This window comes from Papio anubis, chromosome 5, assembly GCF_008728515.1.
Source record: "Papio anubis isolate 15944 chromosome 5, Panubis1.0, whole genome shotgun sequence".
Taxonomy (NCBI): domain Eukaryota; kingdom Metazoa; phylum Chordata; class Mammalia; order Primates; family Cercopithecidae; genus Papio; species Papio anubis.
Genome location: NC_044980.1, coordinates 57,393,875 through 57,538,053, shown reverse-complemented (window position 1 = coordinate 57,538,053; position 144,179 = coordinate 57,393,875). Strand labels below are relative to the sequence as shown.

Here is a 144,179-nt window from a genome sequence, read left to right as displayed (position 1 = left end):
TAAATATAAGACCTGAAAATATAAAACTGAAGGAAAATACTTCAGAACATTGGTCTAATCAAACATTTTAGATTTTACATCTATGACCTCAAAGACACAAACAACTATAACAAAAACAGACAAATTGAATAATATTAAACTAAAAACCTTCTGTAGAGCAAAGGAAGCAATCAGTGTAGAGACAGCCTGTTGAATGGCAAGAAAAAAATTTGCAAACTATTTATCCAAGAAGGAACTAATAACCAGAATACACAAGAAACTGAAACAACTCAACAATTTAAAAAAAAAAAATCTTATTTTAAAATAGGCAAAGGACATAAATAGCCATTTCTCAAAAGAAGACATACAAATGGTCAACAGGTATGTGAAAAAATTGCTCAAAATCACTAATCATCAGGAAAATGCAAATTAAAACTACAGTCAGATATCTTATTACCAGTTAGAATAGCTGTTATTAAAAGGACAAAAAATAATAGATGCTCATGAAGACATAAAGAAAACATAGGTCTTTAATTTTTTAAGTCAAGTATTTTTAATATTCTTCAAGTGGCATAGAAAATGTCATTGTTTTTCTAATTTATTGACTAATTGATGCTATTGTAAGTGCAATATTGCTACAGAGCTGATACTCATAAAGCTCCATTATATGAAAGAGTCACACCATTTTTTTCTCTGTCCTCTCTACTTTTAAGTTTTGCAACACTCATTTTCTAAACATTATCAATATCCCTAAAAATTAATATAGCTAACACTATCTGCCTTACACCCATACTTTCTCAACTTCAAGCTTCTTTCCCGACTGCAAACTGAGCTGTTCTTACAACTTAGATCTGACTGCTTTATTTTATTTTTTTATTATTATACTCCAAGTTCTAGGGTACATGTGCACAACATGCAGGTTTCTTACATATGTATACATGTGCCATGTTGGTGTGCTGCACCCATTAACTCGTCATTTACATTAGGTATATCTCCTAATGCTATCTCTCCCCCATCTCCCCTCCCCACAATAGGTCCCAAAGTGTGATGTTCCCCTTCCTGTGTCCAAGTGATCTGATTGTTCAATTCCCACCTATGAGTGAGAACATGCAGTGTTTGGTTTTCTGTTCTTGCGATAGTTTGCTGAGAATGATGGTTTCCAGCTTCATCCATGTCCCTACAAAGGACACAGACTCATCCTTTTTTATGGCTGCATAGTATTCCATGGTGTATATGTGCCACATTTTCTTAATCCAGTCTGTCACTGATGGACATTTGAGTTGATTCCAAGTTTTTGCTATTGTGAATAGTGCCGCCATAAACATACGTGTGCATGTATCTTTATAGCAGCATGACTTATAATCCTTTGATACCAACAGTGTAAAAGTGTTCCTATTTCTCCACATCCTCTCCAGCACCTGTTGTTTCCTGACTTTGTAATGATTGCCATTCTAACTGGTGTGAGATGGTATCTCATTGTGGTTTTGATTTGCATTTCTCTGATGGCCAGTGATGATGAGCATTTTTTCATGTATCTGTTGGCTCATAAATGTCTTCTTTTGAGAAGTGTCTGTTCATATCCTTTGTTCACTTTTTGATGGGATTGTTTGATTTTTTTCTTGTAAATTTGTTTAAGTTCTTTGTAAGTTCTGGATATTAGCCCTTTGTCAGATGAGTAGATTGCAAAAATTTTCTCCCATTCTGTAGGTTGCCCGTTCACTCTGATGGTAGTTTCTTTTGCTGTGCAGAAGCTCTTTAATTAGATCCCATTTGTCAATTTTGGCTTCTGTTGCAGTTGCTTTTTGTGTTTCAGACATGACGTCCTTGCCCATGTCTATGTCCTGAATGGTATTACTTAGGTTTTCTTCTAGGGTTTTTACGGTTTTTGGTCTAACATTTAAGTCTCTAATCCATCATGAATTAATTTTCATATAAGGAGTAAGGAAAGGATCCAGTTTCAGCTTTCTAATTATGGCTAGCCAGTTTTCCCAGCACCATTTATTACATAGGGAATCCTTCCCCCATTTCTTGTTTTTGTCAGGTTTGTCAAACATCAGATGGCGGTAGATGTGTGGTATTATTTCTGAGGGCTCTATTCTATTCCTATCTATATCTATCCTTTGGTCTATATCTCTGTTGGTCTATTCTCTGTTTCTACATCTATATCTCTGTCTTTGGTCTATATCTCTGTTTTGGTACCAGTACCATGCTGTTTTGATTACTGTAGCCTCATAGTATAGTTTGAAGTCAGGTAGCGTGATGCCTCCAGGTTTGTTCTTTCAGCTTAGGATTGTCTTGGCAATGCGGGTTCTTTTTTGGTTCCATATGGACTTTAAAGCAGTTTTTGCCAATTCTGTGAAGAAAGTCATTGGTAGATTAATTGGGATGGCAATGAATCTATAAATTATCTTGGGCAGTATGTCCATTTTCACGATATTGATTCTTCCTATCCATGAGCATGGTATATTCTTCCATTTGTTTGTGTCCTCTTTTATTTCACTGAGCAGTGGTTTGTAGTTCTCCTTGAAGAGGTCCTTCACATCCCTTATAAGTTAGATTCCTAGGTATTTTATTCTCTTTGAAGCAACTGTGAATGGGAGTTCATTCATGATTTGGCTTTCTGTTTGTCTGTTATTGGTGTATAAGAATGCTTGTGATTTTTGCACACTGATTTTGTAACCTGAGATTTTGCTGAAGTTGCTTATCAGCTTAAGGAGATTTTGGGCTGAGATAATGGGGTTTTCTAAATATACAATCATGTCATCTGCAAACAGGGACAATTTGCCTTCCTCTTTCCCTAATTGAATATCGTTTATTTCTTTCTCTTGCCTGATTGCCCTAGCCAGAACTTCCAACACTATGTGGAATAGGAGTGGTGAGAGAGGGCATCCCTGTCTTGTGCCAGATATGGTTTGCCAGTATTTTATTGAGGATTTTACATCGATGTTCATCACGGATATTGATCTAAAATTCTCTTTTTTATTGTGTCTCTGCCAGGCTTTTGTATCAGGATGATGTTGGCCTCACAAAATGAGTTAGGGAGGATTCTCTCTTTTTCTATTGATTCGAATAGTTTCAGAAGAAATGGTACCAACTCCTTGTACCTCTGGTAGAATTCAGCTGTGAATCCATCTGGTCCTGGACTTTTTTTGGTTGGTAGGCTATTAATTATTGCCTCAATTTCAGAGCCTGCTATTGGTCTATTCAGGGATTCAACTTCTTCCTGGTTTAGTCTTGGAAGAGTGTAAGTGTCCAGGAAATTATCCATTTCTTCTAGATTTTCTAGTTTATTTGCATAGAGGTGTTTATAGTATTCTCTGATGGTAGTTTTTATTTCTGTGGGGTCGGTGGTGATATCTCCTTTATCATTTTTTATTGCGTCTATTTGATTCTTCTCTCTTTTCTTCTTTATTAGTCTTGCTAGTGGTCTGTCAATTTTGTTGATCTTTTCAAAAACCAACTCCTGGTTTCATTGATTTTTTGGAGGGTTTTTTGTGTCTCTATCTCCTTCAGTTCTGCTCTGATCTTAGTTATTTCTTGCCTTCTGCTAGCTTTTGAATGCGTTTGCTCTTGCTTCTCCAGTTCTTTTAATTGTGATGTTAGAGTGTCAATTTTAGATCTTTCCTGCTTTCTCTTGTGGGCATTTAGTGCTATAAATTTCCCTCTACACACTGCTTTAAATGTGTCCCAGAGATTCTGGTATGTTGTATCTTTGTTCTCATTGGTTTCAAAGAACATCTTTATGTCTGCCTTCATTTTGTTATGTACCCAGTAGTCATTCAGGAGCAGGTTGTTCAGTTTCCATGTAGTGGAGCGGTTTTGATTGAGTTTCTTAGTCCTGAGTTCTAGTTTGATTGCACTGTGGTCTGAGAGACAGTTTGTTATAATTTCTGTTCTTGTACATTTGCTGAGGAGTGCTTTACTTCCAACTATGTGGTCAATTTTGGAATAAGTGTGATGTGGTGCTGAGAAGAATGTATATTCTGTTGATTTGGGGTGGAGAGTTCTGTAGATGTCTATTAGGTCTGCTTGGTGCAGAGTTGAGTTCAATTCCTGGATATCTTTGTTAACTTTCTGTCTTGTTGATCTGTTTAATGTTGACAGTGGGGTGTTAAAGTCTCCCATTATTATTGTGTGGGAGTCTAAGTCTCTTTGTAAGTCTCTAAGGACTTGCTTTATGAATCTGGGTGCTCCTGTATTAGGTGCGTATATATTTAGGATAGTTAACTCTTCTTGTTGATTTGATCCCTTTACCGTTATGTAATGATCTTCATTATGTCTCTTTTGATCTTTGATGGTTTAAAGTCTGTTTTATCAGAGACTAGGATTGCAACCCCTGCTTTCTTTTGTTTTCCATTTGCTTGGTAGATCTTCCTCCATCCCTTTATTTTGAGCCTATGGGTGTCTCTGCATGTGAGATGGGTCTCCTGAATACAGCAAACTGATGAGTTTTGATTCTTTATTCAATTAGCCAGTCTGTGTCTTTTAACTGGACCATTTAGTCCATTTACATTTAAGGTTAATATTGTTATGTGTGAACTTGACCCTGTCATTATGATATTAACTGGTTATTTTGCTTGCTAGTTGATGCAGTTTCTTCCTAGCATTGATGGTCTTTACATTTTGGCATGTTTTTTGCAATGGCTGGTACCGGTTGTTCCTTTCCATGTTTAGTGCTTCCTTCAGGATCTCTTGTAGGGCAGGCCTGATGGTGACAAAATCTCTAAGCATTTACTTGTCTATAAAGGATTTTATTTCTCCTTCACGTATGAAACTTAGTTTGGCTGGATATGAAATTCTGGGTTGAAAATTCTTTTCTTTAAGAATGTTGAATATTGGCCCCCACTCTCTTCTGGCTTGTAGAGTTTCTGCTGAGAGATCTGTTGTTAGTCTGACAGACTTTCCTTTGTGGGTAACCCGACCTTTCTCTCTGGCTGCCCTTAACATTTTTTCCTTCATTTCAACCTTGGTGAATCTGACAATTTTGTGCCTTGGTGTAGCTCTTCTTGAGGAGTATCTTTGTGACATTCTCTGTATTTCCTGAATTTCAATGTTGGCCTGCCTTGCTAGGTTGGGGAAGTTCTCCTGGATAATTTCCTGCAGCATGTTTTCCAATTTGGTTCCATTCTCCCCGTAATTTTCAGGCACACCAATCAGATGTAGATTTGGTCTTTTCACATAATCCCGTATTTCTTGAAGGCTTTGCTCATTTCTTTTTACTCTTTCTTCTCTAAACTTCTCTTCTCACTTCATTTAATCTTCAATCACTGATACTCTTTCCTCCAGTTGATCGAGTCAGTTACTGAAGCTTGTGCATTTGTCAGGTAGTTCTCGTGTCATGGTTTTCGTCTCTACCAGTTCATTTATGGACTTCTCTGCATTGGTTATTCTAGTTATCCATTCTTACATTCCTTTTTCGAGGTTTTTAATTTCTTTGCACTGGTTACGTAGTTCCTCCTTTAGCTCTGAGAAGTTTGATCAACTGAAGCCTTCTGCTCTCAACTCGTCAAAGTCATTCTCCATCCAGCTTTGTTCCGTTGCTGGCGATGAGCTGCATTCCTTTGGATGGGGAGATGCGCTCTGATTTTTTGAATTTCCAGCTTTTCTGCACTGCTTTTTCCCCATCTTTGTGGTTTTATCTGCTTTTGGTCTTTGATCATGGTGACGTACTGATGAGGTTTTGGTGTGGGTGCCCTTTCTGTTTGTTAGTTTTCCTTCTAACAGTCAGGACCCTCAGCTGCAGGTCTGTTGGAGTTTGCTTGAGGTCCACTCCAAACCCTGTTTGCCTGGGTATCAGCAGCCGAGGCTGCAGAAGATAGAATATTGCTGAACAGCGAGTGTTGCTGTCTGATTCTTGCTCTGGAAGCTTTATCTCAGAGGTGTACCCAGCCGTGCAAGGTGTTGAGGTGTCAGTCTGCTCCTAGTGGGGGATGTCTCTTAGTTAGGCTACTGAGGGGTCAGGGACCCACTTGAGCAGGCAGTCTGTCTGTTCTCAGATCTCAACCTCTGTCCTGGGAGAACCACTGCTCTCTTCAAAGTTGTCAGACAAGCACATTTACATCTGCAGAAGTCTCTACTGCTTTTTGTTTAGCTATGCCTTGTCCCCAGAGGTGGAGTCTACAGAGGCAGGCAGGCATCCTTGAGCTGCAGTGGGCTGCACCCAGTTCGAGCTTCCCAGCAGCTTTGTTTACCTACTTAAGCCTCAGCAATGGTGGATGCCCCTCCCCCAGCCTCACTGCTGCCTTGCAGTTAGATCTCAGACTGCTGTGCTAGCAATGAGGAAGGCTCCATGGGCATGAGACCCTCCAGGCCATGCATGGGATTTAATCTCCTGGTGTGCCATTTGCTAAGACCCTTGGTAAAGTGCAGTGTTAGGGTGGGAGTTACCTGATTTTCCAGGTGTTGTGTGTCTCAGTTTCTCTTGGCTAGGAAAAGGAATTCCCTTCCCCCTTGCACTTCCCAGGTGAGGCAATGCCTCACCCTGCTTCACCTCTTGCTGTTTGGGCTGCACCCACTGACCAGCACCAACTCTCCGACATGCCCTAGTGAGATGAACCTGGTACCTCAGTTGATAATGCAGAAATCACCATCTTCTGTGTTGCTCACACTGCGAGCTGGAGGCTGGAGCTGTTCCTATTCGGCCATCTTGGGCCACTCTGAAAACATAGGTCCTATACACTCTTGGTAGAAATGTAAATTAGTATTGTGACTATGAAAAACAACATAGAGATTCTTCCAAAAAAATCAAAATAAAACTATCATATAATTTAACAGTCCCACTACTGGATATTTATCCAAATGAGAAAAGAGCCCAAATAGCCAAAGCCACCCTGAGCAAAAGTAATAAAAGTAGAGGTATCACACTACCTGACTTCAAAATACATTACAATGTTATGATAACAAAACAGCATGGCATTGGTATAAAAACAGACATGCAGACCAATGGGACAGAATAGATAACCCAGAAATAAATTCACATATTTATATCCAACTGATCTTCAGCAAGACCAACAAGATATAAAAGGGATACCTGTACTTGCATGTTTATCACAGTACTATTCACAGTAGCAAAGAAATAAAATCAACCTAAGTGTCTATCAATAGATACATAAAGAAAATTTGTTATAAATACACAATTGAATATTATTCTGATATAAAAAGGAATCATGTCATTTGTAGCAACATGGATGGAACTGAAAGTCATTATGTTAAATGAAATAAGCAAGGCACAGAAAGACAAATATCACATATTCTCACTCATATGTGAGAGTTTAAAAAGTTGACCTGTTGGAAATAGGGAATAGAGTAACAGATACTAGAGCCTGGGAAGGGTGTGTGGGTGAGAAGCAGAATGGAGAAAAGTTGGTTACTGACTACAAACCTACAGTTAGACAGAAGAAATATATTCTAATGTTTGATAGCAGAGTTGAATCACCATAGTTAGCAACAATGCAGTGTATATTTCAAAGTAGCTAGCAGAGAGAACTTGAGATGTTCCCAGCACATAGAAATGATAAATATTCAAGGTGATGTCTACTTCAAATATCCTGATTTAATCATTACACATTCTATGCATGTAACAAATACTTACATGTACCCCACAAATACATAAATTATGTACCAATAAAAGAAAAGTAAAACAAAATGAAATGTTAAAATCCAATGTTAATAACATAATACCCAAAATATCTAAACTTCAATGGAAAATCATATCATACAAAGAATAAGAAAGATCTTAAATTGAATAGAAAAAGACAACCAGTAGATGCCAACACTAAGATGGCAGAGACATTAGCATTATCTGGCAATTATTTAAAGCATTCACCATAAAAATGTTTCAGTAAGCAATTATAAGAACATTTAAATGAAAAAAAATAGAAAGTTTTAACACAGAAGGTCTCAGAAAAAAAATTAGAAGATATAAAGAACAACCAAATAGAAATTTTAGGACTAAAAAAATACTAATCAAAATTGTTTAAAATTCAGAAGGCAAGTGAGAGAGGAAAGAATCAATGACCTGGAAGACAGAATATTATAAATTACCCAATCTGAACGACAATGAGAAAAATAAACTGAAAGAAAAAACAGAGAGCCTCAGGGACATGAAGACAATATAAAAATATCTACTATTGTGTATTGGATTCAGGGAAGGTGGAGAGAAAGAGTACAGAACTGAAGAAGTACTCAGAGAAATCATAGCTGAAAACTTCTAAAATGTAGCAAAAACATAATCCTACAGATTCAAAAAGCTGACTGAACCCCAGACAAGATAAACTTAGAGAAATCACAATAAAATATATTCTAGTCAAGATTTTTAAAGTTAAAGAAAAAAAAATCTTGAATGTGAGACTGAAATACCACCTTGCCTATAGGGAATAAATAATTTGAATGGCAGCAGATTTCTCATTGAAAACCACGGATGCCATAGAAAGTGTCACCCCATTTTTCCAGTGCTAAAAGGAAAGAACTGCCAATACAGAACCTTTCATCAACATAATATCCCTCCTGGATGAATGCATAAGCAAAATGTCATTGTCTGGGGTAAATACCTGGGGTCCATTTTCTCATACCAAGAAGATTAAGGACATGGACACACATGAGGAGTGAGTTTAGGAGTGGAGATTTAATAGACAAAACAAACAAAAAGGAGAACAGCTGTCTCCCTTGCCAGAGAGAGGGACTCCGAAATGGGAAAATCCAGCCCACGGTGGACTGCACTAGATCTTATAGCCAGGCATGAGGAGGTGGTATCTGATTTGCACAGGGCCCACAGATTGGTTCAATCAGGTGTGACGTTTACATAGCACACAGGGAAGGCTAGTTGTGCCACCATAATCTTATTATACAAATGGGGTCTTTGCCTGACTGCCACCATATTGTCTTCTTCCTACTGTACATGTAGTTTGGCAAAGAGAAGGGAAGATGGAGCTGCCATTTTTAACATGCCTAGCCCCAGGTAGCCTTTTCTATTGGCATAACTTCTGGTATTCACCCCTGAAAGCTTCTAGTTTGTTTGTCTATGTCTGTAGCTTGATTTTTTAGACTTCCCTTTGTTAGAAAAGGAAATTATATGGGGGCTGCTTTTCATCAAAAGGGAAACCTTACTGAGGATTCCTGTACCCACACTATCTGCCTAAGTAATTTTTTCTTAACTCCTATGTCATTGGTACCTTGGTCTGGAACTTCCCAGCCTCCAGAATGTGAGAAATAAATTTCTCTTCTTTTTAAATTATTCAGTCAGTCATATTTTGTTTCAGCAGCACAAATGAACTAGGACCAAGAGATTGAGTGCATCTGTAGAGAATTAGAATATTGTGAGCTCCCCAGCCATTTCCTCATTATCTTGGTCATAGTGAGAGCTCTGAGACAGCATGATAATAAGTGGCTGGGAGTTGTTTGAGAGACCTGGGTTTAAATTTTGCTGGCAATATCAAGCTGTGGGCAGATTATATAATATCTTTGTACCTCCGTTTCCTCCTTGGGAAAATGGGGTTAAAATACCCATCTTTCAGTGTCATGAGGTCTAAATTGATTGTGCAGAATGCCAGGCATATTTATAGTAGAAACACAATCACACAGGCATAATAAATGTGAACTCCACCCTACTCCTCATGTTCTACATGATGTGAAGTCCTAAAGCAAAAGTAGTTTTTGGCCCACCATTTTCTTCTCATAACTGTTTCAAATTTACTATTATACTTTAAGTTCTAAGGTACATGTGGACAACGTGCATTTTTCTTACATAGGTATACATGTGCCATGTTGGTTTGCTGCACCCATTAACTCATCATTTACATTAGGTATTTCTCCTAATGCTATCCCTCCCCCAGCGCCCCACCCCTCGACAGGCCCCAGTATGCGATATTCTCAACCCTGTGTTCAGGTGTTCTCATTGTTCAATTCCCACCCATGAGTGAGAACATGTAGTGTTTGGTTTTCTGGCCTTGTGATATTTTGCTCAGAATGATGGTTTCCAGTTTCATCCATGTCCCCACAAAAAACATGAACTCATCCTTTTTTATGGCTGCATAGTATTCCACAGTGTATATGTGCCACATTTGCTTAATCCAGTCTACCATTGATGGACATTCGGGTTGGTTCCAAGTCTTTGCTTTTGTGAATAGTGCCACAATAAACATATATATGCATGTGTCTTTATAGTAACATAATGTATAATCCTTTGGGTGTATATCCAGTAATGGGATCACTGGGTCAAATGGTATTTCTGGTTCTAGATCCTTGAGGAATCACCACACTGTCTTCCACAATGGTTGAACTAGTTTACAGTCCCACCAACAGTGTAAAAGTGTTCCTATTTCTTCACATCCTCTCCAGCATCTGCTGCTTCCTGACTTTTTAATGATCGCCATTCTAACTGGTATGAGATAGTATCTCATTGTGGTTTTGATTTGCATTTCTCTGATGGTGAGTGATGATGAGCATAGAGGTGTTTATAGTATTCTCTGATGGTAGTTTTTATTTCTGCGGGATCGATGGTGATAATCCCCTTTATCATTTTTTATTGTGTCTCTTTGATTCTTCTTTTCTTCTTTATTAATCTTGCTATTGGTCTATCTATTTTGCTGATCTTTTCTAAAAAAAACAGCTCCTGGATTCATTGATTTTTGAAGGGTTTTTTGTGTCTCTATCTCCTTCATCTTAGTTATAACTCCTGATCTTAGTTATTTTTTGCCTTCTGCTAGCTTTTAAATTTGTGTGCTCTTGCTTCTCTAGTTCTTTTCATTGTGATGTTAGGGTGTTGATTTTAGATCTTTCCTGCTTTCACTTGTGGGCATTTAGTGCTATAAATTTCCCTGTACACACTGCTTTAAATGTGTCCCAGACATTCTGGTATGTTCTGTCTTTTTTCTCATTGGTTTCAAAGAGCATATTTATTTCCGCCTTCATTTTGTTATTTACCCAGTAGTCATTCAGGAGCAGGTTGTTCAGTTTCCATGTAGTTGTGTGGTTTTGAGTTTCTTAATCCTGAGTTCTAGTTTGATTGCACTGTAGTCTGAGAGATAGTTTGTTTTGATTTCTGTTCTTTTACATTTGCTGAAGAGTGCTTTACTTCCAACTATGTGGTCAGTTTTGGAATAAGTGTGATGTGGTGCTGAGAAAAATGCATATTCTGTTGATTTGAGGTAGAGAGTTCTGTAGCTGTCTATTAGGTCCGCTTGGTACAGAGCTGAGTTCAATTCCTGGATATCCTTGTTAACCTTCTGTCTTGTTAATCTGTCTAATATTGACAATAGGGTGTTAAAGTCTCCCATTACTATTGTGTGGGGATCTAAGTCTCTTTGTAGGTCTCTAAGGACTTGCTTTATGAATCTGGGTGCTCCTGTATTGGGTGCATATATATTTAGAATAGTTAGCTCTTCTTGTTGAATTGATCCTTTTACCATTATGTAATGACCTTCATTATGTCTCTTTTGATCTTTGTTAGTTTAAAGTCTGTGTTATCAGAGAGTAGAGTAGGATTGCAACCCCTCCTTTTTTTTTTTTTTTTTTTTTTTTTTTTTTTTTTTTGCTTCCCATTTGCTTGGTAGATCTTCCTCCATCTCCTTATTTTGAGCCTATGGGTGTCTCTGCATGTGAGATGGGTCTCCTGAATACAGCACACTGATGGGTCTTGACTTTTCATTCAATTTGCCAGTCTGTGTCTTTTAATTGGGGCATTTAGCCCATTTACATTTAATGTTATTATTGTTATGTGTGAATTTGATTCTAACATTATGATGTTAGCTGGTTATTTTGCCCATTGGTTGAGGGAGTTTCTTCCTAGCATCGATGGTCTTTACAATTTGGTATGTTTTTGCAGTGGCTGGTATCAGTTGTTCCTTTCCTTGTTTAGTGCTTCCTTCATGAGCTCTTGTAAGTCAGGCCTGCTGGTGACAAAATCTCTCAGTATTAGTTTGTCTGTAAAGGATTTTATTTCTCCTTCACTTATGAAACTTAGTTTGTCTGGATATGAAATTCTGGGTTGAAAATACTTTTCTTTAAGATTGTTGACTATTGGCCCCTACTCTTTTCTGGCTCATAGGGTTTCTGCCGAGAGATCTGCTGTTAGTCTGACAGACTTCCCTTTGTGGGTAACCTGACCTTTCTCTCTGGCTGCCTTTAACATTTTTTCCTTCATTTCAACCTTGCTGAATCTGATAATTATGTGTCTTGGTGTTGCTCTTCTCAAGGAGTATCTTTGTGGTGTTCTCTGTATTTCCTGAATTTGAATGTTGGCCGGCCTTGCTAGGTTGGGGAAGTTCTCCTGGGTAATATCCTGGAGAGTGTTTTCCAACTTGGTTCCATTCTCCCTGTCACCTTCAGGTACACCAATCAAACGTAAATTTGGTCTTTTCACATAGTTGCATATTTCTTGAAGGCTTTGTTAGTTCATTTTTACTTTTTTTTCTCTAAACCTCTTCTCGATTTCATTAACTTGATCTTTAATCACTGATACCTTTTCTTCCACTTGATTGAATCAGCTACTGAAGCTTGTGCATGTATCACATAGTTCTCATGCCATGGTTTTCAGTTCCATCAGGTCACTTGCAGTCTTCTCTACACTGTTTATTCTAGTTATCCATCCATCTAATCTTTTTTCAAGGTTTTTAGCTTCCTTGATATGGGTTCGAACATCCTCCTTTAGCTTGGAGGAGTTTGTTATTACTGACCTTCTGAAGCCTACTTCTGTCAACTTGTCAAAGTCATTCTCCGTCCAGCTTTGTTCCATTGCTGGTGAGGAGCTGCAATCCTTTGGAGGAGAAGCACTGTGGCTTTTAGAATTTTCAGTTTTTCTACTCTGGTTTCTCCCTATCTTTGTGGTTTTACCTACCTTTGGTCTTTGATGTTGGTGACCTACTGATGGGGTTTTGGTGTGGATGTCCTTTTTGTTGATGTTGATGCTATTCCTTTCTGTTTGTTAGTTTTCCTTCCAACAGTCAGGTCCCTCAGCTGCAGGTCTGTTGGAGTTTGCTGGAGGTCCACTCCAGACCCTGTTTGCCTGGGTACTACCAGTGGAGGCTGCAGAACAGCCAATATTGCTGCCTGATACTTCCGCTGGAAGCTTCATCTCAGATGGGTACCCGCCTGTATGAGGTGTCAGTTGACCCCTACTGTGAGGTGTCTCCCAGTTAGGCTACACCGGGGCCAGAGACCCACTTTAGGAGGCAGTCTGAGAGCTCAAACGCCATGCTGGGAGAACCTCAAACATCGTGCTGCAAGAACCACTGCTCTCTTCAGAGCTGTCAGACAGGGATGTTTAAGTCTGCAGAAGTTTCTGCTGCCTTTTGTTCAGCTATGCCCTCCCTCCAGAAGTGGAGTCAACAGAGGCAGTAGGCCTTGCTGAACTGTGGTAGGCTCCACCAAGTTAGAGCTTCCCCAGCTGCTTTGTTTACCTACTCAAGCCTCAGCAATGGCAGACACCCCTCCCCGTGCCAGGCTGCTTCCTCGCAGGTTGATCTCAGACTGCTGCGCTAGCAGTGAGCAAGGCTCCATGGGCAGGGGACCCACTGAGCCAGTCATAGGATATAATCTCCTGGTGTGCCGTTTGCTAAGACCGTTGAAAAAGCACAGTATTTATGTGGGAATGTCCCATTTTTCCAGGTACAGTCTGTCACAACTTCCCTTGGCTAGGAAAGGGAAATCCCCTGAGCCCTTGTGCTTCCCAGGTGAGGCGATGCCCCATCCTGCTTCGGCTCACCCTCCGTGGGCTGCACTCACTATCCAACCAGTCCCAGTGAGATGAACCAGGTACCTCAGTTGGAAATGCAGAAATCACTCTTCTTCTGCATCAATCACACTGGGAGCTGCAGACTAGAGTTGTTCATATTCAGACATCTTGGACGACTCCATCTGTTTCAAATTTTTATATCAGAAATATTGCTTATATTCAACTAAAACTTTGGTAATTAAAAAACTGTTATTTCTAAATAATCTTATATTTATATGCAACTATAAAATTTATGCAGGCAGATCCTGTGTAATTTTATCCAGTTTCCTCCAGTGGTAACGTCTTACGAAACCAAGTTCTATATCAAAACCAAACTATGATAAATTTCAGATACAGAATATTCCCATCACAAGCATCCATCGTGTGGCCTTTTAATAGCCATACAACTTCCCTGCCATCCTCACCTTTTCTTTAACCCATGACAACCACTAATCTGTTCTCTATTTCTATAATTCTGTCATTCCAGTCTAATTCTCTTGAGATTCATGCAGGTTGTTTGTGTGTATTGATAGTTTCCTCCTTCTCCTCCTTCTCCTCATCCTCTTCCTCCTCCTTCTCCTGTTCCTTCTCTTCCTCTTCCTCCTCTTCTTTTCTCTTTCTCTTCCTTTTCTTCTTCCTCTCTTTTCTCCTCCTCCTCTTCTTCTTTTCTTTTCTTTTCCTTCTTGCTGTGTAGTATTCCGTAGTTTGAAAGTACCAGTTTGTTTTACTGATTAATCTATTGAAGAACCAGTTTTTGGATATTGTGACTAAAGCTACTATAAACATATATATGTAATCATATATTTAAACATCAGTTTGTATTTCTCTGGGATAAACACCTGGAAGGAAAGTTGCTGAGTTGTATGGTCATTGAATGTCTAGTATTTCAGAAAATTGTAGTAAAATTCACATAACATAAAATTCACCATTCTAACCATTTAAAATGTACACTTCAGTATCATTTAGTACGTTTACAATGTTCTGCAGTCATCACCACCATCTACTTCCAGAATGTTTTTACCACAAAAGGAAATGTCATAACCATTAGCCAGTCAGTTAGCATTCTCCCCTCCCTCATTCCTTGGCAACCGCTAATTTACTTTCCTTCTCTGTGAATTTGCCTATTCTGGACCTTTCACATAAACGAAATAATACAGTATGTGACCTTTTGTGGCTGGCTACTTTCACTTAGCCTAATGTTTTCAAGGTTCATTCATGTTACAGCATGTATCAGTAATTGATTCCTTTTTATTTCTGATAATCTTCTTGGTGTAAGAAAAACCCTAGGTATTTACCCCTGACAATGACGCCACTTCATCAACATTGGAGTGGTGAGGGACTGCTCCATCGATGGCATCTTCTCATGGTGGCATCTTCACATGGCAGAAGGTAGAAGGCAAAAAGGGATGAACCCTCTCTAAAGCCTCTTTTGGGGCATTAATCCATCCATGAGGGCAAAGATCTCATGACTTAATCACTTCCCAAAAGGCCCCACCTCTTAGTCACCATCATTTTGGAGGATGCTGTGGTTTGAATGTGGTGTCTTGGAGAGGGCACCATATGTACCATATTCAAACTATACCATCCTCCAAAAACGAACCCCTGCTAGGGGCCCTCGGCAGAAAAGAGCACAATTTACTTGATGCAACAGGAGTTAGCAGGGCAGAACCATTCCAAATTGTGAACTGCTGTATCAAGAAAAGCAGCTAATCTTTGAAGAAACTTTTGGAGTGACCACAACCACAGAGCTCTCCTGGCTCCTTGGACCAACTTTGGAGTCTGGAGACCTCTTCTCTGCTATTGGACATCATGGCATCTGTTCTTGAGATGGCCTGAGGACAGACCTGAGGACAGGCCATTGGAAAACTGAGGATGCTAGTGGCTTAGAGGCAGAGCTTTGGAGTCAAACAGACATGACACTGCCAGTTACTTACCCATTGGCAAGCTTGCTCCTATTCTTAGCATCATTAATCGTCAGTTTCCTCATTAGAAAAATGAGAATAATAGTACTGATCTCACAGGATGGCTGCAAGGATGAACTTAAATGAGGCATGGAGCATACATAGCAGAGTGCTCGGCACATGGTGTGAGATAAATGAAGACCATTATGGTTATTATTGTTGTGACTAAACCAATCTTGTCGAGTTGAATTTTCTGTGATGATGGAAATGTCCTATATCTGTGCTACACTGTATGGTAGCCACTAGCCACATATAGCTATTGATTACTTGAAATATGACTATTGTGACAGAGGAACAGAATGTTTAAATTTTGTCTAATTTAAATACATATATGTAGGTAGCAGCTGCCATTTGGACAGCATAGGTGTAACCCTCAGCCATTAACCAGGCTGGTTGGCCCAGATTAGATAGAACAAATATTGCCATTATCAACCAAAGCAATTAGAATAGAATCACCAAAAAAGTTAGCAAAATATCTCCCCAATAGATGTTTAATTTTACAACAATAAAAAGAAACTACTTTATGGAAAGCCTACTACATTTGTGGTAGGTTTAGAACTAGATTTAAAAAGGGCTGGAAATAGATTTATTTAAAGTTGTAAAAGGACAAAGGGAAGTGTGTTAGATTATTATTTAACAAATTTACTCCTTTCCCCCTCCCACTTGCATGAAGGAAGTATTCTTCCCCACCCTAATGATTTGGGATTTGGCCATGTGGCCTTAAGAGGCATTTCATGTATCTGCCCATCCCTCTGAAGTTTCTGACCTCCACCAAGTGAAAATGTATCCCAGTGAGCTTCTGCCACTTGTTGTGGTCCTGGAATAAACTACATCAAGCAGACACAAGCTTGCCCCATAGCCTGAAGTAGAGTGAGCTACAGACCTACAAGTGAGAAATAAATGGTGCTTTTGTATGCCATTGAGATTTGGTAGGTATTTGGTATATAGCATTTTTTCAGTAAAAATATGGCTAACACAGGAACTCATATTTACTGAATACTTCCATGCCAATGTACTATGAATAGACACTTGTGCTCTGATATGGTTTGGCTGTGTTCTCACTCAAAAATCATCTTGAATTGTACTCCCATAATTCTCATGTGTTGTGGGAGGGACTTGGTGGAAGATAATTTGAATTATGGGAGTGGTTTCCCCCATACTGTTCTCATGGTAGTGAACAAGTCTCACAAGATCTGACGGTTCTATCAGGGATTTCCACTTTTGCGTCTTCCTCCTTTTCTCTTGCCACTGCCATGTAAGAAGTGCCTTTCACCTCCTGCCATGATTTTAAGACCTCCCCAGCCACATGGAACTGTAAGTACAATTACACCTCCTTTTCTTCCCAGTCTCAGGTTCTTTATCAGCATCAAGAAAATGGACTAATACAGTAAATTGATACCAGTAGAGTGGGGCATTGCTGAAAAGATACCAAAAAATGTGGAAGCAACTTTGGAACTGGGTAACAGGCAAGGGTTGGAACAGGTTGGAGGGCTCAGAAGGCAGGAAAATGTGGGAAAGTTTGGAACTACCTAGGGACTAGTTGAAAGGCTTTGACCAAAAACCTGATAGCAACATGGACAATAAGGTCCAGGCTGAGGTTGTCTCAGATGGAGATGTGGCACTTGTTCAGAACTGGAACAGAGGTGACTCTTGCTATGTTTTAGCAAAGAGACTGGCAGCATTTTGCCCCTGCCATAGAGATTTGTGGAACTTTGAACTTCAGAGAAATGATTTAGAGTATGTGGCAGAAGAAATTTCTAAGCAGCAAAGCATTCAAGAGGTGATTTGAGTGCTGCTAAAGGCATTCAGTTTTATAATGGAAGCAGAGCATAAAATTTTGAAAAATTTGCAGCCCGACAATGTGATAGAAATGAAAATCCCATTTTCTGAGGAGAAATTCAAGCTGACTGCAGAAATTTGCATAAGTAACAAGGAGCCAAATGTTAATCCCCAAGACAATGGGAAAAATGTCTCCAGGGCATGTGAGAGATCTTCACAGCAGCCCTTCCCATCACAGGCATGGAGGCCTAGGAGGAAAAAATGGTTTCATGGCCTGGGCCCAGGGTACCCGTGCTGTGTGCAGCCCAGGGACTTTGTGCCCTGAGTCCCTGTTGCTCTAGCCATGGCTGAAAGGGGCCAACATAGAGCTTGGGCCATGGATTCAAAGAGTACAAGCCCCAAACCTTGGCAGCTTCCATGTGGTGTTGAGCCTGCAAGAAGTCAAGAATTGTGGTTTGGGAACCTCCGCCTAGATTTCAGAAGATGTATGGAAATGCCTGGATGCCCAGGCAGATGTTTGCTGCAGGAGCAGGAAGCTCATAGAGAACCTCTGCTAGGGCAGTGCAGAAGGAAAATATGGGGTTGGAGCCCCCATACAGAGTCTCTACTGGGGTACCACCTAGTGGAGTTGTGAGAAGAGGGCCACCGTTGTCCAGACCCAGAATGGTAGATCCACCGACAGTTTACACCATTCACCTGGAAAAGCCACAGACACTCAATGCCAGCCCTGTGAAAGCAGCCTGGAGGGAGGCTGTACCCTGCAAAGTCATATGGGTAGAACTGCCCAAGACCATGGGAACCCACCTCTTGCATCAGCATGACCTGGATGTGAAACCTGGAATCAAAGGAGATCATTTTGGAGCTTTAAAATTTGACTGCCCCACTGGATTTCAGACTTGCATTGGCCCTGTAACCACTTCATTTTGCCCAATTTCTTTCACTTGGAATGGCTATATTTACCCAATGTACCCCCATTGTATCTAGGAAGTAACTAGCTTGCTTTTGATTTTACAAGCTCATAGACAGAAGGGACTTGTCTTATCTCAGGTGAGACTTTGGACTGTGGACTTTTGGGTTAATGCTGAAATGATTTAAGACTTTGGGGGACTGTTGGGAAGGCATAATTGGTTTTGAAAAGTGAGGACATGAGATTTGGAGGGGCCGGGGTGGAATGATATGGTTTGGATGTGTCCCCACCCAAATCTCATCTAGAATTGTACTCCCATAATTGCCACGTGTTGTGGGAGGGATCCAGTGGGAGATAATTTGAATCATGGGAGCAGTTTCCTCTATACTGTTCTCATGGTAGTGAAGAAGTCTCATGAGTTCTGATGATTTTATCCGGGGTTTCCGCTTTTGCATCTTCCTCATCTTCTCTTGCCACCACCATGTAAGAAGTACCTTTCACCTCCCGCCATGATTCTGAGGCCTCCCAGCCATGTGGAACTGTAAGTCCAATTAAACCTCCTTTTCTTCCCAGTCTCGGGTATGTTTTTATCGGTAGCATGAAAATGGACTAATACATAGATGAAATAATTGATTCAAAATCATAGTGAAACTGGGGTTCCATATGAGATCTCTGTACATCCAGATGTTTAGATAAATTCATAAATAAAGCATCCATGCTAAGACATTGGAAGAAAAGATACTACATTAGTCAGGGCTCTCCAGAGGAACAGAATCAGTAGATGAATAGATAAGAAGAGAAAAGATAAGGTAAGGTAAGGTAAGGTAAGGTAAGGTAAGGTAAGAGAGAAGGAGAGAGAGAGAGCATGAGGGGTGGGAGAGAGATTAATTATGAGGAATTGGCTTATGTGATTATGGAGTCAGAAAATAGCACAATCTGCTGTCTGCAAGCTGGAAACCTAGGAAAGCCAGTCCAAGTCTGAAGGCCAAGAACCAGGGAAGCCAATTGTGTAAATTCCAGTCTGAGGGCCAGAGAAGATAAAATTAGATGTCCCAGTTCAAACAGGCAGGCAGGAAACAAAAGGGGCAAAATCCTCCTTTCTCCACCTTTTTGTTCTATTCATGCCCTCAATGGATTGGATGACATCAGCCAACCCACACTGGGGAGGTCAATCTGTGCTATTGAGTCTATCAACTCAAATGCTAATCTAATCTGGAAACAATCTCACAGACACAAGCAGAAATAATGTTTAATCTGGGCATTCTGTGGTCAATTAGTTTGACACATAAAATTAATCATCACAGTGACCAAGCCCCAAAAATTTTCAATATGAAGATAGTCATGTCTTTTCTGGCCTGATTCTTAAGGCCATTATCAGAGATAAACGTTCACCCCAGCCAGATCATCCACTATAAAACACATTTTCACATTTCCTAAGCACTGAATGTGCTTTAATAAAACTTGTATTCACTTCATAAATGTTTCTGCCTACATCATAGTACCTACCTATATATCATGAGCCATGTAACTCTATGGTGATACGCTAACTTGTGAAGAGTGTTTATTGGAAAGCCTGGCAGATCAAGGTAACAGGAAAACCTTATTTTTAGGTGGGAAAGAATGATAATAATACATAGATCAAAACATTTAGAAAGTAAGTTTAAGAGGGAAAATAAAAAATATTCTATGAAGCTCATTGAGAGCAGATTGAAAAAGCAGATTGAACAGTTTAGTTCCTTTGTGTGGACAAATTCTAACAAGGTCTGGAGCATTCAGGATCCTTCTCTCTCCTGCTGCCTCTCTTTTCACCATCTGAATTTGAGATGACAATACCAGCCACATTTCTTTTCTCACCCTCTGATGCCTCAGCAAGAAGCCCATGCCCATGCTGTCCCCTGGTGAGGCTACTGAGGAGGCTGGCAGGAGGACCCAGAGGCTGCTGCCCTGAAGCCTGCAATGTGACCCACCCTGCCAAGCTCTTTATGAAGCAGAAAGCAGCTATCCTCTTCGCATATGTGGCACATTCTGTCACATGTGCCCCAACACTGTATTTCCTTGTGGACCTAACTTCTTACAGCAATTTCTCCTAAGCAGCTCTTTCCAATTTCACTTCCTCTCTCGTTTTGCTCTGCCCAGGGAAGACACTATGAATGATGCCCTACTCAGTGTTGCCCAGTCCCTGTGATGCTGGCCCGTTGTCCTTGACCCAAACTTGAACTCCTCTGCTCTCTTGTCATAAGATGAGCATTTATGCAAAAAGATCAGTAACAACTTCATCCTCTCCGCATCAAATTTGGCATGCCCAAAAATTATCTGAATGGCAGCATGAGCACAATTTAGACTCACATGCTTACAGGGCACCCCTGCTACCTTGGCACTTTAAGAAAATTAGAGAAAATAAAATCACATTTGTAGGTTTTGGTTATTTATTGGAAACTCTGTACAGATTATGAGAACAAACGGCAACTTATCAGAGCAGTTTCCTTCAGTGAGTGCCTCAGTGCCAAAAGCAGCAAACTAGGACCCCTGGATGAGACAGAAGACTGAGTACTCCTAGCGTAAGCATATAAAACTGGACTCAACAGCAAAAAAACAAAAAACAAACAAACAAAAAAAACAATCTCCAAGTGTGCCAGAAACAAAAAGATAATTTAGGACTAAAAAATGTGAGTTAATTAAGGTTACATCAATGGAAAAAGGGTCCCAGGTCAAGAACTTGACCCCTTATATAACTCTGGGAGCCAATAAAGACTTGTCCTGCCAGGGAATGAGGGACTTTAGAAAAACAAAATGAGGCCCAGGCAAACAACATGAAAGCACCTCACTTGTCTGGTTTGCAGCTGGACAGGAGTCACTGTCAGAAAATCAGCACTGAAAGTTTGTCCTCCACTGTGGGTGGGGCTGAATTCACACTACTTTGTGTGAAGAAGCCATGAGTCAATAACAGCTTTAAAAACTGGTCCAAAGAACAACAAAAGTGTGCCCTGAATGCTACATTGCATATGAAATTCTACAACATGGTAATAGAAATCGTATCTATGGTAGCATCTGGGAATGAGGATCGACCGAGAATGGGCATGACAGAACTGGTTGGCATGACATAAATGCTTCATGACTTGGTACAGGAGTGGTTAAAATGTGTATTTGCATTTATCAAAACTGTGCAACACACTAAAGATCTGAGCAATTCACTGCTTGGAAATTATAATTCAATGCTGAAATTTAAAAAAAAAAAAAAAATCCCGATCCAAACCTAAACCTATTTAAGAGTCCAGACAAAGCAATGCTAAACCACCCCCATGTGCTAAACCACATGCTCTACAGCCCAGAGCATGTGCGACAAATGTATTTTCATCTCTCTGGCTTCTGGAAGTTGGATCACAGACAAGGGACCTAAGTGCAGCCAATCAGAGGCTCCCAACTTGGGCCTTTGAATCATGTGACAGTCCAGAGGTCTAACAGTCACTAGCACATAGTAACTAACAGCATAGCAAGGTGACCCAGCTAACCTGGCCTCCTGAGGTTTCTCTCTGGACCTGGTACTGCAGCTATCTTTTTTTGTAATCCTTTTTGATTAATTTAACCAATGTCAGTTTCTCTTATTTGCAACTAAGGACCTAACTAGCATGACATCTGGAACCAGAACTAAGGGGCTATAGACACAACCTCAGGAAATCTCAATCTCAGGGTATCAGATTGTGTATCTGTTCTATGTGAAACTGAGGGTAGGGAAAATCAAGGCTGTGTAAGGGATGGAAACTGCACCCTGTGACACACACAGTAGTTAAGGAGCTTATTAAATTGTGCCCTGGGATCTCTTGGAATTAAGTGTCCATTAAAGACCAGGTTTTGTGGGACACAGAGGCCACATCAGAGCCATGGTGTCTTTTAATGCTCACTATAGCCTTATGTAACTATTATCATCCCCTTTATTTAGATGAAGAATGTAAACTCAGAGAGGAAAAACCCTGCTAGGATTCAATTCTAAAACCGTATCATGAACCATCAGGCATGTGATATATGTTTTTTTCAAGGGCATTTTTTTTGTACACATATGTGTTTATCTACAACAATATAAAATGCAATTCATGGCAATGGTGGCCTTTGGGAAGAGGTTGAAAGCTGTTGGTTAGGACTTCAAGTAAATGTCAACTCTTACCGTTTCCATCAAGTGATTCCATATAGAACCATATCTCAGCAATATTTGGATCATTGCAATAATGAAATTTTTTGGTTTTCTGGTGCATATAAAAGTTATGTTTAAACTATACTGTAGTCTGTTAAGTATACAATAGCATTATGTCTAAAAAGCAATGCACATGTCTTAATTTAAAAACATTGTATTGCTAAAAGAAAAAAAAGTCCTAACGATTATCTGAGCCTTCAGTGAGTCAATCTTTTTGCTGGTGGAGGGTCTTGCCTCAATGTGGATAGCTACTAACTGAATGGGGTGGTAGTTGCTGAAGGTTGGGTGGCTGTGGCAATTTCTTAAAATAAGACAACAATGGAGTTTGCCACATCAGTTGATTATTCTTTTCATGAAAGATTATTTATCTGTAGCATGTGATGTTGTTTAACAGAATTTGACCCACAGTAGAACTCCTTTCAAACTTGGAGCCAATCCTCTCAAACCCTGCGTGTTTTACCAACTAAGTTTAGATAATATTCTAAATTCTTTGTTCAACAATGTTCACAGCATCTTCATCAGGAATAGATTCCATGTCAATAAACCACTTTCTTTGCTCATCCATAAGAAGGAACTCCTCACCTGTTCAGATTTTATCATGAGATTGCAGCAATTCAGTTACATCTTAAGGCTCTACTTCTAATTCTAGTTATCTTGCTGTTTCTACCAGATCTGCAATTACTTCCTCTCAGTTTTAAACCCTTCAAATCATCCCTAAGGGTTGAAATCAGCTTTTTCCAAATTCCTGTTAATTTCATATTTTTACCTCTTCCCGTGAATCACAAATGTTCCTAATGGTATTTAGAATGGTGAATTCTTTCTAGAAGGTTTCCCATTTACTTTGCCTATATCTATCAGAGGAATTATTATCTATGGCAGCTAAAAATTTCTGAAATGTATTTCTTATGCAGTAATATTTGACAGTTGAAATTACTACTTGATCTATGGACTACAGAATAGATGTGGTATTCATAGGCATGAAGAAACATTAATCTCCTTGTATATCTCTACCAGAGCTCTTGAGTGACCAGGTGCACTGTCAGTAAGCAGTAATATTTGGGAAGGAATTATTTTCTGAGCAGTAGATCACAACAGCGAGCTTAAACTATTCAGTGAACTGTGCTGTAAACAGATGTGCTGTTATCCAGGCTTTGCTGTTCCATTTAAAGGTCACAGGAAGAGTAGATTTAGCACAATTCCTATTGTTCCTGGGATTTGCAAAAGAATAAATGAGCAGTGGCTTCAACTTAAAGTCACCAGCTATGTTAGCCAAAAACAAGCAGTCAGCCTGTTCTTTGAGGCTTTGAAGTCAGTCATTGACTTCTCCTCTCTAGCTATGAAAGTCCTAAATGACATCCTTCAATATAAGGCTGTTTTGTCTCCACTGAAAATCCATTTAGTGTAGCCACTTATATCAAAGATCTTCACTAGATCTTCTGGATAATTTGCTGCAGTTTCTACATTAGCACTAACTGTTTCATGTTGTACTTTTACATTATAGAGGTGGCTTCTCGCCTTAAACCTCATGAACTGGCTGGGCACAATGGCTCACGCCTGTAATCCCAGCACTTTGGGAGGCTGAGGCAGGTGGATCACAAGGTCAAGAGATCAAGACCATCCCGGCCAACATGGCGAAACCCTGTCTCTACTAAAAATACAAAAATTAGCTGGGTGTGGTGGCATGTGCCGTAGTCCCAGCTACTTAAGAGGCTGAGGCAGGAGAATTGCTTGAACCTGGGAGGTGGAAGTTACAATGAGCCAAGTTCGCACCACTGCACTGCATCCTGGTGACTCGAGACTCCGTCAAAAAAAAAAAAAAAAAAAAAAAACCCACATGAACCAACCTCTGCTAGCTTCAAACTTTTCTTCTGAAGCTTCCTCACCTCTCTCAGCCTTCATAGAATTGAAGAGAGTTAGGGCCTTGCTTGAGATTAGGCTTTGGCTTAAGTGGATGTTGTTGTTGGTTTGATCCTCTATCCAGACCACTAAAACTTCCTCCGTATAAGCAGTTAAGCTCTGTTGCTTTCTTATCATTCATGTGCTCACTGGAGTAGCACTTTTAATTTTCTTCAAGAACTTTAGAATTCAACAAGTTAACTAAGTATTTGAGGCAAGAGGCCTAGCTTTCAGCCTATCTCATATTTCTCAGCTTTCTTCATTAAGCTTAATCATCTCTAGCTTTTGATTTAAAATAAGATATGTGCAATTCTTCCTTTCACTTGAACACTTAAGAAGTCATTGTAGGGTTATTACTTGACCTAATGTCAATATTATTGTGTCCCAGGAAAGAGGAGGAAATAGGGAGGCCAAAGGAGAGGGAGAGAGATGAGGGAATGACCAGTGGGTGAAGCCATCAGAACACAAATAACAGTTTGCTGTCTTATCTGGGCTCAGGCTCAGTTTGTGGTGTCCCAAAATAATTACAATAGTAATATCAAAGATTACTAGCTAGGTTTGGTGGCTCACGCCTGTAATTCCAGCACTTTGGGGGCCCAGGTGGGAAAATTGTTTGAGCCCAGGAGTTTGAAACCAGCCTGGGGAACATGGTGAAACTCCATCTCTATCAAATAAAAAAAAAATTAGGTGTCCATGGTGGCACACGCCTATAGTCCAGCTACTCGGGAGGCTGAGAAGGGAGGATCACTTGAGCCTAGGAGGCTGAGGTTGCAGTGAGCCAAGGTCACACCACTGCACTCCAGCCTAAGTGACAGAACAAGATCCTGTCTCCAAAAAAAAAAAATAAAGTCATTACATAAGATACAGTAATAATAATGAAAAAGTTTGAACTGTTGTGAGAATTACCAAAATGTGACACAGAGACACACAGTGAGTGCATGCTATTAGAAAAATGGCACTGACAAACTTGCTGCACTCAAGGTTGCCACAAACCTTCAATATGTAAAAAATGCAGTATCTGCAATGCACAATAAAAAGAAGTATGTCGGTACCTTGCCAGCAACCCAACAACATATTACTATAGCTTTAAATGCCTCCATTAGGGAATCCCTCAGGTTGAAAAACAAATTCTCCCAGAAGCCATCAAGGAAAAGATAGATATAGTGACCACAAAATTGTATAACTTCCAGTCAGTAAACAAAAGTAACTTGATAAAAGGGACTGGGAGTTAGGGTAGGAGGTTGGGAGAGAAAAAGATTCAATTTTCATTCTTATACTTTACTTTTAAATGTTTGAAAATGTGCATTTATTGCTTTTATTTTAATGACTTTTTAAAGTATTGATTCTTGATGAAATTCAGATCATCCTGGCCACTATAAACTTCTTAGCACCATTTCTTTATTAGATAAGAAACAATAGACTATAAAAATTAAATACACATGTTTTAAGACGAGATGGTCCCAGATTAAAATCCTGTGTGAGAAATCTACTTGCTATGTGGAACCAAGCTTGGTCAATTCATAACAGCACTTTGAGCCTCAGCTTCCCTGTGGTATAAAGAAAACAGAGAGAATTGTCATTTCTAATCAGAAAAATTTTCTAAGGAGGGCAGTTGCTCTGACATAAAAGGCCCTTTTGTTTGGCCAGTCATGGAGGAAAGATGAGAACAGAAAGAAGAGATTGGAGCCCATGGTAGGGCAGAGGGCTTGCATGGCATAGAATGAAGTGGCCAGGGAAGTTTAAAGGACTTTTAGAAACAGTAATATCTAATATGCAATTTCAATTTGTTTATAGTACACAATGTGACCTGTCCCCCACAACCCTCACTAAAAGTTAGTTCTTTATGCACAGTTCTTTTCAGATGCTTCTGAGGGTGTCAGGGCTGGGGAAAGTGAAAGGCGAATGTGCTAGATATCAAGGTTGGGTGGTCACCAGGGAGGAAATAAAAGAATGGGCACCAGAACAGAGAACAATAATGAAGTGGAAGCAGCAAATCAGAGCCAGGAATGACCCTAAGAACAGAAGGGCTCTGGAAATTCACAGATCTGGGGGAAGCTTTCCATATCCTCAAGCCATAGATGGAAGTTTGCTTTGGTTTTAGCTAAATCTCTAGGGACTAGGAGACCCCAGGTATTACCTGGGCTGCATGCAAAATGGGATAAAAATGCCTACTTCCCAGTGCTTTGTGAATGAGAGTGCACGTAAGTCAACTGTACCTGGAACATGTCAATACTCAAGACCTGGAAGCAATGGGAAAAAAGGAAACGCAGAGAGCATTTCAGGAGGATTTGAGGCTACATTAGGAAAGTTTTCTCAGGGACAGTGGTCAGGGTGTAGGGAGCTGGGGAATGACCCAGCCTGGTTAAGAGGCTCAGTCAGGCCTTTTAGACAACCCAGAAGGAAGCATGAGACCAGGCATAGTGATGGCAAAGGGGAAACTAGAGCAATGTGAGACTCTATTAGTGACAAGGCTTAGTAGGAAGTAACCAAAGCTAACTCCAGCTAGCTTAATAAGAAAGTTGATTATAAGAGGTCATAAGTCTCTCACACATAAGGGAAGGAAAGTATCCCCATTTCCATCTTTCTCTCTCGCTGTTTTCCTCTGTTTCTCTCTCCCCTGTTATCAGCTGCCATGTTCCTGGCCCAGCAGGCTTCAGGTGTTCTCCTGATAGCTCTCAGGTCTCCTTTCTAAGGAAGAGACTGATTGTCTCAGCCTGAGTCTGGCGCCCACTCCTGGTCCGATCATGTCATGAATGAAGTGGCTGCTGAGGTGCCTTCCACTATAGGAGAGGGGGGGTTACGGGATTAACTGTGAGTTGGGTACACATCCCTACTTTAGGGACTCTCAATTTGTGTCAGAATTTTACCTACCACTGTTGTAAACATGATCCGAATTCCTTTGTGTTTAAAGCTGCAAAAACAACAACAAAATTAGCCTAATCTTTAATACTTTTCAAGTTTTTTCATTTCCCTTTATTCTCACTGAATTTTGTAGTTTGAATATAGCTTATAGATAGATATTTGCTTTCATATCTGCCTTTTCTCAATAGATAACACACTTCTTTAAAAAAAAAAAAAAGGATTTTGTCGTATTTGCCTTTGTAATACCTAGCACTTAGCATAGGACAGATGTTTCTTAAATGAATGACAATGAGGGAGAAAGAGGATGAACACAACCTTCCTTTCAGTTTTTCCTGGAATCATACTTGGAGAGGCACAGCCATTTGAAGCAGAAAGCTCCTGATATTTAGAATTTATTCAGGCACTATTTTAATAAAGTCCATTTATCAAGAATGTTTGGGAGGATTTTCATTCATATACTCACCTCCTATCCAACCATGACTGATTGCCAATAAATCAGAAGATTACATTATCCTGGCAAACTGTTTTAACGTGTTTTAATCTTCCTTTGATTCTGAAAGCGCTGTAGGATCTTGGTAGGCCTCAAGGTCATATATTATGAACATGACTTGCATGATTAAATGATGGGAAGGTGGAGGAAGTATTTGAGGTTCTTGTTTGTTTGTTTGTTTGTTTGTTTTTTTATCTGAATCCTGGGTAAAAGGGCATTTACTATGGCTTTTGAGTCTAGATTCTACTCCATGCCATAAAGGGAAGGTGCTTTCTAACAAAAGATGACCTATCACAAGAGGCCACGCCTCATGTTTCCAGTCCACAAGCCCAAGTCATTCCCCAGTTCTTCCATGAAGCCTACCCTAGTCCACAGCCACATCCTTTCCTCATCCTCCCAGAGCATTGCATTTGCTACCTCTTTTGCTGCCACTCACCATTTCCTAGAGCTCTTTGTGTATCTATCCCCCTCTGGGAGCACCTGAGGCCACAAAACAGGATTCATTTCACTTCTGCAATTCTGGCAGGCCTCAGCACAGCTGTTTCAATAAACATTTCTCCCATGATTGATGAAATTATGAAGCACCTCACTAATTCAGCTGTGATTTACCTTCAAGCATTGAAGATCTATGTTGCCATGCATAGGCTTAAAATGTTGTAATGTTGTTAAGGCTTTCATAGATAAGGTAGAAAATAGGGATTTTATATTAAGGAGAATGAAGAAAATTTGAAGGAAATGTAAGGGGACAGATGGATAGAAGCTATGAAGAAAGTCAAACAGACAACAACTTTCTACAATCTCAGACCCCCCAGGAAAGCATCACACAGCTGGCTCTGCCTTTTCAACAGCCCAATGTTAGGGAAATGGAGACTTTTTTCTTCCATGCCTCCACCATCACTTATTTCCCACAAAATATGATTCACATAGGGAAGGGGAAGTGCTGAGCAATTCCACGCCAATTTGGTGAGGGTCTCTAAACATTTATCCATCTCTCCATCTTGAGATTCACACACCATGGTAATAAATTATTTATCAAGCCCAAAGTCCTTAGATGGATTCCTCCCCCATCACTACTTCCTCTCTCTTTTCCTTTTCTTGCATCAGCACCACCAACCAGAACCCAACGCCCCAGCACACATCAGCACTGTTCTGAGTCCTTCGGAAGGATTCAGGAGTTAATACTCCCTGTTCTGCATTCTCGGAGCCACTTTTTCTACTGACTGCAAGCATTAACTATTAAACAGGCATTTCCTAGGGACTCTTTTCTAGCTGGCTGTTTCCGTAGGACACTCCAGATGGCACATGTCAGCCCTGAGGGAAATCTGACAAAGCAGATCCTCAGAGGTGCAGAAGTCCAAGCTCAGCAGCCTCATCCAGAATCATCCAGCCTCATCCAGACCCCTGGGGCTCCTCTTTCTGAATGTCTTCAATTTTCTGGTCACTTTGCCTGACTTCCACCTACGTGTGGATCCCTTCCAAGAATAAACTGCTGTTATAATGAGGAACCTGCCACAGTGAAGAAAATTAGTTTCTATTTCGAACGTTTGGAAATCTTGGGAGCATATTTTTTAAATGGTTAGCTGATGTAGTGTGCGTCAATATGAAACATGGAATTGGAACCAGAGAGACGCAACAGAGCAGGTTACTGCAACACTTGCCCATGTTTTGGTTATTGTGTGATACTGCTTATCAGTGAATCAGCCTCCGTGAGGAACTTATCAGTTAATCACCCAGGATTCATTTTAGACTTCCAAATGGCACACCAGTCTCTTTACTGAGTCATGGAAAGCCCCTAATCACCAATCAATCACATAATCACCCCTTAAGGTCTGGAGGTTCATGATAGATAGGCATATTTCTTGTCTAGATAACTGGTGGAGTCAGAGAGATTTAAACAAAGTCAGAACAAGTCTGTCTGATAGCCACTCTGAAATCCCAACACAGTTTATGGCCATACCACCATGAACACATGACATCTTGTCTGAAATCCCAACACAATCCTCACTTACACTTTTTATTTGATTATGATGACAACAGGTGATAACGGTATCTAGAGTATTTGAAGCTGTAGAAGGGAGTGTTGGCACACAAAATAGTAAAAATGAAATGGTTTGCCTGAGAAAATTAGAACCAATGGCATGACTGTTTTTTATACAAATCAAATTATTGTTAAACATTCAATTGTTTACAAAATGAATAGAAATAAACTTAAGAGAAAATTAGGCTGGGCCTAGTGGCTCACGCCTGTAATTCCAACACTTTAGGAGGTCGAGGCAGGTGGATCACCTGAGGTCAGGAGTTCGAGACCAGCCTATCCAATATGGTGAAACCCTGTCTCTAATAAAAATATTTTAAAAAGCCCGGCATGGTGGTGCACATCTGTAGTCTCAGCTACTTGGGAGGCTGAGACTAGAGAATCGCTTGAACCCGGGAGGTGGAGGTTGCAGTGAGCTGACATTTTACCACTGCACTCCAGCCTGGGCAACAGAGTATGAGTAGGACTCCATCTCAAAAAAAAAAAAAAAGAGAGAGAGAGAGAGAGAAAATTAAGTACAAATATCTCATCATAACATAATCAAATTTAATAAGTATCCTACCACAACATAAATTTTCTAAACTTATTTTAAAAATAATTTATGACTATTAAACAAAAATAACCTTTTTATTTTTAAAAACACTCCTGTCTCTTGTTTTTATGACATTGAAGTTTTTCGGAATTTCTCTTACTAATTTGCAAAGTTTTTTAATGTAAGAAAATTAACTCTTTGTTATATATGCTACAAATACTTCCCCCAATTTGTCTTTTGATTTGTCTTATCATGTATTTGATTTACACAGTTTATATTTTTATCATTCAAATTGCTAGTCTTTTCCTTTTGTGATCTTCTTTCAGTTAGGCTTAGAAAGTTCTTATCTATCCTGAGGTTAAATTGTTGTCTAAGAGTTTTATAAATTTGAAGAATTTATTTTAATACATGATGGGAGGCAAGGCTCCAGCTTCATTTTTTCTGAAGAGTTCTTCATTTTTACCAAAATCAGAATTACCTTTGAATCGGTTGCTCTTCAACTCTGTGTCAGTCAACTCTCCTTTCCCTTTTTTTCCATATATCACAAGTTTACTGCACTAGGACTTTTCCAAAATCAAATAAAGAATTATTTTTCTCAATCAGGCAAAATATAGGTTCTTTTCCACCTAACAACCCACTGATTTTATAGACATTCCTTCTCCCATTTTATCGCCTTCACACATCTTTTTTTTTTTTTTTTTTTAATACTGTAAGTTCTAGGGTACGTGTGCACAACGTGCAGGTTTGTTACATATGTATACATGTGCCATGTTGGTGTGCTGCACCCATCACACGTCTTTTAAGTTACTGTCATTTAATACCTTCCTTGCATCCACAGAAACGAACGGCATTTTGTCCTTACCTATTTTCACATCATGCATAACCAGTTACACAGCAGCAACATGTTAAGTTACTGCTTAACATTATGCTTAAGTTAATGACTTAAGTAAAAGTCATTAATCTTGACTAGCCCCTCATTCCCTTATTCAGTTCTTTCAGACTCCATGCTATATTTTCCAAAGCCAGCTACACTCATAAATTCACTTGAATAAGCACATGCCAGGCAATAAGCCAGAAATTAGATGAAAATGGAAATACAAAGACAGCTATTTTTTACTCACAAAGAGTTTTCAGCCAAGTTTACAGATACAAACATGTAAATAACTGTATTATTTATCTATTACTGTATGACAAATTACCCCAAATGTAGTCACTTAAAGCAACAATAAACATTTATTGTCCCTCACAGTTTCTATGGGTCAAGAATTCAAGATCAGCTTAACTGCATACTTCTGGCTCAGGATCCCTCGTAAGATCGCACTCAAACGCTGGGTAGAGCTGTTAATCATCTGAAAGCTTTTCTGGAAATGGAGGATGTGCTTCCAAAGAGCCTAACTTACATGGCTAAAACTTGGTGCTGGCTGTTGGTAGAAGGCTTCAGTTTTTCTACATATGAGCCTCTGCACAGTGATGCTCGAGCATCCTCAAAATGTGGTAGCTGGCTTCTATGACAATGAGCAATCCAAGAGAACAAGATAAATACTGCAATTCACTTTATGGCCTAGTCTCAGAAATCACACACTGTCACCTCTACCATACTATATTGGTCACACAGATCAGTCTTCTGTGCAGAAGGATGCTACACAAGGGTGTGAATACCAAGAGGCAAAAATCACTGAGTGCTTCTTTTCAGGATATTGGAGTAATGAGTAGAACCACTAATAGCAATGAAGAATAAACAAATACATGGCTAGCTATGATGTACTGTCCACTATGTGGTGGATGCTATGATCATATTTCATATGCATTATGTCCCTCAGCCTTAACAAAATCCTATGAGGCAGATACTGTGGGAGCCTTCTTGAAGGATGGTTACAACAACCAATACAGATTGGGATAAAATAAGCATAAAATGGAAACCTAGGTAATTTCCCACTCTGTTTGGTTGGTTTGGGTTTTGTTTGGTTGGTTTTGGATTTTCATTTTTTTAGAGACAGGGCCTTTCTCTGTCACCCTGCAGTGCAGTGGCGCCATCATAATTCACTGTGGCCTCAACCTCCAGGGCTCAAGGGCTTCTCCCGCTTCAGCCTCCTGAGGAGCTGGGACTATATGCATGTGCTGTAACATCCAGCTAATTTTTTAATTTTGTGTAGCAACAGAGTCTCCCTGTATTACCCAGGGTGGTCTCCAACTCCTGGTCTCAAGTGATCCTCCCACCTCATCTCCCAAAGTGCTGGGATTACAGGTGTGAGCCACTGCAACCAGGCCATAATTTTTAAAACAAAACAGTTTTCACTCAAACTTATCAAGCCCATTTTTTTCTCACTCTGCTAAGTTAACTCTTCCTTGTAAGCTTTTACAGACTGATGCCATCCAATATGAGCTCCCTCCGTTTATTTATCTTAATCTAAAAATTATTAATTTAGTCAACCACTATCCCTCCCTCTGATTCCCAACAGCTATTCTGTCTACTGGTCTCATGGTGCCATTCCCAGCCAACCACTATAAAACCTGTCCATGAAGCACCTCTTTTTCTCCTGCATCTTCAACATCTGTGTCGTTATTGGCTCCTATCACTTTGTCTACAAATCTGTTCCAGTTTCCTTTACACTGAAACTAGAAGTCTCTAGGCCACACCCTTACAATATACCACTCTAACCCTATCACTTTCCTGGTTAGTAATATTCATTGGCTCTTTATTGTCAATCAAACAGTCAAGAGTCTAAAATCTGCCAAGCAGAGTTTCTATAACCTTTCATCATTTACTATTTTCAGCTGACCTTTCAGTACTCCACACTGAAACCCAACTGGACCAGCCACTATTCTCTGGACATACCATTCATAAAAATACATTAAACTCAAAAACCAGAAAACCTATGACTAGCACAAACTTGAAAAAAAAATGTTATGTTTTTTAACAAGACATTTATGGGTAAGTGGTTCCAAGCTTTCTTTAGCAATTTAATCATATAAATATCCCAGAATCTTGCAATTCTTCTGCTCCACATCCTCAGTGTGTTATTATTACCTTGTTCTCATGTTTGTTGCCTCATGGTAAAAAAATAATAATAGCTGCTACAGCTGTGGACATCAATCCTCACATCACTATGCTAAACAAAGGGGACAGTTAGAAAAGCGGATTTCCTTGCACTTCTAAGTCTCCATTTACTCATCTGCACAATGGAGACAATCCCAGTACCTGCCTCATAAGATTTTCTTAAGACTGAGGGACATAATGCATATGAAATATGATCATAGCATCCACCACATAGTGGACAGTACATCATAGCTAGCCATGTATTTGTTTATTCTTCATTGCTGTTAATGGTTCTACTCATCACTCCAACATCCTGAAAAGAAACATTCAGTGAAAAATCAATCATCTGGACTAATAATAACCAGCAATTACCTGTGCAAATTGCACATTCATGCACATAATCACTTATAGCTGTACTATCACCTTCATGAAATCTATTAAAAAATGCAAGTGACCTTAACCAAACAAGAGACATTGTTGGAGAGCTGAAGAAATACTGAATAAATCTCAAGGACAGAAAGTAAAATCAAGCTTCAAGTAAACTGGTATAAAAAACTAGGAAGCCAGAAATTGAGTTTCCTCCCCTATTTCTCAGGTTTTCCATTGCTGCCTCTTTCTTCTCTCTTTACATATTTCTCCCCCTACTATGCTTTGTAAGTTTTCTCATTTGGGTGTTCAATACAAATATAAAATCTCTGAGTCCAGTTCCAAGTTTTCAAAAGAAAATAATCTGCTACCATTTTATCCAAAGCACTCTAAGGGGAGAAGAGGGAGAACAACCATGTGATCTACTTATAGACCATTCATCAGTGTGTGAGGAAGCAGGCTGTCTTCTATGAAGAATATGTAGAAACAAAGCTGAAACAGTTGGTGGAAAAAATGACTGGCCTCTCTGGTACAAACTCCTGGCAAAGAAAATGATTTGGGTGCAAGTTAGCAAAATGAACCACATATACAATTCAGAGTTGAAGAGCTTTAATTGAAATTGGTACCTTTTTTATTTTTTGAGGTGGAGCCTCACTCTGTCACCCAGGCAGGAATGCAATGGTATGAACTCGGCTCACTGAAACTTCTGCCTGCCAGGTTCAAGCAATTCTCTTGCCTCGGCCTCAGAGTAGCTGGAATTACAGGCACCCGCCACCATGACTGGCTAATTTTTGTATTTTTAGTAGAGACAGGGTTTCACCATGTTGGCCAGGCAGACCTTGAACTCCTGACTTCAGGTGATCAGCCCCCCTCGGCCCCCCAAAGTGCTGGGATTACAGGCGTGAGCCACCACACCCAGCTGAAATTGGTACGTTTTTCAAAGAAATAAAAATGAATATTTTCCTTGTATAAACATACAACTAGAAACCTTGTTTAGACTGTCACTTCGAATAGATATAAGGCAACAAACATCTATACACACAAACACACACACAAATACTGAAATGTATAAATAATGCTGGCTAATGACCAAATCAGGGAAGAAATATTACCAGGTAAATTTCTTTGTTGTTTACATTTTTATTCTCAAAATAAATTGTTTGAGCAATTGAAGTATTCCTTGAATCATACAAACCTTTTATTTCACAAGAAAAAACCAATTTTAATAAATATTTTCATGTACAGCTGTCCTCCTTCATCCAATTTTACTTTCTGCAGTTTCAGTTACCCACAGACACTCATCATACAAAAATAAGTCAAAAAGAGGGAATCTCCCTAACTCATTTTACGAGACCAGCATCATCCTGATACAAAAACCTGGCAGAGACACAACAAAAAAAAGAAAATTTCAGGCTAATATCCCTGATGGACATTGATGGGAAAATCCTCAATAAAATACTGGCAAACCAAATCCAGCAGCACATCTAAAAGCTTATCGACCATGACCAAGTCATCTTCATCCCTGGGATGCAAGGCTGGTTCAACATACACAAATCAACAAACATAATCCATGACATAAACAGAACCAATGACAAAAACCACATGATATATCAATAGATGCAGAAAAGGCCTTTGACAAAATTCAACAGCCCTTCATGCTAAAAACTCTCAAACTAGGTATTGATGGAATGTATCTCAAAATAGTAAGAGCTACTTATGACAGTCCCACAGCCAATATCATACCAAATGGGCAAAAACCGGCACAAGACAAGGATGCCCTTTCTCACCACTCCTATTCAGCATAGTATTGGAAGTTTTGGTCAGGGAAATCAGGCAAGAGAAAGAAATAAAGGGTATTCAGTTAGGAAAAGAGAAAGTCAAATTGTCTCTATTTGCAGATGACATGATTGTATATTTAGAAAACCCCAACATTGCAGCCCAAAATCTCCTTAAACTGATAAGCAACTTCAGCACAGTCTCAGGATACAAAATCAATGTGCAAAAATCACAAACATTCCTATACATCAGTAACAGACAAACAGAGCCAAATCATGAGTGAACTCCCATTCACAACTGCCTAGAAATACAACTTACAAGGGATGTGAAGCACCTCTTCAAGAACTACAAACCACTACTCAAGAAAATAAGAGAGGACACAAACAAATGGAGAAACATACCATGTTCATGGATAGGAAGAATCAATATCATGAAAATGGCCATACTGCCCAAAGTAATTTATAGTTTCAATGCTATCCCCACCAAGCTACCATTGACTTTCTTCACAGAATTGGAAAAAACTACTTCAAATTTCATATGGAACCAAAAAAGAGCCTACATAGCCAAGACAATCCTAAGCAAAAAGAACAAAGCTGGAGGCATCACACTACCTGACTTCAAACTATACTACAAGGCTACAGTAGCTAAAACAGCATGGTACTGGTACCAAAACAGAGATATAGACCAATGGAACAGAACAGAGCCCTCAGAAATAATACCACACATCTACAGCCATCTGATCTTTGATAAACCTGACAAAAACAAGCAATGGGGAAAAGATTCCCTATTTCATAATGGTGTTGGGAAAATTGGCTAACCATATGTAGAAAGCTGAAACTGTACCCCTTCCTTACACCTTATACAAAAATTAATTCAAGATGGATTAAAGACTTAAATGTCAGACTTAAAACCATAAAAACCCTGGAAGAAAACCTAGGCAGTACCATTCAGAACATAGGTATGGGCAAGGACCTCACGACTAAAACATCAAAAACAATGGCAACAAAAGTCAAAACTGACAAATGGGATCTAATGAAACTAAAGAGCTTCTGCACAGCAAAAGAAACTATCATCAGAGTGAAACAGGCAACCTATAAAATGGGAGAAAATTTTTGCAATGTATCCATCTGACAAAGGGCTAATATCCAGAATCTACAAAGAACTTAAATTTACAAGAAAAAAACCACCACATCAAAAAGTGGGCAAAGGATATAAACAGACACTTCCTCAAAAGAAGACATTTATGCGGCCAACAAACATATGAAAAAAAGCTCGTCATCACTGGCCATTACAGAAATGCAAATCAAAACCACAATGAGATACCATCTTGTGCCAGTTAGAATGGAGATCATTTAAAAAATCAGGAAATAACAGATGTTGGAGAGGATGTGCAGCAATAGTAATGCTTTTATACTGTTGGTGGGAGGGTAAATTAGTGCAAGCATTGTGGAAGACAGTGTAGCAATTCCTCAAGGGATCTAGAACTAGAAATACCATTTGACTGAGCAATCCCATTACTAGGTATATACCCAAAGGATTATAAACCATTCTGCTATAAAGATACATGCACACATACATTTATTGCAGCACTGTTCACAATAGCAAAGACTTGGAATCAACCCAAATGTTCATCAGTGATAGACTGGATAAAGAAAATGTGGCACATATACACTGTGCAATACTATGCAGCCATAAAAAAAGGATGAGTTCATGTCCTTTGCAGGGACATGGATGAAGCTGGAACCCATCATTCTCGGCAAACTAACACAAGAACAGAAAACCAAACACCACATGTTCTCACTCATAAGTGGGAGTTGAGCAATGAAAACACATGGACACAGGAAGGTGAACATCACACACCAGGGCCTGTCAGAGGGTGGGGAGCTAGGGGAGGGATAGCATTAGGAGAAATACCAAATGTAGATGATGGGTTGATGGGTGCAGCAAACCACCATGGCACACATATACCTATGTAACAAACCTGCACAGTCTGCACATGTACCCCAGAACTTAAAGTATAATAATAAAAAAAGAAAGAAAAAAATGCAATCACCTTTTCATTTATAATACATTTTAATAATTTCTAAATAAGAATAGTTCAAAATAGCAGATAAAACCTCAATTTACTTCCTTTTTCATTTATTTTATTTTTTCATCGGGACATACAGGAAACAACCCAATTTATTTCTCAGAAAAAGGAGCTCCACATCGGCTAAACTAAATGAAAAATGTGATAGACATTTGCTACCAATTAAGTTGAAAATAATAAGTATCCACACTGAGTAGTACCACCTAGGATTCCTTTCATATCTCATTTATCTTGTTGGCGCTTCATGATGTAATCCTCTCTTAAACTAGATGTTTATCAGGGCCATGAAGTCAAGAAGCTTCCAAGAGACCTTGCTTAGTGGTCAAATTAGTCATTTTATAATAGTTGTACTTTTATCATTTTACTCTCAAAGTATGTGCTTCATGTTATGTGAAGCATAATTACATTTTCAATTAAATATTCATCCAACTCCATGAGCCAATTTATGAATTCAAGGATGTGACTACATCCAAGGAAAGCATCAGTACTATTTTCAGCCATCCTCAAGTCTCCCAAAGACCCCATCTATAGAGAAGTGGAGTAGCCCTGTCTGTACAGAAATTCAAGTCAGGCTCTGAAACTCCTACAGAAGTCCATGATTCTGCTTCCCCTACATCTGGCCCTAAAGAATGCAGTACTTGCTGTAACCAAAAGAACAGAACACTTGTACCACAGGCACTTGTCTCAGAATTCAGTCATAGATTGACTGTCACCCTGCACTTGCCAAAAGCTTAAGGAAAATTGTATTTGAAAGAAATTCTATTATACTGTTAATTATTTAAGCTCTAAACCTGAAGTCACTTAAAGTTATTAGAAAAAAAAATCCCCCGATTATCTCACTCATTTCCTTGCAGAAGTGATCCAATGCCACAGTTTAATATTTTGTTTTGGTGCAAAAAAATCAAAAGTGTTTCTTTCACAAAACTATAGTTTGAATATATTGTTCCTTGTGGTACTCAGTAGCAACTATATAAGGAGCTTCACAGTTTATACAATGTTATCCTTTTCATTTTGTGCGAAACAATAGAACCAGAAAAGTAGAATGTCTTTATTTTTCATTGGCCCTCTTCTACCCATTCTGTTAAAATGGGAGTCTTCCTAGATTAGGTCCCCTCTCTCTTCTCTCATAATACTCTCTCTCAACCTCAGTGATTTCATCTAGTTCCCAGTTTCAACTATCATCTTGTCTTAGTCCATTTGTGTTCCTATAAAGGAATGCGTGAGGCCGGTTAATTTACTAAGAAAAGAGATTTATTTGGCCCCCAGTTCTGCAGATTGAACAAAAAGCATAGCATCAACATCTTCATCTGAGGAGGGTCTCAAGAAGCTTCCACTCATGGTGGAAGGTGAAGGGGAGCCAGTGTGTGCAGATCACATGATGAGAGAGGAAGAAAGAGAGAAGGTGAAGGTGACAGGCTCTTTTTTTTTTTTTAATGACATAATGATTTTTATTTTTTTTAAATACTTTAAGTTCTAGGGTACATGTGCACAACATGCAGGTTTGTTACATATGTATATATGTGCCATGTTGGTGTGTTGCACCCATTAACCCAACATTTACATTAGGTATATCTCCTAATGCTATCCCTCCCACTCCTGCCACCCCACCACAGGTCCCAGTGTGTGATGTTCCCCACCCGTAACAGGCTCTTTCTAGCAATCAGGTCTCATGGGAACTCTCACAGAAACTAATAGAGCAAGAACTTAGTACCACAAGGACTGCACCAAGCCATTCATGAGACAGCCACCCCCATAGCCCAAACACCTCCCACCTGGCCCTACCACCAACACTGGGGATCAAATTTCAACATGAGACTTATGCGGGTCCAGGGGGGTGCAAACAAACCATATCCAAACCATAGCATATCACTATATCAGTTACCCTCCAAATCTTCCAACCACAACCAACCCCAACTCTAAGAGTAATGCTGTCTAATAGAGCTTTCTGTCATGATTAAAAGGTTCTCATCTGTGCTGGTCAATATAGCAACAACTAGTCACATGTTACTACTGTGCACATATTTCATTTTAGTTTAAATGTGATGGCTAGTGGCTACCATATTGGATAGTACACAGCCCTAGACTTTCATTTGTTGCCACCTGCTGAGATACTTTGAGCTCATCACATGTCTGCCAGCAGTCCACAATATGCCCAATTTAAGATGTCTTATGTGTGCCCAAAAAACTCCTCTCCTTCATTTGCTTATTCCTACTAACTATACCACCGTGCATTTATGCATTCAGACTACTGATGCTAAAGTTATCTTTGACACCCACCATTTTCCCACATTCAGTTTGCTCGCTACGCAGTCACACCTCTTATCAACAAAGAAAAAGTAATTTAAGAAAATGATTTACAAAATAATTTAGAACAAATGTGTACAGCAACAAATTAATGTGTTTTTTGGCTTGTTTCTTGAGACCGAGTCTCGCTCTGTCGCCAGGCTGGAGTGCAGTGCATGATCTTGGCTCACTGCAACCTCCACCTCCTGGGTTCAAGCAATTCTCATGCCTCAGCCTTCCAAGTAGCTGGAATTACAGGCACGTGCCACCATGCCCAGCTGATTTTTGTATTTTTAGTAGAGACAGGGTTTCACCATGTTGGCCAGGATGGTCTCGATCTCTTGACCTCATGATCTGCCCACCTCAGCCTCCCAAAGTGCTGGGATTACAGGCATCAGCCACTGTGCCCAGCCTAATGTGTTTTTTATTTGGCATTTTAATTATTTTATTTCCTCCTGGAAACATTAGCCCGTATTCAATATTGCAATCAATATAAGGTGAATTACAAAGTCTGTATTGGTCAGAGGGGGAATTTCAAAGGAGAAATCTGTAACATATAGAAGAGGGAAAGTTGTCAAAGCTAGGCAGTAGAAATAATGAATGAAATTATTTAACTCAGGAGAAACTGTGCAGGTCTATAGATGTAGGAGGAGTAGAGGGAGAAGAATGAGGAGACGGACAGGAAGGATAAGAAGGACAAAAAGCAGACAGAATTATTTTGACTGGTAAGATGAGGAAGTAGAGTTAAGGGCTCAATGAAGACTGAAACTGCAGGCCATGCCTGGCTGCTCTGGGGTAGGCACCTGCATCTTATGGTAACTACTTCATAATGAGGAAAAAGTAGCTAGTAGTAATTAGAGGAAGTAATTACATGTTGCAGGAAGTCAGGGACCCCAAATGGAGTGACTGGCTGGAGCCGTGGCAGGGGAACATAAATTGTGAAGATTTCATCTTAATATGGATATTTATCAGTTCCCAAATAACACTTTTATAATTTCTTATGCCTGTCTTTACTTTAATCTCTTAATCTTGTCATCTTCGTAAGCTGAGGATGTACATCACCTCAGGACCACTGTGATAACTGTATTAACTGTACAAATTGATTATAAAACATGTGTGTTTGAACAATATGAAATCAGTACACCTTGAAAAAGAACAGCATAACAGTGATTTTTATGGAACAAGGGAAGACAACCATAAGGTCTGACTGCCTGCGGGGTCAGGCAAAAAGAGCCATATTTTTCTTTTTGCAGAGAGCCTAAAATGGATGTGCAAGTAGGAGAGATATCACTAAATTTTTTTCCTAGCAAGGAATATTAATATTAATACCCTGGGAAAGGAATGCATTCCTGGGGGGAGGTCTATAAACAGCCGCTCTGGGAATGTCTGTCTTTTGCAGTTAAGATAAGGACTGAGATACACCCCTGTCTCCTGCAGAACCCTCAGGCTTACTAGGGTTGGGAAAACTCCACCCTGGTAAATTTGTGGTCAGACCGGTTCTCTGCTCTTGAACCCTGTTTTCTGTTAAGATGTTTATCAAGACAATACATGCACAACTGAACATAGACCCTTACCAGTGGTTCTGCTTTTTACCCTTTGAAGCATGTGATCTTTGTACCTACTCCCTGTTCTTATACCCCCTCCCCTTTTGAAACCCTTAATAAAAACTTGCTGTTCTGAAACTCAGGCGGGCATCACAGTCCTACCGATATGTGATGTCACCCCTGGCAGCCCAGCTGTAAAATTTCTCTCTTTATATTGTCTCTCTTTATTTCTCAGCTGGCCGACACTTATGGAAAATAGAACCTACATTGAAATATTGAGGGTAGGTTTCCCCAATAATTACACTTTGTCTAAAGCAACACTACCTAATAGAAATATAATGCAAGAAACACATAAAGTTTTAAATTTTGTAGAAGACATTTAAAAAGTAACAAAAAGGAAAATCTATTTAATAATATATTTTATTTTATCCAATGTATCTAAAATATTCTCATTTCAACATGTAATCAATATTTTTAAAATTATTTGAGATAGTTTACATTTTGTACTGTTTTGAAATCTGGTACATATTTTACACTTACAGTACATCTCAATTTGGACACTAAATTTTCATTGGAAATACTTGATCTGTATTTAGATTTCATGAAATTAAATAAATTAAATTTCATGAAATTAACAGTTGAAAAACCAGATTTGCAGAGGCACCAAGTTGTTCCAAACATTCTTGAAGTATTTCCAAAAGTGAATTACCAGTTTTAAAGTTAGCATTAAACTAATTAAAATTAAAAGAAATTAAAAATTTAGTTCCTCGGTCACACCAGACACATTTCAAGCACCTGATACATTTAGTTAGTGGCTACCATATTGCACACCCCAAGCCTAAAGCTTGCACCACCTTAAGAAAAAGCCTTGAGAGAATTTTGTCAGAAAGTTGTGCTGTAGACAAAGGCTGCATACCAAAGGAAAGAACTTTCATAAAATAAATGTTAGTTTGAGTGTGCACATCTGCAAGAGCTTTGGATGCTCTTTCCAGGCCAGCACAGGGGAAAAAGCACATGGCTATAGATCCACATTATCTTGCTCTTCTCTACCCTTTGGGTCCACTGCCTGAAAGCAACATTGACCTGGGATATAGAAGCAGCTCCCTTCTTGTAAACTGCTGGATGATGGAAGCAATCTGTAAAGTAAGGTAATGGGGCCAGGTGCAGTGGCTCACACCTGTAATCCCAACACTTTGGGAAATCTTGGGTGGATCACCTGAGGTCAGGAGCTCAAGACTAGCCTGGCTAACATGGTGAAACCCCGTCTCTACTAAAACTACAAAAATTAGCTGGGTGTGGTAGCGCATGCCTGTAGTCCCAGCAATTCAGGAGCCTGAGGCAGGAGAACAGCTTGAAACCGGAAGACGGAGGTTGTAGTGAGCCGAGATTGCGCCACTGCACTCCAGTCTGGGTGACAGAGTGAGACACCATCTCAAAAAAAAAACAAAGTAGGGTAATGAGAGTCAAGCAAGGAGACAAGAAAATGAAAGAAATGCACATGCTTGGATTGTGAGTCCAAAAAGCTATTGTTTGAGGGGGGAGTTTTTTGCTTTTAATCATCATTTTGCTGCAATATTGGAAGAACTGTATAATATTAGAAGAAATATCATATCGATATCAATAATCTTCATAAATTCAAAGGGTCATACTAACTCAAAATTGTAGACTTTCAGCTTTTGTTTTGTTTTTATCTGTTTTATTCTTATTCCTAAAAATCCATACCTAAGCCCACAGCAGAACAACAATTATTTGGTTAGCAAACAAATTAATAAACGGATTCAAAGCTTCCCATGCAATAACCATACAGCAGAAACAGTACCACACAGAATCTTGTTCCAAATCTAGTCATTTCTTTCAGCAAACATTTTTATATAGTCACTATGTGTTAGTCACTCTATTGGATGCTGTGTATATAGAAATAATAAACACAAGAAAGACTGAAGCAAAAAGAAATTTATGATGCACTCTTTCACACAGAAAAATAATCTTGACATCATTTACAATATCCACTTGACTAATGGTGGCTTTATTTTCCTCAAATATTGTATAAAATATTAAAATGCAACTTAATCAGAGGCCACCTGATTCCACCTAACTCTTAAAACTTTACAAAACCTCTATTAGTAGAAATAAACATTTCTCCTACAAAAAGGTATTATAGATTTGACTCTATCTGGTTTTATTTATCTTGCCCTAATTAGGCATTTAAGTTCTCTTTCCAAGTACGTACTGGAGTTTTCCTATAATTCTTTGCTTAGCCCAAGTGATACTTTTTTTTTTCTATATTAAGACTTTTCAGAGCAAGCAAATCATGGGCACACTTCCAAAATGTATAAGAATTAGAGAAAGGAGCTGATTGCTTAATTCTTGCCTCTGACTCGGAGCTCTCGTTAATTAGCTAAAGCCAGAGCCCCCGGCACGCTCTCAAGAGCTCCGTGATCCACTGATTAGCAATGACAAGGCCATCTGGTTTTCCCGCAGTACATTGGAGAAAGTCTCTCTTGGCATAAAAATTAGGGATGCCTGTAATTTAGAATGAGTCAAGTGTTGCCATCATATTTAAAGGAGATGGTGTCTGATTACAATATGAGGCCTGTCCCAAAGGAAGATAAGTTTGTACACACCAATGCCATGATCTTAAAAATTATCCTTGCTCTCCCTATATGGTAATCTTCTCCTACCTACCATTTAGTGATCTTTCTCCTCAACTCCTCTTGTAATTATTTTTCTTTCTTCTGCAATTACTGCATCTAAATTGGCAAACTTCAATTTAAGGCTTGTATGTAATTTTTGGTTGATTTTCAAATAGCTCTTCACGAAAGGGATGCTAAAATGCAGATGATAAACGAGTTGGAACTGTCAGAGGGATGTAGCTGGGAAAACAAGAATTGGCTTTTGGATGAAGCCAAGGTGAACTGTGTTCTTTCCTACTCCCTCATTATCCGTGCAGACCGGACCAGGGACTACAGAAGAAAGGGAGCACAAGATTGACAAAGGTTTCCTTGCAGAGAGATTGGTCAGGTGCTCACCGGTGTATCTTGGTGTAATTAGCCGCACATACCGAACTGTCGAAGACAGCAAGCACTCTTGGCTTCTCCAAGCCAGTGATTTCCAACCACTGTTTCCAGGTTATTTTATTCCAGGAATATCAAATAACAGTATAAGCCTCATTCATTAGACCTCATTTCCACTTAGCGGTTCGGAATAAATGGTTACTGTAATGTTGTCTGAGCATCTCTGGGTCCAGGAACACTGTCGCTGTAAACACAACCCATCACCAGAGGACAGACCTAGACTAAGGATTGATGACAATAAAAGACAATTAAAAACTAGACTTTCCTAGGGAAAAATCCATTTGATGACAAAGCTTCAATGAGTATTCCTTTGTGAACTCCTAGATGAAACTTTCAAGATAAGCAGGAAAAGCACTGAAATGGCTGAATAGGTGAGCATTGTATGCCCGATTCATTAAATATATGCATTACTAAACAGAATATATCTTGTCATTTAAATCAACTTTCCCTTTGGATCTCAGGATATGGCCTTTCATGTATATCCACTGTGAGTCCAACAAGTTTGACATTCCCAGGGAGTTTTATAGGCTTTATAGTGTATTAATTTAAAATTTACAGCCAGGCACAGTGGTTCATGCCTGTAATCTCAGCACTTTGGGAGGCCGAGGCCGGTGGATCATGAGGTCAGGAGTTCAAGACCAGCCTGACCAACATGGTGAAACCCTGCCTTTTCTAAAAAATACAAAAATTAGCCAGGCATGGTGGCGGGCACTTGTAATCCCAGCTACTGAGGAGGCTGAGGCAGGAGAATCGCTTGAACCTGGGAGGCGGAGGTTGCAGTGAGCGGAGATCAAACCACTGCACTCCAACCTGGGCGACAGAGTGAGACTAAGTCTCAAAAAATAAAATAAAATAATAAAATAAAATAAAGTTTACTTCTTTAGTTTGCCCAAATTCTTTTAAGGCAGTGATGCTGAATTGTTTTTGGTTGAGTGCTTTTGCAAAGTTAGCATTTTAATTTGGCCTAATACTTTCCCTTGTAGTTAAACAGTCCAGACGGGTTTGAGAACATGTAAATACCCAGAGATTCTTCCACTTCAGCTCTTTGTGAACAGAATGGTCTTGGATAATCCAACAGACACTATATACTCAGGTAGGAGAGAACAGACACACAGGCACAAGAATCTCTTATTCTGATGGGAGAAATTCTGTACTTTGTGTTAGAAACTGTATCTCACCAACCTGGAACAATTATAGACTTCTAAGAAACCCGGATTAAAATTCACATTGGCGGCCACACTTATTGCTCTTGATTATAAAAATTTCAACAGGTTTAACTGTCATTTATCTGACAAAGTTCTATGCAAATTTGGGTATATTTCCAATACTGTACATGTCATTTATGGTTTCTTATGTTCAGTTTGACAATCTTATATTCTCTGTAGAAATTCCTCTAGGTGTGCCAGTATCCATTCTCAATATTAAGTTTCTTCCTCAAGTTTCATTGTTCTAAATAAGAAAATAAAAAGATGATTATATTATTATTTTATAGCTTCTCTCTTACAAGGAAGTCAAAGCTCTGAACAAATATTTAGCTTGAATAGAAAAAAAAGGAGTAAATTGCTCTTTGGAGACGAGCATTAATTTTTTTCAACTGCCTTATGTGTCATTTAACAAATTATCTATTCCAAAGCACTAAATGGCTCTCTAGTGGTCAGACTAAATTAACAGCCCTGCAAACAGTAACCCTTTTCTGTATAATTTACTAATGGCCTTCATTATATCATCTTGCCAACTCTTTCTAATTGTGACAAACATAAGCAAAGCCAGCTCTACAAATAGACAAACTAGGAGACCACGCCCATTTCTCAGCAGTCAATCCACAAGCAATTCACCCTTTCTACCTGAAATAAGACTTTATAAAGTCATTCAACAAATATGTATTTATTGAGGTCCTATTATGTGCCAGGTCAGTCTTCTTCAGGGGTCACAGGGCAACACATTCATAACCTGACAGGGTGGGATGACTTTTAGCTTCCTTCTTTTCATCCACTAACTGACAGGAGAGTATGACCCCAGAGAATGGATAATGGTATAAGTAAAAAAGACATAACGTCACTAAATGCTTTCTAGAAGTCTTACCTATTATGAATAACCTTGATTATTACAATGACCAAGTGAGAAATAAACTAGATTATGTGTACAATTTTATAATTAAGAAAATTTGAGAGGTTAAATATAATTTGCCTAAAGACACAGAGATGGTACAGTCTGAATTTAACTTATATCAGTCTCCCTTTTGAGCAAGGTTGAGCCTCATGTTTATACGATACACATGAATTAATTATAAGATACATATGCAGAAATGATGCAATTTTTGAATCAAAACATAGTGTTCAGATTAAGGTCAGGTCAAGGGAGTTTTTAGTCCCTTCATCCTTGAGACTAACGGGTTAGAACATATCTGGAACATAATATATGTTCTAAATACTAAGCATCAAATTTTTAAGAAATTTTGACAAACTCGAAAATATGCCAAAAAATGGGCAACAAAGAAATAAGGGAGTTAGAAACATCTCATAGACAAACTATCAATGGAACCAGGAGATTCAGTCTGGAAAACAAAATGCTGAAAGGAATTATACAATGACTGTCTGCAAATATTTGAAGACTGCCATCTTAGTCCATTTTATGCTGCTATAATAGAATACCTGGGTAATTTACAAAGAACAGAGATTTGTTTCGTATAGTTTCGGAGGCTGGGTAGTCCGATACCAAAGTGCTGGCACCTAGTGAAGGCCTTCTTGCTGCATCATTCCATGGTGGAAAGCAAGAGGATTAAAGAGCATGAGGGTGGCCAAACATACTTTTATAACAAACTCACTCTCACGAAAATGAACCCACTCAACATAATGACATTAGCCTACTCATTAGGGCAGAGCCCTTATAACCTGAACACCTCTGAAAGGCCTCACGTCTCAACACTGTTGCACTGGGATTAAGTTTTCAACAGATAAACCTTGGGGAATGCATTCAAAGCATTGCAACTGACATGTAAAAAGGGAGGAAAAAAGCACAGGTTTGTTCTTTGTGGCTTCAGAAGACAAACAGGAAACCAGATGAGCTAGGAAAACAGAATGACCTTCCAACAATCCCTGTGTAGCAAATTAAGTAGGAATTGTTGAGCACATAGAAAGATGATGATTGTGAGCCTCTGACTACAAAGCCTGTGAACAAGTGAATACAAAGACATATAAAAGGCACCATCAGGAATTGATGGCTGAGTAGATAAGGGGTAGTCACAGAGGACCCCAATATTTTGAGTCCCAGAGCACCTGCTTGGAGGTAGAGACACCGGTCACACCAACCTGTCCACAGCCACTTGCACTCTTCAGGGAACATCCAAGAGCAGAGCAATTATTCTAAGCACAGTGGCAGACAGACCTGGGCTTTTATAGTAACTGTCCCCACTTCCATGTTCTACCCTTGGCTATCTGCCTGGTCTGGGATGCTCTTACACAATATATTTACATGGCTTACAGCTCTACTTCATTCAAGTCTCTCTTTAAATGACAAATCCTCAAAGACCTTCCTTAACAACCCTATCCAATGTATATTCTTCATTTATTTACATGCTTTTTTTATAGCACATACAATTAACTGACATTATGTCAATGTTTTCTTGTCTCCTTCACTTGAATGTCAATTCCATGTGCAGAAATGTTTTGTTCACTGATATATCCCCTTGCCTGGAACAGTGCCTGGTACATTGTAGACCCTCAAGGAATAGTTGTAAATTAGATGGATTTTCTCCAAGTGCAGCTTATATCACTCCACAGCAAATATTTTCATAAGATTTCCTCTTGATGTAAAACATACTGGGATAGATCACAATTTCTCCTACTGATTCACATTTTAATGTAAGAAAATAAGAAACATTCACTTACCCACAGCCCAAATCTAACAACCAGCTTTTCAGTACTATACCAAGGGACTGTCACTAACTCTTTTTTGAATTTTCAATCAAATCAATATCCAAATTAATTTTGTCATAATGTAATGTTACAGATCAAACAAAATACTATCCACATTGCCATTTTCCAGTTATATAAGATTAAACAAAAACTAGCAATTTGGGATTTCAAATAGAAATTTTGAAATTTGAATATTCAAATTGAATATGCTTAAATCATTTGAGACTCTTAAATTTAGGGACCCCTAGATTAGCCAGGAAGATGCCGTTAGCCCATTCAAAATTAAATAAATTTAAAAAGTATACTACTTACTTACGTACATCCCCCAAACTGAAATGAATAGGTAACTGTTTTCTCTGCATTCCTTTTCTCCCTCAAAAGCTTGTCAACACAATTTTGTCCACGATATGTAGAACAGATTAGAGAAACAGATGCCTGCAGTGTATTTAATGAAAGGTACCCAGAGGTATGCTAGTCACAATTACCACACAAAAACTTTACCCGAAGATACTTTCCTACTCTTCTTCTATGTCCCAATTAAAAGGTAAAATGTGTGCTAAACCTGGCTGTCAAGTAGCTACAGAAACCTTCAGAACATGTCCAGAGTTTGACCACTCTTCCCAACTGCCATGGCCCTGTCTGAGTCACCACCACCTCTCACCTCAGTTGCTGTGAGGCCTCCTAACCAGTTTCCCTGCCTCCTGCTTTCAACAAAGAAGCAAGTGATCCCTCTAAATCAGAAGTCAGATTGTGTCACCCTGCTGCTCAAAACTCTGCAACTGCTTCCCAGGTCTTACAAAGCCTACAGGTCCTTCCCCTTGCTTCCAAGACCTCATCTCCTATTTCTCTGCCCCTTAATCTGCTCCAGTCACAAGGGCCTCCTTGCTATTCCTTGAACATGCACCTGCCTTAGGGCATCGCACTGGCTGTTCTCACCATTTGGAATAAAACCTCTTTACAAGGTATTAGCTTGCCCAAGTTCCTTGACTTCTTCACGTCTTTGTTTAAGTATCATCTTCTCAGTAAGGCCTCTCTTAGACATCCTGTTTTCATCACAACCTGCTCCCCCATTCCTGTCTCAGCACCCACCTCTCCATCTTCCTGAGCTCTGCTTGTCTTTAATGTTGTCACAGTATTTAACATCTTCTAATGTACTATGTATTTCACTCATTTTTTATGGTTGTATATACTATCTTTCTCCCTCCCAAAGATTCCAGGGGTCTTTATTTTGTTCACTGATGTATCCAGGGAACCTAAAACAATGCCTAGCACATAGTAGGGGTTCAATAATATTTGTTGAATGTATTAATTAATAATTCTAACAATATAGCACATGCTGGTAGTCAACCAATCCATAAGTATGTTTTGAATGCTTAGGTGTGCTCTATGTGATCTTAGGCACCATGGAGGATTTTTTTTTTTTTTTTAGCATAAAGCATCTGCCCTCTGAAAATGGAAGTTTCATTGGGGAGATCATAGGTACAAAGCAATGTCAAAGAGCTTACATATGGAACATATTGATAAAGACCATTGGCTGTGCTATTAAGTCTTTGTGTTGTTATGCACTTATGCAACAATTATTCACTGAGCACCCGCTATGACCCAAGTACTGTGCTAGCCTGAAGATATTAATGCAAACAACATAGATGGGGTCCCTACCTTCCTGGGACTTATATTCTGATAGGACAAACAATGAACCAATGAATAAATAAACAACTATAGAAGAACCCTGAGGAAATAAACAAGATCTGTCATAGAGAACAACAGCAGTCACACCAATTACAATCACCAGGAGGAAGCAAGCAGAATGAACATCTGGACCTCACTTTCCTCTTGCCCTCCAGCCTCTAACTGATACCTCCACTGGGCCAACTGGAAGCCAGAGAGCACAGTGCACACAGAGCTAGCAGTGTACAGCAAGGCAGACAAGATCTGGAGGAGCAAGCATGTGTGTGAGTGGGTACATGTGTGTAAAAACACGCCCAAATATACCTCAAAGCCTCCTCAACCTTTCCTGATAGCTATTATATCCATCACACAGTTTCTTCCTTACCTCTCTCCAGTGGGATAATCTGACTCTATTTGCCCATACATACTTCTTTTTCTAACAAATGTCATAGTGTTGAAGATAGCCATAGTCATCCCTTAAACGTCTATTAACTAGGTTCATGAATCTCAGCATCTTTAAATTTTTCATAAAAAATGTTTTACCTTTTTCAGTTTTTAGTCATCTAAAAATCTGGTATAATTTCTCCTCATCTTTCAGAATATGTAAATTAAAATATTATATACAACTTTTATACCATTCGTTAGTAGATTGATAGCTTATTTGCATAAAAAAGATCCTTTTCAAATTTGACTGACATGTTAAGACTAGCCCAATTTGATTTTTAAAGCTTTTTTAAAAAAATTAAGTGGCCCATGCTTAGGAACACCCATATTAACATGCATAGAAGATAACTTCATATTTAAATTCTCAGAAAGTAAATACAAAGCTATAACCCACCTCAGGCTCAGCAATAAAAATACCTAACACTGAGCACTTCCTGTGTGTCAGAAACTACACTAACTACTTTACATTATGTTTAATCCTCACAACCTAGGAAACAGACTATCATTATCCCCATTTTACAATTAAATTATACTGAAGCAAAGAATGGTTAGGTAACTTCCTCAAGGTCAAGCAGATATTGTGTGGTGAGAACTGGATTCCAACTGTGCTTTTTCACAGTGGAGCCCCCACTCTACAAGGAAGCCATAGCAAAGCACCTGTCCATAGGGTTGTGGGGTCCAAGCACACTCCTCAGCCATTTTTCACATCTAGATATTTGCAAAGACATAGAATTTTAAGTACACTTATTGGTCACCCCATAATAACAATAGAAAAATATGTTAAAGAGGTGCTATTAAGTGAAAAAAGCAAGTTATAGGAGAACTGAGAACATTATCATCCCATTTATAGAAAAACAAAGATGTTTTTAAATAGGTCTATCATTAAATACAATAGATAAATATATGGTACATAGATGCCAATGTGACTATAAGTATATATATTTGTAATCATAGTTTCTAGAAAGATAAAAGAAAAATCCGTCAAACAGAGTTCCTCAGAAGAGCACTCAAAGGAGCAAGAAGTATTTATTTTCCCTACATACTCTAGACCATTTGAATTATTTATCGCAAACTTAAATAAGTTATCACGTTAATTACACTAATATCCCATAAGAAAGCAAAGGCTGAGATGATAATTGAATAACTTTATCATGAAAGAACACTCCTGGCAATCCCAAATGTACCCAGTCTGGAATTTCTTCCAAGGTTATTAGTTTTAAATTGTTTGTTTCTTTTATCTTGCTACCTACATATGTTAACGACTATTAGGAAAAAAATCAGCAACTATGATATACATATTTAACTTGGCTTCATTAATGTCTTCCTAAATTAAATGCACCCAATAAACAAAATATATATAAACTGTCTCACTATAGGCTTTAAAACTTGTCTGCATTTAACAACCCACAGAGAGCAAACACTTGACCAGTGAAGACTGATAAAGCTATAACTTAATTGCTGATTCAAGAGGGACAAGTATTAAGACAATAGCTTTATTCTTCCATATTTCCCAGTTATGTTGATTCCAGCAGGTTGTCTACATGCTAAAAGCAAACAATTTTAGCAGCAGTTTGTGTAGCAGCAGTTTGTGTGGCAGCACAAACAGTACCCAGAATAGGTTCAACTACAGATCTTGGCACCTATCTTGTTAACTAGCCATGTCTTGAAGTGGAACATCATGGAAGACTTTGGTTGCCAAAGATGAAGTATTTGGATTTTATTGTTCACAAATGCAATGTACTGTGACTAATGTGACACCAAACACTAAAATCCAAATAACAGTCTAGAGATGGTGAAGCCCAATTCAAAGTGATTAGTTACTGCAACAACTTGTTGGAGATCAAAATATATAGATATTAAATTCTCCGTATCTCTTAATAGGAACTGGTTGAATAAATTAAGGCACATTCATATACCAAAACACAAAGCAGCCATTAAATTCATGCAAAACATCACAGAAATCAATATTCCACCTTATCATAAAACTTGACACTGTTGGCCGGGCGCGGTGGCTCAAGCCTGTAATGCCAGCACTTTGGGAGGCCGAGACGGGCGGATCACGAGGTCAGGAGATCAAGACCATCCTGGCTAACACAGTGAAACCCCGTCTCTACTAAAAATACAAAAACTTAGCCAGGCGAGGTGGCAGGCGCCTGTAGTCCCAGCTACTCGGGAGGCTGAGGCAGGAGAATGGCGTGAACCCGGGAGGTGGAGCTTGCAGTGAGCTGAGATCCGGCCACTGCACTCCAGCCTGGGTGACAGAGCGAGACTCCGTCTCAAAAAAAAAAAACTTGACACTGTTTCCTCCAGTGGTCATTTAACACCAGTGTCATGAACTGCTGAAAGCATAAAGTCTCACACGCTATACACCTTGCTTGCTCAGTAAGCAAGAGGAGTTTGCTGCTGTCGCTGGCATTCCCAGTTTAATTCTCCACCAGTCCTAGGAAGTACATGACATTTGATGTCCTGCTAAGTATGACCAGTGTGCTTCTGCTCTATCTGCCAAGGGTCTTGCACCATCTTAATTGCACAGAGTGATACTCACATCTCACCCCAACTAGTTCTCTTTTCTTGTCTTATTCTGTTGCATAGCTCCTGAAGCAGAAATCATTCTTTGACAATGATGCTATATAACATGGTTAGAAATGTGACACTTTGTGGATCATATAAGCCTGAGTTTGAATCCAAGTTCCACCCCTGACTACTCATAGGATCTTGGGCAAAGTATTGAATCTTTCTGTGACTTAATTTTCTCATCTTTAAAGTAGAACTGATAGGTACATTACACATGGTTTAATGGATTAAATGAGATAATGTAGGATGACTGTGAAGTATTAGCACAGTGCCTGGCAAATAATAAGTGCTCAGCAAATAATAGGTTTTAATTCTAGAGTTTCTGAACCTTCTTCATTACCTGCTTTTGCCACCTTTTCAACGTATCTGCAAAGATCAAAAATGTTCAAACCATTATATTGATACAGTAAAAGAATCTTAGTCACAGCACATGTTAATCTAGATGGAATTTTATTAGACACTCAGAGAAGGTCTGAATTTCTTTACAATAAAGAAAAATCTGAGTCTAATGCTTATGTATTTGTGCAGTGGAGTGGGGGGCATATAACAGTAACATAGTCACTTTGTGCCGAGTTTGGTTAAAATTCAAAAACCTTAAAAACTAACATAAAATACACATGAGATTGCATCTGGGAAAATTGAATCAAATTAGTTTTCAACTTTCTGTGCTTGCAGGGACAGGAAACTGAATAAATAAAATCCATAGATCACACAAACAAAAGGAAATCTACTTTAAAACAAGTTAGACCTCTTCTAATAACAGATGCTGGAGAGGATGTGGAGAAATAGGGATGCTTTTACACTGTTGGTGGGAATGTAAATTAATTCAGCCATTGTGCAGGACAGTGTGGTGATTCCTCAAGGATCTAGAGCTAAAAATACCATTTGACCCAGCAATCTCATTGCTGGGTATATACCCAGAGGATTATAAATCATTCTACTTTAAAGACACATGTAGACGTATGTTTACTGCAGCACTATTCCCAATAGCAAAGACTCGGAACCAACCCAAATGCCCATCAATGATAGACTGGATAAAGAAAATGTGGCACATATATACCATGGAATACTATGCAGCCATAAAAATGGATGAGTTCATGTCCTTTGCAGGGACATGGATGAAGCTGGAAACCATCATTCTCAGCAAACTAACACAGGAACAGAAAACCAAACACCACATGTTCTCACTCATAAGTGGGAGATGAGCAATGAGAATATATGGACATAGGGAGGGGAATATCACACACTGGGGCCTGTCACAGGGTGGAGGGCTAGGGGAGGCATGGCATTAGAAGAAATACCTAATGTAGATGGGTGCAGCAAACTACCACGGCACGGCACGCGTATACCTATGTAACAAACCTGCACGTTCTGCACATATATCCCAGAACTTAAAGTATAATTTTTAAAAAAAAAAAAAAGTCCACCCTCTTCTAAAGTCTTCTGGCTGGGAAGTTTGCAAATGTTACTGATTTCAGTTTCATCTGCAACAGTTTCAGTTGATTTTCAGTTTCAGTTTCATTGCAAATGTTACTGATTTCAGCTGAAAATGAAATTCACCAAGAAGAGGCAAGCAGGAAAGAAGCAAAGAAATAATAATAAAGATACTAAACAATGTACAACTAACTACTGGAGAGTGGGCAATGCCACGGTGCTCAGTGGTCAGCCCCTAATTATAAGGAAGTCTCCCTCATTTCAGATAGTCCTGCAAGAAGAGGGCAGTCCCAAAATAGCCCACATTAAGCAGCCTGAAAACCCACAGGCTCCCCAGCTTTGCTCAGACTTCCTGGCTTCAGGAAAAGAACCATCTACAGTCTGAGTAAGTGATGTTGGCCTTACCCCACCCACTCACTCCTCCTTCACATGTACCTCCAAAAAAGTAAAAAGCAAGCCCATGTCACAATTGGCAGTCATGAGCTGAATCCACCTGATAGATGGGTTTTGTTTGGCTTGCAGAGTTTAAAAGGGAAAAAAAATTTTTTTTTTGGTTGCCAACACTTAGAATGGAGAGATTCCACATAAAATCCAGATCTCTGGCTCCTCTTAAAATTTTAAAAGATTTTGCAACACCAGGCCCGCATGCCCAGTGGGAATAGGTAAGGGAACCCTTTTTTAAATGGAGTGTACATTCTCCAATTTTCCATTGTCCCCACCACTCCCTGTTCTGACACCCAGCCCCCCACACTCATTGACATTAGCTGCCTGGCACTGGTCGATATGTGAGTGCCCAGAGTCCGCTGGTCATTAAGAACAGCAAGCCAGATGTGCCAAACGTCAATAGCAACCAATATGTCTATTAACTAAAACCAAAAACGTAATAGCAGAGAATCTGGTCATTTACTGGGGAAAAAAAAAAAAAAAAAAAACCTGGGTTGGCTATTAAAATATATGTTTCTTTCCTAGGACTACTACTGTGTGAAATTAGGCAAGTTAACTAATCTTTCCTAAATTTCAGTGTCCTGAAAGTAAGAAGTGGGGATGATAATATCAGTGTCATAGCATATGTTATGGAAGATAATTTGTGTTAAAGTCCTTTATAAAGTAGAATAACTTAAATACAGATTATGATACTAAATTACTCTAAGCAATAGCTGACACAAGAATAAATGACAGTTATACTATAGATGTTTAATGCTACCACACACACACATAAAAATCTAATTCATTGACCTGCTAATGATTTCATGTTATTCTCCATACTTCGTAAATTCAAAATGCATGCACTTAAATGCTAGAGCCACAATTTAAAATTCTTTGTTAGCAAGAGAAAGAAAACTTAAAAGAAAAAAGGAAAAAATAATGCCTTTGTACCTCATTATTCTTAGGATTAATTAGAATTTGGTCATAGATTCTGGTTTTCTAAAAGTTCATGGTATACCAGAGGAGCTTAATTGAGGATTTGGAGAAGGTACCAGTCATTCACTGCACATCTGCCTAGAACTTCATTAAGCAATGTCTGGACCTGATTGTACCCATAAAATTTCTGTGCCCAAATGAATTTCAAATAAAGCTTCCTAAAGGGACGAGAGTCTATTAAATCCCTTCCTCCTGAAACTGCAGGCAGTATTTAGGAGACGAGATGACACTGACTGAGCACTTCATATCAGGCTCACTTAATAAACCAAATAATTTCAAACCTCGGGACACAAATAACATCAGCAGAGGCAAAGCGATGGCCAGAACGGGAAGCTGCAATTCTGAAACAAGCAAAATTTCTCACCATTTCCCTTCACCAGGCCAACAGTCACAGAGCTGGACAAAGGGAATTTGTCTTAGTAAGTGATGCATGAACTGCCTCAATCTTGGTGCCTGCTGCACAGAAAACCACTGTAAACCTCCAAGAAACTGCGATGTCGTCCAATGCTGTCCCTAACAAATGATAGGGACCCTGACCCGGGCACAGTCTGCCCGTCTCCCTCAAAATAAAAGAAGAAGTGATCTTCTTTGAGAATATGAACCAAAAAAATACCCAACATAAAGGGTATTACTTTGTCTTTCTCATAACATTTAGCTGCAATAAATAAATAAATAAATAAATAAGGGATTTGTGTGTATGTCTATCTCTTCCAGCTGTAGGGCCCGGTGCTACTGTATAGTGACCACCCGATTCATATTTCTTAAGTTGTGCTAAATTGTCTTCATTCTCCATTTTCTGACTTAGCAGCACAAAAGACCTAAAAATCTCCAAGCACTTTATTTATCTGGGACCTCCTCTTTTGGGCCACAGAATGCATTATGGTACTGTGCTCACCACGACTGGGCAAAATGATAAAACTTTGAAATATAAGACTTAGGTCAAACTGTGCACAGTGGAATATCTCCTGGATTCTGTAAAGGCAGACTGATAATGCAATCATGGTACACCACCACTGATACTGCTCAGCCCTTAAAATTAAGGCTCTGAATGGGAGGAGTGGGATTCTCCAGCTCCGCTCCGCTCCTGCGCTCCCATCGCTTCACCGCTAGGGAGCAGCCTAACCAGCGTTCCCACAGGGTCAGAGCTGAAACTGCACACTGGAGAGCTAAACAGACCAAGCGTTCAGTTTCTGCCTCAGGCACTCACTGACAGTGCAAATTCAGTAACTTCAAATCCCTGTGCTTTGGTTTTGTCATCTGTAAAATGGGATAATAGCTCTTACCATAGGACCTCTGCGAAGATTAAATGTATATAAAGGGCTTGGCACCCAGCCTGGCACACAGTAGTGGGGTAATAGATGCCACCACCCTCGTGTAGGGAGAAGAGATGTGCAGTGACCCCGAGTGAGCTTGAAGATGATGATGTGATCAAGCTTGGAGTGGGCTTCCAGGCACCCTGCTCTCACCCCGGGCTCTGGCGCCCAGGCAACACTTCTCAAGCCTTTCTATCGGAACCACCCCTAACTGTAAAGAGCGTGAACATACGCCCTAGGACCTGTTGGAAGCTTCCAAATTCATTCTTGTTTTGTGTTAAACCCTCATGTCTTTTTAATTTGCTCCCAAGCAAATTTGTCTTGGTTTTAATGTCAAAACAATATTCCTCCCCTTCCATCTCTGAGAAATACGAACCTTTAGGGAGGCGTGCTATAATCATATGGTGACTTTGCTCACCCGTCGGCACCTTCCCCACACACTTGAGGATACATGTGCCTCAATGTGCTACCACGTGGGACTGCCCTTCCATTAGCATAAGTGAGAGTGTGGGTCCACCTTTGGATATTGTAGCGTCTCATGAATTTTTTTTTTTTTTTGAGTTGGAGTTTCACTCTCATTGTTCAGGCTAGAGTGTAATGGCATGATCTCGGCTCACTGTAACATCCACCTCCCGGGTTCAAGCGATTCCCCTGCCTCAACCTCCCAAGTAGCTGGGATTACAAGGCGTGCACCACCGCCCCCGGCTAATTTTGTATTTTTAGCAGAGATGGGGTTTCACCATGGTGGTCAGACCGGTCTCAAACTCCTGACCTCAGTTCACCTGCCAGCCTCGGCCTCCCAAAGTGCTGGGATTACAGGTGTGAGCCACCGTGCCTGGCCAACATCTCATGATTAATAAAACCCCAAGGCCCTGAAAAACTAAAGGATTTTCTCCCAATCACAATGTGGGAGGAGATAGGCTGAAACAGGGACCAGCTCTCTGAGGTCAGCCTACTTCCATCTCTGGTCATAAACATCATAAAAACAGAACACAACACATTCGTGAACAAAGTTAGACCAACCATAATGCCAAAGTGATCTTAACAGAATCACCCTAAGGGAATGTTGTTAAGGCATCCCTTAATGTCATAACATTTGAGAGAAGTGCCTGCTGTTTACCAAACACAGGTGAATAAATAAAGGAAATAAACAAATGTACTTCATTGGCTCCGTTTGGGAAGAAGGATGAAGAATTTGCATTTGAAATCCTCATAAAAGTCACATTAGCCAAAGTTGTATTTCCATAAGACACAGTATTTGCAGATTGAGATTGGGTCATCTGCACTGACCCTATGTGGCTGTTTCTGACCAAAAACGGATGCAGATTCCGACTAGTTCATAGCCCTTAGACAGGAGTAGCTATTGGTAAGCATTGCAACAGCTGTAAGGAAATTAGACTTTCTTAATACTCAATATCCATAATGACAATACTACATGTACATATTTTGGAAAAAAGAATATATACACTTACAATGAGACAGCTTCAAAATATTTTGCTTAGGAGAGGTATAATGTAAGTTATAAAATAATATCTAAATTCAAATAAGCACTAATATTAAAAGGTAACTACTCTTTTAACTAAAATATTAAGGTGACTCTTAAATCGAACTTTAAATGATATCCATGATACGTAAATCTTTAAAAAAAAAAAAAAAAATGGTATTTTCGTGCCTTGCCACAGTAGAGAGGATCAGATACTTACCTCTAGGGGGAGCTCAAGGCTTTGTCTCTACTCAATCTTTTCTGCTTTCCCGGTGTTCCATGACAGAGCCCTTGGGACCTCTCCACTTGGGAAAAGATGCTCCACCCCATCCCTCTCATCCTTAAAAAATTGCAAAAATCTGGGGTGGGAGGAGGTGCTCAGGAGAAAAAGAAAGTCTGGGAAAACTAATGGGCCAATCTCAGGCCACCAGGTGGTTATTTTTCCCTTTGGGGATAAAGCCTAACCATTATAAATCCAGTGTTTGCCTGGAGGATCCCCTTAGCGAATCCCTCAAACTACCAGTGGCAGCAGTATGAAACTGGACACTCATGCCCCATCACCCTTGGCTTCTTAGGATTACTGACTAGTACTCTCAGCACTTGTGGCTGTATAAGTACTGCTATAATTTATACCAGCATTTCCCAAAACGGACTTTCAAAGAACACCAGTTTGACTGTAAGTTAGCAAATGTTACGTAAATAAAGGGTTGCCTGTCAAAGAAGTTTAGAAAACACTGGGTTAAACTAAGTTCAAACGTGTTCCTTTGTGCAGGACTTCTCACAGCCTGCAATGCATGATGACTCTCCAAAAGAAGGGACAAGCTGAAAGTGTTTCTCAAGTTTACATGATCACAGGTCTCTCTTTTAAGGGCTTCCTCTTAGGCTTGTTGTTAGAACACTCCCTCAGACATTTTGTTCAAGATTGCTGAGGTTGTGGTTGAGAAAAGCAGCACAGATTTGGTTGTTGTTGTTTCTTTTTTTAAAAAGAAAAAACAACTCAGCCGAGTATATTTCAAACAAAAAGGGAGAGTCTGGTCTGAATTATCTGGACATCTGCTTCAATTAGCCATTCTAATTTACATGCACAATGAAAGTTTTGGGGTCCCACCTCCCTGCCATCACCTAATATTGTCTATGCTAGGGAACTCATTAGGCCAACAGCATACAAAAATTTGGATTTATACTCAAAAAATGACTATTTACATCACAAAATGAGATCCCCCATAAAACTCCTTAAATCACAGATTCTCCCACCATATTTAAAAAATGATTGTACAAAATAACAGTTAAGTTTACCCACTTACACATTCTCAACAAAACTCCTGGCTCACAGAGAGATGCAGTTGCATGAGGCATTACATAGTGACCATTGCTTTAAACACACACAGATGTAAACCACTTCTTTTTCAAATTGTTTCATATGAGCTTTTTTCAATAGAACACAAATGATTTTTTTTATTATTCTGCCTCACTGCTTTTCTACCACATCTAGGCAAGTATGATCTGCATAAAAAATTGCCAGTCATGCCATTGTGCTACCCAGGTAAGGTATGTTAAGGCCATGTTTCTACTACTAGTCACCATGCTCATGAGATGGGGTCGCTGGGTGGTGAATACAGTGGTCCTGGGGGAGGTGGATCAGGATCACTGACAGGCCTTTTTGAACTCTAGTTCTCAGGCAACTGCCGTCAGATTCTCCCCTCAGGTGAGAGCCACTGCTCCATGGTGTTAAAATGACAGAAAAAAGTTGTATCCCAAAGAAATATTAGAGCAGGAAAATTATTACAAATCAGAAATATAGGACTATAGTTTCCAAAGTGGAGTTATGTGCCCCAGAAAATATGTTCTAAAATAACATAATTTCTGTTTATACTTTTATCTCAAAAATTAGAAATTAGACTTTCTTAATAGTTAATATACAGAATAACAATACTATTTGTATATGATTTGAAGAAAAAATGAATATGCACACATTTTATAGAGAGACATTTTCAAACCATTTTGCTAATGAGAAGCACAATTTAAAAGTTGAGAAACCAATGGTATAGAGAAAATTATGCCTCTGCAAGCATATTTCAAGTTAATTAGACAATAACTTAGACAGATATGAGCCTGCAGTCCAGTAATGGTCTCCCATTGTCAAACAAATGCCAAGATAAAACTAAACTTATTTCTGAAATGGTTCCATGTTATTATAACAGCAAATTTCACATTTTACTAACACTGTCACTTGAGTAGCAAATAATAAACTTTGGAACTTGGACAGCAAATAGAGAAGGAAAAAAACAAAATTAAAATTAGGCTGTTAAACCCATTGGGTTCACGATCTGGGTTCTCTGCTCAAAAATATCAGCAACTTGTAAATTTTGGGCAGTATTTTTCAATCAACAAATATTAATAAAGAGCTGCCTCAACATATTCACTTTTTAAATTTAAAAAGCAACCTGAATATTTTGTTATTTTTGAGTGGGAATGAAGCTTGTGAAGTTTATAAGCATATTCAATCGAATTTATTACTGATTAAAAGACATACATAATTAGTTTGAGTAAAAAGTTTGAGTCTTCTTCCAAGACTATAGGGCAGTGTTTACTCAATGCAGAATCTTCCAAGTTTACTCAAACTGTTGGCACAGTTACCTGGAAAAACATTTTTCCATGAGATAAATTTTATTTTCCTTGGGAGGGTAAAATCAAAAGCAAAATTCAGGCTTCTAAGATTAATTATATGCAAGTGGAATGAGTTAATATAAATATGTTCCAATAGTCACATGCCTTTCAGATAAAAAGAAACATACATGTTCACATAAAAGACTGATATAAAAACTATATACAAAATATTTTTGCCTTTCTGTTAAAGCCTACTCGTCAACTGGTAACATTCGTAGTATACTTCTGGAGATAAATTGAAGGCCTAGAGATTTGTCAATACCTTCACACTCCATAACATGTTCTAATTCTAGGAAAATCTTATAAGGACTAAGTTCTTATAAAAGCATTTTGTATTATTAATCATTATACAATTCCACTCCCCTTCACTCTAATATTGTTGCTTATTACAAAAATTAATCAGAGCCATTTAATCATATTATAGAAAATGATCTCTGCTTTTTCCTTGTATTCACCTAAAAGGTCCTGCCATAAGCAGATCAGGATCTGAATCTTCCATAATAGAAGTAATAACAAAAGAACCTCAGTAAAGCATTATACCAGGTACCCTGGTCTATTAATACTACAGGGGAGTAATCCACAGGCACCACTGACACCAGCACCATGAAGAGTCACCTGGGACTGAATGATTTCTAGGACTTTTCAGCCCCAGTATTGAAGATGACTTCCACCCAGTACTTTGAAATCAAATCTCAGAGGCAGAAACCACCGATTACCATGTGCTGCATTGCATTGTTTTGTTCCTGCTGGATTAAAGTTATAAATTAATTGTTAGTCGACGTCTCCATTTTTAATCATGATAATCTCAAGAACTTTACCCCTAACAAACCACTGGGTTAAGGACTAATTACTCAGGTACTGGCAAAGGCAAACAATCCATATCAAAATTAAAAGGACATCCAAATCAGTTATGGGCATATTTCAAACTGTAGTAATAATCCTTGTCCTAGTTTCGCCTATCTGGCAGATGCCAGGTATATGTCTCCAGAGTCTGAAACGCTGCGGGGTAGTCATTGGCATACCAGATGATGCAACGGGTCATTCTGCAACTAAAGAAACATGAGGGACTAACTCCAGTTCAAGTGCAGATGACATTCTCTGAGCAACCTTCTAATCAACAGACTCCAGACAACAGCGCAGATCTGATTGATCATGTCCCAGAGACAATGGTATCCTCCTTCAGTTTAGACTGAAGAATGACCAGAAGACCGTAACCAAAAATTGAAACAGAACTCACAGCTTGCAAAACTGGACCAAATTGTGGCATCAATAAAACAATCTAAGCTCAGATTCTTTAACAGCAGTTTGCTCGGGCCCTATCTTCCAAGATAAGACACAGGCTCACCTAGATCACAAATTCTACTAGTCCCCATCAAGACTATTCTGTGACTAACTCTAGTCCTCAAAACTCTAGATTTACCCTTCTCTAACTTCCCTTTGGAAACACCTAGGTTCATCCATGGTGTGCATGCTTCCCTGCTGAGGCAAACTATTAAATTTAACCCTTTTATTTTTACTGTAGCTGTGTTTCTGATGGTCTTTGGTCAGGGGGTCTTAGCAAAGGCCATAAAGTCACCTTGAAGCATGCTGAGTCTTGATAAAGAGGGTTTGTGGGTAAGGTGTATTTTTTAAACAAAGGAGAAGAAAGAGAGGGGATCCAAAAAATTGAAAATAGAAAGAAAACGGGGCTTCTTCATCAATATCAAATTCCTAGGCCCTGCAACTTCCTCATCTATGCTGTTTCCAGTGAATAGAGAAACCATAATAAGGCTCTTTGTAAAATAATTTGATGCCTAGTCTAGTTGCTATATAAATATCATTGAAAACAAAAGTAGCAAAACATTTTCATACATATAGATATATAGTAACTTAGAAGTTTATAGCTTATAAGTTTGTAACTTATTACCTATAATACTGGTGCTGTTCTCATTTTAAAGGCAGTCTCAGAGGATCTAGGTACCTAAGTTAGCATCATGCAGCTTTAAATAGTGCAACCAGAACACAAACTCAATTACTAACCACCATGATAAACTCCTTTCCATGTTTTTTCATATTTTATAAAATAAGAATCTGCATCACCTTTTGCATAATAAAAAAAAATTGGAGACAAGTTATTGTTCTAGAGGAAACAAAGTTCACTTTTAAAAAAATGTAGATTGGGCACCATGGCATGTCCCTGTAGTCCCAACTACTAGGGAGCCTGAGGCAGGAGAATCACTTGAACCCGGGAGTTCCTTAAAGCTAGGAGTTCGAGGCCAGCCTAGGCAACATCAAAAGACCCTATCCTCTAAGAAAGAAAAACTTAAATAAAAATAAATAAATAATAAAATAAATGTTGTGAACAAAAAACAATCTTTTTAATCATCATTTTCAGAGACCATAGCCTTTATGCAGTCAGAAGTAATCTTCATCACACACCATAACCAAAAGTTTTACTTAGTTAACAAATACTCAGTAAAGTAGTCCCCGGCAACCACCACCTATCTATAGTTTCATTTTCTGTGGTTTCAGTTATGCATGGTCAACCAAGGTCCAAAAATATTAAATGGAAAATTCCAGAAGTAATGCACAAGATTTTAATTCAACAACATTCAGCTCCATCCTGCTTTGGAGATGAATTATCCCTCGTCCAGTGTATCCATGCTGTAGACCCTACCCACCTATTAGGCACTTAGAAGCCATCTCAGTTATCGGATCACTGCTGCAACATTGCAGTGCAATAGAAGTTCAGGGTTCAAGTCACCCTTATTTTGCTTTTATTACAGTATGTTGTTATAATTGTTCTACTTTCTTATTGTTAATCTCATACTCTGCCTAATTTATAAATTAAACTTTATCATAGCTATGTATGTATATGAAAAAACTTAGTATATATAGGGTTGGTACTATCCACAGTTTCAGGCATCCACTGAGGGTCTTGGTAACGCATCCCCACAGATAAGGGGGAACGGCTGTAATACTACCAAAGTTTTCAACCTCACCTCACTATGAGGTCAAACACAGTCAAATGCTTTACAAAGGCACCAGTCATGCTATCATCTGAGTGGAATAATCACCTTTGAAACGGTCAGCAGGATTTGAAATGTAGTCATGGCCCAGGTAAAAGCAATGGCCCATGGAGAAACTTAGAGCATTTCATTAAAATGGGCTATTAAGCACATTCATAGTTCATAAAACTTAATGGTCTGTCTGCCATGATTTATTTTTAAGTCAGCCAGAGGCTGTTAGGAAACCAAAACATGACCAAATATCATCAACTACTCTGTCAAACTTAATGTGAGAATTTAAAGTCTCACCACAAACTTAACAAATGAACTAACTTCTCCCAGCATGAGCTGAACATCTCCACTTGAATAAATTAAAATGCTTCCTGACCTACCAGGACTTTCTGTGTACTAAAAGGATATATTCTTTCCAGAGTACTAGTTTAGATATGTCGTGACAGAGTCAGAGGGACTCATTAACGTTACCCACACAAAAGACTCAAATGAAGAGAAGACACAAGATGGCATTCCCTGAAAATCAGGACACTCTTTTTACTGGTAAGAAGAGGTTTAAAAAAGAATATTAATAGAAAATAGTTCCCTACGACAGAGGTTAAGTGTGAAGGTCTAAATTTGACAACATCTGTCTTAGTCCATTTTGGATTGCTATAAAGGAATACCTAGGGCTGGGTATAAAGAAAAGAGATTTATTTGTCTTACAGTTCTACAGGTTGTGCAAGGAGCATGGTACCAACATCTGCTTCTGTTGAGGGTCTTGGGGAGCTTCCACTCACAGTGGGAGGGGATGGAAACAGGCATCACATGGTGAGAAAAGAAGCAAAGACTGGGGAGGAGGTGCCAGACCAGGCTCTTTTTAATAACAGCTCCCAGGGGAACTAATAGCACGAGAACTCACTCATTACCCTCCAGGATGGCACTAAGAAGTTGTTTTTATTTTTTGTTTTGTTTTTGTCTTTTAAATACTTTAGGTTCTGGGTTACATGCACAGAACGTGCAGTTTTGTTACATAGGTATACCCGTGCCATGGTGGTTTACTGAACCCATCAAACCGTCACCTACATTAGGTATTTCTCCTACTGTTATCCCTCCCCCAGGCCCCCACCACCCACAGGCCCAGATGTGTAATGATCCCCTCCCTGTGTCCAAGTGTTCTCATTGTTCAACTCTCACTTATGAGTGAGAACATGTGGTGTTTGGTTTTCTGTTCCTGTGATAGTTTGCTGAGAATGATGGTTGTCAGCTTCATCCATTTCCCTGCAAAGGACATGAACTCATCCTTTTTTATGGCTGCATAGTACTCCATGGTGTATATGTGACACATTTTCTTAATCCAGTCTATCACTGATGGACATTTGGGTTGGTTCCAAGTCTTTGCTATTGTAAATAGTGCCACAATAAACATAGATGTGCATGTGTCTTTATCATACAATGATTTAGAATCCTTTGGGTATATGCCCAGTGATGGGATTGCTGGGTCAAATGGTATTTCTAGTTTTAGATCCCTGAGGAATCATCACACTGTCTTCCACAATGGTTGAACTAATTTACCCCCCTACCAACAGTGTAAAAGTTTTCCTATTTTTCCACAACTTCTACAGCATCTGTTGTTTCCTGACTTTTTAATGATCACCATTCTAACTGGTGTGAGATGATATCTCATTGTGGCTTTGATTTGCATTTATCTGATGGCTAGTGATGATGAGTATTTTTTCCTGTGTCTGTTGGCTGTATAAATGTCTTCTTTTGAGAAGTGTCTGTTCATATCCTTTCCCCATTTTTTGATGAGGTTGTTTGCTTTTTTCTTGTAAATTTGTTTAAGTTCTTTGTAGATTCTGGATATTAGCCCTTTGTCAGATGGATAGACTACAAAAATTTTTCTCCCATTCTGTAGGTTGCCTTTTCACTCTGATGATAGTTTCTTTTGCTGTGGCATCAAGAAGTTTTTAAAGGATCCACTTTCATGATCCAAATGCCTCCCACCTGGCCTCTAATGTTGGCCCAACATTAGGGATCAAATTTTAACATGATATATGGAAGGGACAAACATCCAAACCATATCAACTGATAACCAGAAAATGTGCAAATTCAGTGCCATCCTCATAGTTTTTTGCATTTCCATGTAAACTGCTAAGGGGAAATTTCCATTTAAAGTGCTAGCTGTCTGTTAATCAATAAATCATTTTATGCACACCTGCATTTTTTTTTCAAAAATCAGCAGCTAAAGTGTCAAGGGACTCACCTTAATTTCTCTGCAAGACACTCATTCGATCAGCATGTGGCCAAATTGATGACTCTTCATTTTATGTTGGCATTCTTCCACAAATCCACACAATTCTAGAAAATAGAATAGTGAGTAATAAAGATGATCAAAAGAATAGTAAAACAGAAAATAATGTCCTCAATTAACCACAAACTGGGAGCCATTTCAAGGTAAAATTACTATCAAGCATATTATTAGTTGCTTTACATATTATTACCTGTTCTTGATATTGCATTTGATATAGTATGTAAAGCAGGATTAGGTATACAGTAATTAGCAGAGAAATAGAATTGATGAGTAAATATAAGAAAAAAATAAGAATGCAGAATACAAGAATAACTGTGTATCTGTGCTTTGCTAATCCCCACATTTGCTCTATTGGGAAGCATTTCTTTCCTCTGAACTCAAGAAATACTAAGCCTGCCTCAAACAATTCTAATTAAAATCTGTCACATCGTTTCTTTGATATGAAACTTTTAATTCACATCTTTTGATGTCTTGTGTCTATATTCCACTTTCTACCCTTGCTTTGTTACACATTGCCTCGCAATTTTAGTAACTTTATTGCCCTTCTGATTACAAAGGTAATGCATGCATAGTGCAAAAAATATCAGAAAATATGAAAGATTATAAAGAGGAATAAAGGTCATAACCCAGAATTAACCACTGATAATATTTCTGTAGCTTTCCGCCAGACTTCTACTTATTCATGTATTCAAAATGAGGCCATACTACATATACTATTTAATATCTTTTGTTTATTTTTCAAAAACATTTTTGACCTAGTACTATAAAATCAGCCTCTGACTCCCAACAAATCCATGGGGTCAAAACACTTCAGCACAGGTCTAAGAATGTTTTTATTTAGTTTGCAGGTAAATACCCATGAAGGTATCTATACAAGAAGATTTACTGTAGCGTTGTTTGTACCAGTCAAAAACTGGAACTACCGATGGGAGTCTGGTTAAATAAATTATGAGCCACTATACAATGGTATATTAATCAGGATTCTCCAGAGAAACAGAACCAGCAGGATAAATGGATAGATAGACAGATACCTAAGAAGGTTTATTATGAAAATTGGTTCATGCGATTACAGAGGCTGAGAACTCCCATGATCTGCTGTCTGCACACTGGAGAGCCAATGGAATAATTCTGTCCAGGTCTGATGGCCCAAAAACCAGGGGGAGCCACTAGTCTACGTCTCAGTATGAGTCCAGGGGCCTGAGAACCACAAGCACTGATATCTAAGGGCAGGAGAAGGTCCTAGCTCAGAGAGAGCAAATCTTCCACTAGATTTTTGTTCTATTGAGGCCCTCAACTGATTGGATGATCCATTGGTGAGGGCAATCTTAATTCATTCCACTGGAAAAAGCCCTCACAAACACACATAAAAATAATGCTTTATCAGCTATCCAGGTATGGCTTAATCCAGTCAAGTTAACATCTAAAATTAACCATTACACCTCCCGTGGGTCCTACCTCCTAATACCATTATCTTGAGGGTTAGGATTTCAACATTCCAATTTGTGCAGGGCATAAATATTCAGTCCATTGTACTGATAAAGATGCAAAGACTCCTGAGTCAGCAATAAATGACTATGACTCACAGAAATAACAATAGGCAGAATTTCAATATTTTCTTATATTAATTTCCAATCCTGCAGGGCAAAGAGGGCCAGGTGATACCTGCACACGTGCTCTGGGCTGTGTTTAAGGAGAAGAACCCTAACCTTAAAAGAATCAGAATCTTTTATACTGGATAGTAAGCATGCCTGTGCTTTGCTCCGGATGAAAATACTTTCTCTCTATTCCAAGGTTGTTCACTAGGCAAGCATCCTTGTAAAGTTGGTTTGGAGCTAAGGCAGTCAGCACCTCTGCTCTCAAGCCATACATGAATGTGAGAGACTCATGAAGAATCAGCTCTCAGCAGACTATATGTATATATCACTCTTTTTAGTGGCTGCATAATATTAAATTGTATTAATGTTCTATGACACATTTAACTAATGTTTTAAAATAACTTTTAGGTATTTCTAAAGCCACCAATAATATTATTGGACTTGTCCTATTATTTCCTTGAGATTAATCTAGAAGTAGGATTGCTGAGTCAGACTATGTATATGCTTTTTGAAATTTTGTTTAATATGTGCATTACATTGCCCTAAGCTTCTACTTATACAGATCGCCCACACCCCACTTGCATGAATAGTGTTTGGTTCCCACACTTCCACTAATGTGGGATATTAATGATCTGATCTCTTCAAGTTTAACAGGCAAAGTGACATCTTACTTTGTTGTCATTTTCATTTGTTGATTCCTAATAAAACTGATTCTTTGTCTATGTTTATTAACTATGTATCTTTCTTCTTTTATATTTAAATATTGACATCTGTCCATCATGTTTAATGGAGCATTCATGTCTGACTTATTGACTGGTAAGAGTATATATTAAGACAATTATTTCTTTGTTATAGGCTACCTCTTCGCAAGGTACATTCCACTTTGTATTAAGAATTTGTATACAATAGAATATCTAGTTTAATACCCACCCATAGAAAATGTCCTTATTCTTAAGGACAATCTTCTAGCCCCAGAATATTACTCTATCTCTAGGGGAGAAAGTAGTATAATTCCATGGCTACACCACAGGTATAAACCCCTTTATTTCTGTATTTGGGCATCTCTGCCTTCATAGGCCATCAAGGTCTATGCTAAATAGCTTAAAACCTATCCATTTGCAAATGTGGATTTTCACGTAAGTTCCCCTTTCCTTTTCCCCTCAAATTTCACATGATTACACTTGAAACTAATTATAAAAAGCAATGTGGAACACAGAAACAAGACTTAAAAAGCTCTAATAGAAGAGTTTGATCCCAGCCTGTTATAATAGAAGTTTCTCATCTTTGTCATCATTACAATGAAAGTCATTATCCTAGGAGATTAAAAGCCTAATCTCCTAGGCCAAGTAAATACAAAAGGCTGTTAAATCTTAAAGAAGTTACATAATGTGTTAGTCTTGTTAGTGGTCTCCCTAATAGGAGATTACTTTTAATTACCTCTGAAAATCTTGTTCCATGAAAAAATAAATCACCTTTTGCAACTCATAGCCAGAAATTAGAAGAATCTAATATGAAAAAATTTATTCAAATGTTAAGTTTAGAAACAAGTGATTGCAACATTAAAATGAAGCCCTTCAACTTTCCAGCAAAGTACTTCTTCCCTAAAGAAAGAAAAAAAAGCTTTTAGGCAGCTCTATTCCAATAATGTATGAGAAAAAAATTTTGACAAGGGCTTTCTATGAAATAAAGGGCTATGTGTTGATTCAAAACTCAGTGGTACGTGTCATGTCTCAAAATTCTCAAGAAATATTGTTTTACTTATTTCAGTCTGCTGATGTATATTAGGTAGTAGATTACTAAATATAATTATTAGAAATAATTTCAAGATGGGGAAAAAACTAAAATAACTAAAGATATACAGGTTCCTCTAGGACCTGTGTTGGTTTGGGGAAATTAGGGCTGAAATAAAATCCCTTAAGCATTAAGAAACCGGCAGCCTCTGGATGCTCCAAGCTCATGAGGTACAAAAAACACCTTCAGAGCAGAGTTAGAGATGTTCAGGAACCCAAACCTATGCTGAGTCCAAAGAACCCAGCCCTCCTGGTGGCACCAGAAAGTGAGAGGTACTTCTACAGACAGACACTGTCAATAGTCTTCAAATCATAGAATGAAGACTACAGGTAGCCAGAAATTGTATGATTTTTCTTCTTGACATTGCTATTTGGGGCCTATTGAAAACTATATATTTACATACACATATACATATACATAAACATATACATAGATATATGTACACAGAACTTTAAATTTCATCCCTCCCTTCCCTCCCCAGTTCTCCCCTCCCCCACCCACACGCACACAAACTTTTCTCTCAGCTTCTCTATCTTGCTCATGCCAATACTGTAAACATTAAAAAAAGGAAATCAACATGAACTTGAACTAGTACCTTACTACCACCTCCCTTTTATGTATTTATTGAATCCTCACAACACCTATCACATACAGCAGAGAAAATGAACCTCAGGAGGTTAAGTGACTTTTCTGAGGTCACACACTTAGGGAATGGTCTAGCGGACTTTCATTCTCAGAAACTTGTCAGACTGGCTTTTCCTCTGCCTCTTGTGGCGCCTGAGTTCAATTACCTTCTGGAACACATGGAAAGTCTGTTGGCTTTCCTACCCTCCCCAAGGTGGTCATAGAGACCAGACAACCATCTTCTGCCTTTAAGTAGAAGATAAGATATTCTTCTATTTGTGCACCCCCTGCCAGATATGGCAGAAATCCTGAGCCAGGAGACCTCATAAAGAGGGTAAGGTTTTCCATAACTCTGAACAACTGGCCAATTGTAAGATCAAAACTGTCAGCATGTATAGCACCATTGACTCACAGAGTCATGAAATCCCAAACCTGGGTGGTACCAAAAAGCTCACTTGGCTCAACAAAATGATCACTTCTGAGGAGGTAAGAGAGCAAACTTCATGGGTATTTTCTGTTCAGTAATGCACTTCTCTGTGTACATTATATGTAAGAAAAGCATGGCAGGGTCCTTTTTGATTGATGGTGCTTGGGTGAAAATCAACCATGCAGCTATGCCCCATCCTTTGAGACAAAAGCTGAACTATATGGTCAAGAATGATGGGAGTATTCGTGTTGCATAAGTAGTATATGTCAGAATGGAAGCCAAAGATGTTTGGGGAGAAAGAGCTAAGTGCCAGTGCAAGATCCGGGGAGTCCTTTATTAAAGCCACTTCATTATTCACTCTTCAAGTTTCTTTAGAATCATAACTGTGTCACTAGTCTACTTTAAAGATTAGAATATGAAGTATGAACATAATTTTTGTCAATTAGGAGAATAGATTCTAATGAGAAAATGTGTGTCTCAGGTCAATGCTCTTAGAATCTAAGACTAACGCTAGCACTTGTGAGAAGTGGATGAATTAATTTGATCTGTAATTACTGACCCTGCAGAGACTCAAGAAATGGTTAAACAGAGGTAGATCTGTGGTGAAGCTAATGAATCTGAATTTCCAGGCCCCTCACCTGCATGGGCCCCTTTCAAGACCCTTGAAAGTGCCCTCAAAATGTTACCATGATTATATGTTTTTGTAAAAAATGCAAAAGTAAAATACTTTAACTGCATTTGGTTGATTAGGACCCCTGTTTCCTTCCACTTCAACATCTTCTTCATGCAGATGTTGTAGTGGAAAGAAACGGCAGCCTTAATCAACCAATTGCAGTAGGAGAGTGCTAAAGTGGCTGCAGTTATTTTGGGATCCCGCTAAGAGAGAAAGTTGAGTTGGAAATACATTTAAATTTAATGAGATGTACTTATGTGGTTCACAGCCACTTCCACATCCAGCTAAGTTATTGCTAGCTGGTCTGGTAAGAATAGCTTCTAGGAAGAATATTCCTAGAAGCCACTATGTGACTCCCCCAGCACTGGCTCATGAAGATATAGGACAACAGGCTGTATCACAATATAAGTGGTCCTACAGCACCCAGTGTTGGGAGTACGCGAGTGGAGGAGGAATAAGAACTGTAAGAAGCTGAAAGTTCATTTAAGGAACATTTATCCAATCACAAGACCTATAAAGTTACAGTGGCCCTTGAACAACACGGGTTTGAATGGCACAGGTCCACTTATAGATGGATTTTCTTCTGCCTCTGCCACCTGTGATACCTAAAGACCAACCCCTCCTCAACCTCCTCCTCTTCAGCCTATTCATCATGAAGACAAGAAGGATGAAGACCTTTATGATGATCCACTCTCACTTAATGAACAGTAAATATGTTTTCTCTTCCTTGCAATTTTAATAACATTTTCTTTACCTTATTGTAAGAATACAGCATATAATACATATAACCTGCAATATCTGTGTTAAATTGACTGTCTATGTTATTTGTCTAGCTTCAACAGTGGGCTATTAGTAGTTAAGTTTCGGGGGAGTCAAAAATTATACAGATTTTTGACTGTGCAGGGAGTCAGTGTCCCTAACCCCTGAGTTATTCAAGAGTCAACTGTATAAACAGAAGATTAGATTCTCATTGACTACTAGCCAAAAGGAATTTTTCTTATATTGAGTATATTAAGGAATAGACGCAATAATGCAGCACGTGAAACTTTAACACCCCAGAACAGTCTCAAGATGTAGAGTTATTAAAACTATAATATCAACAGGCAATTAAATTTTTAAATCTATGCTAATTTTTTCTGATTTTATGTGTCTAGGGTATTTATCAGATTTTTTTAAGTTGGTACTTTGTTGTGATTTCTTTTTATGATCGAAGTAAATATTGACACTCATGCTTAATTTTGTATTTATAAATGTGAATTCCTTTGCTTAAATAGTGCTCCTAAAATTACAAAAGCCTCAAGCCTCATAAAATCTGGATCCTCCCCCAAAAGATCCTCTCTAGAAGAATCAAGAGTCCGAAAATCCAAGATTCCTGAAGAAGGGAGAAATGTCAGCAGGCCACATTCAGTGTCCCCTACAAACTAAAGGATGCTTCTTGAGATGGGTCTGGTTTTCTTTTTGTTCTGTATATTTCAGCAGTGGACCTCAACCCCAGAGTAAGGGAAGAAATCTATCAGGAATGAAGAGGCTGGGTAGACAGGGGAAACTGAAGCAGAAGGCAAAGAAGGGATGGTTTATGGTATAAATTTTCTCTAAAACTCTCGAAGAAGAAGTAAACACTCAGGGGACTAAGTGCTCACAGCACTGAGGCCAGTTAGTTTCTCAGTTCATGGCTGAGATAACACAAATTATCCCTCTGCCTTCAGGAACAAGACAAATACCATGACCTTGGTACTGAGTTGTGGAGGGGAATAGTAGCCATGGTTTGGGGAGTTCGCCCCATCTAAGACCCTCCTTCTCTGAGAAATACTCTTACGGTCTGTAACATACCATGGGGCTTGGTTAATAAATGCCCCTTTTGGATGAACGTCTTGCTCTCAGGCTCTAACAGGAAGGCACCTTACTCCCAACCTCATGATGTCTAGTTTCTCCCAGTCTAAGCCTTCCTAGTTCAGCCTCCTTATTTACTAAGCCTTTAGTCTTCTTGACTTTCCCTCTTTATTAGTTTTCTGTGGCTGCCATAACAAATTAAAACATCAGCAATGTATTCTCTCACAGTTCTGGAGTCCAGAAGTGAAAAATTCAGGTGTTGGCAAGGCCATACTCTCTCTGAAGGCTCTAGAGGAGAATCCTTCCTTGCCTCTTACAGCTTCTGGTGGCTGTAAGTGTTTCTTGTTCATAGCTAAATAACTCCACTCTCTACCTCCATGTTCACAGGGACTCCTCCTCTCCTCTAAGGACTCTTTTCCCTGAATTTGGAGTTCACACAATAGTCCAGGATGATCCCATCACAAGAATCTTAACTTAATTGCACCTGCAAAGACCCCTTTTCCAACAAAATTACATTCATAGTTTCCAGGGAGTAGGACATGACCATATCTTTTGGAAGCCACCATTGAACCCACTACATCCAAGGAGTTACTTAGGAGAATAGAGCAACCTGAAACTTCACTCAGTTCCTGTTCCTCTATCACCTTCCCATCTTTAAAACGGCACTGTCCAGTAGAACTCTCTGCCGTGATGGAAATGTCCCATGTCTGTGCCATCCAGTGTGGTAGCCACCAGCCACATGTAGCTATGGAGCTCTTGAAATGTGGCTAATGAAACTAAATAACTAAATTTTAATTGTATTTAATTTAATTAATGTAAATGTAAACAGCCAAATGTAGTTAGTGGGCACTACATTAGACAATGCAGTTCTAAAATTCTGATAGTGCTCATTTACTGCCTTCTCTTTCTCTACCGTTTGCCCTTATAAATATATACTCATTTCTTTATTGTCTCTCATGACATTTTAGAAAGCAGCAAGGATAAATACATGCATTCAATCTGCCCTGTGTAACCAAATATCCTTCTCTATTGTCATGGAGCTAGCTCTTATCATCTCATTATGATGAAAACTATGATTTGGGGGATTTTCATTAGCAAGTCCAATATGTGGATTCTTTTTCTGGGTCATTTTGGCTTGGGTCTCAATCTTAGGACAGAAGAGAAATGCAATGGAATCTTGGGAATGTAAAAGGCAGGACCTCTTACTCCATATTCATAATTCTTTTGGAAACCTATGATCAATGAATATGGAAGCCATTAGGCAAGTAGAATGTCAGATTATTGTATTACCCTTGTTGTGTCTACCACATCGTGTGAATGAAGCGTAAGTAGAATGTCAAGTCTGACTCAGGCAATAAAGATTTCACAAAGATTTTATATGTTTTAATATGACAACAATTTTTCCAGGTTTTTCTCTAATTTTCCCAAAATCTTTCCTCTTTTGTCACCATGGAAGAAAGTCAGGCAAAGGAAAAGTTTCTCTTGCCATAGTGTCCAACAGCTGTATCCCTTGTTAGTCAAAACAGGCCATGACCAGCCTGCTCAAGCTCGCTCAAACTTCCAAATCCTAAATTACTAATCATTTATGTTTCTGGTAGGAAATTTTTCATCCTGTTCACATTGGACTATAAGCAAACAGTCCTCTAAACCTTAACATATATGAAAGGAAGAATCAGAGGTGAAGCATACCGAAAATAAAAGCAGCAGTTTGCTTGCAAAGAAGTTGCAAAGGAGTCAAACTTCAGGAGAACTTCCCCATCAAATTAAAACACAATGAGTATATTTACTTTTTAAATTGCCAATGTGACTTAGTTTATACTTAATCTGAGTTCATGGTGGGGGAAAAAACAGCAGTTTTCTCACAGTTTGACATGTGAAAACACAGTTTTCTCACATATGACATAATGTATCTTCAGACATCAGTTTTGCCAAAGTCAGAGATACAGTTGTTTTGTTAAGGAGTCAGTAACTTACAGGAAATACTCAAGGTTTCTTTCACTTTGGAAATTAAACTAGAGAGAACAAACTTGTTATTTTTTGTTTGTCTCGGGGTACAAGGTGGGGTTTTCTTTTAATGCAGACTGTGAGACAGGTAAGTACACTTAGTCATGACAGTGGCAGGGCCATGTCAATTTGACTTCTACAATAGATATTCTAACTCAATTCACTGCTAAAAAATTAGACTAAGGAAGCCATTATGCAGACGATTAAAGCCAACAAGTGATTCATAGTCAGTTTATGTGGATGGGAGCAGGTTTTCCTGTATTCCAGACCTTTTTATGCTAAACCACTGTATCTTATGAAAAACTTATTCCAATATCTTTGTTTAGTGGAATAACGTTAATAGTGACTAAATGGACACAAAATGGCCTTTAATACAGGTTGACAAACTATAACCTATGGACCAAATTTACCCCACCATCTAGTCTTATAAATAAAATTTCAGTGAAACAAAGCCATGTCCATTTATTTACATATTATTATGACTTTTTTTTTTTTTTTTTTTTGCACAACAGAACAAGGCTGAGTAGTTGTGACAAATCATATTGTCTACAAAACTGAAAATATTTACTATCTGGCCCTTTACAGAAAAAGCTTGCCAGCCCTTGATCTATAACTTTGTCTTCAACTTAAGTTCAAATTCATCATTAATTTAGTCTACCAGCAGTCCCCACTTTTGGCACCAGGGACCAAGATCGGTTTCGTGAAAGACAATTCTCCCACGGATAGCAGGGTGTAAGGGATGGTTTTGGGATGAAATTGTCGCACCTCAGATCATCAGGCATTAGTTAGATTTTCATAAGGAGAGCACAAACTAGATCGCTTGCATGCGCAGTTCACGATAGGGTTCACACTCCTGTGAGAATCTAATCTGACAGGAGGCAGAGCTCAGACGGTAATGCTCGCTCTCCTGTCGCTCACTTCCTGCTATCCAGCCTAGTTCCTAACGCCACTGACCGCTACCAGTCCATAGCTCGAGGGCTGCGGACCTCTTTAGTATACAGTTGTCCCTCAGTATCTTCGGGGATTGTTTCTAGGATGACCTACAGACCATAATTCACGCATACCCAAGTCCTGCAGGTGGCCCTGAGAACCCGTGGATATTCAGCCTTCCGTGTGGGCTTTGCATCCTAAGAATACTCCATTTGGATCCGCATTTGTTTGTGGATGAAAAACCCTCCGACCTAGAGGGCCAGCTGTATTGAAAACATCTGAGTGTAAGTGGACCCACACAGTGTAAACTGTTGTTGTTCAAGGATCAACTGTATTCTATGAATATCCAGACGCCCAGCCTTGGACCACTAGCTTATAGGCATTAAGGTCACACAAATGAACATGTGCTAATTCATTTCTGTATCAAAGAAAGAACATGTGTCTTTGAAAAATAACTAAATTTTGTCTTCAAATTTTACCCATGGAAATAAAGGCAATAGAAAACATACTGCGCTAGCTAGATGACTTACGGAAAGTTGACTACCCTAAGCCTCAGTTTCCTCATCTAAAATATGAGGATAATCCATACCTAATAGGGCAAATCAGGATGTCCAATCTTTTGGCTTCCCAGGGCCATATTGGAAGAAGAATTGTCTTGGATCACGCATAAAATACACTATTACTAACAAAAGCTAATGAACAGAAGATTAAAAAATTGAAAAACAAATCATAATGTTTTTAGATGTACGAATTTGTGTTGAGCCACATTCAAAGCCATCCTGGGCTGCATGTGGCCCATGGGCAGTGGGTTGGAAAAGCCTGGGATAAATGATTTGAGAGGATTCAATTCAATCAGGTGAGTAAAATGCTTAGCAAAGTACCTGGCACTCAATGCAAGGTAGCCATTAATAGTAATACCATAATTTCCACAGTTAATTAAAATAGAAAAATAATTACATAGAAAACATGAACTTCCAGGAGACAAAAGGAGTTTTAAAATCACATCTCTTTGTATAAACTCTGACATCTGACAATGAATTCCGTTTTAAAAAGTTAAATGTGCAATTAGGCGTATTGTCACAAAGATTAATCTCAGTGTAAAGGCTTCCTACAACAATAGTATTGTACATGCCAGAACATTTATTAGAAAAGAAACAGACTGGCTTAAAGAACATTAATTGGCAAATAGTACTTGGTAAGAGAGTACATGCTTAGAAAGGCTCCAGTAAATATCTGTTCCTTAAGAAAGTTGACTGGTCCTAAATCAGACGTACTACTCCAATTGGGAAAACAACTGTTAATGGAGCTAAATAATGATAGTTGAGTAACTGGACAATGCTAAACCTGTTGATTTGAAGGAAATATAAATAAACTGTTAATCTGCCTCAAAAATCCTTAACATCCACACCCTGCCAAGAAAAACCTTGACCTTTTCTGAATTGCTTTTGAGCTCTGTTTATGGGATTTTAAATCATCTGACATAAAAACCTTCTCCCTTGGATACTCCCTTGGACAAGAGGATATATCCACTTCCAACAATTTATACTAGCCGTTTATACCACGTCCAATCAAGAAATATGGGGACCCCAGCAAGATAACAATATGGTGTCACTTTACATTAGTATTCCTTAAGCATTTGTTCACTGTTTATTTAATGGTAGAAGTAAGCAATGATTTTCTATTAAAATTTTCTACTCCTTACATTCAAAATGTGAGGTTTATCTTATGCATGAATATTAACTTCTGCTTTTCCCCCAGTGTCTTCTAGGATGTTCTCCTGTGATACATTAAATATAACCACTCATTCTTTGCATGGAGTCTATTTTCCAACTCCTTGCATCTGAGTTGGCCTTGTGGTATGCTTTGACCAATAGAATGAGGCAGAAATGACTTGTGTGACTTGCAAGCATCAGCTTCAAGAGCACCTGCAGCTTCTGTTCCCACCCTCTGGGACACTGACATCTTGTGAACAAGCCCAGCTAGCCACCTTAAGGATGAGAGCCTTCCTGGAGAGGGAAGTCACTAGGAAAGAGTGGCCCTGCCACCCCACCTATTCCGGTCCTCCCAGCTGAGATACTCAACATGTGAATGAGGTGCCAGCCAATATGTCAACTAACCGTAAAAGCATGAGTGAGCCCAGCCAACTTCTAGTGGAGCAGAAATGAGCCAACCCACATGAATACCGCCCAAGTTGACAATTCACTGAATTGCAAGCAAACAAATGGCTGTAATTTTAAGCCACTACGTGTTGGATTGGCTATATAAAAATAGATAACTAAGACACACCCCATTTGACATGGTAGACTAAAATTAAGGCAGCCCAAATTTATTAATTCCCACATAAAAAATGAGAGGATTAGGGTAGACGTGGGACTTGAGAAAGTATCACTAGAAACAGTCACTCATTCTTCACATTGTAGATTTCAACTAACTCCTGATATAACACCTTTGACTCTTTGGATTTCAGTTCCATGCATCTCATCTCTCCCAGAATAACCAAGTAACTGGGAAAGTCTCTTATTCTATCAATGATTACTAACGTGCCAATACGCTGCTAGGGGATAGTACACAACAGTGAACAAACAGGTATATGCTCCGTCTTTGTGGAGCTTACCACCTAGTGGGATGTTATGTTAGTCCATTTCATGTTGCTATAACAGAATACCTGAAATTATGTCATTTATAATGCACAGAAATTTATTGGTTCACAGTTCTGGAGGCTGAAAATTTCAATATTAACATACCAGCATCTTATGAGGGCCTTCTTGTTGCATCATCAAGTGGCAGAAGGCGAGAGGGCAAGAAAAAGAAAGAAGGGGCTGAACTGCCGTTTTATTTTACTTATTTATTTATTTTTGAGACGGAGTCTCACTCTGTCACCCAGTCTGGAGTGTAGTGGTGTGATCTCGGCTCACTGCAACCTCCACCCCCCAGGTTCAAGCGATTTTCCTGCCTCAGCCTCCCAAGTAGCTGGGATTACAGGGTGTGCACCACCACACCCAGCTAATTTTTGTATTTCTAGTAGAGACAGGGTTTCACCATGTTGACCCGCTGGCCCTGAACTCCTGACTTCAGGTGGTCTGCCTGCCTCGGCCTCCCAAAGTGCTGGGATTACAGACGTGAGCCACCACACCGAACTTGCCCTTTTATAACGGCACAGACCCCACCCATGAGGGTGGAGCCCTCATAACTTAATCACCTCTTAAAGATCACACCTCTTAACACTGTTACAATGGCAATTAAATTTCAATATGAGTTTAGGAAAGGACAAACCTTCAAACCATAGCAGGTATCTTAGTCCATTCAGTTTGCTATAACAAAGTACCATAGATGGGTGGCCTATAAACAACAATAATTTATTTCTCACAGTTCTGCAGGCTAGAAGTCTGAGATCAGGGTGCCGGCTGGGTCATGATCTTGCAAGAACCCCCTTCTGGATTGCAGACTGCTGTCTTCCGGCTGTATCTTCACATGGTGTGGAGAAGATGAGAGAACTATCTGGGATTCTTTTTATAAATGCGCTAACCCATTCATGGGGGGCTCTACCCTCATAACCTAATTACCTCCCAAAGGCCCCACCTCCTAATACTCTCACACTGGAGGTTAGAATTTTAACATACAAATTTTGGAGGAACCAGATATTCAGTCCATTGCATTAGGTCTTCCTTGAACAGCGAATTATAAAGTTTATTATTTGATGACAAGGGTAATGAGTGCTGAAAAAGAAGGAGGCAGGGGGCTATAAGCACACCTAACAGGAGTCTGACGTGATCTAGGACACCTAACAGGAGTCTGACATGATCTAGGAAATCATGGAAGGCTCTTCTGAGATGGTGATTTTCAAGGTAAGCCTTGAGAGATGAGTAGGAATTAAATGGACAGAGAACGGAAAACTACGCACAAGGCCCTGAACACGGGAAAAGGAAATTACACTTCTGAGACACAGAAAGCCAGTGTGGCAGCATCACAGAGAGCTAGGGTCAGTGTGGATGCGTCAAGGGTAAACTTTACACTGAGCAAAAACATTTGGTTTTCCATTTTTTAAAAAATGTAACTCTGGCTTCAGTGCACATCAGAGGAAGCAAATGTGGAATCTGTGAGATAGGAGACTATTACCAAGGATGATGGAGGCTTAGACTAAGGTGTTGAAGAGAAGCAGCTGGTTGGACTTGCTAAATGAGGTCAGCTACCCCACACCAAATAATTCTAATTATCCATCCATAGAATTACAGAAAGTTAGAAGTGGAAGCAACTCAAAATCATATAGTCCAAACTCCTCTCTTCAATCAGGAAACTGAGGACCAAAGAGAAAAGGGCTTGGCAACAGTGAGAGGGCCTTGGGCAGAGCCAAAGGTAGACCCCATGTTGTCCTTTTCCAGCTGCTTTCTCCCTGATTTAGTGTGTGCAGAGTCCTTTCCCACACATCATGCTAATTACAAAAACAGCTAAATATAAAGTTTATGATTTGATTACGAGGGTGACAAGTGCTGAAAAAGAAGAGTGCAGGTTTACCTCCTAACAACTTTAATAAGCAGGCAAGGCAGATATTACAGTTCTAATCTTAGGAAGAAGAAAGTGAGGCCAAGGGTAAGCAAGGTTCCCATTGCTAATGTTGCCAGAGTCAGAATTGGAACCCAAGGCCCGGTGCAACGGCTCAAGCCTGCAATCTAACCCTTTGGGAGGCTGAGGTAGGAGGATCACTAAAGCCCAGTTCAAGACCAGCCTGGGCAACATAGCAACACCCTGTCTCTACAAAAACTTAAAAAATTAACTGGGCATGGTAGCACATGTCTATGATCCCAGCTACTCAGGAGCTGAGGTGGAAGAATTCCTTGAGGCCTGGCGGCTTAACTCAGTTAATGCAGTTAGCACTTACAAAGCACCTACTATGTGCAAGCTATTCTCCCTCAGTGGAAGAGCCAAATGAATAATTAAAAGGGTTTATAACCCAGTAAGGGAGATTAGCCTTAGTTATGAGATGAGAAATTTCATTTTATCTTTCTTGCTTCTGGGGGATGGGGTCTTTGAGAAAGCCTGTCATTTTCTCTTGACTCTCCTGCTCTTACTAAGTCTAGGAAGAAAGAAGTGTGCAGCCCACATGTCAGGCCTGTCACTATTGGGCAGGTTTTTGTAACAACTAGACTTCTTTACTGTAGGCAATAGAAACTGGCTGCCCAACATAAATGAAGTGCCTTTACTAGAAGGTAACCACAGAACCAATGGAAAGATTGGAGAATCAGACTTAGAAACAGGCAGAACACAGCTGCTAGATCCATATACAAAGAGGTAGGAGTCAGAATAATCGTTAGCCAAGACCTGTCTGCCAATGGGATGCATGGATTCCTATCACATTCCATCTCTTTGTCCCTCTACCCAAGATTTATATTCCAGGGAGGGAACATCCAGTTGGTCTAACTTGGATCAGATCCCACCTCTAGGTTAGTGCAGGGCAGTGCACCCGATTATACTTCCACCAGGCTGCTTCCAGTGCAGACGAGGAAATTAGCCTAACATCATACTGTTAGAAAGGGGGGAAATATTTTAGGCAGCCAAAGAGGAAAAAAAAATCACAAGACTTAGTGCACGCCACAGGTCTTAAGGTAACAGAATATCAATTTCTCTTTCTAGAAAATAAACCTGAACATTAATCACCAGCACTCTTAGTCTAAAATGGCTCCATGTGAACCACTACTGGGTTTTTATTCTAGCAAAGTGATGAAAGAGTGTTGTAGCTACTTACATGTCACCTACCACAGTTGCAGCATGAGTACAGAAAGCACATATTCAACCACGCCGAGCCTGAGATAGCCTTCTGCAAGAATAGAAACAGTAATTGTCACGTGCCTCTGCCACAGTGATTTCTCATTGCAACTGATTGCAATGAGGTGTATTAATAATAATAATAAAAACAATTGTGGCTAGAGGACCTACTGTGTGGCAGGCAGGCACCAGGCTAGGCATTTTACATACATTAGCTTTTCTTTTAATCACACTGCATTATGGTGTGCAAAATATGATAGTTGCGATTTGTCTCATGGTTGTCTTTGCCAACAATTTCTGCTTTCTTTCTAGAAGTCTCTAGGGATTACTTCTGTTACCATCCGTGGATGCTATAGATCTAGTTGAAAACAATAAAGATATTCTGCAGAAAGGGCATCCAGAGAATAAAAGTTCCAGAGAATAATGCCTTGAGCTTTCTCGGGGGCTAACTCCTGCCAGCCTATGATATTTCCTCTGATGAAATATTTTGCTTTTTTATTGACTTTGTAGGTAGAACATAAAAGGGAAAAATCCAACTGGCTTGCAGAAATAGATCACAGGCTGGTCTGAAGCTCTGGTCCTGCTGTAGAACAGGTAACCTGGAGAAATTACCTTTGTAGTTAATATCCAGGAAAAGTCTGAGATTGTTTACCCTGGATACCTGCAGCTGGTAAGCAGGCAGGCATATAGTCTGGGTCTCTAGAACAGCTAAGAGGGGCCAAGAGAATATAAGCATCCCCGCAAAGTGGTAGGGAAGCTTCTCGTAGCTGGCAACATCTTCACTGCGGGCAGGTGGAGTCATTAGCAGGTTGGAAAGCTTGAGAGATCAGGGAGCCCATTTATCAGTCTGGGAACATCCTGTGTGTCTATTTTGTGCAGTCATGGTAAAGCAGGTGAATTTTTATATACTTTGCAATTAAGACATGGTGTCTGTTGGCATTTTTCCACCAGTCACAGCACCAGCAGGTATTGATGCACACACACGACTCCTAAGAACATTCCTGATTCAAAAAGAGGCGGATTAAAGGAAGAGAAAGCTACTAAGGAGAGGAGTGTTGATCTCCAAACTGAATAAATGGGGGGAGGGACTGTATCTGAAGCACATAAAGGTGGTGCTGAGGAAAATTAATCTCATCCAGAGTAAAATGAAGGACCAGCTGAAGATACAACAGAGCCAGGCAAAGAATAAAGATTTGTCAAAGCAGTGAACAAACCAAAAAGGTAGGGTGGGGAGAAGGCTAGTCCTAGAATAATATAATTTTAAAATAAAACTGTTTGAAAAAATTTAAGAAACCTAGTGCATTGTTGAGCACTGATAGCAGAGACCTGGAGACAGAGATACCAAGACATCGAGATTTTAGCCATTGATAATTTAGTCCTTTATGGTGTCAGACCATGTAAAAATGAATATATTTAAATGACAGTAAAAGAAAACAAGTGTAGATGTAAGTATGTTTACTTAGACTTTTTTGAGGCAGTAAAAGGCTCGTCGTTGCTTTCCTCCCCATTTTTCCTGATGTGAAATCACTAAAAGTTAAGCTGTGCTTTCTTAAAGCCTTATAAACTGAACTTAAACTTTGGAAGAAAATAGGCTTACCAAATGATAAAAATAAATACGAAGTATAAGACGATAAATAGACTGTGTGTTGGGTGCAGTGTCTCACCACGGGGAGACTGTGTGTTGGTGCTGGGTCTCATCAGGGGAGACTGTGTGTGTGTTGGTGCTGGGTCTCATCAGGGGAGACTGTGTGTTGGGTGCTGGGTCTCATTGGGGGAGACTGTGTGTTGGGTTCTGGGTCTCATCACAGCGAGATTGTGTGTTGGGTTCTGGGTCTCATCACGGGGAGACTGTGTGTTGGGTTCTGGGTCTCATCACGGCGAGATGTGTGTTGGGTTCTGGGTCTCATCACGGGGAGACTGTGTGTTGGGTGCTGGGTCTCACCACGGGAAGACTGTGTGTTGGGTGCTGAGCCTCATCACAGAGAGACTGTGTGTTGGGTGCTGGGTCTTATCACGGGGAGACTGTGTGTTGGGTGCTGCATCTCATCGGGGGGAGACTGTGTGTTGGGTGCAGGGTCTCATCACGGGGAGACTGTGTGTTGGGTGCTGCATCTCATCAGGGGGAGACTGTGTGTTGGGTGCTGGGTCTCACCACGGAGACTGTGTGTTGGGTGCTGGGTCTCATCACGGGGAGACTGTGTGTTAGGGGCAGGGTGTCATCAGGGGGAGACTGTGTGTTGGGTGCTGGGTCTCATCAGGGGCCTCTTTATGTAGGCTCGTTATGTAAAAATAAATAAATAAATATTTTTAGGCATAGTATAAGGATACGTGAAGATGAGGAGACACAAGAAAACATCTCAGCCGCCAAAGAGTCACTGTGAGGCCAAATGTCCAACATTAAGAGAAAGGAGAGGCCTCACCAAGAACTGGAACCAAAACTTTTCATTGTTCGGGTCCAGCAGCAGCTCTGGGAGCCCAGAGAATTTTATCATCCCATCAGAAACAAGAGTCTATAATCTTCCAGCTGCTTTATTTCTTTATAAATTTGTACTTTTTAAAAAATGGGTTTAATCAGTTCAGATTCAGAACACCCATATATGTTTCAAGTTACTGTATGTGCCTTGATTTCCTGTAAATCCAACCTATAGAATGTGGGCTTTTAATCAATAATTTCAACAAGTATTAATTGAACACATATTATGGATTTGTCATTCGTTCGTGTACTTAAAATAGAACCAGAATACTGAATAGGATAAACAAGATCCCTGCCCACACAGAGTTTACAGGGTGGGGCTGGGGAGGTGGGCAAATATGGGAAATATAACATAATAAATATAACAACAGTCTGAGAAGGGCATGATTCTGCAAAGCACATTAGAAGGATACCCAACCCAGACCTGTAGGTTAAAAATATCTCCCAGAGGAGGTAACATCTACAGTGAAAGTGTTGGCCAAATGTGCATATATATGCATACGCATGTAGGTGTGTATGTTTGGGGAGGAGGAATGATCCTAATTCAGGAAGAATAGAACATACAAAGCTCCAGGGACAATAAAGTACCTGACCTTCATGGCAAAAAGGCACATGAAGTATGTTTGGGGGGACTGTAGCATGCCGTGTAATTAGGGAGTGGGGAGAGCTAAGACTGTAGCCAAAAGCAGGAATCGGTAAGCAGAAATGGAAGCCACTACCAAGTTTTAGGCAGAAGAGTGACGTAATCACATTTACTTTTTTTTTTTTTTTTGAGACAGAGTCTCACTCTGTCACCCAGGCTGGAGTGCAATGGCATGATCTCAGCTCACTGCAACCTCTGCCTCCTGGGTTCAAGCAATTCTCCTGCCTCAGCCTCACGAGTAGCTGGGATTACAGGTGCCCACCACCACATCCAGCTAATTTTTGTATTTTTAGTAAAGACAGAGTTTTACCATGTTGCCCAGGCTGGTCTTGAACTCCTGACCTGAGGGGATTCACCTGCCTCAGCCTCCCAAAGTGCTAGGATTACAGGCATGAGCCTGTATGAGCCACCATGTTCAGCCACATTTACATTTAATAAAGATCATTCTCACAGGTTGTTGTGAGGATGATGAGAGAAGAGGAAGACTAGAGAAGAGTAAGAATGGAAGCAGGGCTGCCAAGTAGGAAATCCAAATCGGTAGGTAGATGGGGATGCTGAGTTGGGTGGAACCGCATAGGAGGAGAAAGTAGGTAATTGTGGAAGATTGTTAGGAGGTAGTATCAGTAACACTTGGCAATTCATTAAGTATAGAGGTGAGAGAGAAAAATGTGGTCAGTTTCTCTGGTATTTGGCCACAGGTTACTGGTGATTGGTTGTGCCACTTATAAAGATTGAGAATCAAGAAGAAAGAGCGGGTTTGATGAAGAAGGTGATGAGTTCAAGTTTGAGTATACTGAACTTAAGATGCCTGTGAGACACCCATGTGCAGAAGTCTAGCAGGCAGCTGCTATATGCAGACACAGATACAGAGAAAGAATTGGTGATCTAGAGTTGGAGCTCATCAGCACAGTCTACCCAGAAATACAGTTTTGAGAAGCATCAATATATGGATGGTAATAGATCCCAGGGGCTTGAATACACCCTCCCAACTTGAGTCAGCTGAGATTAGAAGGCAAGGTCATTCAGCACAAAACAAAGCCAGTTTCTATAGAAATAACTACTGGGGGTCACTTTTCTGAGAAAGGGCTGTGAGCAGACAGTGCTTCCTGAATTTTCCAATGCAGTGGGCAAGGGGAGGCAGACTGATCACTCTCATCCTCCAAAGAATATGGTTCAAATCCTTCTGACACAGAACAGCCATTTATTGACTGGAGCAGATGACATACATGATAAAGATAAAGATAAAACCTACTGGATAACTCTCCTTAGAACTCAGAGCATGAAAACCCAGCCAAATGAAGTAGGACAAGGGAATCTTAAAGCACTCAGAATGCCAATGCTCCCTTCCCACTGCCACTGTATAAACATGAGAGAGAAAGAATGGCAGATGGAAGAGACATGGGAAAGAAAGAGGAACCCTGGCAGGAAAGTACCCACAAAACACCAGAAATGACCCCCTGCATGGCAACTCTCAACACTACCAGACCGGGTAACCAGAAACTCAGACTTACAAACTCAGGCCGGCACCCACCCAAGCCGAGTTGCCCAGGTTGCACTTGCCAGGAAAGAGACAAAAGTATGCTCCTGATACATCCTTCTTTTATTTGCAAAACTGGAATTTCTTAGGTCACAGTTGATATGTTATGTCACATTTTCACTATTGTTTTATCTTGCCAAAAATATTTCTGTGAACTCACACCTCTACCCAAAATGAGAAAAAGATCCTTACTTGAGAAGGCCTTGTGATTTGCACCATTTACATGAGTTGTTTTACCTTACACTCATGACATTGATTATGCTCATTTACATTAACTGGCCTCTGCTTTATTAGTAATTTGTAGCCTTATGACTCAAAGATATTCCAACTTGAGAATCTGTTTAAGATTAACAAACTTGAAGATGGCCGAATAGGAAAAGCTCCAGTCTCCAACTCCCAGCGTGAGCGACACAGAAGACTGGTGATTTCTGCATTTTCAACTGAGGTACTGGGTTCATCTCACTAGGAAGTGCCAGACAATCGGTGCTGGTCAGCTGCTGCAGCCCGACCAGCGAGAGCTGAAGCAGGGCGAGGCATCGCCTCACCTGGGAAGCGCAAGGGGAAAGGGAATCCCTTTTCCTAGCCAGGGGAACTGAGACACACAACACCTGGAAAATTGGGTAACTCCCACCCCAATACTGCGCTTTAAGCAAACAGGCACACCAGGAGATTATATCCCACACTTGGCCGGGAGGATCCCACGCCCACGGAGCCTCCCTCATTGCTAGCACAGCAGTCTGTGATGGAACCGCAAGGCAGCAGCGAGGCTGGTGGAGGGGTACCCGCCATTGCTGAGGCTTAAGTAGGTAAACAAAGCCGCTGGGAAGCTCGAACTGGGTGAAGCTCACAGCAGCTCAAGGAAACCTGCCTGTCTCTGTAGACTCTACCTCTGGGGACAGGGCACAGTAAACAACAAAAGCAGCAGAAACCTCTGCAGACGCAAACAACTCTGTCTCACAGCTTTGAAGAGTGCAGTGGATCTCCCAACACGGAGATTGAGATCGGAGAAGGGACAGACTGCCTGCTCAAGTGGGTCCCTGACCCCTGAGTAGCCTAACTGGGAGACATCCCCCACTAGGGGCAGTCTGACACCCCACACCTCACAGGGTGGAGTACACCACTGAGAGGAAGACTCCAAAGCAAGAATCAGACAGGTACACTCGTTGTTAACGTATTCTATCTTCTTCAGCCTCTGCTGCTGACACCCAGGCAACAGGGTCTGGTGGACCCTCAACAATCTCCAACAGACCTGCAGCTGGGGTCCCTGGCTATTTAGAGAAGGAAAACTATCAAACAGGAAGGATGCCTACACCAAAAACCCCATCAATGCACGTCACCATCACCATCAAAGACCAGAGGCAAATCGGCTCCCACAAAGATGGGGAAAAAGCAGAACAGAAAAATACAAAATTCAAAAACAAAACATCCCGACAAAGGAAGCGCAGCTCATCGTAACGGATCAAGCTAGACGGAGGGCAGCTTTGTGAGATGAGAGAAAGGAAGCTGATCCATCAAACTTCTCAAACTAAAGGAGGAATACGTGCAAAGCATAAAGAAATAAAATCTTGAAAAAAAAAGTGGAAGAATTGAAGCTAAGAGTAAGGTAATGCAGAAGGTCACCAGCGAAATAGAAAGAGATGAAAACCATGACATGAAATGCGGTGACAAATGCATGAAAGCTTCAGTAACCGACTTCGATCAACTGGAAGAAAGAGTATCCAGTGATTGAGGATCAAATGAAGCGAAATGAAGCGAGAGAAACCAAAGAAAAAGAAGAAAAGAAATGAACAAAGCCTATAAAGTATGGGATTAATAAAGACAAATCTACGTCTGATTAGGGTGCCCTGAAAGTGAGGGAAAATGGAACCAAGTTGGAAAACACTCTACGGGATATCATCCAGGAGAACTTCCCCAACCTAGTAGGGCAGGCCAACATTCAAATCAGGAAATACACAGGCATACAAAAGATACTCCTCTGAGAGAAACAACTCAAGACACATAATTGCCAGATTCACCAAGAAGTTGAAATGAAGGAAAAATCTTGAGGCAGCCAGAGAGAAAGAGTCTGGTTACCCACAAAGGAAACCCATCAGACTAACAGCAGATCTCTCGACAGAAACTCTACAAGCCAGAGAGGTGGGGAATGTATTCAACATTCTTAAAGAAAAATTTTTAAACCAAATTTCATATCCAGCCAAACTAAGTTTCATCAGTGAGAAGGAAATAAAATCCTTTACAGATAGCAAATGCTTAGAGATTTTGTCACCACTGGAGGCCTGCCTTACAAGAGACCCTGAGGAAGCACTAAATATGGAAAGGAACAACCGGTACCAGCCATTGCAAAAACATGCCAAAATGTAAAGACCATTTAGGCTAGGAAGAAACTGCATCAACTAATGAGCAAAATAACCAGTTAGTATCATAATGGCAGGATCAAGTTCACACATAACAATATTAACCTTAAATGTAAATGGACTTAATGCTCCAATGAAAAGACACAGACTGGCCAACTGGATAAAGAGTCAAGACCCATCAGTCTGCTGTATTCAGTAGACCCATCTCACGCACAGAGACATACATAGGCTCAAAATAAAGGGATGGAGGAAGGTTACCAAGCAAATGGAGAACAAAAGCAGGGGAGTTTGCAATACTAGTCTCTGATAAAACAGACTTTAAACCATCAAAGATCAAGAATAAAGAGGTCATTGCAAGGATCAATTCAACAGGAAGAGCTAGCATCCCTAAATATATATGCACCCAATAGGAGCACCCAGATTCATAAAGCAAGTCTTAGAGACTTACAAAGAGACTTGGGCTCCCCTGCAATAATAATGGGAGACTTCAGCCTCCACTGTCAACATTAGACAGATCAACTTGAGACAGAGAAAAGTTAACAAAGGATATCCAGGAATTGAACTCATCTCTGCAGCAAGCAGACCTAATAGACATCTATAGAACTCCACCCCAAATCAACAGAATATACATTCTTCTCAGCACCACATCGCTTATTCCAAAATGCGACCACATAATTGGAAGTAAAGCACTCCTCAGCAAATGTACAAGAACAGAAATTATAACAAACTGTCTCTCAGGCCACAGTGCAATCCAAACTAGAACTCAGGACTAAAACTCAATCAAAACCCGCTCCAACTACATGGAAACTGAACAATACTGCTCTGAATGACTACTGTGGTGCATAACAGAAATGAAGGCAGACATAAAGTGTTCTTTGGAAACCAATGAGAACAAAGATACAACATACCAGAATCTCTGGGACACATTTAAAACAGTGTGTAGAGGAGATTTATAGCACTAAATGCCCACAAGAGAAAGCTGGAAAGATCTAAAATTGACACTCTAACATCACAATTAAAAGAACTAAGAGAAGCAGAGCAAACGCCATTCGAAAGCTAGCAGAGGGGCAAAGAAATCACTAAGATCAGAGTAGAACTGAAGGAGATAGGGACACAAAAACCCTCAAAATCAATGAATCAGGAGTTGGTTTTGAAAGATCAACAAAATTGACAGACCATAGCAAGACTAATAAGAAAAGAGAAAAGAATCAAATAGAGCATAATAAAAATGATAAAGGGATAACACCACCGACCCACAGAAATACAAACTACCATCGAGAGAGTACTATAAAACACCTCTATGCAAATAAACTAGAAAATCTAGAAGAAATGAATAACTTCCCTGGACACTTACACTCTTCCAAGACTAAACCAGGAAGAGTTGAATCCTGAATGAATGACCTTGAGACTCTGAAATTCAGGCAATAGTGTAGCCTACCAACTTGAAAAGTCCAGGACTAGATGGATTCACAGCTGAATTCTACAGAGGTACAAGGAGGGCTGGTACCATTCCTTCTGAAACTATTCCAATCAATAGAAAAGAATCCTCCTTAGCACTCATTTTATGAGGCCAACATCATCCTGATACAAGTCTGGCAGAGACACAACAAAAAGAGAATTGCAGACCAATATCCCTGATGAACATCGATGCAAAATCCTCAATAAAATACTGGCAAACCAGATTCAACAACACATCAAAAGCATCCACCATGATCAAGTGGGCTTCATCCCTGGGATGCAAGGCTACAGTTCAACATTCATAAATCAATAAACATAATCCAACATATAGAAACAGAACCAAAGAAGACAAAAGAACCATGATTATCTCAATAGATACGAGAAAGGCTTTTGACAAAACTCAACAGCCCTTCATGCTAAAAAGCGCTCAATAAATTCTGTATTGATGGAGCGTGCCTCAAAATAATAAGAGCTATTTATGACCAACCCACAGCTAATATCATACTGAATGGGCAAAAACTGGAAAAATTCCTTTGAAAACTGGCACAAGAGACAGGGGATACTCTGCTATTCAACATAGTGTTGGAGTTCTGGCTAGGACAATCAGGCCAAGAGAAAATCAAGGGTATTCAGTCAGGAAAAGAAAAATGAAATTGTCCCTGTTTGCAGATGACATGATTCTATATTTAGAAAACCCCATTGTCTCAGCCCAAAATCTCCTTAAGCTGATAAGAAACTGGCAAAGTCTCAGAGATACAAAATTAATGTGCAAAAATCACAAGCATTTGTATACACCAGTAACAGACAAACAGAGAGCCAAATCATGAATGAACTTCCATTCTAGTGCTTCAAAGAGAATGATACCTAGAATCCAACTTGCAAAGGGATGGGGAGGACCTCTTCAAGGAGAACTACAAACCACTGCTCAGTGAAATAAAAGAGGACACAAACAAATGGAAGAACATACACCATGCTCATGGATAGGAAAGAATCAATATCGTGAAAATGGCCATGCACTTAAGGTAATTTATAGGTCCAATACCATCCCATCAAGCCTGTGAGTTTCTTCACAGAATTAGAAAATACTGCTTTAAGTTCATATGGAACCAAAAAGAGCCCGCATCTCCAAGACAATCCTAAGTCAAAGAACAAGCTGGAGGCATCACTACCTGACTTCCAAACTATGCTAAGGCTACAGTAACCAAAACAGCATGGTACTGTACCAAAACAGAGATAGACCAATGGAGACAGAACAAGAGTCCTCAGAAATAATACCACACATCTACAGCCATCTGATCTTTGACAAACCTGAGAGAAACAAGAAATGGAAAAGGATTCCCTATTTAATAAATGAATTAGCAGGAAAAATTGGCTGTAATACATAAGTAGAAAATGAAACTGGATCCTTTCATACTCATATATGAAAATTAATTCAAGATGGATTAGAGACTTAAATATTAGACCTAATACCATAAAAACCTAGAGGAAAACCTAGGTAGTACCATTCAGGGGGCATAGGCATGGGCAAAGACTTCATGTCTAAAAGCATGCAAAAGCAGCGGCAGCAAAGCCAAAATTGACAAATGGGATCTCAGTAAACAAGGCTTCTGCACAGCAAAGAAACTACCATCCAGGTGAACGGGCAACCTACAGAATGGGAGAACATTTTGCAATCTACTCATCTGACAAAGGGCTAATATCAGAACCTACAAAGAATTCAAACAAATTTAAAGAAAAAATAAACAGCCCATCAAAAGTGGGCAAAGATATGAACAGACATTTCTCAAAAGACATTCATACAGCCAACAGACACATGAAAAATGCTCATCATCACTGGCCATCAGAGAAATGCAGATCAAAACCACAATGAGTTACCATCTCACACCAGTTAAATTAAGCGATCATTAAAAAGTCAGGAAACAACAGGTGCTGAGAGGATGTGGAAATGAACACTTTTACACTGTTGATGGGATTGTAAACTAGTTCAACCATTATGGAGAAAACAGTATGGCGATTCCTCAAGGATCTAGAACTAGATGTACCGCCATGGCCCAACCATCCCATTGCAGGTATATACCCAAAGGATTATAAATCATGCTGCTATAAAGACACATGCACGTATGTTTATTGCGGCACTATTCTAATAGTAAAGACTTGGAATCAGCAAATGTCCATCAGTGACAGACTGGATTAAGAAAATGTACTTTGCCATACACCATGGAATACTATGCAGCCAACCATCAAAAGATGGGTTGTGTCCTTTGTAGGGACATGGATGCAGATGGAAACCATCATTCTTAGAAAACTATACCGGAACAGAAACCAAACACCACATGTTCTCACTCATGGGTGGGAAGTGAACAATGAGATCACTTGGACTCAGGAGGAACATCACACGGGAGCCCTATCATGGGGGAGGGAGGGCAGGGGAGGGGGATGGATTGCATTGGGAGTTATACCTGATGTAAATGACGAGTTGATAGGGTGCTGACAAGTTGATAGGTGCAACACAGCAACATGGCACAAGTATACATATGTAACAAACCTGCGTTAGCACATGTACCCTAGAACTTAAAGTATAATGATCATTAAAAAAAAAAAAAGATTAAAAAATAATAAAAAAAAAAAATAAGTGCAAAAAGTGATAGGGAATAGGGCTTAAGGAATGATATAAAGTAGAAATTGGGCTGGTATCTTAGGACAGAGTCTTCCAAGCTTTATTCACTGTAATTCACCATAAGAAACACATTTTACATTGAAGCTTTGTGTGCGCACACATGCGCGCTCACACACACACACACACCATTCACATGCATAATTGAAACAAGAGGTTCATGAAATAATTCTTACAAGGTGTAAAGCATACTGATATTTTATATTCTGTTCTATTTTATTAAAAATATGTCTTTACCCATCAAAAAAAAAAAAAAAAAGAATCTGAGCTCACTTGAAGGGAACAATTACTTAAATTGAGTCCTTTGGATAAACTCCTCATTGAGGAAATCTGGAAAAAATGTTCTTTTTGTCTTTCTGACTGCTATATAATATTATGATTTAAGTGTGAATAAAGGAAGAACTCATGGAAAAAAAAATTAACCAACTTTCGGTTGGTTAGCTTAGACAACTTAACTTGTTCATAATAGTACAGATCGTAAGCTTATGATCCCATTTTTAACAGTGGCAAAGTATTTGGCTGCCAAGATCACTCGTACAGAGTTACAATTAATCCAAGAGTATAACATATAAAGTTACAAGATACATTCTGAAGTCAATCCATAAGAGACAGATTTTGCCAGTAATTGCCAAAATGTTCATTACACACACACACACACACACACACACACACACACACTTACCTTGCCTGTATGTGTGTGTGTTATGTTTTGTTGTTCATCTCATGAAGCATGCTGAGCTCATCTTAAGTGGCCACACTTGTTGAAAATGGTGCGATTATTCTGTGGTTATTTTGCAGAGGACATGGTACTAGAAATTAGACAACTGAAAACTCTTAAGGATACATGCTTCATGGTTCCAATAGTGGCCACACTCCTTCTACTGTGAGACACACAACATGAACATCAGAGAGAGGACCATCCAGGACTAATAAAAGGCAAGACTTGGTTAAGAGAATCTTCTCTTATATTGAGAGATCTGGGTTTCACTCATCAAAAAATCACATTTTCAGCCCTCTGAAGAAAAAAAGATACTAGGTAATAACCAAAAAGACTTCATTAAGAATAAATCCTGTCAGGTTAATCCAATCTGCTTCCATGATAGCATGGGGAGGAAAAAAAGAGGATGTGCAGTTTTGTTAAGCACAGAAGATGACATCAATTCCCTAGGAAAACACAGCCATGCAACTTGGCAGATTCAAACTACGCTGTTTGACATGGGTCAGGCACCTTTATGTCTGGTGAATATGTAAAAGAAGAATGGCTCAAAGATCTTGATGAGAAAGCACAAGACAAATGCCAAAAGCTGTTCATCATCATTGTAGAATTTCAAATTCAATGAACGTAGCATTTCTTTGACTCTAAAGTTTCTTTTTTAAGTAGTACTTATCAGACAATTATAAAATAGAAAGAAAAAAATCAGGTCACCTGCTAAAAGTAGGCAATTATAAATAATCAAAAATCTGCTCTCAGGATCCAAATCACAACACAAGAAATTTGTATCATAAATATTTGACAGCTTCCATTGTCTAGTTGTGCTCACTCAGAAAAATAACAGGTACTTGCCTTAGGAAAAGAAAAACCAACACCAGTCTCAAATCTTTTGTCTTTTGAGTAACATTTCACACATACAGCAGCTTGCTTCTAAAGATTTCAAAACACTGTGCAAACAATTATGATCTCCATAGTACTGAGTTGCCCAGGGAAAAGAGGCTTTGAGAAAATAAAGACTTGCAAGGTGACCTCGCAAGCCAGGGGTGGATATGGATGAAACTCTTAAATCTCAGTTTCTATCCTCCTGTTTCAACTTCCTCACTTAGGGAAAATATGTATATTATTTTCATATTCCTTTCAAATACATGCCCCCAAGAATTTTAAGCTTGAAGTGTAAAGTGTCTTATTTCCAACTAAAATTGTAAAGGCACATAAATAAATATACCGGAATAGTAGAGGGACTGTGGTCTGTTCATTGCTGTGCCCACAGCCTTGCTTGGCATACACTATTCAGTAAATACTCTTTAATCCAATTAAACATCCATCAAAAAAGCTATTCCTCTCATGTACAAGTATGAAATCAAATTAACCCGAATCCATAAATCACACACTTGTTTGTTCAGAACGGGAAGTTTTAAAGTTTCTTTCCCTGAAGAATATTAAAAGATTTTCCCGCAACTACAAAAGGTGTGTCAAGATAGAATAGATTCCTACTTAAGTTCAGAATTCTCCATTAACACTACAGAATGTGGGTCCTGAACGCAAAGAAGTATTGAGCTATGAATTCATGTCAGCCTCTCTCAAAGACTCTAAAAAGAAAATTTGGTCAGTGAAATCGGGGCGGAAAATCATTAGGTACTTAAAGTAGGAATGAATCAGAGACTTGATCCCCAAATTTGTTTAGATACCAAAAATTACTTATTAAAATTAAATAATTCAAATGTCACTGAAATAGATCCAGAAGAAGAGAAAATGCAGAATAAAACAGAAGTAAAAGAGACCGACTGAATTTTGCATAAGCAAAAAGAGCACTTCCACCCCAAGCCAAGGAGACAAAAGAACTGATTTCTGGCTAAATTATTATCTTTGACTCTACGCAGAAATACTTTTTAAAAATAGTCATCTGTCTCTTACTCTAGAGATTGAAATATTCAAAATGTATTTGTGCATTTCATCTTTGACCCATTTTTGGTAAATTTAAAAAGCCAACTATGGAGAATTTGTTTTCATATCTACGTATCAGAGTGAACATATGGAACTACTTCAGGCTCACTTTCATTTGAGGCCCCATGATAGGAGCCAACTACTGTCACATCTCAAAATGAGTGAAGTACACCACCATGCAGGACTAGCAAGGGAAGTGTTTGCGCCCCTTGAACATACTGGCACTGAGGCTACAGGTTAAAGTGAGGCAGGAGATCAGAAGGAAGATTTTTCTAGAACAGCTGTACAAGCTCTACCTCCTACATCCTCCATAAGGGATGGGTAGGATGCTTGGTCTTCACTTCAAGCCTAGAGACAGGGTCTTCATGGAAACTACTCAGTGAGGGTTATAGAGATCCCCTGGAGCTTGGACACATTGGACCTAGTTAGGCCTGACACAACTGAGAAGTGGCTGTGGATGAAGTTGCTTACCGGGAAGTTAATGGCAAGAGTACTGTATTTGGAAAGTAACTAAATTTCCACCGATGATGGATGAAAGATGCATATTTTATGTGAATCAGATATGGGGAGGGACGAGGGGAGGGAGGAGGCTAGTATGGAGGTTATCTTCGATCCCGATCAAAAGGTCATCCTGGGGCCGGGCGCGGTGGCTCAAGCCTGTAATCCCAGCACTTTGGGAGGCCGAGACGGGCGGATCCTGGTCAGGAGATCGAGAACCATCCTGGCTAACCGGTGAAACCCCGTCTCTACTAAAATACAAAAAACTAGCCCGAGGTGGTGTCCCAGCTACTCAGGCCTGAGGGGCAGGAGAATGGCGTGAACCTGGGAGTAGGAGCTTGCAGTGACTGGTCTAGACACGCCAGCCTAGGCAAGCGAGACTCCGTCTCAAAAAAACAACAAAGGTCCCTGGAAGGTGTGGAGCCCTCCATAGAAAGAGGTTGAAGATGAACCGTTAGATTTCCAGGGAAAGAAACCCTAAGCAAACCCTAAGCAACCAGTCAGAGCAGGTACATTCACTCACCTCAACAGAACTGTGGGAGAACTCCCACATAGGGGAAGTCTCCAAAGAACCTAAAAATATTGCCCTGAAAGACAGTCAGCTTTGAACACCAAGTATCAATAACAGTTTGCAGAATTACCAATAAGACATTTCCTGCCCCCTTATCTTTATCCCATCCCCAGCTTTCAACAACAGCTGAAAGTGTAGCTTGTGAGCTGAGAGAGGAGGTCACGGATAGTAGGTGGAGAAATGTAGTATAGTTAGCCAATCCCACCTTCCCCATTGCTAGACTGCAAAGAGGAAATTTGATTATAACACTGGACCAGTGATACTGAACTGAGCAGTCTTTTTTGAATGCTCAAGAGGCCAGACTTTATTAATGAGTGAGCAAATAGGCTACAGAATCTATCTAAAAATTTTATTCAAGGGACAAAACAAAAATTAACCTTACAGAATGCTTATGTAGAGGTTACTGTGAGACAATGTAGTTGATTTTATAATTTTACCTTAAATATTTATTTTTGGGGCCAGGTGTGATGGTGGTTCATGCCTGTAATCCCAGCACTTTAGAAGGCTGAGGCAGGAGGATCACTTGAGACCAGGAATTCAAGACCAGCCTGGACATGAGAGACCCCATCTCTACAAATAATAGGTTTAAAAAATTTAGCCAGGCATGGTGGAGCACACCTGAATCCCAGCTACTTGGAAGGCTCAGGTGGGAGGATCGCATGAGTCCAGGAATTGGAGGTTGCAGTGAGCCATGATCACGCCAGTGTACCTCAGCCTTGGTAACAGAGCAAGAACCTGTCTCGAAAAAATATGTATTTTTCAATGTTAAATTTACATCTAGACATAGAGAGGTATGTGTACCACTAGATGTAGATAAAAAACAGATCCCATTTTTCTTTTCATTTATTTATATATTTTTAGAAAGACAGAGTGTCTCTCTCTCTCTCTCTCTCTGTCACCCAGGCTGGAGTGCAGTGGTATGATTATAGCTCACGGTAGCCTCAAACTCCTGGGCATAAGCAATCCTCCCACCTCAGCCTCCCGAGTAGCTGGGACTACAGGTATGCACCACCATGACTGACTCGTTTTTAAATTTTTATGTAGACAGAGTCTCAATATGTTACCCAGGCTGTGCTCAAACTCCTGGCCACAAGCAATCCTCCAGCCTCAGCCTCCCAAAGAGTTGAGATTACAAGCATGAGTCACTACGCCTGGCCAGATCCCATTTTTCTCCCAGATATTTCATTTGTTCACTCAGTTCTATATTCGTTCACTTCAAGTTATTGAACGCACAGTATATGCCTGGTACTGTATAAGGTGCTATTCGGATACAAAGATTAAGTAAGTCCTTGTCTTAGTGAGAAGGTGGCATCATACCACACTGGAAATCAATACCAGTTGTGCACTGCCTGTTTTAAGATGCACTGCCTCCAGGGTGATTGCTGGGAACATAGGGAACTTCCACAGACAACCAAAAGAGGGAGTTTCTGTGTCTTTTGCAGCCATTGTTCCTTCCAGGCCAAGGCAGAAGAGTGAATGAGGATATACAGCTACATGATTTATTGCCTGCTCTGATGCCACAAGAATCAGAGGAAGACACAGCAGGTCACAATTTTCAGCAGCCCTCCTAAGTGTGTTGAGCAAAAGTTGACCCTTTAATACACAACTCCAGATCCTTTCCCTTCATGACTTCCTTCTTCATCTAGGCCACAAACTCAGCCAACCCTTCTCTCTAGATCTTTTTCCAAGATGGACCTAGTTAGACGATATGCAACACCATTTCTAAGTACTTTTGACTGTCTTTCTTTTTGGGAGGGGGCAGGAGAGGGGTGGACAGTTTCACTCTTTCACCCAGGCTGGAGTGCAGTGGCATAATCTCAGTTCACTGCAACCTCTGACTCCCAGGCTCCAGTGGTCCTCCCACCACAGCTTCCCCAGTAGCTGGGAACACAGGTGCGCAACACCATGCCCAACTAATTTTTTGTATTTTTGGTAAAGATGGCATTCCACCATGTTGCCCAGGCTGGTCTCAAACTCCTGAGCTCAGGTGATCATCTGCCTCGGCCTCCCAGAGTGCTGGGATTACAGGAGTGAGCCTCCATGCCTGGCCTTACTTTTGACTGTCTTTTAATGTAATTTTTTCCCCCGAATTATAAAATCCATTACTACAAAGTAGGAGAATCATTTCTAAGTCAGCAGAACTAAGGCACATCCAGCTATGCCCTCTGATTCATGTGAACAAACTGTGTTCTTGTTTACTTCACTATTCTGGTTAAAAGAATGTGAACCACCACATCTGCTTTCTCTCCTTGCTTATTTTTACTCTATATAAATCCTAAAACTGCTGACTTAACCACTATTTTTACTAATTAGCGCTGATACCTTTCCTCTTCTCTTCCAGTACAATAGCTTGTCTTTCTCATGGATATTATCTGCTTAAAAGAAAAAGATATTTGAATCTCAGAATATCTAATCCCCTATTTAACACCTCATTTTTTAACCTTTTTACACATGGTATTTTCTAGATACAGTTGATGCCTAATTATGCAAGCTAAGATGGTAATAGGATGAAATAATCTTAAAAGTTATTTCTGTCTGATTTAGTGAGCATTGTGCAATCTTTGTTTTGATGTAGCCTCAGCCAATTTATTTTACTAACTCTACTTTTCTTGAACTGATGTTAAAATGTGTTTGCAATCCACAGCACATAATAAATGGGGTGGAAATTTGGAGGTAAGGTGACAGAAGCATATATGGAATTTAACATATCCTGAACTCATCCATAAAGCAAAGGCGGCCGTGTTTGTGTAGCCTATGAGACACTTAAGCTACCTAGCAGAGTGAAGTAGAGCTTTCCACAATTGAAGTCTACGCATTATTCATATACCTGTGCAGCATCCACAGGAATTATCAACCAGGTCCTTTATAACTGGTACCAATTGTTCCACAACACCCAGGGGGCAAGAAATATCATATTTCTTTATTTTCTAAATCAAATTCAATTCAATTCATGTTCCAACTAGCCAAGGTTGACAAGAAGAACAAGATCAATGAGATGTCAGAGATAACTTACAAGAAGTAATCATAATCAAAGATGAAATGCTAGGGTTTACATAGTCCAGAAAAGTCCCCAGGTTTATGCGATCCTTGCAAAGATTTCCAGTTTCTAGAATTCATGTTTGCCATGCAGCCATCCAGATTCTGCCCTCCAGGAGCTGCATGCTGGTAGAATTAGATCTCCTCAACTTCCTGAACTACCACTCATTTCTACACCATTCTCAGGGAAACTAACTACATGCCTCCAGAAAACAGACCACCGCTCTCCAACCTTCAAACATAAAATTACTAATCAACAAATGCTTGGCCAGGTACAGTGGCTCACGCCTGTAATCCCAGCACTTTGAGAGGCCGGGGCAGTTGGATCACCTAAGGTCAGGAGTTCAAGACCAGCCTGGGTAACATGGTGAAACCCTGTCTCTACTGAAAATACAAAACACTAGTCTGGTGTGGTTGTGTACACCTGTAATCCCAGCTACTCTGAAGGCTGAGGGAGAATAATCACTTAAACCCAGTGGGTGGGGTTTGCAGTGAGCCGAGATCCTGCCACTGCGCTCCAGCCTGGGCAACAGAGTGAGACTCCATCTCAAAAAAAAAGAAAAAAACAAAATGCTGTTGGAGAATTGAGTCAAATATACTTGTGGGTGTTGCACCTTTGAAATAAGACTTCCTTCATTTGAAGGAAGGATGAAAAATCAGAGGAAATAAGATCTTAAACATTATTGGTCAGATAACACTAGCTGTTATAGAAATAAACCCCCAACATTAGAGGTCAACACAATAGAAAAAAAAATATGGATTTTCCTAGTGGGCATAGTTCCCTGCTCTACCTAGGCTGACAGAAGCTGAACCATTTTCAACTTATGCTTCCAAGGTTGTTCTGGGCATTGACATCTAGCAAACAAAAGGGGTAAGACAACACAGAGAAGGCAAGCTGCTTCTTACCCACCTTGACTCAACAGTGGCATCCATTAGGTTTTCTCATATTCTAGTGGCAGATTCTAGCCTCATGGCCTCACTTAAGTGCAAGATTACTGATAAATTCAACATTTATGAAACTGAAGTACATATTTTGATTAATAATTGGCCATCTCTCCTACTAAATCATAGGTAATCCAAAATTAAAATTGATCTGCTCAGATGCTCTCCTTATTTGTTAATGAGACTCTCTAAAGGGCCAATAGTTGAGAAGAGTTGACTCTCCTTGTATGTCAAGTGAAGAATGAACAAGTGAAAAGTCAGAAATTAATAGAATGATAAAGCTGTGAAAGACATACATAGAGATTGCTTGACTCACTTCCTTAATTTACAACCAAACAAAATGGAGCCCAAAGGGGTTAAGTTACTTTCTCTAAATCACAGAACTAGTTACTGACGGGGGAGAGGGAAAGAACCCAGATCCCTTGAGCCTTTGTCAGGTGCTTTTTCCACTAAAATTTAATGTTACCAGTTTTTGTTTTTAGCAAAAGACACAGATCTAACTCTTTCCAGTTAGAATTTTAAGACTCCAAATTGTGTCTTGGGAGATGTAAGGAGACAAATTTTCTTCCACTCTCTTATGTTGAGTGACTGGGGCCTGCAAATTAAACTGACAAAGGTCAGATTAACAGGAAAAAGGCATAAACATTTTATTCATATTTTTAATGTAACATGCACAGGGACTTCACAGAAAAGTGAAAACCCAAAGAAGCAATTCAACATGAAGGCTCATATATCATTTTAACAAAGGACAATAAATTGTAGAGACTAGATGAAGAAAAGGGGGTTTGGATTTCTAGGGTCAATAAATTAAGGGAAAGTGACCACCAAATATATATGGGAAATTAATGGAAGACAACGATTATTTTCGTAAGGTCTGTTTATGCAGACTCTTCTCAAGGCCAACTCTCTGTCTCCAGTACTAAGGGTTGCTCTTCTCATCCTGATACAAGAGATGGGGTGAATTTATGCCCTTATTTTAGGCAAAAAGTGGGAGGAGGGCAGAGAGCTCTTCTTGCAACTACTGTTTCTCAAGTGTCTCCAGCTCAGAATAACTAATATGTCGAAGTGGCATACTTTGAGGTGGCATATCCTGACCTTCTTCAGAAGAAGGAAAGATAGAAAAGAGGAGAATTTTCACATTCTTACCAAATTATACCTAAAAGCACTTATTGGACTCTGTATTACCTATGATTAGGGTATAATGTCACATCCCCAATGCCACTAATTATCAGCAAGAACTTACAAGTGAATATCTTTAAATGGTTAGTATGTTCCCAGCTTGAACCACATGAAATTTGTCAAGCAATCTGTTTCCTTTTTGGTGGCATTCATACCAAAAATGGTATAAATTACTGCCAACAGGAACTGTACTTAAAGAATCATTGATGATTTGTGGGAAATTTTTGAATTTCTATTTAGGTAGGACTCTGCTTTAGTATTGAATCATGTTTTTTCTGAGTGGCTTTCATTGTATTTGGAGCAGTATGCCTGGTCCTCCAAGTTCATTGGCTCTTGTTATTTATTCTTCGCCTGAAGTCATCATCTCAGTTTCTGACATTAAAATCTGTTACTATGGAAACAATTTTAGTTGTGTCAAGAGACTGACGGATAATAACTCCATGGTAGCCTAAGTAGCAGGAACAGACAAAAATCTCAGTAACAAAGATACTATTTTTATACTGGAGTTGCTAGTAAAATGTGTTGGAGAAAGGGGAGATAGGAATGAGAGGAAATAAAATGTCACTTGGATGTGTCTGGTTCCTTGAAGAAAACTCTTGTTAATCTTAGTTGGAAAAGAAGTGTGCTATGGGTTCATGATCCTTCCAGAGTGCTCCAGAAATTGCTAGAGTGAAGTACAATTTTACAGAATTTATCCAACTGTCTGAGCCTCTTGGCCTGTGTTGGTAAAAAGCAACTGTAGCTTTTTCTGTGAACCTTCTCTTTATAGGAAGAGATGCCAAGATAAGCAAGAGGGCCAGGGAGACTCACAAAAAAATGCAGCAAAATAGAATGTCAAATGAAATGTTCCCGTTGATTGTGCATTTCTGAAAAGGCCACACGGTAGAAAGCAATAGGTGCTTTGGGTATCCCATCTTCTAAAGAGAGCCACCAAGGAACCACCAGCCATATCCCTGTAGCAATCACTAACAAATGCTGCTACCAGCACTTTCTATCCCGCCAGACTATGTCAGTAGTTCTCAAACCTGACATAGAATAACACTAGAAGAAGCCGGAGAGCTTTTCAAAAATACCCATGTCTGAGCCCAACTAATCAAATAGAATTGATGTGATTGAACCCAGACCCTGGTATTTTTTTAAAGGCTCCCTAGATTATTCTAGTCACTCAGACAATGTGGAGGCCCACTGGTTCACAAGAACAGAAGGCTTAGGATCTTCGGAGTCATACAATGCTGGCTATGATAAGTGCTCTGACTTCTCTCTTTTCTTGGGCCAAGTGAAGGAACTCTGTATTGAAGATGCCTCTGACTATATCCAACAAAGGAACCACTCATGTACCCCACAGAGATACATTGCTAGCACTTGAATGCCAGTCACACAGCAGTCATGGACAGGCAGTCATTGACCACAACAGAGGAATAAAGTCAGAAGATTTTGGCTCTTTTCCAAGATCTCTCTCATCTGCTTCAACACAGAAGGAGCTAAAAGCAGAAAAGGAAGGAAGAAAGAACAGACTGTAGCCACTCCCCCTTTATACAAATACCTCAAGCTGGGGCCTTGCTTGCTGTGGGGTCAGCGATGAGGTCAGCACTAAACTGGAAGTGAGATTGAAGTTTCAACATAAACCAGGCAAAACTAGACGTTTCCATATCTGAAAATAATAGAAGACTTAAAGGACCTAAGATGTTCTTAAATGATACAGAAAGAAAGGCAAGCCTGCCGGGCAGACCCCAGCACTCTGGGAGGCCAAAGTGGATCACCTGAGGGCAGGAGTTCGAGACCAGCCTAGCCAACATGGTGAAACCCTGTCTCTACTAACAATACAAAAATTAGCCAGGCATGGTCGTGCATGCCTGTAGTCTCAGCTACTTGGAAAGCTGAAGCACAAGAATCACTTGAACCTGGGAGGCAGAGGTTGCAGTGAGCCGAGATTGTGCCACTACACTCCAGCCTGGGCAACAGAGCAAGACTCTGCCTAAAAACAAACAAACACACAAAAAAGCAAAACAAACAAATACAAAAGGCAACCTAAAAGAGCATGTTGAAGGAAGTTGTAAGAGAAAAACAAACCACTTCATATTTGAATCCCACTGAGTTGAGATGTTCAAGAAATCACTGTGGCCGGACGCAGTGTCTCATGCCTGTAATCCCAGCACTTTGGGAGGCTGAGGCAGGCAAATCACTTGAGTTCAGGAGTTTAAGACCAGCCTGGCCAACATGGTGAAACCCCAACTCTCCTAAAAAAAAAAAAAAAAAATTAGCCAGCCGTGGTGGGGGGCACCTATAATCCCAGCTACTCGGGAGGCTGAGGCAGGAGAATTGCTTCAACCCAGGAGGTGGAGGTTTCAGTGAACCAAGATCATGTCACTGCACTCCAGCCTGAGTGACAAGAGCAAGACTCCATCTGAATTTTAAAAAGAAAGGAAGAAAGAAAGAAGGAAGGAAGGAAGGAAGGAAGGAAGGAAGGAAGGAAGGAAGGAAGGAAGGAAGGAGAGAGAGAGAGAGAGAGAGAGAGAGAGAGAGAAAGAAAGAAAGAAAGAAAGAAAGAAAGAAAGAAAGAAAGAAAGAAAGAAAGAAAGAAAGAAAGAAAGAAAGAAAGAGAAATCACTTGCACTTGGTAGCTAGACCTCCTGCATGGATTAATGACATCATGATTTGAGGACATGAGAAAGGAATGAATTACTTAAACTCTCACTATCCCTTCTTCAGTGATCCTCTCATAGGTAAGATACCAGATAATTCAAAAGAGAAAAAAATGTTAAGTTATAAGATGACAAGTTCTGAGTATAGAATGGTTCTATAGGATGGGTGGCAATGGATGTATTAATTTGATGGGACAAATCATTACACAATGTACACATGTGTCAGATCATCATGCCGTATACCTTGCCCTTCAATCTTTATTTGTGAAATGTTTTTTAAATTTTTTGGAAAGGAAAAAGAAGGAAATTTCGAAAGGCAAAATATTCTCCTTCATTTTCTAGAGCTACTCAAAAAGAAAAGCTGCTCCATTTGCAGCTGGATAGGATGGGGTCCAGAAAGCTAAGATGGTCCCCCTGATGTCATTGTATCCTTTTTTCTGAAATGTTCTGATCAGAAGCAGCATCTGGAAGTCACCCGGTCCCTGAACATTTAACTGCTAGAACTGCTAGAGTGATGGAGTCACAGTCACCAGAGTGATGTTAGACCTTCTCAGCTTCTGAAACCTGAAAGTAGTGGAGAACTTAAAGCAGGGATCTCCAATCTCCGGGCCACAGCCATGGCCCATTAGGAACCAGGTTACAAAGCAGGAAGTGAGCAGTGGGCCAGTGAGCATTACTGCGTGAGCTCTGCCTCCTGTCAGATGAACAGTGGCATTTGATTCTCATAGGGGCACGAATCTTATTGTGAGCTATACATGGGAGGGATCTAGGTTGCATTCTCCTTATGAGAATCTATTGCCTGATGATTTGAGATGGAACAGTTTCATCATAAAACCATACCCCACCCAGGTCTGTGGAAAAACTGTCTTCCACAAAACTGGTCCTTGGGGCCAAAAAGGCTGGGGACCACTGGCTTAAAGTCCACTTGGAGTGCACCACTCCATGGCTGTGGATTGTTGGGGCTTCCTGTTATCCAATCTTGCTTTCCTGTCATCCTATGTGACTTTCTTTCTGACTCATCTTCTGCTCATGCCTTAACCATGGATGAGAGATGAAGGCAAAGTCATGGAGACCTTCACTCAGCTACAAAGACTAGGCCACCACACAGCTCCCTCAATAAAGGGGAATGGCTCTAAGTAGTTAATTGAGCTGTCCCGAGAAGGCCATTTTGGCAAGTACATAGTTGATGGCTTAATTGATGGCAGAAATATACTTTTTTTGCACAATATATCAGACAACAAAAGAAGAGGAAAAGAAAAATCTCTCGGCACAATCAAATCTAAAGCACCAGATGTTGACTGAGAGGTGCCCCATCAGCCTGCCAATGTATTCTTTTCAATCAACTAACATAGAATTTTTTTAATAATAACAAATGAAAGTACAAAAGGGCGGACATCATCTCTAGAAGGCTCAAAATGAACCACATATTTTGCTTAAGACTGATTCTATTCTACTAATATAGTATGTGCTAAATCTATATATTAATATTTGGTATATGGATAAATGGGTGTGTGAATGAATTGAAGAACGAGCAAATGAACAAAGAACACATATGTTCAAGACAGGGCAAGCCTAGAGCAATGCTGTGTTGGGGTTGGGGTCCAGAGAAAGTAAAAAAAAGTAGAGAGACATTATAGGAGGTATAGATCTAAAAACAAAATTTGCATCGAATTTTGCTAGAACCATCCTATTAAAAACTGTTTAAGTACATATGTCATCCCTTCATTATGAATACATTTCTACAGTCTCTTTGCTTGATACTTCAAAGTTTAAAAAGTTCTTAAAAGGTGACCTAGCCTTGGTCTTCCCATTTAAAACTCTCAGGCATTTTTTTCTCAATTCACAGCTGGCAAATTGCAGAATTTCAACATTGGAACCAGACATGAACAACTTCATGCATAATGAAACTTCAACTAAGCAAGTTCTCTGAACTCAAAGATTTCTCGCAAATTAGGCATGTCCTAGGAATCCACTCTTGATAAAGCTAATGCTGAGTTGCCTTAGACAGTCAAGCCTGTGCATTTGAGGGTTTTGACAAGGCTGAGTGCTGAATTTGTGATTTTAAATGTAAGTTCTGGTTATTTTAAGCTATTCCTGTCTCTTTGGTGGCACAGTAATGAAAGAAACTCAGAGAGTTTTTTTATTCTCTCATTAGTGTTTCTAGCAAAAAAAAAATACTCATTATATTTGTGGAAATTTTCCATTACCTAATAAATATACCCTTTCCATAAAAATGATCAGTTTAATGAAAGTATTCATCAGTATATACAAACTAGAAACCAACTACCCAGCTTAAATCCTCATTAACCAAAAATTACTTAGGTTTTCCCACTTCCCGTGAAATCAGCATACAATTCATCTGTTGATGGATGTGCAACAACAAACCATTAACAACAAACTCTTGAATCTCTGTGATCCCTGACCGCATGTCTCTAGGGAGTAGGGACCTATCTGGAAGACAAGAATTCCCCCAAAAGCCAAGATCTTAAAATATGTACTCCACTGGTCTGAAATGTGACATTCGAACCATTCCTTTGGTTAAAGTAAGTGTTTTGGAATCAGATAAAGTTGGAATCTACACTGTTGGGAAAAATGTATACCCCCAATACTCATATGGAGGGATCTTCCCAGAATGACATACCCCATACTCTCATTCACTCCTCCCAGTGGAAGAGTTGGGAAGAAGGAACTGGCCTCATCATACTCTCCCATCCCTCTCTTCCTGTATTTCAGGAACAAATCCTCTAAAAGACAGAAACAGACCACTTATGAAACGTTATTATATTTTTTACATTATTTAGGTAAATTTTTATTGGAGTATAACACACATACAGAAAAGTACACAAGTCTACAGTTCAATAAATTTTATTATTTATTATTTTAGAGACAGGGTCTCACTCTGCCACCTGGGCTACAGCGTAGTGGCAAGATCTCGGCTCACTGCAGCGTCAACCTCCCAGGCTGATCCTCCCATGTAGCTGGGACTACAGGTGTGTGCCACCACTTCCAGCATTTTTTTTTTTTCTTTACTTTTTGTGAACACAGAGTCTCACTATGTTGGCCAGGCTGGTCTCAAACCCCTGGTCTCAAGTCATCCTCCTGTCTCAGCCTTCCAAATTGCTGGGATTACTGGTGTGAGCCATTGCACCTGGCCTAATGAATTTGTATTGAGTAAACTTACTTATGAAACCACCATCAGATCAAGAAATGAAATAATAACACCAACATCCCAGAAGAGTTCCTTGTGTCTTCTTCTCAGTCATGCTCCAAAGGTGGCTTTGAACACCAGAGATTAGTTTTGCCTGTTTTTGAGATGATATATAAATGAAATCCTAGAGTATTTCACTCCTTTTGTGTCCAGCTGCTTGTGCTCCACATTATGTCTGTGAGAAGATCCATGTTGTTGCTGTGGTTTTAGTTTGCTCAGTCTCTGCTGTGTAATATTCCATTGTGTAAATATACCACAACTTATCCATCAGACTGTTAAGACAGATTTGAGATATTTTGAGTCTGGGGCTACAACAAATAATGCTACTGTGAACATGCATGTGCATGTTTTTGGTGCACACATACACAAATTTCCATTGGCCAATTTACCTGATTGCATTTTGACTCCTGATAAAGATGAATCAATGGAGTTCCCAGAGGTCTATTTGTTCAGCTCTTATCCATTGAATGACACACTACAGCATCTTCAGTTCCTGTTGACTGGTTCCAGAGTAGAATGAGGAAACATTACTACCCACAAGAACTCGATCATCACTGTGTTCAGCTGGAGAAAGAATTACATGGCCAGCCCAGTAGGCTCATTACACTCAGATGGGATTTTGTAGAAGAGAACAACACCTGCCATGAATAGAAATGAGCCGTGTGATGAGGCTAGATTTGATGGAAGGAACCAGACTTTTCTAGGAGATGCCTTGAGCATGAAAGCTTGGGTTGCACCTGCTATCTTCCCAGCCTAAGGATCAGTGTGAGAGACCATCAGCTTATACAAGACAGAGACACCGGCCACACTCTGTTGTGTGTGGTTTGGGTTGCGTTGTTTTACTGCCTCTCCGCTCCAACAAGCCAGTGGGGAAGAGGAAGCTACCTCAAATGGTGCCGAGAGCCCAGCAGAGGCTCACTGTGTCAGGGCTGCCTGCTAAGTGACAGAGAGGCCCACTTATTTCACAGGCCCTTAGGCAGGACTGACCCACTTGACTGTGGGAGCATTGCTGACTCAGCTCCTGTTACAAACATCAAACTCAACATTGTATCTGGCCATGAAATCTTCTAAGTATTATTCCGTAAATAAAGTTAATGATTTTGAGATACTCATGGAAATATATTATTGATATGATTATTAGTAATGAATATCAAAGTTAAAAAAAGAATTTCCATTTATGGATAAGCTAAGAGAATGCATGCGCACACATGCACTCACACATACACATACACACAGCACCTCCCCCACCACACATGGGGCCCAGTACCCTCTCACAAGATGAGAAACTAGTCCTGATTCCTGGGTCTAGCACGGAAGAGGCCTAAACTCTAGATTATTTCATTCAGTGAAGATTTATTCTAAAATAATTATTGAGCACATAATGTATGCCAAGAAATTCTGAGATTGCCAGCAACAGAAAAGCACTTCCTCCAGTTAAAGTTCTACACTCTCAGTGGCCATTTACATGGAGCCTCACTTCTCAGAGAGTGTCCTGTAGAACACTTATCCTCAAGAAACTGCTGCAAAAGTCTTCTGTGGTCAAGTAAGCTGCAAAATATCTACCTATCATATCCCTTCTTGGAGATTCACAATGAGTAATAATATGTTGAAGGCTCTGAGAAGTTCTGCAATAAAAAGCTTGTTTAATTTTTCTTAACCTAACATTTGCCAAACCTGTTTAATCTTAGAATCCTTTGTCATCTAACACTGTATTCCTGGACCACAATTTGGGAAAGGATGTTAAAAGACATTCGTTAAACAGACCAGGTTAGCTCATCCAAATGTCTTGATTTGAACCAACTTTGATACAACCAAATGCACAAAAGAGGGCCCTGACTGGGCAGTTGTTTCCAAGGACTCACAGAGCAGCTTCTACCCTGTTCATGAATAAGCAAGACACTTTATATTCCATAAAACTCAGTTTCCTTGTCTGTAAAATGTAGACTACAATTAATATACTTACTTTGAAGAGTCATTGCATTAGACAGAATGTATGTTAAGTCCTTAGATGTGTAATAAAAGCTATCCATTATTATTATTATCCATTATTATTACTAATTCTGCATAAGCCACAGTCTCCCTTCATGAGAACTAATTCGAAGAAAGATCTATCATAATGATGTATGTACCTTTTTACCACTCACATTAAGGACCACAACCATTATGCCTACTAGCGAATGAGGGTGATCTTGGCACACACAGAACCAGTTTCTTAGAAAGGATCACTTCCTTTCAGCAAGGCCCTCCTCACTTTCTAGAGGGGCACTGTTCAATAAAACTATGCAATGATGAAAATGTGGCTAGTGCTTTGGATCAGGCGCTTCTAGACATTTTTCATTGTCATCATGCTTTTTTTTCTCTTCTTCCCAAATATGGGTCCTCCACAGTTCAGGTAAAGCCCTGGTTTTCTCCAATATTTTGGCCTGTCAGTTTGCAAGGGCTGTTTATAACTAGGGTTGATGTTGAGCTTTGGTAGAGGAGGAAGCTGTCTTTTCAGTTCATCTGGAGAGTTCTGGAGCAGGTTCTCATGCAGGTAAAACCCTTGCACAGGCATAATGCCTTCATTTTCTCACCATTATTAACTTCTTCAGATTATGTCCCTGAAGGCAACTATTAAAATGCAAATATGTTATGGATGAGATGATATAGTAAGACATTATCAGTGAAGAATGCCTCTGTTCCACTCAATTCATCAACTCCATGGCAGAGAACCGGCCATAATGGAATGAGACAGAAGACAGATACGTTCTGATAGAAACAAATTATCAAGAGCATGGACAACTTGTCACACAAAACGCTAATGCAGTAGAATGGCTATTTGGGAGACAAAATACTGAAAGGGAAGAATACAAAGTTCTAGTGACAATTTTTGAACCACTTCAAAACTATCCCCATATGACTTCATTTATTTTTGCTTTATCCTTTCCACTAAATAGTCCTTGACTGTGTAAATCTCTAAATTCTATTTATCTTTCATTCTATCATCCCAGCCCCTAGTGTAGGACATTATTTTCTGCCAAACACGCTACCTCACAAGGCTATAAAGTCAGGACATGCCCAGAGGGCTTTGGGGTTTTAATACATGGTCTGTGTCAGGCGAGACCATAAACTTCAGCTGAAGAGGATAGTTTCAAGTTTCTCAAAATAGAGTACAGTTCCACCAAAGTTTCAAATCTGAAAGATAAAATCACTTATCTTTCTAAGCAATACTTTTTAAAAAATACGTTGCTCAGGTTTATTTAAAGAATGATTATAGGGTTATTAGTAAGATATCTTTGGAGTTAAATATTTCTGTATCAAGCTTTATGGTAATTCCAACCCAACATTGCCAAGATACTGATGCAGTTAGCTCACTCTTACATTTCTTTGTATAAAATTTAAGCAAAGGCTCTTGGGAAAAGAAGACACGAAGGTAGAATATGGTGGAAGATGGGAGACAGGTGAGAGAGAGATGCATACATACATATCCATGACACATATATATCCACATATGTATCAGAGCAATACATCTTCAGTTCAAGACTTTTAACATAGGCTTTACCTCAATATAAATATAAAAGATACAGAATATGTAGATGATGGGGGAGAATGAAGTTTCCTCCCACATCACAGAAAAAAATCTCATCCTTGGCTTTTTGAAAACATAAGTCATTTAAAACTCACTTTCCTTTACCAAGTGCTACCTTCAGGAAACTTACATCACTGAAGCCGAAGCTGGAGGAAACAGACAGAAAATAGCACATACAGAATTCAGGCAAAGTAGCACATAGAGAATTCCCTGACAGGCTGAATATGAACTAATCAAGGAAGCCTTGAGGGTTCCTTTCGGGAGAATTTTTAGAACAGGATAAATTCCTTTGGAACTATCTAGTGAATCTCCTTGGGAGTCAACAGATGAGCCAAAAGAAATCTTTCTCAACCCTCTTCCATGTGTATTGTCACTGGGTTGGAAAGAGCACTTACATGGCAGTCAACTTTAAGTGGTGGCTGCATCTCAAGCCTGCCAGTCTGCCAGCACTGTGCTTGGTCCTGTTCCTTTTCCCTGTGCAGATCTATTACAGACAAGTTCCCAGGACGCAGAGTAAATGTAGAAAGCTTGGTCTCCCCTCAACCTGCACTAGAATGAATCACTTTAATATACACTAAAGAGCTGAAAATTTTTACAAAGAAATGTATGCTAATCAATAGGGCTTTAGAAAGTCTCTGTTCCTCAATTTTGTTTGACTATCAAGGGAAATTTGTTTGTAGCCTAAAAATGTACTAAGAAGACAGACTAATAATGTAGAAGCTAAGCTCTGCCTGAACCAAAGTCATTGCCAACGGATGTTATCTCAAAGCAATTTTCCCCTGGGGTTCTGTCTTCTGATTCCACATAATGAGGCGCCAAAGAATGGGGCAGTCAGAGAGCTGATGCGGTCCACAGAGATGCTTATAAATAGATAAGGTTTGGGACTCCGATCTCATGGCCTTTGTTCCTTCTGCCTCTCTTGTTCCTGTTCAGCACTATCTTGGGGCCGGGTGTGGCGGGGAGGGCATTTGCATCTGCAAGAGCAGCTGGGAGGGAGTTCTCATGTCATCCTGAGTTGATAGGCATGGCGAAGGGATGGCCTGACCAGAAACATCTTCACCTGACTCCAACCACCAACAAGATGGAAACCCTCTCTTTTGAGCACCTGATTGAGGTGAATCCTAGAAGCCCTCTTTTTGAAAGCAGGAAGAATAGAGCATTGTGTTTAATGCTACTAGATGATGTTGACAAATAGCACGGCCACATAAAGCAAATTATTTTGTCTCAATACCTAAAAGCATTCCTCCAGAGAAAGATAAAGGTTGATTGGGGAGCAGAACAGGGAACTTAAGGCCACAAAAGTCCCAAAGCTAACACAGTTCACCTCAGGGCATCCTGGCGTCATCCCTTGGGAATGACGATATAAAATAAGCCACCTTTGAGCCTCCATGAAAGCCACTGTCTTTTGGTGGCCTCCTGTTAGGCATTTGGCTGCACAGGGAGGGCAATAAACTGACAAATCTTCATTATGTCAATGTTATGCCATGAAGTGGAAGATGGCAGGAGATGGAAGATAGGTGAGAGTGAGATGCATGCATATATACTCACGGATGCATCAGAGCAATTTATCTTGAGACTCATATACACAAGCTGATCTTCAAAGTTCTTACCAACACTGCTATCTATCCAGAGGGAAACACTGTTAGAAAAGGTGAGGTCTATGCTACCTCTAGAGGCTATCCATGATAAGAATTGTTTCACTTAGCAGAAGCCAAGAATTTCTATTCTCACTTTTAAGAGTAATGCTTTTTCCAGAGGTGAAAGGATGCCTCTAGCTCTCGTCTTTAATAGTCTCTGTTCTTACCCTTTGTGTGATTATCTAGCCTACTAATGACTTTCTCTAATCTTTTGATAGTATTGTCTGTCTTTTCAAACTTTGGCATCTTCCAAGATTAGTACGAGGGACTTTGACATACCTAAGCACACCTAAAACCCTCACACACTCTGCTACTCTCTCCTTCCTCTTCCTTCATAAGTTGGATCCTTCCTCTCCCCACTTCTCTGAGTCACTCCTTTAGTTTTGTTTCCAGTAGGTTTCTCAAATACTTCTCTACTTGGAAGATGGGCAATTAGCATATATGAATGACTCCCGTAAACAAAATGTGCATAACTTTTCCTGATTCCAGCTACTCCATTATGCATCTGCCACTATGTCTAGACTTCATGACACCTCTAACACTGCCATCATAGACACTGCTGCAGCATCCATGGGCTCTTTCTTCCTCATCATGACACGAAGTTCCACTTCAGACATCAAGGCGGCCAGTTCCAGTACATTGCCCATCACTGTCTTCCTTGGTCTCAATAGCACTACCCAATAGAAATATGATGTAAGCCCCATCTGTAAGTTTAAATTTTCTAGTAGTCACATTTAAAAAGTAAAAAGAAATGGATGAGAGTAACTTTAATAACGTCTTCTCAAACTCAATATACTCAAACATCAACATGTAATCAAGGCAAAAAAATTACTAATGAAATATTTTACCTTCTTTTTTTCTACTACGTCTTTGGAATCCAGTGTATATTATACACTGCTAGCACATCTCAATTTGAATGCTTATATTTTCATTGGAAGCCCTTGGGTGGTATCTAGGTTTCATAAACTTTACAATCGAAAAGTAAATTCCAACACACAAGTTGTTCTGAAAATGCTTAAACGTTTTCCAATAACCAAATCAGTATCCATTTTAAAATTTAAATGAATTAAAATTTAAAATTCAGTTCTACTTGTAGCATCCTCCTGAGAGGCTGCTCCTTCTCCTATGCCCCAGGTAACTTCAGAATCAAATGGAGATATTACACTGTTCTTGCTCATCAATGATATTTCCAACTGTGTTTATAACATGCCCTCCTTCTTTGAAGTGCCATCTTCTCCTGCTCATCATTGCCTACTGACCTCTAGTTCTTCCCCTTCATTTGCCAGACTCTGGCATCTGGTTTCCTCTCTTCCTCTCTACCCCAAGTCCTTCCACTCTTCTATTATAGATGACCTCAGTGCTCTGTGTCACAGCCAACACCTGGCCTCAGACTTTCCTGACCCCTGAATTTCAATGACCTTTAATTCCTTTCATTTCAGCTACCCACACCCACAACTGCCTTCTAGAATTTGTCATAATCCCAAAATACTCCAAGCCTCATATCAAATCTTCAGCCCACTCCATGTCTATGCTCCCTAAAATGTCCTGGATTTTACAGATGCTTGTCCCTGGAGACTTCTTTTTCTTTCCAGTCCATTGACCTAACTCCTGCCCTTACAGCACAGCAGAAGGGTGAGGAAAAAAGTTCTTGTAACCAAACTCCCTGGGGTTGCATCTAAGCTCTGCCACTTACTAGCTACGTGGCTTGGAACAAGTTATTTAACCTCTCTGCCTCTTACTTCCCCCTGTCTAAAATGAAGATAGCAACCCTATCAGATAGCTTCTGTGAGAAATCAAATATAAAGTTTTTATTATCATGCAGTCATTATATAAATTTATTAAATAAATGTTTCTACCCAGCCAGGGTAAAACAATACTCCCCCTAGCAAATCAATTGTCCTTTTTCTTTGTCCTTCTACCCCACCCGCTTGGCAAAACCACAACCCTGATCAATGCTGCTCTCTATCTCCTTGTTATCTACACCCAAGCAACTAAGCCCTACTGGAGAAAATTGCAACATGGTGCAAATTGGCACTACCACAAATGCTGTCACCAACGTCAGCAATACTGGATGAGCAGTTTTCTTGTACCATTCTCCACCCCTAACAGGCTTTTCCCCCAATCGGAACTGAAGCCTGTGAAGGCCAGGGCAAGCGCTAGCAAATCTCCAGTGAGAAATGGTGGGAGAACTGAACACTAGTCAGAAAACAAATGGTTGTTTTTTTGTTTTTGTTTTTTGCTTGAGTTTGAACTGTAGCAACAGTTATGTTATAGAAAAATGTAAATGGCCGTTGCCCAGCCTAACCCATCTAGGGGATAAAGTTTGTCCATTGACGCACAGAACTGGAATTTTGTAGTCACAATAGAGCAGTGTGAAGCAAGAACAAATTAACGAAGATGTGGGGAGGAAGCTGAGGAGAGGAATTTCTTTTGGAAGAAAGAGAGGTTCTTAACAGCCAGACTGGGCAAGCTCAAAAGAGAAGTGTCACTGTCCTTACTTTCAAACATGATATACTAGGCTGAATAACAGCCCTCAAAGACGTCCACATCCTCAAAGGGAATGTACAGGTGTTATTAAGGATATTGCGGTAGGGAGAATATCCTGGATTATTCTGTGGGCCCCAGATGTCACCCCAATAGAGAGTCAGAGGGAGATTTGACATTGAAGTAGGAGCAGGCACAACAGAAGCAAGAGATTGGAACAATGTAAAGAAGGGGCCATGAACCAGGAACTATCAAGGCAACCTCCAGAACCCAGAAAGGGAAAGGAAACATTTACCCCTAGAGCCTTCAGAAGGAACTAGCCCTGCCAATACCTTGACTTTAGCCGAGTAAAATTGACTTTGGACTTCTGAGCTAATGAACCACAAAACAATAAACTTCTGTTGTTCGAAGGCAAGTCTGTGGTCATTTGTTATGTCAGTAAGAGGAAACTAACACACGCACGTAGTATAGAAACCTCAAGTGCTGCTGGAGCATTTCAGGTGACAGATTCCTGTGCCGTGCATGAGGGAACACGTGTGGGTTTAGCCACTGGGGCTCAGCCCTGGTGCCGAGGTGTGCCTCTAGAGGCCGCCTGAGGACAGCCACTCATCAGCTGGGCCTGAGTGAATGTGACTCTGGCAGAAGGTGCTTTCTTCCAGGAAGTGGCTGCTCAGAGGGAAAAGCAAGCAGAATCTGTCAGAGAAACGGACACTTTCAATGCCCCCAGAATGAATGGACTGTTGGCGTATCTCTCACAGTAGGGACCCCACGGGACAAAATCAAATGGTGTATGTTAGAGAAAAAACCTTTAGATAGATCCTAAAGGAAAGAGACAATAGACGATGTTGGCCTGACACACAGTAAAAAAAAAAAAAAAAATCAGACGCAAAGAAAGAAGCAGGTTAAAATGTTAAAATTCAGCTAGGCCCGCTTCACAGGGAGGGCAGAGAGGAAAATGCAGCCCTTCAGCCCCTCTGCTGCTGCACAGACAGGCGAAGGGCAGTGTTTCTGCTGCCTGAAGGCATGCCAGGCCCGCGAGGCTGGAAAGAATCAGAAGCTAAGTAAAGAGAAATTTGGAGGTCAGTGGGGTGTTCACTAAATCCCTGAGGCACAAGTTTGGGGAGCACCAGGCTCACCTTCAGTTCAGGAATGTCAGGGTGATTCTCCAGCTGAAATAACCCCGGCACAAAGCAGCTCAGTGGTCCAAGGAATTGCAAAGCCAGAGCGAGTGGAGTGGTGGTGGGGTCTGCTTTTCTCCTTCCATTTCTCTGGGCACAGGGGCAACCTCTGAGAATGCCTTGGGATCTTGAGGATAAAGACACTCAGAAAAGCTAGGATAGTGGATATTACAAGGAAATCATTCACTTCCGCGCTTGATTAATAACTTACTCGCAAAATATACCTCACTTCCAAGCACAGCACAGCCACGTTTTTTTGCCCACCTCCACTGAGCAATTGCTCTTATAATTGCAGGAAATATATTTCTATAAATTAATTACAGGTTTTCAACCACAAGCTACAAGAAGGGGAAAAGAGCAATTTATACTGAGAATTAGAAAAGAGTGCTATCTGACCGGAAAGAAAGCTGATTTCTCAACCAGAACCTTAAGGTTCCTTGAGGGAGGACAGATCTTCAATGAATTTAACCCCCTCCACACACCAGATTTTCTCCTGATGGTCTTTCCAGTGGTTGTGCGGCCCATCAGTCTGAGCCTTCCCTGGTTATAGCTGTGGCCTCCCTTTTGTAGGCTCACAGGGCAGGAGGCATCTTCTCTTGCATCTTGAACAGTCTCTATATGTGCCCTGCTCTACCATAATTATTTAATATTATTAATATTAATTAATATTAAGTAATATTATCATAATTACTTAATAACAGAAAGAGAAGCACTAAGCCATAACAGATTTGTAGTCATTAGTCCAGAGTTACCATCTTCTAGGAAATCAAATTCAAGGAACACCTAATTACAGACAACTCAGATCAGAGTTGAAGCCTCTTAACAAAAGCTTCATCAACCCAGTCCTTGATGGGCCAGCAGGTGATGGAAATTGGGGAAATGGAGTCTGGTCCAAAGAATCTTTAAATGTCCTGTATTTGTTTTATTCATTGCGTAAGTCACATGCCAGGGAACATTATCCTGTTGTTATTTAAAAACTTTAAGTTCAGGTCCTTGTCCCACACATCCCATCCTCCAGGGGTCAGCATTGCTAATGTCACTACCAGCTCTAAACGTATGTTCCTTGGAGACTCTCTGCCTCTCATGGGCCTCCGTCTCAAGTTGTTCTCTTGGAATGACTCATGGAATTAATCATTTTCCCTTGAATTTCTCTAGCAACTTTGCCACCCAAAACAAAATGAAAAACACTACTCTCCCAAGTCATTAGCAGCCTAAGGAATCAGAAGGGTTTGCAATGTGGCAAAGTAAACAATAAACAATTTTAGAGTGGGTTTGAAAGATCCCTGTTCTCAAAGGGCTTGCCAGCAGGGTGGGAGAGGAGTAAGAGATGAAAAACTACCTATTGAAGTAAAAGGTACACTGCACATGTGACAATACACTAAAATCCCAGATTTCACCACTGTACGATTCATCCATGTAACCAAAAACCACTTGTACCCCTAAAGCTAATGAAATTTAAAAAAATTTTTTTTAATAAAATAAAAAGGCTTGCTCACTCTTCCACTAGCAAGGCCTCTTGCCCCACCCCGTTCCACAGGCTCCAACCTCCTCTAACATGGTCCAGCCTCATCCACTCCAACACACAAACATCTACTATAGGAGACAAGAATATACCATCTCAAAATATGCCTCTTTGGCATAAAGATTATTTTGAGTTGAAGGCAATTGGGAAGAAGTAGATATAGGAAAAGCTCTCTGTCCTCTTGCATTTGCCTAAAAGGAGGACATAAATTTACGAAGGAAAGGTGTCCTCCTCCCTCAATACCAGGAAGCAGAAAAGTTGACCATTGATTCAACATTAGACCCTTTTCAGCCTGTGTACAGCACCAGAGGAATCTGCATGACAAACTTGGTTAACTCCCACATATGCGCCTTCCCACAATCTGCTGCCCCTGGAGACTCAAAGTCTTTTTCCTTCGTCTTAACACTTCTCTAAAAACATACTGTTCTTGGGGTGCGGTGGCTGAAGCCTGTAATCCCAGCACTTTGGGAGGCTGAGGCGGGCAGATCATGAGGTCGGGAGATCAAGACCATCCTGGCTAACACAGTGAAACCCCGTCTCTACAAAAAATACAAAAATTTAGCCGGGCATGGTGGCGGGCACCTGTGGTCCCAGTTACTCAGGAGGATGAGGCAGGAGAATGGCGTGAACCCAGGAGGCGGACGTTGCAGTGAGCCTAGATCGCACCACTGCACTTCAGCCAGGGCAAAAGAGTGAAACTCTGTCTCAAAACAAAGCAACAGAGAAAAAAACATACTATTCTTTGTTGAAGGTGCCATATAAGCCAGAGGTCTAAGCCACCTCTTTGAGAATTACTAATTCCCCAGGTATCTCCCATGTGTATATGAAATATATATGTTAATACACTTCTGTTTGTCTTCTCTTGTTAATCTGTCTTTTGCTGCAGCAGTCTGTCCCAGCTAAGAACTCAGAAGGGTAGAGAGTTATTTTTCCTCCCCTCCAAGGTCATGTGAAGATTACATTCCTTCAGTAGACATTAACAGGGCCTTATCTTCCTCCCCTAAGTGGATTACGAAGTTTTCCCTAAATTAAGATAATGCTCTTTTTAAGATGTTTTCTGGCACCAATTACTAAGATGAAAAGGTTTTCATCCCGATATTATTCAGATCTAGTTTAAACTGGTTCATTACTTTGGGGAGTTTTTAAAATTCTACTTGTTTTGCTGTATATTTAAAAACCAATTCATGTGATTTGTTCTAGTTTTTCATTTACTGCTGCATTTGGCTCAAGTTTCTGCGTATAAATAAATGTAGTCTGGTTCACCTACTCCATGCCTTTTGCTTTATATCATGTTTTGACAAATTCTGACAAAGTTAAAAGAGAATTCAAAGCAACCAACTGCCTCTACTTCAAACTTATGTTAAAAAGTTAAATTTTATTCTTGCTAAGAATAACCCAGGAAAGGGGCACTCATAAATATTAGAAAATCTTTTATCTAAATACAAGAAAATATTTCACTCCCATTTGAAAGTAATTGTACTGAGTGTAAGCAGAAGTTTATATTGAGTTATTAAATTAGTAACAAACTTACTGTCTTCCAATCCAGGACAATTGAACCTATAAGTGATATCACACATACTTGTCCATCGCAGTGCCCTAAAATTTATTTCATCTCATGGTAAATTTTAAAAAGCAGGAGAGGGAAGAGAAAACACGCTTTTGCTAACGGTGGGCAGATTGGCAACACTGTTGTGTCCTGAGAATCCTGAAGTTTTGCTGTTTGGTTTTGTTCCCTCCCACCTCCCCCAGAGAAGATTTGAAGTTTCGTGTCTCCACTTTCTAGTGATCTCCTTAAAGAGTGAGTTTTACTTGAGTGGAAGTAACTAATTTAGTGAAAAAAACATGGATATATAGGTGTTGGAATTCTGGCTCTGTCATTTCTAGCCGTGTAAGTTTGCACAAGTTATATATTTTTGAGACTCAGTTTCCCCATACATAGTTTGGTGTTCTCAGAAAATGTATCCAGAATTTCAAAATAAGCAGAAGGGATTGCCAGGAGTTCTTTCAGTGTGGTACTGAGCTTGTTTTTCTATTGTCTGGGATATCTTTCAACTCTGTAGGGGCAGAGTTTAAATTGCACATTTTTGTCCAGTAGAAATGCAAATAATTTTTTTTTTTTTTTTTTTTTTTGAGACGGAGTCTTGCTCTGTGCCCCAGGCTGGAGTGCAGTGGCGCGATCTCGGCTCACTGCAAGCTCCGCCCCCCCGGGTTCACACCATTCTCCTGCCTCAGCCTCCCAAGTAGCTGGGACTACAGGCACCCACCACCTCGCCCGGCTAATTTTCTTGTATTTTTAGTAGAGACGGGGTTTCACCGTGTTAGCCAGGATGGTCTCGATCTCCTGACCTCGTGATCCGCCCGTCTCGGCCTCCCAAAGTGCTGGGATTACAGGCTTGAGCCACCGCGCCCGGCCTGCAAATAATTTTTATCTGGTGACAGATATAACCACAAAGATGATGGTTTAGGGCTTTACTGAACATTACTCAATTTTGTGTCTTACCCAGCAATCTCATCTCAACATTGCCTACAAACTATCACACCTTTCAAATGCTCTCTGATCTACCATTAACATCTGAATGGTTCTTTCTTAATGAGGTAAATAAAATATTTGATGTGTATTCACTTTATATTTGAATAAGACTCATGATTTTATCTTTCTGAAAATTATGCCTTAACAGAGGTAATCACCTCTGTTACTTTGGCTTATGAGAGGATTCAATGAAGTGATATAATAATAAAAATAACAATAATAGTAATATTTATATTTTATTGACTACTTACTCCATGCCAGCACTGCTCCTAAACATTCTTGTTACATGTGCTAACTCATTTAATCCTTACAACTCTATAAGGTAAACATAATTCCCATCGTATAGACAAAAAAACTGTGGCACAAAATGATGGAGAAAGTTACCCAAGGTTACAGAGCTAGTAAATGTGACAGCTGGTATACAAACTCTTCAAAGAAGGCAAGGGACCTACGTGCCTCCTACTTAGCAAAAGCCTTTCTCTTCCTTTTTTATGACCTCAGCTGCCCCTATGAAGACAACATGGCAGTTAACAACTCATTGCCAGCCAAGTATACGCCCAGCCAGTCTCCCAGCCAGGCTGTCCCTCACCCAGTCCTCTTTCATGTTTAGCTCCAGAACACCTCCTCCAGGGAGGGCCCTGGCTGCCAGGGAGGCTCCTTCCTCTGAACTTTGGCACTAGTCTTTAAGAAATTAAATAGACTGATGCTCACTGTTAGTTATTGTACCAGGATTCCCCTTGAAATACCCTGCCCCACTGGGGACTGCAGGTAACTTAAGGGAAGACAAGGAGATATCTAGAGAGTTTCTTTATGTCACAGTTCTCAGATAACAAATCTTCACTCATGGCTCAAAAACTGATTATTCTGAACCAGGCGTATACAAAGGAAAGGGAGAAGGAAAGATAAAATAATCCCTTTCCCACATGCAGAACACAGTGATAACCGCTGAACATTCCAGAAGAGATAGAGAAATCAGGTAGCCCCAGTAACCTTCACCTTTAAACTAGAGACATAAGTTTGCAAGGCCCATTCTATCTTCTCTTACAGATCGCTCAGTATCTGGTGCCTTGCGCTGAAAGATCCCAACTTTTCCAGCCACCCTGATGCCTCGGTCTCTCCCATGTTCACCATCGAAAGACCTGAGAGAGAATAATGACTGCAAGACTGCGGCAAATCACCTGAGGGTGGTCAAGTCCTCTAAGTCAGGAGTCCTCAAAGTCCGGCCCACAGACCCTTGCAGGTCCCTGAGACCCTTTTGGGTGGTCCGTGAGGTCAAAATTGTTGTCATAATAATACTAACACATCATTTGCCTTTTTCACTGTTTTTGACATTTGTAGAAGCACTGATGGGTAAAACTGCTGCCATGTTAACAACAAACCAAGGCAGTGGCACCAAGCTGTACTGATGGTCATCTTCTTCCCCGCCATGCACTCACAGTAAGAAGAAAAGGCCAGTTTCAATAAAAATCTCCTTGTTGAGTCAATAAAAAACAGCAATTTCATTAAATCTCAACCCTCACTCATTATTTTAATAAGCTTTGTGTCAAAACAAAAAGTGCACAGAAAGCATTTCTGCTATCTTGAGGTTGTCTCAAGGAAAAGTATTTCTATAACTGAGTTGTGAGCTGAACCAGCTGCTTTCTTCATGGGGCACCATCTTTATACTTGAAAGTATGACTGACAGACAAACCAGTTGGTGGACATTTTCACAGTACCAAACCAAGCGAGCCTGTCACTTCAAGGAAAACTGGCAGTATTTACTGGCAACAATAAAAATTTGAGCTGTTAAACAAAAATTAGAATTTTGGAAAACTTATATCCACCACTATGACTGTGACAGCTTCTACATACTTATAGACTTTTCTGATGAGATGGATGGTAATATTAACAATTGTAATTTTTTGATATCATGTAACAAACTATGTCAATATTTGGAAAAGTTGCTTAACTCAGCAATCCAGTATTTTCCAAATGACCAATGCACGATATTACAAAATCACATACGGATAAAACATCCATTTAAAGGGCAAGATAGACCAAATGGATTTTAATGTACAGAGGACAAAAGAGTCGTTAGTATGTTCTCAGATTCTGCATTGCAACTAACCTTTAAGAAATTACCTCTTGTTGAGCTGCAGTTTAGTATCAAAGAAGAATATTCTCAATTATCTGAAAAGACTAATGAAATACTTCTCCCTTTTCCAACTGAATATCTGGTTAAGTCCAGATTTTCTTTACATACTTCAACCACACAACAGATTGTGACAGATTGAATTCAAAAACACATACAAAAATCTACTTGTTTTCCTGTAAGCCAGACATTACAGAGATTTGTAAAACTGTAAAACAGGCTGGGCGTGGTGGCTCACGCCTGTAATCCCAGCACTTTGGGAGGCCAAGGCAGGCAGATCATGAGGTCAGGAGATCAAGACCATCCTGGCTAACATGGTGAAACCCCGTCTATACTAAAAATACCAAAAAAATTAGCGAGGTATGGTGGCGGGTGTCTGTAGTCCCAGCTACTCAGGGGCTGAGGCAGGAGAATGGCATGAACCCAGGAGGCGGAGCTTGCAGTGAGCCGAGATCGGGCCATTGCACTCCAGCCTGGGCGACAGGGCAAGACTCCATCTCAAAAAAAAAAAAAGGTAAAACATTGTCACTCTTCTCACTAATATTTTGTTTTGGATAATGTAGTTGTTTGGGTGAAGGAGAAAGGACAAGATGGAGGAAGGTGAACAAGAAGGCATAATCCATGTTGCTTCCGGGTTCTTCCTCACCAACTTTCCCGTGCGTGGGAAGATGCAGATCAACCGAGCATGCTCCAGGTGATGTCAATCCGAAGAGATCAAAACTTACCCAGCCACGCCTATGGAGACGCCCCTATCACGCCCTTATCCTGCCCACTGCCCTCCCCCTTCCAGTACCAATGCATAAAAGTCTGCCACTGGCAGGAGCCAGCGTGACTTCTTCGGCCCCCGCATTTGTGGACCGGAGAACATCACCCGAGAGCGCCGGCGCGACTTCCCTGGCCCCCCACACCTGAGGACCAGAGAACCTCGTCCGAGAGTGTATGCATATTTGCAATAAAAGACTGCCACTTTCTTATGTACTTTGGCCTCATGTTTAATTACTTAGCTCTCCTAAATTAAGTTACATTAAATTAAATCAAAACAGTTAGTGCCAAATTAATTTAAATTAAAACAGTAGTTATTTGTCATAAAGCATCTGTTATGCTCAAATGTAATGTGGTTTATTATTGTTATTCTTAAATATTTTAAATGTCCATTTTGATAACTAATATAAATATTTATAGATAAAATAAAAGGTCTTTAGGATCTTCAATAAGATTTAATAGTGTAAAGGAGACTGAGACCCAAAAGCATGAGAACTACTCTGTAAGTAGAGAGTTTCAACTACCAACAGATGGCTTTAATATACAAGGAAGTGCCTATGCAGGTTAGAGGACTGTGATATTGGCTTATCTTGGAGCCTGCCTATCCCTAGACCCTGTCCCTAAGTGAGGAGTGAGAATAACTCCCATTTGTATTAGAAGCCACCCTAACACCATGTCTTTCTTTTTTTTTTTTTTCAGACGGAGATTCACTCTTGTTGCCCAGGCTGGAGTGTAATGGTGCGATCTTGGCTCACCGCACCCTCCTCCTCCTGGGTTCAAGCGATTCTCCTGCCTCAGCCTCCCAAGTAGCTGGGATTACAGGCGTGTGCCACCACGCCCAGCTAATTTTGTATTTTTAGTAGAGGCGGGGTTTCTTCATGTTGGTCAGGCTGGTCTCAAACTCCCGACCTCAGATGATTTGCCTGCCTGGGCCTCCCAAAGTGCTGGGACTACAGGCATGAGCCACCACGCCCGGCCAACACCATGTCTTTCTATACTTGCACTATACGTCCCTCTCTACCCTGAAGCATAAGCATCTTGTGGATAAGAACCATGACTTCTGGCCAGGTACAGCAGCTCATGCCTATAATCCTAGCACTTTAGGAGGCTGAGGTGGCCCAACTGCTTGAGTCCAGGAGTTTGAGAACAACCCGGGCAACACAGTGAAACCTCATCTCTACAAAAAATAAAAAATTAGCCAGCGTGGTGGCATTCACCTATAGTCCCAGCTACTCAGGAGGCTGAGGTGGGAGGATCACTTGAGCCCAGGAGGTCAAGGCTGCAGTGAGCCATGATCACACCCCTGCACTCAGCCTGGGCAACAGAGTGAGACCCTGTCTCAAAAGATAAACAAACAAAAGTCTATGACTTCCGATCTTTCATCTCTGCTAAGTACTGACACATGGTAAATACTTTCGATTATGAATTGATTTCCATTAAGAAAATGTATCTCCTAAGGGCCTATGTTCTCCTGCAGATGGACTCAGTCCATTTGTTATTGTAGCAGCACTTACATGGCCTGGGATAAAGTACACGCTGCCTCTTTCTGGAAGGGTCATTCTCTTCAACCAAAAGGGGCATAAGAAAGAAAGAAGACTTCTATCTGGTCAGCCAGACCAACCCAATTTGACTTTCTCAATCTGACATTGTAATCAGATTCCCCCACACTTGAGCCAACATTTTTCATCTGGAAGCATAATAAAACTAATTAACGTATGCATAGCAAATAGGGAGGAGGCAGCTGAGTTTAATAATCTTATATTTGTATAGTACTTTATCCTTTCCAAATCTTACACCTCACTGGATTCTCAGAACACCCCTGTGAGATGGGGCAGTTACTATAACTTCCCATTAGCCAACGAGCAAAGTGAGGCAAAGAGAGATGAAATCGCCCGTCAGTGCCCGTTCAACAGCTAGGGCATGGTTCATGTTGGAAGCCAGGTCTCCTGACCACCAGCCCAGTGCTCTTCCCGCTTCCCTGTGGACACTCTGACTCCTGTTGCCATTTTGATATCGAAGGGGCAAAGACAAAGACAGCAACCATCTTTGCTCTTTCACTCCTGTTTCTCAGAGGCTCCGCTTGATTCAGAAATAAGAGCAACTGATTTTTAAATAAATTTAATCCTGGTCTGGAATATTTTCATCTTAAAAATATGTCAGATATGTCTGTGAAATTCCTTATTGTTACCTCCATAAATTACAAGTCAATACAGCTTCTCCGGAAACAAGCAAACATCGCCCTGTGGTATAGTAATTATCTGCCATCTCTCTGATCTCTTGGCTAGTAATATGTGTCAAAGTGCGGAAGTTGTTTCAGATAGAGACATATATATTCTGGCAGTACACGTTCCTCTATTTTCCATATGGTTGGTTAGATACAGATCAAGTCTGGAGAGCACTTTCCAAAAATACTTTGGTGTTAGAAAAGATATAGGAGCTAAAAACCAAATATCAAAAATTTCAGAACTTGCTTTATATTATTGTCACAGGTGTCTAGAATAATAACTTTGAAGCTAGAACACTACAGTACAATCCATCTAAGGTTCTATGAGTAAGACGGTGGTTATACACAGGTACAACTTGTTTTTGTCCCCAGGTTGTAACCACAAAGCACGTCTTTTAAGAGATTGGAAATAGTCGGCCGGGCGCTGTGGCTCATGCCTGTAATCCCAGCACTTTGGAGGCCAAGGCGGGCAGATCACCTGAGGTCAGGAGTTTGAGACTAGCCTTGCCAACATGGTGAAACCCCATTTCTACTAAAAATACAAAAAATTAGCTGGGCATGGTGGCGTGCACCTGTAATCTCAGCTACTCAGAGGCTGAGGCAGGAGAATCGCTTGAACCTGAAAGGCAGAAGTTGCAGTGAGCCAGTGAGCCAAGATCACCGTTGCACTCTAGCTTGGGCAACAAGAGCAAAACTCCACCTCAAAAAAAAAAAAAAAAAAAAAAAGAAAGAAAAAAAGAGAGAGAGAGAGAGATTGGGAATAGTCTATATGGATATTTTCAAAGACATCATGGGTATTCCAAGTAGGGCAGATTCGTACTCAGACCTGATATGCCTCTCTCATGGTAAACAAGTTATAACTGGTTTCACTAGGAATCTCCCTACCTCTACCCATGTCAAACCACAGATACCAGAACAGGTAGAGTGTCCTCACCTGAGATCCAGCTGCCAGTCAGAACCTGGGGCTTCTAGAGATGTGCATACAGCAGAGGTTTGCTCCAGCTTGAGGTTAGAGGGGAGCAAAATAAGTAACCCCCAAATTTGCCACTTTAGCGTAAGGATTATTTTGAGCTGAAGGCAAATGAGAAAAAGCGGATGCAAGAAAATCTCTCACACCTGTAATTCCTGCACTTTGAGAGGCCAAGATTGGTGGATCAAAAGCCCAGGAGTTTAAGACCAGCCTGAGCAACATGGCAAAACCCTGTCTCTACAAAAAAATACAAAAATTAGCCAGGCATAGTGGCATGTACCTACAGTACCAGCTACTCAGGAGGCTGAGGTGGGAGGATCGCTTGAGCCCAGCAGGTCGAGACCACAGTGAGCTATCATTCCTACCACTGCACTCCAGCCTGGGCTCTTTCTTTCACGACTCTGTCAGAAGGAAAGAAAAGAAAGAGGGAGGAAGGGAGGGAGGGAGAGAGAGAGGGGGGGAGGGAGGGAAAGAGCAAGCTGTCTGCCCTCTTCCTATTTGCCTAAAAGCAAGACACAAATTGGTAAAACTGACCCCCTCCCCTCTCTATGAGGAAGGACAGAAGTTAATCATGAGAGACAACTCTAGATCCTTATCAGCCCAGAAATGGTGCCAGAGGAGTCTACACAAACAAACTTTACTAACTAGTTCCTACCTTCTGTTAGTTTCCCCCACAGATTTACCTTTCCACAATTTGCTGTCTTTGAAATCTTAAAGTCCTTTTCTTTTGCCTTGTGATTTCTCTAAAAAGTTATTCTTCTGTTAAAATGATACATAGGTCCCAGTTCTTACCCCCCATTTGAGTTACTCATCTAAGCACTCTCATGTATGTCCACAGGGCATACATTAACAAACTCCTGTATTTCTCTTGTTAATCTGTATTTTGTCAGTCTAAATTGCAGGGCCCTAGCCAATGAAACTAAGATGAGCAGAAGAAGATTTTCATCTCCTACAAGCTCCTCTAAGATTTGTGTTTCTTTGATTTCATGAACGTTAATAAAAACAACAAATGTTGAACTGGAAGCAGGGCTATTTCTTCAAATATCAAGGTGATCAGAGTTTGCAGTGGTCAATGGAGAGATACCTTCTACTCCTCACTCTTTTTCTTTCTCCTGGTTTCACTTTTCCTTTCTGCCAATGTCTCTGGTCCATTGGACAAGAACCTTCAGTGAAGCCAAGATATACAGAGTCCCTGGGTTATCCTGTTGCTGAATCCTGTCTCTGGGAAGATGAGATAGGCCTGGGAAGGCCACACCCTAATTATGCCATTGATTCCAGCACATTTTCCAACACAGTTGTTAGAAGCAGAGGCCTGCCAGGGCAATCCCTCTTGAACTTTTCCCAGTGCCATTTACATGTTTTTGGTGCTGAACTTACCAAAGCATGACTGAGGTATTCTGACTCTTGGCTTTTGTGGTCAAACAGTCCTAGTTTCAAACCCCAACAATACCTTATATCTAGCCCTTGAGCAAGCTCCTTAACTCCTTGGCTTTCTTGTCGTAATTGGAGTAAGACTCATTTATAAAGATTAAAAGAGATATTTTATGTAAAGTTCCCAAAACCAAGTCTGGTACATAAATGTAGTTCTGAAATAATTTCTGTAAACTTGATAAAATCAATCAGGGAAAAAGGGAGGGGGAGAAGCAAAAATAAACCAAGCTTGCAGCACATACAGCATTGTCATGAAGTCAGCTTGCTCACTGGCCCACTTCCTCATACCTGTTTGCTGTCTGTTGCCTCAGAATCATGTAGCCCCTAGATTATAACTCCCCTTAAATGTTCTATAGATAACAGCCTGAACACTATGAAATGCTAAGTTTTCCATTTGAGATCTTCTCTTTGTTCCTGCATATTGATAAAATTTCTGTTCTCAGCTGGTCTGAAGGACCCTACAAGGCACTGACTCACCAAAGAAAGCACTTTCCACATCCTGATGATTTCATACTCTTTTCCCTGACCAATCAATGGCCTTAATTTTCCAGCCTTTGGCCCTCCACAAGTCCCTTAAAAACTCCAGCCTAGACCTCCTTGGAGATGGATTTTAGAGTTCCTTCTGTCTCTTTACTCAGGTGAATTGAGATCATTAAACCCTTTCTCTGCTGCAAACTCTGCTGTCTTGGTGTATTGGTCTGTTATTGCACAGTGCATATATGAACCTCTTGGTTCTATAACAATTCCTTTGTATTCCATATTATTATCAAAATAAAAGGGGAGAAAGTCAAGTCAGTCAACACAGACAAGCAACAGCTCTCCCTCATCATGTCTCTTCCCCCTCTGCTATGGACTAGCCACATTACATTCACTTATCCAGCAGAAGCTATTACACATGGGCTCCTGATAATTAAGACTTCTGGCGCAGATACACTCCTTTCCTTGGCAAGGAGGAGGATATTGACAAGAGTCTGGAAATGTTAGCTCTCACAGCCACAGGTTAAACAAATGATTTTTATTTTATCTACCTCGGAATCACCTGGAAAGATATAGAAAAATACCAAGGTAGGTTTTCTACCCTCGGAGATTCTGATTTAATTGTTCTGGGCTGAAGCCTGAGCACCTGTATTTTTAACGGCCTCACACATGATTCAAATATGCAAAGGGCAAAGGACCACTGTGTTCTCACTGAAAAGCACATGGGTTACTCCAAGAAAACTTTGACTTTCACATTTGCTTGTCCATGGATGCCCCTGTCAGAGGTTGATTTATAACACTGGTATGTTTGTTTCCTTGGGGCTGGCAAGCAAGCTTAGCCAGAGATTATTAGAGGGAAACTTGATGTATTCAGTTATTCACATGTTGAATTTTAAATTCAGTCCAAAAGCCTCAACCACCTTCTGATCTTGGGTCGAGAAAATGCAGCCTCCACTTTCAATGGTGGGCTGAGGGAGTGATGCATCTGGCTCTCAGTCTTTCTGTTATGCTTGTCTCGGACATCTTGTACTTCCAATTTGTAGTCCTACTTTTATCTATAATTTATTTCAGTGATACTGATTATTTCTGATTCCAGACAGTCTAACTTAGTTTGGTCAAACTCTAAAACATTCAAGCAAAGAAGAAAGTATCTTATACACTACTCTTTCCTCAAGTGAGAATTAGATTACAAAGAAACCACAGAGAATTTCCGGTTTTATTCTTCAGACTCATGTTCAGAGATCTAAGCAGAGTCGGGGGGAGGAGGAGTTGGAGGAAGGACAGGTACAGATGAAGAAATGAGTCCCTTAGGGGAGGAGTTTTCAGACGGCCACATTCTCTAGTTTAGCTGCTAAAGCCCTGGCTGGAATACCAACATCTGGTCAAGAAGTGAGGACACTCCAGTCTGGGGAATGTCCAGGCTTCTTCCAGGCTTTCCTCAAGGGATCCTTGTTATATGAAAAATAACTGGTGGCTGTGACTTCTAGTGTGTGCTGTCACCTTCTGGGGAAGGCATTTATTTCATCCCATGTCACTCCTCAGTAGAGCTTGTACCACAACCCAGTTCACAGATGGGGAAACTCAGCCTCTGAGGGGCAAGTCACTCAGCCTCAGCCAAAGTCAAGTTCAAATCCATGCCTTCCATGTTGTGTCTTTTCCATGACCCTGCACCTAATTAAGATGATGCTGTTTTCTTGAAGGCACAAACCTCATTGACAATACAAATAAACTTAAATGGCAGCTCTGAAATAACACTATGAGGTTGGCCCAGCATCCCTGGGCAGATTTCCAGGGCCTGGCTATTCTGACTGAGCTTTCATGGACTTGCTCCCTACCCAAGCAAAAACTTTGCATTGTTTGCTCTGAGACACAGTCAATAGAGGCTTGCCACATGGGCTCCTTCCTTCTTCAGGCCCAGCTCAAATCTCTTACCCTCATCTGGATCTGACAGCATCTGGGCACCTCGTCAAAAGTTTGTCCTTCTTTTCCCGAGTTCTCCCTCAGCTGGCTTGCAACAGCTCTCTGCCTCTAAAGATAGCAGGGCAGGACGGTGGCAATGTCCTCTCATCCTGGAAGAAGTGGGAAGTGAGCCCACCTTTTTGCTAATCCTCTCTCAGATGTTAAACTGAAAGATGAGAGGATTCAATGGGGCCACTTGGGTAAAGGATGCCTTCAAAGAAGTCACAAAGTCAGTCACGAGCAGCAAGCATTCACCACCTTGGAACAAGGTTGAGAGAGAGAGTCAAGGAAGCAGAAGATGCTATCACACCACCACCATCACCTCCAGGAGTCTATAATCAAATAGGGTAGGAGGGATGGGTGAGATCAATAGTTCTCCATCCTCACCATGCATCAGAATCACCACCCCCAGACATAGTGATGCAATTTGTCCAGGACGGGACCCAGTTATTACTACTTTTCAAAAGATACCAGTTGTTTCTAATGTGAAATTGCAACCAAAATAATTTGAACATGGTATCCGCTTATAAGAGGGTGCCACTGCCTTGCTGCCTCAAGAGGGCGCTAAATTGGTTAGGGTAGTTCTGAAAAGGTGGAATTTAAATTACAGGAGAACTGTTGTGAGGCACATGGGAGAAACTGGGGAAAAGCAGCTCTGAGGGTGCCCAGAAGGAGGAAATGGACTGTGCACGTCTCAGCCATGGGAGTTCAGAGGTGCATGCTGTGGGAAGTCAATGTGTCTTCTGAGTAGAAAAGATCCACACCTGGTCTGAGAGCATGGGCCTTGTGGCAGCCCTGAGACTTCTTATTTGGAGTTGTTATAAACTGAATCAATAGACAATTGTGATATATTTGTTCCCAAATACATCTTTTTGATCATTCTTTTAAGATGTTGCTAGGTAGCAGCTATGACAGCTATCCCTAAATTGTTCAAATCACAATGGGTTTGAAGGCATGTTCCCACTCTCTTTCTCACCTTTTTGTTCGAACTCGTTAAGTATATTGGCTCAGTTTTTTATTGAAACTCAGTATTCTTGAATCCTGAGTGGCTTCTCCTGTGGCTTTTGCCCCAAAGCTTGACAGAGTCTCCTAGAAAGCTAGGCTGAAGTGTCCATAGTTGGAGCATTGCAAGCCAAGGAGGAGCCCACCAAGGCCGGGACCAAAGCAGGCCTAACAGCCCCTGGACCTCTTCCCCTATCCTCATCTCAGCCTTCTAGATTGTGTCACTCTGATGATAAACTCCAGGGCATGCTTTCCTAAGAAAAGAGAAGAGAGAGATTTCTCCTGAAGGCCTAGGATGAAGCTGACCAAGTCACCCACTCACAGCCTTCCTAGCCTGAGAGCACCTCCAGGCCTATTTTAGCCCCATCACAGCCATGCAAAATAGGAGAGAGAAACTGTTTGAATATTCTGAAGGAGAAGGAATGAAAGAGGTCCTGCCCTGGGGAGCAAGAGCAGTTCAGTGTCCTTGCATGTAAAGGAAAGCTCCAGAGGGGCTCGTGGCTCACGCCTGTAATCCCAGCACTTTAGGAGGCCAAGGTAGGTGGGTCCCTTGAGGCCAGGAGTTCAAGACCAGCCTAGCCAACATGGTGCAACCCCATCTCTACTAAAAATACAAAAATTACCTAGGCATGATGGTGCATGCCTGTAATCCCAACTACGCGGGGTGGTGGGTTGAGGCATGAGATTCGTTTGAGCCCAGGAGGCAGAGGTTGCAGTGAGCCAAGATCGATGGCATCACTGTACTCCAGCCTGGGTGACAGAACGAAACTGCCTCAAAATAAATAAATAAAGGAAAGCTCCACCCTTGAAACCATGACCCAAGAAATGTCCTGGGACTTTGCCACCCACTTCACAATGCTCCTTCAAGGGTAGGGCACTGAGGCCTGGGATGTCAGGTAGACCCAAGGCTGAGGTCTCTATAAGAGGCTAAGAACCTGAATAACCCATGCTCTGTCCCTCGGGGCAAACTACTATTGGTTCCCAGGCTTTTCCGTAGGCTCTTCAGAGCACTTTCTGAAGTTCCTCTTTGGGGTAGTTTTTCTATTTGGAGGTGATAAGCACTTTGTTCCTAGCACCTTATATGTCAAATAATCTTAGGCAATAATTTCCCACATGGGATTTTCAAGTTAGCCTATGGCTGTCCAAAGTCTCCAACAATTTGTTTCTATGTCTGTGTCTCTAACTGAGCTGCAAATGTGTTCAGGAGTAGGGTAGTTTTCCTTTTCTTTTGTATACCTACTGCCTAGTGTGTGGGACCTAACATATAAAAAGAGCTTAACAAATGTTGAATACAAAAATAAATTAATGCCTTCCTCGTTAGTGTCCTAAGTTCCAGACTTACCAGACTTGCCCAGTTCCTCATAAACAACAGCCTTCAATACTTGAGAGTTTAATCTTTCTCCAGCCTCACTAATCCCAATGCTTTTCACATTTCATTCTAGGACCTACTTTTGAAACTTTTCATTGTGACCCAATGAGACCTCGGACTTAAGGGGTAACCCTCAGATATCAGTGAAAGCCCTTTAGGGAAATTTGCTCCTCATCCTAATCAGTAAAGTTATAGAAAATATTGGTCCTTCATCTGTTTTCACAAGAAATCTAACTTAAAAATATGTTAGTAAAGTCATGCCCTTGGCTGAAGCATGAGAATCACTTGAACCCAGGAGGCAGAGGTTGTGGTGAGCCAAGATCACACCACTGCACTCCAGCCTGGGTGACAAAGTGAGACTCTGTCTCTAAAACACATACATAAATAAATAAGTAAAATCATGCCCTTGGACATACATTTCAATACTTTGAGCTCTTCAGAGAAGTAATTCTATAAAAATTTGACAACAGTCTCCTTCAAAGAAGTGAGAAGTGCCTCTCGATGATAGCTGACTCTGAAAGATATTACAGCAATTCTCTGAAATTTTTCTGAAGTTTTTCTATGAGCTTCAAAACCAGTAGAACCTCATGTTTTCTTTGTAGGAATCATCAGAAGGGGTGGAACCATTTCCAAAGTAGAAATAAATCACTCTCTTTGATCAGCTGTCTTCTTCCTGTGTTCACATTGGCATCAGGGAGCCAGTCTTTACTGAATGCCTACTGTGTACCTGTGGCTTTTCTCTTTACCCATGTAGCGGAGGAAAAATATTTCCTCTATCCACCTTAGGTTCTCAGCTGGGTCCTTGCAACAAAAGAAAGATTAACAAGAAGAAAAGCACGCAAATTTACTCAATATAAGTTTTACATGACATAGAGCCTTTGTAAGGAAATGAAGAGCTGAAGAAACAATGAAACCTGAGTGTTTTCATTCTAGGTTTGACGGAGAGTGGAAAGCTGTGGAAAAACATGAGAGGGCAAAAGGGTGCGAGCAAGAATGGGAAACAGGGAGACAACAAAAACTTGTTCATTCAGATACCTCTCAGGAGCCCTGCATCCTCAGAGATAAGGATGCTCCTTTCCTCCAGGTACAGGGAGGGCACCTCCCACATGAGGGCCAATGACCAGCTTCAGGGAGGCAGGGAGTCCTTCCCGCACCTGCTGTTTCTCATATGCCTTCAGGTTAAAACATTCAGTATGACAGCAGGCTGTATTCTGAGGTAGTGTGCCCTGAACCCCATCACCCACAAGTCCACACTTATCTCATCCTATCCTCGCAGACAAAAGTAAACTCCTTCAGAAGACCTGAGTTCTCATTTTTCAAAGCACAAGGCTAGCCCTGAAGGGTCATATTGGCATGTCACTAAATTCTTTGAGTCCTCCCCCAACCTTTAAAATAAAAGATTACCAATTTCCTGATTGATAATTTACCTACAAACTAGCAAAGTCAGAGGATATGAATCAATAGCCTACCATACATACCGGCACGTATCATCAAAACATCTCTATGACACAGATATGGTAAGACCAAGTTTACCACTGGCAAATCATACAAAATCTTTATAAAGTGGATCAGGAAAAGCGGAACGAGGCCCATTCCTGCTAGCTACATTGCTGCTCAGTAATCCCTCACTGAGACCTACTAGAAGCCAGTACACAGCCCAAGGTCCAGAGTGGGAGACAAAAAAGTAATGCTAAAACCACGTGGAAAGTGCTACCAAAGAGGTGTGTTCAAGAGCTAGGGGAGGCCAAAAGAGAGAGATTCATGGATTCTCAAAGAGCTGAGGATGGCTTCGTGGCAAAAGCACCATCTGAGAGAGTGCTGGGATGCATCCACACTTCCCAGACAGGATGCTGGGGGAAGGTGATAAATGTCAGTCAGAGGAGACAGCTCGCTCTGGAGTTGCAAGTGGGGGCTCTTCCAGGAACAGGAGATGCTCTGAGAAGCCGGGGGAGGAAGTTTGGTAAGGCCCTAGGTCTTCTGACTTTTGGAATGCATCCTATAAACAATAGGGAGGGAGCTTGTGAAGGTTGTAAAACAAGATGTCACATAACAAGATTGCTATCTAGAAAGATATATCCAGCAGAAGTGTGGAAGTTGAAATCAAGAGGAAAGAAACTGGAGAAGAAAAGGAACAGGGAAAACTCTCTTTCTCCTTCCTGCAGAAGACATGCAAATCATCCCTACAGGAGTCATGCTGCCACCAGGAAGTAGCCCTGATGCATTCTGGGGAATCAGACCCTACCTGTAAAGTCTGCATTTCAATACCCACTGCATGGACCTCTATTTAGAACAATTGATACGCCAGAGGCAAGTGTCCTGTTTCCATCATGGCCATTACTTGTGCATCAAATGCTGTAGAACAAGATGCAAAGCTTCTGTTGGCAAATATATATATATATATATATTTTGAGGCGGAGTCTCACTCTCTCGCCCAAGCTGGAATGCAGTGGCACCATCTCTGCTCACTGTAACTTTCACCTCCCTGGTTCAAGCGATTCTCCTGCCTCAGCCTCCTGAGTAGCTAGGACTACAGGCACACGCCACCACACTTGGCTAATTTTTGTATTTTTAGTAAAGATGGGGTTACACCATGTTGGCCAGGATGGTCTCCATCTCCTAACCTCATGATCCACCTGCCTCGGCCTCCCAAACTGCTGGGATTACAGGCGTGAGCCACCGTGCCCGGCCTCTATCGGCAAATATTCTATATTGAGTTCTCCAGTTCCTCCAAATCCTGATGTTTCTAACTTCTTTCCCTGATTGTTTTAAAGCGACAATTTCTGTAGCAACAATTTTCAAATCATCAGACAAGGTACGAATTTGTTAACCTCTTCCAATCAGACACACCAAAAAATCTAAAGACATTTTTCTCTGATCATGTAAAGTGTGGCAACAGAGTCAAGGTTCAATTTTCGAAGCTCTAATTACTAAGTCCACACTGGAGTATGAGGAAGTACAGCAGCCAAAACTGCTTCCCTTGAAATGAATTTCAGACAATGTAGAACTCTACTCTCCATTCCCTTACAAAGCTGAGAAACTGCTTCCTCTTCTTTTTTCTTTCCTTCTTTCTTCTTCCAGGAAGACTGATTGGATGGTTCTGTAGTTTCTCCTTACCCCCTAAGGAAAGACTCATTGCTCCAGAGGAACTTTGAACCCTCTCCTATTTTAAATGGCATCTCCCTGTAAAGCCAATAGACCCATTTGGATTTTCAGCTCAACTCTTGTAGGAAAAAAAAAAAAAAAAATGTGAGTCAGAATCAAGCTTTTTGGGGAGAAGGACTGCCTACCGAGCTTTCTTTTCAGTCTGAAAAACAAGAGAAGATCTCCTGTTAAACTCTTAGCAGGGAGATCACACATCAGAGAGTCAGACAGTCAAGTGTCCCCTTGTCTCCCAGCACAGAGGCACCCTCGGCTAAAAACTGGCTCCTCCCTTGAGCCATCAGGCCCTCTGTCATGAATGGGTTCCTTGTCTGTCTTCCCTTCCACCTCTCAAGGGGAGTCTGAGTCTCACTCATCTCCACTGGCCTAGCACTGTGGCTAGCACACAGTCATAAGGACAACGATTATTAAACGAGAGCCTACTCCACGCTGGAGGCTGTGACAGCTACTTCAAATAGACACAAGACTACTTAACTTACTCAACAACCCCATTCTATTCTACATACAGAAAACTGAAACTCAGAAGGTTTAATCGATTTTCTCAAAGTTACCTATTGAGAAAGAGTCAGCAGAAATTTGAACTCAGCCCTGTGACTTCAAGCCTCTGCGCTTTCCACTCGCCATAGTCCCTCCAAGGGGGACAACTGGGCTAACCAAGGGCTCTAGCTCTTGCGTGAATTCTCCAAAGTCCAAGTAAGTGTGAGTGGACTGGTTCATTTGGCAAAATTACATTTCAAAGCAAATGTCCATAAGGGAAATTCATACATCCATTCGATCTGCACTATAAAATCAGAAAAATGTTTCTATAATAAAAACATCCCCTGGAAGACCAAGGTGGAAACTGTGTAGTATAACAGCTGTGACTGCTAGAGCTATGGATGGTCCAGAGAGCAGCAGCACCACCATCACCTGGGAGGCTTGCAAAATTACAGAAACCCAGTTCTGGCCCTACTGAATCAGAAGCTGCATCTTAATAATATCAGGTGATTCATATGCGCATTCTAGTTTGAGAAGCACTGCCCTAGCCTTTATAATCCTTTATAGCATTTCCCCCAATTATCCCTATGTTATCTTACCATCTCATCCCCTTGCCTACACTCCAATCTTCCCACAGGTAGGATTTCCGTGATTTCACCCTTGCCTACTGGTATGAGTACAGTACAGGGTGCCATGCCTATGGTTCGATTTCCCTAAATATGATTGACAGGAAGAATACTTGCAACCAACCTCAGAGCCACAGTCTATCCGTGGTATACTTGAGTAGATTGGCTTCCACAAATTGAGTCAATAATTTAACCCAGCAGTTCTAAACCCTGGATGCACATGAGAATCACTTGGGGAAATTTAGAAAATACTGATGTCCAAGTTGTACTCAAGTACAATTGAATCAAATTCTAGTGTGCAATAGGGTTGAGAGCCTAACCTATTAATTATAGTGTCCTGTGCACTTATTCTCAATAAGTGCTTGTTGAATCCATCAATCAATTATATTTGAAATCTTATTTACTTAGAGTGACATTTAACCTCACTGACAATGCAGAGCTTTCATTCAAATCATTTATCCAACTGAAATTTTACTCTCCCTGATTTAATCATAAAACTAATCCTCTTGTCTCTTACTCAAATATTGCACATCTAAATTAGCAAATATGGACGGCCAGGCATCATGCTTACAAGCAGCTCATGACAGTGACTACTGGCAGCAGGAACTGCGGCAGACAGGAGAAACCAGGATGAGAACTCTCAGGTTGGATTCTGATCAGAGCTGCATTTGTGGTTTGAAAGCCTCTGTGTTCCCCAAGGCAGCTGTGACCTTGTAAAATAGCATGGCAGCTTCTGGAAATTTTTGCTTGTGGAGTATGGTAGGTGATTCCACTGATGGTCCAATAATGCCCTCTGGGTCTCCAAGCCCTTTGCAATGTGATTTTACAGCTCCTCCATTTAAGGGGTAGAGTCTCCTCCTTACATTTTTAATCTGGACCTTAACTAATAGAGTACAACAGAAGTGATGGTGGTCCTGCTCCAAGCCTAGGCCTCAGGAGGCCTTGCACATTCCTACTCTTTTCTTTTGGAACCCCTCATGATCATGTGAACAAGTCTGAGTTAGCCTGCTAAAGACTATGTGGAAAGACATCAGATATTCTAATAGACCTTGTGAGAGACCTGCCAAGATCAGCAGGGCTGTGCATGCAATCCACAGCTGCCTGAAGTCACATAAGTCAGCCAAGCTAAGACAAAGAAGCACTCAGCTGATGTGTAGACCCACAAGCAATAAGAAATGCTTCTTGTTTTAAAACTAAATTTGGGAGTCATTTTTGTTGTCATTGTTGTTTTTATTGTTGTTTTTGAGATGGAGCTTCGCTCTTATTACCCAGGCTAGAGTGCAATGGTGTGATCTTGGTTCACTGCAATGTCTGCCTCCCGGGTTCCAGTGGTTCTCTTGCCTCAGCCTCCCGAGTAGCTGGGATTATAGGCGCCTGCCACCATGGCCAGCTAATTTTTGTATTTTTAGTAGAGACAAGGTTTCACCATGTTGGCCAGGCTGGTCTCAAACTTTTGGCCTTAGGTGATCCACCCACCTCGGCCTCCCAAAGTGCTGAGATTACAGGTGTGAGCTACCACACCTGGCCTGGGAGTAGTTTTTATACAATAACAGCCAACTGGGACAAGGCAAATGACTAACGGGCCAGTTTCTTTTCTTTTTTGTTTATTTGTTTTTGTTTTTCATGACTTATTGCAAAGCTTTCGTAGTTCAGGGCATGATCTTGGCACAAGAGTAGCAAATAGATCCATGGAATAGAATGTAGAACCCAGAATGAAATACTGTGTAATATAGAACCCCACATATATGGAAGCCAGATATATGACCGAGGTGGGAGAGAAGGGAACATAGACTACGCAATAAGTAGTAACATCATGAGGCATTCGTTATGGATAGAATTGTGTCCCTCCAAAATTATGTTGAAGCCCTAACTCCACAGATGGGCCAGTTCCTTTAAGATCAGAATGGCTTAACTTGGTGCTGGAGGTCATCTTCCTGATTCCACATCAGGAGAAAGTCATCTCTATAAAAACAGTAGTATCTGGCCGGGCGCGGTGGCTCAAGCCTGTAATCCCAGCACTTTGGGAGGCCGAGATGGGCGGATCACGAGGTCAGGAGATCGAGACCATCCTGGTGAACACAGTGAAACCCCGTCTCTACTAAGAAATACAAAAAATAGCCGGGCGAGATGGCGGGCGCCTGTAGTCCTAGCTACTCGGGAGGCTGAGGCCGGAGAATGGCGTGAACCTGGGAGGCGGAGCTTGCAGTGAGCTGAGATCCGGCCACTGCACTCCAGCCTGGGCTACAGAGCGAGACTCCGTCTCAAAAAAAAAAAAAAAAAAAAAAAAAAACAGTAGTATCTTATATCTTCTCCCAAGAAGCATTTGTACTATGAATGCATAAAGACATTATTTGCCAGTTGAGATATGGGTTTCTTTTTCACATTATTTTGCCAAATGAGCACAAGGTAATGATCAGCAAGTCTGTTCTGTTACCAACCATCTGTCCTATTAACTATTATTAACAATTAAGTTGAATTAACTTTGGTGCTCTGATCAGTTTTCAGTCAACCCACCAGGCCAAGCACAAAGACTCCATCAATAGCATTTTCATGGTGCTCTTCAAATACATGAAAAGCAGTCAGTTCTGCCCAACTCATATGCAAGGGAAGAGAAGAAAGTTTACCTACTAAGCAGAAGCCATAAGCTCTCTGTTCCAGAACTCAAAACCTCCATTCTAGCTCTACGCAGAATCCTTGGGGTTCTTCACTGGAATATTTTGTAGACTCCCCCACAAGGGTAGGTAAACATAGCACACAGCAGCTCTTTTTTCTTCTTTGGTGGAAATCCTTATTTTATGTGTTAATGTTACCCTCCATTTATTGAATTTCAATCATGTGCTGAGGGCACATTTCCAGAGCAAGGACTGGGCACAGACCTTTACTAGAGGGCTACCACATCACTAAGGCAAGCTTTCAAGGAATGGCATTTTTCCTAGAATCCAAAAGGAATGCGATAGACTGCCTTTACAGTTGAGCAATGGCCCCAGTGTTTGGTTTCTCTAGTAAACAGAGATGTGAGAAGATGTGCAACAGAAGTTCTAGCAGAGGCATCAGGACTAACAGTGCCACATTCTAAAGTAAAAGAGAGAACATCGTGGTGTAGGATTTACGTTAGAAGGGATCAAAATCCATTTTGGGACTCTCACCCTTGATCCCCTCTTCCACTTCACACCTACCCTTCTCTTACATAAAAGGATGGAGGTTGGAACTAGGAGTATTTATGACAGACCTACTGGTATGCTGAGTTCAAATGGCCCCACGGGGTTCTCTCACCTCAAACCTAAGAAAAGGAGCCACAACGGGACCACTCAGAGAATCTGACATGTGTCCTCTGAGTGTAGGGGCCCCTGGGACTCCCACATAAAACAATCTGGCTATCTGCTTCAGTGGTGGAGCAAAGAATGAAGAGTGGCTTTGGGATTTGGATGCAAGGATGCCTGAATACATTCTCATGAACTAGATGTGGCCACTCGTGTGAGGGAGCCGATGGGAGGCCCTCTTGGATTTCCTCCAAGATAGCTGCCTGGAGGGGCAACTAGTCCTAAAAGGAAAGATACCAGAGGTACCACCAGACGCCTGGGGCTGAGCACGAGGAAGCAACTGCGCACAGTGGAAGCCCGACCCCCTCTAAGAGAAACTGTAAGTAAGAGAGAGCCAGCCATTGGCCTGAGCAGAAAGAGGTAGGAAGGGAAGGAGCGGGGGGCCTGAAGAAACTACAAAAGTGCAAATGAGGAAAGAGTCAGCTTTAAACACCTGCCAGACCCGGAAACAAAATGTCAGTACCTGACAGTGTCAGTCAAGGAAAAACTTCCCTGGCCTTTTCCCTTCTCCTGCTCCCTGCTGCTGCCCTGGAGTATCATAATGAGGCCGGCAAGAGGGAACAGAAATAAAACCTCTAGGCTGGGAAAGGGTGAAAGAGCAGCCCGACACAAGCCACCAGGTTCCAGTGGGTCTTCGCAGGGAGAAAGAGCAGCTTGAAATATAAGGTTTAGGCTGGGTGCGGTGGCTCATACCTGTAATCCCAGCACTTTGGGAGGCTGAGGCAGGTGGTCATTTGAGGTCAGGAGTTTGAGACCAGCCTGACCAACATGGTGAAACCCTGTCTCTACTGAAAATACAAAAAGCTGGGTGTGGTGCCACATGCCTACAGTCCCAGCTACTCGGGAGGCTGAGACAGGAGAATCGCTTGAACCTGGGAGGCAGAGGTTTCAGTGAGCTGAGATGGTGCCACTGCACTGCAGCCTGGGTGACAGAGAGAGACTTTGTCTCAAAAAAAAATATATATATATATATACACACACACACACACACACACACATATATACACACATATAAATATTTGGTTTAAAGTCAATCATTATGCCTGAACTACATATATTAATCACAGATGGGAGAATTTGTATGACCTAAAAGTGACCTTAAAAGTTATGGGACTGCCTTAAGTCTTTTATGGGAATAGGAGAAGAACTAAGTCTACCCAAGGAACTGAAAGAATGTGTTCTGATTACACCACTTGAGGCCAAGTTCTTCATCATCATGACTTTACAGGCATTTGGTGCCAGCTCCAAGTACACAAACTTCAGCTGCAGCAGAGAACCCATGGAGCTAAAGTCAGCCTGGAAAACAGCAGACATGAAAAGCAGACAGCTGCGTGTGGACGGGACATTCTGCTTGCTGCCAGCTGCTTCACAAGCTCCTTCCAAAGTTCCTCAGATGAATCCTGAAGCAGTGACTGAAGTGGGTGACTCAACTTCACTGAACCTGTTTCCTGTGAAGGGCAGTAATAATCCCATGGCCATGGGTGGGGAGGTAGCCACTCATTTCCTATAGCTGCTGGACAAATGACCTCAAACTTAAATAACCAAAATTTATTCTGTGACATTCGGGAGACCAGAAGTCCAAAATCAGTTTCACTGGACCAAAATCAAGGTACCAGCAAGGCCACGCTCCCTCAAGAGGTACTAGGATCACTGAGGTGGGCAGATCACTTGAGGCCAGGAGTTCAAGACCAGCCTGGTCAACATGCGAAACCCCGTCTCTATTAAAGATTCAAAAATTAGCTGGGCATGGTGGCACGCACCTGTAGTCCCAGCTACTTGGGAGGCTGAGACAGGAGAATCACTTGAACCTGGGAGGTGGTGGTTACAGTGAGCAGAGATCATGCCACTGCACTCCAGCCTAGGCAACAGAGTGAGACTCTATCTCCAAAAAAAAATTTTTTAAGTGCTCATGAGCACGTATGAGCATAACCGCCTCCAGTGGTTTGCTATGAAATGACAAAGCAAAAGAGCCCACACGTGATTGTTTCCAGCCTTCACCAATACATAGAAATAGACAGGCAATACTTATTATGGATCCTTGTGCCTGGGAGGTGTGAGTGATAGTCTAGACCAAAAGGAGCAGAGAAGACTGACCAGTACTTGTGAAGTACAAGGGCAATGGTCAACCATTGGAAAAGCCCTCAAGCTACCCCCTCTCCACAGCTTCTACAGTGCAGACCCTTTCCACTCGTGTGTCTGCAGAAGTCCTGGGTTAGCATGTGTCCATGCTGCTTGGGAGGTGGCAATACAGCAACCATCCATGGTGACACAGTAATCCAAGAACCCACAACAATGGAACATGAGCATCAGTAAGTTAGTGTTGACAGCAGGTCTAGACGGGGAAGACTAGAAGAGAGAAGAGGTGGGACCACAGAGGAGCTATGAAGTGAGGGTTGGCTCCTGGTGGGGGGCCACCTTTCTGGAGACCAGGGGACAGGGTGGGAAAATGGATGGCCTGGGATGGAAAAATATTCACAGAATGTTTGCAAGGATTAGTGCATCAACACCAGAGTGGAAAGCTTAATTTCCTTGGCAGTTTTACCTAGGGCAGCCCTAAGGAAAGCCAAAGGCTGTTTAGATAACTCAAAAAGCTCTTCATCTTAGACATCATGAAATCAGTGGGCTTTGCAATCTGCACTTATTTTAAAATCAGTGGCTGTCAACATGCTAAATGCTAAAAATATGTCCATCCCCGCTTCTCCATTTTATAGACCTGAAAATATTGAAGTTATAAGGGTGTTTCCACCTCTGCCACCCACTTAGTGTCAATTCAAAGGTGAAACTGTTATAATTAGTTATCTTCAAATGATCTTGAGTTTCTTCTGTCATCTTCCAAATTTGGGGATACAAAATCTGTTAAAGGCGAACTTGCTTCTCTCAAAAAAACCTTGTTGGCTAATTATATCCTTGAGTTGAGCGAATGTTGAGCTTTCCACTTCTTGAAATTAAAAAAAAAAAAAAAAATTACTCCTTCCCTTCCTGAGATGCAGAAGGGGACAGTTACTCTTCCTGGATTTTCCAGTCAGCATGGACCTCTGCGGGCTCCAGACTGACCCGCTACCAAAAAAACAAAAAAAGAACCCTTTACTTTCATTAATTTTGATGATTTTTTACAGCTTTAGCCCAACACTGA

General features: G+C 40.4%; 1 long non-coding RNA gene across 1 annotated transcript; it reads right to left on the bottom strand.

Annotated features, from left to right (window-relative positions):
• Window positions 1-45,311: 45,311 nt before the first annotated feature.
• Window positions 45,312-123,555, bottom strand: LOC103885136. Its single transcript, XR_648041.4, has 3 exons — window positions 122,318-123,555; window positions 66,668-66,762; window positions 45,312-45,953 (listed from the first exon to the last, which is right to left on the bottom strand). It is a non-coding gene; the product is annotated as an uncharacterized LOC103885136 (long non-coding RNA).
• Window positions 123,556-144,179: the final 20,624 nt, after the last annotated feature.